At 51.7% G+C, this 138664-nt stretch overlaps 5 protein-coding genes, 1 long non-coding RNA gene, 1 other non-coding gene and 1 pseudogene across 28 annotated transcripts in view; 4 read left to right on the top strand and 4 right to left on the bottom strand.

The window, feature by feature from the left end:
• Positions 1-13896: 13896 nt before the first annotated feature.
• On the bottom strand, positions 13897-20636 carry Gm50359 (annotated as a pseudogene).
• Positions 20637-23008: 2372 nt separating this feature from the next.
• Positions 23009-37006, top strand: Fads1 (fatty acid desaturase 1). 2 transcript variants are annotated; one of them, XM_006527438.2, is made up of 12 exons: positions 23009-23396; positions 25059-25243; positions 25817-26014; positions 26510-26611; positions 26887-27015; positions 31572-31632; positions 33044-33120; positions 33833-33930; positions 34128-34224; positions 34450-34529; positions 34621-34746; positions 35003-37006. In XM_006527438.2, the coding sequence occupies exons 3-12, from the start codon at positions 25865-25867 to the stop codon at positions 35052-35054; spliced, it is 972 nt and encodes a 323-aa protein (XP_006527501.1). In that variant the 5' UTR covers positions 23009-23396; positions 25059-25243; positions 25817-25864; the 3' UTR covers positions 35055-37006. The 2 variants fall into 2 exon arrangements, with proteins under 2 accessions (XP_006527501.1, NP_666206.1); NM_146094.2 differs by having other exon boundaries at positions 23020-23396; positions 25059-25169.
• Mir6993 (microRNA 6993) lies at positions 31507-31571 on the top strand. Its single transcript, NR_105959.1, has one exon. It is a non-coding gene; the product is annotated as a microRNA 6993 (primary transcript).
• Positions 37007-39263: 2257 nt separating the features above from the next.
• Fen1 (flap structure specific endonuclease 1) lies at positions 39264-44525 on the bottom strand. Of its 6 annotated transcripts, none has more exons than NM_007999.6 (3): positions 44227-44525; positions 43820-44151; positions 39264-41229 (listed from the first exon to the last, which is right to left on the bottom strand). In NM_007999.6, the coding sequence occupies exon 3, from the start codon at positions 41208-41210 to the stop codon at positions 40068-40070; it is 1143 nt and encodes a 380-aa protein (NP_032025.2). In that variant the 5' UTR covers positions 41211-41229; positions 43820-44151; positions 44227-44525; the 3' UTR covers positions 39264-40067. The 6 variants fall into 6 exon arrangements, with proteins under 6 accessions (NP_032025.2, NP_001258544.1, NP_001258543.1 ...); XM_006526661.3 differs by having other exon boundaries at positions 39270-41229; positions 43820-44155; positions 44227-44522; XM_006526664.3 differs by having other exon boundaries at positions 39270-41229; positions 43936-44155; positions 44227-44317.
• Tmem258 (transmembrane protein 258) lies at positions 44334-47956 on the top strand. 2 transcript variants are annotated; one of them, NM_026919.1, is made up of 4 exons: positions 44334-44396; positions 46556-46665; positions 47296-47432; positions 47849-47956. In NM_026919.1, the coding sequence occupies exons 1-3, from the start codon at positions 44394-44396 to the stop codon at positions 47420-47422; spliced, it is 240 nt and encodes a 79-aa protein (NP_081195.1). In that variant the 5' UTR covers positions 44334-44393; the 3' UTR covers positions 47423-47432; positions 47849-47956. The 2 variants fall into 2 exon arrangements, with proteins under 2 accessions (NP_081195.1, NP_001156903.1); NM_001163431.1 differs by lacking the exon at positions 44334-44396 and adding an exon at positions 46165-46256.
• A 446-nt stretch (positions 47957-48402) lies between these two features.
• On the bottom strand, positions 48403-80909 carry Myrf (myelin regulatory factor). 9 transcript variants are annotated; one of them, XM_006526929.4, is made up of 27 exons: positions 80691-80909; positions 69152-69239; positions 68785-69048; positions 65581-65642; positions 64504-64783; positions 63449-63699; positions 63249-63372; positions 61310-61505; positions 59927-60003; positions 59654-59764; positions 59170-59260; positions 58596-58796; positions 58280-58391; positions 57552-57661; positions 56750-56910; positions 56552-56624; positions 56193-56281; positions 55874-55942; positions 55406-55486; positions 55149-55234; positions 54892-55059; positions 54191-54442; positions 52574-52661; positions 52278-52352; positions 51840-51945; positions 50731-50805; positions 48403-50597 (listed from the first exon to the last, which is right to left on the bottom strand). In XM_006526929.4, exons 1-27 carry the CDS (start codon positions 80734-80736, stop codon positions 50517-50519), a joined length of 3417 nt encoding a protein of 1138 aa, XP_006526992.1. In that variant the 5' UTR covers positions 80737-80909; the 3' UTR covers positions 48403-50516. The 9 variants fall into 9 exon arrangements, with proteins under 9 accessions (XP_006526992.1, XP_011245524.1, XP_006526991.1 ...); XM_011247222.2 differs by having other exon boundaries at positions 52574-52676; XM_006526928.4 differs by having other exon boundaries at positions 55149-55237.
• A 4487-nt stretch (positions 80910-85396) lies between these two features.
• Positions 85397-138664, bottom strand: part of Dagla (diacylglycerol lipase, alpha) — a 59613-nt gene continuing 6345 nt past the window's right edge. Inside the window, exons 1-20 of one of the 3 annotated variants that reach the window (XM_006527114.3) lie at positions 123910-124438; positions 111626-111763; positions 111120-111331; positions 109849-109950; positions 109319-109457; positions 105140-105227; positions 103226-103360; positions 102626-102703; positions 100783-100907; positions 96950-97103; positions 96429-96512; positions 96256-96333; positions 95793-95873; positions 94939-95081; positions 93849-93917; positions 93462-93534; positions 92171-92370; positions 91199-91328; positions 90501-90688; positions 85397-88756 (exon numbers count right to left, since the gene is read on the bottom strand). In XM_006527114.3, the coding sequence (XP_006527177.1) occupies positions 87796-88756; positions 90501-90688; positions 91199-91328; positions 92171-92370; positions 93462-93534; positions 93849-93917; positions 94939-95081; positions 95793-95873; positions 96256-96333; positions 96429-96512; positions 96950-97103; positions 100783-100907; positions 102626-102703; positions 103226-103360; positions 105140-105227; positions 109319-109457; positions 109849-109950; positions 111120-111331; positions 111626-111720 (3135 nt within the window). In that variant the 5' untranslated portion in view covers positions 111721-111763; positions 123910-124438 and the 3' untranslated portion in view covers positions 85397-87795. Of the gene's footprint in view, positions 88757-90500; positions 90689-91198; positions 91329-92170; positions 92371-93461; positions 93535-93848; positions 93918-94938; positions 95082-95792; positions 95874-96255; positions 96334-96428; positions 96513-96949; positions 97104-100782; positions 100908-102625; positions 102704-103225; positions 103361-105139; positions 105228-109318; positions 109458-109848; positions 109951-111119; positions 111332-111625; positions 111764-115421; positions 115488-123909; positions 124439-138664 lie in introns of those variants that run through there. The other 2 variants (XM_017318213.2, NM_198114.2) reach the window with 2 other exon arrangements.
• Positions 130304-138664, top strand: part of Gm30042 — a 9840-nt gene continuing 1479 nt past the window's right edge. Inside the window, exons 1-5 of one of the 5 annotated variants that reach the window (XR_003952838.1) lie at positions 130304-131314; positions 131566-131704; positions 131829-133181; positions 134278-134326; positions 134671-135146. This is a non-coding gene — a long non-coding RNA (predicted gene, 30042). Of the gene's footprint in view, positions 131705-131828; positions 133182-134277; positions 134327-134670; positions 135147-135823 lie in introns of those variants that run through there. The other 4 variants (XR_003952839.1, XR_003952840.1, XR_003952837.1 and 1 more) reach the window with 4 other exon arrangements.

A 138664-nucleotide genomic window follows, 5' to 3' on the forward strand; every position in this document is an offset into this window, starting at 1 on the left:
TTCAAGAACAAGTGATCTTAACCATTGAGATAACTCTCCAGCCTACTTTTGATTTGTTTTATTTTAATTTAATTTTTGTGTATGTGTATACTCAATACATGACCCTGTCTGTCCTTGTGTGGAGACCAGAGAACAACTTTTAGGAGTCAGCACTCCTTGAACAATTGGCTCTAGGATTAAATTCAAGTCATCAGGATTGGTGACAAGTGCCTTTAGCCAATTAGCCACCTCACTGTCCCTTGTTATGTTTTTGTTCCTCAGATCAATTATATTGAGTAGATATCAAAGATATGACACCAAATAAAACCATGCTCATGATGTTTCTAGCCCATCTACAGTGACAGAGGGCTAAATATGCAGTAAAAACAAAACGACAATGAAATTATTTCAAATCCTGCAAAGAGAAAACAAGGAGGCCAAGTGCCAAGGGCCCTGTGCAGCAGGCACAGTGACTGGCCCTCTTGTTTGAAGATGAGATGCCTGGGTTTGTCACTCTTCCCTAGGAAGAGTGGTCTTCAAGGAGAGAGCATCTGAAGAAATGTGGTCCAACTTGTGAGCAGATGGCTGAGAAGGAAACAGAGATCAGGTGTTAGGCAGAAGGAACAGCCACACACAAATCTAGTTCAGGAATGAGCTTAGGGGCCAGTGAAATGGCTCAGCAGTAAAAGGCACTTGCTGCCAAACATGGCAATGTGAGTTTGATCTCTATGGCCTGCATGGTAGAAGGAGAAATGACTTGGGCAAAGAAAGGCCACTGTGTACTAGATGGAGGGGGAAGACCACTTAAAAAGGTTGGAAGGTAGACAAGTACTACTGGGTATAAGTTTTACTCAAATCTCAAATTCAAGGAAGACTAGTGGCAGATTTTAAGCAGGAAACTGACTTAAGTGTTAAAGATCTCTTCAAGGGGCTGGGGAGGTTACTCAGTGGTAACGTGTGGGGTTCCTGGTCAACGTTTCAAAGCAGTGCCTGAGGAATGACTTCCACTGTTCTCTGGTCTCCACATATGCATATTGCTCCAGTGAGTCTCTCTCTCTCTCTCTCTCTCTCTCTCTCTCTCTCTCTCTCTCACACACACACACACACACACACACACACACACGCCTGTCCAGCCTCTCTATAAAAAACAGATAGGATGGATTCAAATATAGATAAAAGTAGGAAGGCTAGACAGACAATTGCAGGAATCAAGACAAGCAAGCCCAGCTTGGGTAGGAGTGCAGCCTTGCAGTCAGAAGGAAGTGACATTTGTTTCTAGATGTAGAACTAGCTGCACTTGGACTTGGTACTGAATCAAAGTGTGTGGTTGTTTTCAAAATTGGCTCTTCTTTGGCTCAGCTTATCAAGCCAACAGTGTTTATAACAATGAGGAAATGAGAAAGACAAAGAAAAGGAATGTGTTTAGGAGCAGGAAGGAGACAGGAAATTTAGGCTTGGATGTGTGAATCAGGTAAGATATTCCAATGGAAATGTCAAGAAGGCACTGAACACATGAATCAAAGTTCAAAGGCACTTGGTGTGGAAGCATATGTGGACAGATTTTTGGCTACCTTATGGAGTTCCTTTTCCTACCTCCTTTGTCAACCCTAATTCCTCCCAACCTCCCAACATTAGGTAGGAAAGAAAGAAGGATAGAGGGGAAAAGGGATGTCTATCTCATTAAACTACTTTCTGCTGATTAGGAGTGTTGAGTTCCTTGAGGCAAATTTGATCTTTGTTGTCAGGATATCTCCAACCAGCAACAAGCAGCCAGCAGCCAGCAGCCAGCAGCCAGCAGCCAGCAGCTGCACTCCTTTCAAGGCTTTTGCATCCCTCTCAGGACTCTTGAATTTATATACTTTTTCAAGAGTTCCCAGACATCCAAATATCATACACTTGCAAAAACTAGCTGCAGCTGGCAAAATCACACCCCAGCCAGGGCATGAGACAAATCATACTCTGCTGCTGTGGACAAACTGAAGCAGTCCCATATCCCACGCCTGGGATTAAAACAAAAACATATTCACATAACATTTCTGTTTTTAAAGAAACCAATATTCTCATTATAGGCATAGGATTGTAATCCTAGCATTCAGGAAGCTGAGGCAGAAGGGTTACAAATTCAGCCTGGGTTACATAGTGAGACTCTGATTCCAAAAGAGAAACAAAATAACAAAAATTTAAAAATAAAAAATGTTCAAAGTAGTCTAAACTAAATGTATTCAATTTTTTGTTTTTGAGCATTGATTTTATTTTACTTATTTCATGTCTCTCTCTCTCTTTCTGTGTGTGTGTGTGTGTGTGTTCTCATGCTGTGACATGTATGTGGGAATCAGAGGATATCTTGAAAACTTGATTCTCTCCTTCTACCATCTGGATTCTGGGAACTGGACTCTGCTCAGCAGGCTTGGTGGTAAGTGCCACTAATGGCTGAGCCATCTCACTGGTCCTGTTTTTGTTTTAAAGACAGGATCTCATGTAGCCCAGGCGAGTTTGGAACTCTACATAGCCAACAATGACCTTGAACTCCTGTTCCTCTTGACTCATATCTTGCAAATGCTAAGATCTAAGCATGGGCTCTATGCTCTGTTTGTGCCTCCTGGAGGTCAAACCTGGGACTTCACGCATGGAAAGCAAGCATTCCATCAACTGAGATAGCCCCAGTCCCTAAATATACAAAGTCAACTGCAAAGACTCTTAGTACTTTCATCATGAGGTCTGAGATCATGGATGTGTGTAATGATAAGAACATTTATAGAGTTTTACAAACTGTGGCGGTTTAAGTAAGAATGGCTTCTCTAGGCTCATAGATTTGAATGTCCAGTGACCAGAGAGTGGCACTATTTGAGAAGGATTAGGAGGTGTGGCCCTGTTGGAGTAGGTGTGGCTTTGGCGAAGGAAGTATGTAATTGGGTATGGGTTTGGGTGTTTTAAAAGCCATTTATGGCCTAGTGTTTCTCCCTCTACCTGTCTGCAGATCAGGATGTAAAGCTCTCAAGCAAGTCCCCAATTAAATGCTTCCTTTTGTTAAGAGTTGCTTTGATCATGATCTTCACAGCAACAAAATAGTGACTAAGACCCAGATTCAAAGTACTGAACTATGAAGCAGCCTTACTCACAGTTTAATAGATGGGAGTGAGGGAAGGCAGGAAAGGCAGCACTCCATTGCAGGAAGGATTCTACAATCTGAGCCTCCCCCATGTGTATGGAACCTCTACTGGCCAGAATCACTTGACCATGTTATGAAAAAAAAAATCCTATTCTCCTCAGTTCTTAAAAACCAAGCTTAGATGCCACAGCACCTGGGAAGAGGCTTCTCTTTCAGGACTCCATTTTTAGCCATTCTAGGTGAGGACTTTAGTCTGAGTGTAGTAAGTAAGTACATGGACAAAAAGTATTAGCCCATTGTCTGTATTGACTGAGCTGCGATAAAACCAAAACCCTACAGAAAGAAGGCAACTGCTTGAAGTTTTAAGTCACTGCTATCCTAGAACCTAGTCTCAAAAGATAATCTGACTGTTTCCTCAAGAATCTTGTGCTATACAGGACTTTAAAAATACACAGAAGGAAATGAGGGGAGGGAGGAGGAATTGTGACTAACTCACATAAGTTGTTTTCCAAGCAAGGTGACTGGCCCAGACAAGCTTACCTGAATGTCAGCGGTCTTGTTCTTGGTTGCTATAGCAACCCTCAATACTTTCAGGTGAAAAGCCAGGGACCATGTAGGAGAGAAATAGAAGCACAAAGAAGAAAGAGTTGTGAAGCTGTAGGTTACTTTAGAGCAAGACGGAGTCACTGTGTGATGGCAGTGGGCATCTCCTAACTGGAAGGTGCCAGTTGTAGCTGTCATTTCGGTATGTTGATGGTTTCTGAAAATTTGACCTAGGTCAAGAGTTTACCTTCATTTCATTCTGGGATTTGCAAAAGCCTCTTCCCCAAACGGTTCAGTATTCTCTCAGTCTCATCATAACTGATGTGACTCCTTTTTCTCATGTTCGTTATGAGTGTTCACTTCTTCCCTTGTGTGTGTGTGTGTGTGTAATGCATGTATGTGCACTTGTGTATATTCATATGCATGCACAACTGTGTTTGGGAGAGCCAAGAGTTGATACTGGGTGTCTTCCTCAATCACTCTCCACCTCATTTTTTGAGACAGAGTCTCTCACTGAGCCTGGAGCTCACTGATTCAACAAAAGGAGCTGCCAGCAGAACCCATGATTCTTCCCATCCACCCCCGGAGTGCTGGCATCACCATGCCCGGCTTTTTACACGATATAACTAAGGTCACTCAGCTGACTGAGTCATCTCCTCAACTCTACCCCCTTTTTTGGTCACAATCTTATTTTAGAAGCATTGTGTGTCAACATATTTGTTAGTCCCTCAAAGCTGGGGGAGTTTGGACCTCAGGAGTAATGGTCATTGTAGGAGGGACAGAGAGGCATGTGAGAGGAAGCAGAGTCATGAAACTACAGGTTACACAGGAGCAACAGAGGGAGTCTGTCATGCAGGTTGGCATGGTGGCAGACATCATTCTAGCTGGCCTATGAAGTGTCGTGGAGTCTGGGCCACACTAATGTGACAAGAGAAAACTGGCAGCAGAAGGAGTTTTGCTTAGATAACACACCATGGTAAGGGCATGAAGCGCAGGAAGACTGTTCAGCTCATGGCTAGGAATGGAAGCCAGAAGAAGAAGCCAGAGTCCCAGTATCTCCTCCAGGGACATGCCTTCAGTGAACAGAAGGCATCCCACCTTTGACACATTCTGCTGGAACCTGGTCCTCCAAATCCAAAGAACATTTAGACTAGAATTAGACATTAATTTGTTACTGTGATTATTTGGATGTAGCATAGGCAGGTTCACAAACTCTCACTGCGGAGTGCAGAGCTTTGCGCCTGAGTGCGGAGGCAGGTCACCAGAGATCTGCAGGGCAGCACTCCTCTCTGGCTCTAGTGACGTCAACGGCAGGGATATTAAGGAGTGTGCAGCAAGTGCTTTTTAAAAAAAAATCACTAAACTTTGCTGAGAAGTAATTTGGCAGCATAAAACAAGAGCCAAGATGTGTTTTTATATGTGACTCATTCGTTGCACAGGCAAAGTTTATCCCAAGATGCTTCAAAATACAAACCAACATCTACACCAAAAGATGCTCATTATAAAATTGATACAAGGGCTGGTGAGATGGCTCAGTGGGTAAGAGCACCCGACTGCTCTTCCGAAGGTCCGGAGTTCAAATCCCAGCAACCACATGGTGGCTCACAACCATCCGTAACGAGATCTGACGCCCTCTTCTGGAGTGTCTGAAGATAGTCTGAAGATAGCTACAGTGTACTTACATATAATAAATAAATAAATCTTTAAAAAATAAAATAAAATTGATACAAGCACAAAGCTCTACACCAAAGTCCAACAACAGAGACTGTGTGTGTGTGTGTGTGTGTGTGTGTGAGAGAGAGAGAGAGGATATTCTATAAGATTATGGTGCTGCTGCTGAAATTTTTCTGTCACCTAGTGACATAGGGGACAACAGATGACACTCACATTTGTGGAGAGGCTGGCATCAGTAAGCCTACTATGCTGCCAGTTGTATCAAACCGTAGTGCATGTGGTTATGTGCAGTACATGCTTGATAATAGTGATGTAAACAGGTGCTAAGGGTCATGCATTGCCCTTTACACCCCCTTGTTATTTTAGGATGCATTCATTCTCTTGCAAAAAAATGTGCTGAAGCTGGGCATGGTAGCACACACCTTTAATCCCAGCACTCAGGAGGCAGAGGCAGGCAAATTTCTGAGTTCGAGGCCAGCCTGGTCTACAGAGTGAGTTCCAGGACAGCCAGGGCTACACAGAGAAACCCTGTCTCAAAAAACAACCAAAAAAATGTGCTGCTCTACCACCAACTGAGTGGTACATCTTAGTTCACCTTTTTTTGCATTTGTATGTGCCATGTATGCACCTATGTGTTTAAATGTGTGTGGGTGAGCATATGCATGGGGAGGCCAAATTTTGACATCAGGTGTCCACCGTAATCACACTTATTTACTGATACAAGGGTCTCTTATTGAGCCCAGAATTCATCAATTAGTGCTAGACTGTAAGTGACCCACAATACTCACCTGGCTTTTATGTGGGTGCTGGAGATCTCAACTCCCATCTGTGCAGCAAACACTTCATCTGTACATCTTTTGATAGCACAAAGAGTCCATGACAAGTGCCTGACCTATCTTGCCTCAGCTGGTTAAGGATATTCAATGATGTTTGCACAGTGAGGAAATTGCTTAGTTGCTCAATAGGTACATGTGTGAGTGTGTGCTGCATGCAATGATGACATGGCATGCTACATTGAAAATAATCTTCTCGGGCTGGTGAGATGGCTCAGTGGGTAAGAGCACCCGACTGCTCTTCCGAAGGTCCAGAGTTCAAATCCCAGCAACCACATGGTGGCTCACAACCATCTGTAACAAGATCTGACGCCCTCTTCTGGAGTGTCTGAGGACAGCTACAGTGTACTTACATATAATAAATAAATAAATCTTAAAAAAAAAAATAATCTTCTCTTCTGAAATGCATCTCAGCCTTCTTATTTCATTTCTAAGAGATCCTGTGTAATGTCGGATCAAGTCTGAGGTCCTGGTAAACCAAAGCTACATAACTTTAAAAACCCTTTAAAAAACAAAAGAAAACAAGGCTCAATGGTGGTGGCATACGCCTTTAATCCCAAAAGTACCGGGGAGGTAGAGACAGGTGGATCTCTGAGTTCCAAACCAGGAGAGTCTATAGAGTGAGTTCCAGGACAGCAAAGATACAGAGAAAACCAAACAACAAACAAACCCCTGCAAAATGCTTTCAAGAAGCCTACAGCACTCCAGATAAGTTCCAGGAGCAACCTGAAGACCTGACCGAACCTTGCTACCTTTCATTTGAGAGAGGCAGGTGCACAGCTAAGAACAAGCAGGAAGTCAAAGAAGCCAGAACAGCAAGACCGAACCATCCTCCTTTCTGAACTGGGGGAGGGGAGGTCTTGTACCGAAAGCATACACTGAACCTGATGTCTTGGAAATCCTTCAGGGAGAATCTGAAGATCAGGAAGGAGTCTGGGGCAGCCCCAGTTGTCAGTTTCCCATGGATGACTCCAGCTCCTAGACCAGACTCCATCACATTATCTCTAGAAGAAAGGGTCAACAGACTTGCCTCTTGGTGTCTGTACAACAAATAACAGGGGCTCAGTAGACCTGCTTCTTGGGTATCTATGCTTTATACAACAATAGCCAGAAGACTGGTTAAGGACTTCCTCTGATCTTTTTCTCCACGAGGTCCCTCCTAACCTCCTGTACTACTACAACTTAGGAAAATGAAAGAATCATGTCCCTGGTTCTGTTTTTGTGACAGAAAGAGGTTTTGGAACCTCTCTCCTCGGCTGGGCACTGTGTGCCTTCTGGACCTCTCTCCTCAGCTGGAACACTGTGTGCATGCTTCCTGATAACAATCTTATTTGATGTTCATCTGGAGAATCGTTTCGCTAACTCCTACTTTGTGCTCAGTGCAGGCTGGCAAGTCACCAAAGTTTATAGAAAACCAGATCCCCCTAGAGTGAATCTGATCTTGGAGATGGGAGGGTCTTGGCCAAGCACCCATCCCTCCTCCTCAAGTGCTTGTGGACTTTGTAAATCATACAGTGTCACTCCAGGTACAACTTTCTCAAAACAGCTTAGTACTTGAGCACCCACCCCAGGCTATCCCAATAGACCCCATGGACGTTAGCAGTTCTATTAGTCAAAGTAGACCTGATTTGAATTGCTAACCTGGAATTAAGCATATGATGTAGATCATGAATACTGAGAGGTCGTTCATGGTCAACAGCCCCAGAAGCAATGGAGTGATTTACCTGGCCCTGCACGGGCTTAGAAATACAATTTATCTTGGTATGGTCATCTGTAGGAGGGTGGGAATGTAAGAGTGCAATGGGACTTGCAGACCTGTAGTTTTCTGGGTGGAATGCACTGCACAGCACATTCATGTGAAATTCCACATAGAACTCCCAACTAGAATACTTTGATCACTGTCGTAAGTTGTTCCACACAGGAAGATGTATTCTGGGAAATGTGCCTTTAGGCAATCCCAACATCACAAGAACATCATAGAACCAACATGGTACAGACATGTGTGTGTCTATAAGCATAGACTGTCACTCCCAAGGCCATAATGAACAATAGCATGCCAATTAAAACAGGCGTAAGGAAAAGGATGCACTTAGGACCTTGGTTAAACAACAAGAGGCTGTTGCTGGCATAACACTGGGCATTGCTTGGCAGTAAAACATGTTTGAAAACAAAACAGTGCACTCTAAAACAATAGTAAAGGCTTGCAAAATGGTTATGTGGGTAAAGTCAATTGCCACTAAGACTGACTGACAACATGAGTTCAGTCCTCCAGACCCATATATTGGAAGGGACAGACTGATTCCCATAGGCTGTCCTCTGTCCTCTGTAGACATGTTATGCATGTGTGGGTGCACACTCGAGTACACACACTCACACATATACACACATACATGCAGAGAGAGAGAGAGAGAGAGAGAGAGAGAGATTAATGTAATTATAATAAAAGGAAATATAGCATATGCAAAGAAATGCCCAGAAAAAATGAGATAATTAACTGCTCTCTTAACAAACTATAGACCGTGACTTGCTTGTTCGTCCCACCCCTCTGACTTGACTGATCCTGGCCCACACAGTCTTGGACCAGGTGTTCCTTTACCAGTCAAAGTGATAGACATTCCAGAAATCTTGAATAAACTAATGGTTAATGTTTGATAGGTGGAGTTAGGCAAGAAATCATCCTACTAGTAATATTGCTGTGTAGCTCAGGCTGACCTGGACTAGTAGCAATCCTCCTGCATCAGGAACTCCTGGCTATGTTGGTTTTATTTTTCGTTTTCTTTTTCTTTTTCTTTTTTTTTTTTTTTTTTTTGGTTTTTCAAGACAGGGTTTCTCTGTGTAGCCCTGGCTGTCCTGGAACTCACTCTGTAGACCAGGCTGGCCTCGAACTCAGAAATCCACCTGCCTCTGCCTCCCAAGTGCTGGGATTAAAGGCATGCGCCACCACGCCCGGCTCTATTTTTCGTTTTCTAAAGTAACTTTATAACCCAATTTATAAAAGTAATGATACATTCATTTTCAAAAATTCATTATGTACTAAAGACTGTATAGATTGTCTTTCTCGCTCCTATGATTTCCTTCTAGTTTCTTTCAATTGTACAATTCACGCCAAAGATGAAATTTCATCACATTATTTTTACTATTCTTTGCTTAACATTCCTTAAAATAGTAATTAAGGTATTTTTGGAGTTTTTATACTGTCATAATACTATTTCATTAGGTTTTTTTTACCTAATAAACATTTTTCTTAAAAAAAAACAAAAAACAAAAAAACATAGAGGAGCTAGAGAGATAACTCAGTGCAAGTGTGAGGCTGTGAATTTGGATCCCCAGGACCTACATAAGGCCAGCTGTGGTGATATCTATAATCCCAGAGCTCCTATGGTGAGGTGGGAGGCAGAGACAAGAGAACCCTTTACAAGTCAGTAAATAGCAAGAGATGCTGTCTCACTTAAGGTGAAAGACAAAAACAGACACCCAAGGTTGTCCTCTGTTACACACACACACACACACACACACACACACACACACACACACAATGAGAGAGAGAGAGAGAGAGAGAGAGAGAGAGAGAGAGAGAGAGCCGCTATGTTTTCTCCAAACACTAAAAAGTTATCTTGTTGGTGCTGACCAGCGGCTCACAAGTCCAGGTTCGAGCCTGGAAGTCATCTTGGAATCTGGAAGAAAAGAGGGAGCCTAGGCGGGTTGAGAAACAATGGAACCAAGACATGCTAGTCTGCTCAAGGTTCAAATTTTTAATGGCGGACACGCTTTATAAAAGAGGTGGGGAAAGTCCATTCCTGCCAGTTCATCCTTGGAGCCTGGAACCAGCTGCAGGTGAAGACTGCAGAATAGGATGTAGTTTCCAGAATAGCTCTGGGGCCTCTCAGCAGGTAGCTGTATCTTGAAGAGCAACAGCAGCAGTGGCAGAACAATAGAGTGATCTAGGGAGGAAGGCTCCACCCTAGATAATCTTCTTAGTGGCAGCAAGGTCAAGTTCTGGCTTAGCCTGCTTCAGGCTTATGGGAGGCTACAGTATCTGCCATATGAGCTGGCTGTACCACCCTCAATATTGATCCAAGGGCCTCCAAGTCAACATAGCAAAAAGATACCTGCACACTGCTGTTTACTGCAGCTGATGGTAGATATGGTATGCATCCAACATGGTGTCTGTCAGAGGAATGGATAAAGAAAACATAGTATGTACACACAAAATGGAATTGTTTTTCAGCCATAAAGGACAATGATGGGAATGGCAAGATGTCTCAGTAGGTAAGAGCACTGACTGCTCTTCCAAAGGTCCTGAGTTCAAATCCCAGCAACCACATGGTGGCTCACAACCATCTGTAATGAGATCTGGTGTCCTCTTCTGGAGTATCTGAAGACAGCTACAGTATACTTACATATAATAAATAAATAAATCTTAAAAAAAGAAAAAAGAAAAAAGACAATGATATGTTATTTTTAGGAAAATAGATTTAATTGGAGATAATCCTATTAAGTAGATTAACCAATCTCAGAAAGACAAACAACATGCCTTTTCCTGCTGGTGGCTCCTAGATTTGACATAGTTGCATAAAATCATCTATGGCATATGTGAAACAGGAAAGTAGAATCAAGGGCTAGGGAGGTGGTTCCATAGTGATGTGGTTGCCATGGAAGCTTGGGGACTGGAATTTGATCTCTGGCACCACTTAAAAAGCCTGGTCACAGTGGTTTACCCTCCGTAATTCCAGTGCTGGAAAGGTGGAGACAGGAGGCTCCCTGAGGCTTCCTGGCCTGCCAGTCTAACTAAATTGACAAGCTCAGTGAGAGACCCTGCCTCAAAGAGGAAAGTGGAAAGCTCTGATATCACCCTCCCAAGGCCAAACAAAGTAAAAGTGAAAGTGTCTAGGGAAAGAAAGGAATCTAACTGGGGAAGGGGGGGTATGTTAAGGGAGGAGGGAGAGCTGTGAGAAAGTTGCCCAGTGTATAATATATTCATATATGAAAACTTTACAATAATTTTAGGCACAGAACCACTGAGGACATTTGTAAAGTTTTAAATAAGTCTGTCAAACTATTTTTTTTTTCCCAAAAAGGTTAATCACGGCTGAGGATATAGCTCAGTAGAAGAACACTTGCCGAGCACGCACAGTGCATGGGGGTCAATCAATCTCTAGCATGGAAAACAACAATAAGAACTCATGAACATTTAATCAAGGACTATGTCTTCTTATGTCATTGTAACCCAGAAGTCCAGACTCCTTTGATTTCTATTCTATTTCTACATGTCAATATAGCTCTCAGCCTGGCCATTTAAACGTGTTCCTTCATTCTCACCATGCTGGCCTGTTCTAGAGAGTGGAGGAATTTTCTTATGGTCAGAACTTGGGGCTGTTTCCAACTTCTGCTGCTAAGCATACTAATTTTTTCACCTTTGTGTAGCCTCTCCACCCCCTACTTTCCCAGGAGTGCAATTACTCCCTCAAAGGATCACAGACCAGTTTACAGCTCTGTTTCAGTTGCCAAATTGTTGCTCAAAGGTTTGTAGAAAGATGTACTGCCATTTCAGAGGGGCAGCCGCAGGGACTGACTGTCGTTCTTAAGCCCATTCATGGTATCTTTACAGGAAGTTGGAACACTGAATTTGCCCAACGGAAGGTAGAAAGTCCCCTCCTTGTTCTGGGTCGATTCTCTCATCAATAGATTGGAGATACGCTCGTCTGCAGAGAATGCCAAGCTTCTCCTTAGCCTGTTTTGTGTCGCCTCTCATAGGTGCCAAGGTCTGAAGTTTACATATGATACTTGATTGAGTCCTGTTTCTTTCCCTTGGAATTGTTGTGAGAGTTCTTAAAGTCGTCCAAGTCAGAGCCTGGGTCCTGGCAGCACTAACAAACCAGGCCAACTACCCTTCTTCAACAGGTTTATTAAATATACTATTAATAGTGAAAATCAGACAAGGGAAATTGACTCATTGTGGCCACACTGGGAAGAGGAACAAAGAAGTGCAGAACCCTCCCACTCACCACCTGCTCATCCCTCCACACTGCCAAATCCATCTTGGGGACATGTTGTTCAGGTTTAAGCAGAAGTAAAATGTATGACAACTCAGCCATCCTGGTCCAGGTGAGGCCTTGCCCACCACTACTGTCTAGACTCTGGTCTCTCTGCAGAACCATGTGAAATCTGTTTCTGGAGATAAGCTTCCCCCTGGATGGCACCAGGCTTCAGCCTTTTCCTTCTCCCAGGATAAGATTCCTGAGGGAAGGCAGGCAATGGTGGCACACATCTTTAATCTCAGCACTCCGGAGGCAGAAGCAAGTGGAGCTCTGTGAGACAGAGGGCAGCCTGATCTACAGAGTGAGTTCCAGACCAGTCAGGGCTACAAAGAGAAACCCTGTCTTGAAAAAAAACAAAAGCCGGGCGTGGTGGCGCACGCCTTTAATCCCAGCACTCAGGAGGCAGAGGCAGGCGGATTTCTGAGTTCGAGGCCAGCCTGGTCTACAAAGTGAGTGCCAGGAGGACAGCCAGGGCTACACAGAGAAACCCTGTCTCGAAAAACCAAAAAAAAAGAAAAAAAAAAAAAAAGAAAAAAAAAAAAAACACTAACAACAACAACAACAACAAAGAGGAATAATAATTCCTTAGGGTTAATTGTCTGAATAGTATGTAAACACAGGTGTTATTTTAACTATAGACACTGGGGGATGGAGAGATTGTTCCATGGTTAGGAGCACTTGTTGCTCTTGTATGGAACTCTCAACGCCCAAATGGTGGCTCATAACATCTCTAACTCCAGTTCCAAGGGATCTGACACCCTCTTCCCATCTCCTCTGGGAACAGGCACACTTACTCTGCACAGACATATGTGCAGTCAAACACTTGTGCACATTCTATAAAATAACTTTTTAAAATGACACTAGACATTCTTAGGGCACCATTAGAGTACCCCAAAATCAGAAAAGGTGGCAGAGCTGAGGAGTTCTTCAGGTACAAATCCGTACCCGGCTACCTTAGCCCTGCGACACAACATTTAACCTTACTCCAGCCCAACTTCTTCCTCTGTAAGTGAGGTTGGGTTAGTTTTTCCCTCTGCAACAGGAAGGAAATGAACAAAAATGTGCAAAATGCTGAGACCTGTATTTGACGTGTAAGTACTTGCTACCAACAAATACTTTTCCTGGGGACCCACAAGTGTCTGCTCACCCCAGATAAGGCACCAGTGACCAAACAAACAATCACACCCACCTCTGGCTTAGCAAGCCAGCCAGTTTCCTGGAGTTACTTAAAGGAGCATGGGTGAGTGGGTGAGGGGTGACTTACAGGCACATGGACAATTCAGGTAGCTCTACTACCGATCAGCCCACCCCAAGAGGCTAGAGAGGTGGCTTGGCAGTTAAGAGCACTGGCTGCTCTTTCAGAGGACATGGGTTCAATTCCCCAAATCTACCTGGCAGTTGACAACCACCTGTAGCTCCAGTCCCAAGGAATCCAGTCCTTCTTCTGGTCTCTGGGGGCACCAGACACACAAGTGGTGCACAGACATACACATGATGATAAAACTTACGTAAATATTAAATATTGTTTTTAAAAAATTTCACCACACAAAAAAACCCACTATAGAGTGAGCGATGACTCAGCAAAGCCGCAGTCACTTCCACTTTCCACACCACTTGCCAAGACTCTCCTCTCCCCAGCAATGGCTTCTGCTCATGGAATACTCAAGAGGAACTGAGGATCTAGGAACGTTTTTATGAATTTTATTTTATTTTTTTCATATTAATAAACAACTTTATTCCGGTCACCATACCGGGAACATTCCCAGCTAAATGCACAGAGAAGCAAGGTATTACTATGTTAATACAGGAGCCAATGAGTGACATGGGACAGAATATGAGGAGATAGCATCAAAGTTGTGAGGTCAGACCAGGACAGAGGCCCTAGGCTGATATCATATCGGCAAGGCATATCTTCAACATCTGTATTGTTTCAGTAATGTTAGGGGAACAGATAAAAAGAAAACTAGAACTAGATTCTATGACATTTTGAGTAATGCTGCTATGCTCACAAACACAGACTTCAGGGCATTCTAGTGGCACTGCCACAGGCAAGCAGCTTGCCCTTCACCACTTCCTCAATTTCACTTGCCTGAACTCCTGTCTTTGAACCAAGCCTTGATGAAAGTCTCTTATAAACAGCGAAATTGTCTCAGACAGCAATGGCTACATTCTAAGAGCAACAGGCATCTCTGGTTAGCTATCCTCTAGGAGTGACTGACGGCTCACCTCAAGCATAATGCAGAGGATGAGGACAAGCAGTACAGAGCCTTCCGGAACTCTCTGTGCAGACTGATGCCTTGGTGAGGCTGCACGGCTGCTGCTCACATGGCTTAGAGACCACAGCCTAGCTCAGTCTGCACACTGCTAAATATCATGGCTACAGGTGTGATGCGAGCCCACCTCCATAGCTCTGGGAAAGAAACCAAATCAAAATGAATAGCCTTCTCTACAGCATTCCAGAATGGACTGTCAAGATGTTGAAGGCTCGCTCTCACGGTATTAACTTTTTTTTTTTTTCTTAAAGGGCACCTGGAGTTACATTTGCCACTTATTTGAATTTATCTATTAGGTGCAAACTTATGGACAATTTATTTGTATTTAATTTTTGGAAAAATAGAAACTTTGGTCATAATAAAACTCCTTAAAGGGTTATTTTTGATTAAAATACTATTTTAGGAGTGATATACAACAAGAACTAGGACGTAAACATCTTCATATCTAACACAGGACATGAGCTCTTCACCAGCATCTTAAATACAGCGGGAATCAGCAGTGCTTACAAATGGAGGATAGTCTTAATGAAGTTACCTAGTTATCAAAGTAAGGCACACCCTGCTATTGTCACCCATTGCTGTTAGGCAGTAGTGTTCTTCTTGGAAGGTCCAAGTTGGGAATCTAATTACCCAAAGGTTTAAAATGTGTTTTTGAAGATGATGTCAGATGTGGGGACAGTTAGTTACCTTGAACAAAACCCCTTCCTGGAATCCACAACAAGGCATCAGTGACAACATGCACCTCCATTCAGCACTCGGAACCACACAAGTCCTCCTTCCCAGTCCAGAAATCTGCAAAGCACTGTGCAAAATGTGGGGAGGGTAGGTCACGGAAGACCCTCGAAGCTGGGCCTCTGCTCAAGTCCAGGGATGAGCTGGCCAGCACCCCAATGAGAGAAAACCACACCTGATGCAAACTGCAAGAGGTTTTATTATCAGCTACCCAGGGGAGCGGTGACAGTAGGGGGCTTTTACCAGCTAGTTGAGGAATTGGGAAGAGTTGGGAGGAGTTGGGAGAAGTTCTTCTCTTCCTGGTGTCCTTGGTGAAATTTACAAGGCAGCAGGATTGGGGAGTGAGTTCTTTCTGAATTTTTATCTCCTGTGTCCTCAGCACAGGAAGCCAGGCAAGTGCCTGGCTGGGTCTTTTACAATTATCACATCTCTGGTTGTAAAGTATAGAAACTAAAAGGCTTTTTGCTGGCTATAGAGAACAAAGAGCTTCTTTCTGGCTGTATTTTTAGAGATCAGGGAAAACAAGCTTGGGGAACGTCCAGGGGCTTTACCTTCCAGGGAGAAACGCTCTAAGTCGGGGTTCACAGTCACACCTCCAGTTTGGAGTGTATATGAAAAACAAAGGCACATTTTCTAGGCACTAAACTGTATGTAAACTAACAAAAATAATCACTTGGGGAAAACAAAACAAAACAAAACAAACAAACAAAAAAACAATAGGTAAGCTTGATAACCCAGCAGGTTCTAAGTAGAAAGTCTCGAAGACGATCCTGACCACTGGCCTTCAGTTTTGTCTGCTCTTCTTTAAGAGACACACCGCACGATGATGATGGTGACAATAATCACCAGGACACTGATCCCTATCACCCACATCTTGTAGTTCTTCCACCAATACTTTCTCTTCAACTTGGCAGCACTTGTTTCAAACTGCGAGGCACCTGCCAGCAGTGCATCTGCCCGGCCATCTAGCTCCGAGAGCTTCTGGTCTGTTCTAACACCTTATCCACATGGACTCTCGTGATGTCAACCACCTCACCTGCTTGATTTTGTGTCTGCTGGAGTCTTTGATTACTGCCAGTGGCAGCACTTGACCCGCAAGGCACACCTGTAGACGTTTTTTGGCAGCGGTGGCGGCCTCTTATGAATTTTATAAATCTCCTTACTGGTCATCACATGAAGAAATATTCCACTGTAGAGGAAACAGCACCACAACAGTGTTCCCTAAAGAAATGGGGGTGGGGAGGCTGAGAGATGGCTCAGTGATTAAGAGCACCTTCCAGAGGACCGGGTTCAATTCCCAGCACCCACATGGCAGTGACTGTTTGTAACTCTAGTTCTGGGAGCTCCAACACTCTCACACAGACATACATGTAAGCAAAACACCAATGAACATAAAATACAAATAAATAAATAATTTTTTAAAGAAGACAATGAAAGGGAATCACAGCTGGAGATGGTGCTTGCCCTACAGGACCCTAGATCTGAAGAGCCTTCCAAAACTACACAGAAGAATAAATGGTAAGGAAGAGAATTCAACACCTCCACAGGAGATGTCAGGACAGCATCCTCTCCGACACACTCACTGCCTGTAGGCTGTGTTCCCATCCCTCTCCCTAAGACCCAGAGATCAGAGCTTTAGCTTCTGTTGCAAAATCTCCTGGGGCTAGAGGACAAAGGCTCTTCACTTGGACTGCCTGAAGATCAAGATCTCAATTTAGTTTAAAAAAAATTAAAAATGAAGACAATCAAGATTGCAAAAACTGTGGAATATTTTTAATGTTATACTGAGTAAATTGCTAACCTGTCAACCACCACCCAATTCAATAAATGATAATTCGATAAACCAGCAAAGGCTCTCAGAGAATTCTTTTGAGCAGCATAACAAACCCAATATTTTAGAGAGTGAAGCAATGGGAATTTTGATTCATGGAGTGTCAGCCCTGGAATGTGGTGAAGTTTTCTTGGCTTAGAACTGGGTGTGCTATCACTCCCACACTGGAAGCCGCGTCCACAATAGCCTTGACCCTGGGATGACCTCAGCAGCAAGGGGGGGGGGCAAGTCTCATCCCCTCACCATCAGCTCCTAAGACTCAGCTCTTCTATTCACAAGTCAAAGGTATGATGAGCTGAAACAGTACTGAGTATGGTCGTGCCCGGCAACCTAAGGGTTGTAACATTCTTGTAACAACAGAATCTCAAATCACATGTGCTGAACTTTCAGCCAATCGCAGTCTGCAAATTGCCCAGCGACATGTGTATAAGACAACTACTGAGATGTTACTAATCGGCTTCTTCCTCTACATCACTTCCTTTTCCTGCCCATAAATATCCCCAGCCCCTTTGCTTCATGGAACCTTCTTTCTGAACCTTCTCTCGGCTCAGGCTACTCTCTGATTCCTAAGTCTTTTCTCAGCACAAATAAAGCCTGCTAAATTTAATTAGTCTAAAGGTGTTTTCTTTCCTTCTTATATTAACAGCTGGATGAGGGCTTAATTGTGATTTTAATTGACTTCCAGAGGGTTTCAGGTCAGTTCTACTCCTAGTAAGGCTCCTGGAGTTGTGCTTGGAGCTCTCAAACTATCTCTGAACAATTTTAGCTGCAGAGAGCCCATGATTTGATCAGCTCTAACAATTAACTAGTCTGGATCTAGTTAAGAGAGCTCAGGTATTTTTTAAAAAACAGATACTCTTTAAATCTAGGAAGTCTGGGAATCTAAGAGTCTAGTTCTCTCTCTCTCTCTCTCTCTCTCTCTCTCTCTCTCTCTCTCTCTCTCTCTTTCAAGACAGGGTTTCTCTGTATAGCCCTGACTGTCCTGAAACTTACTTTGTAGATCAGGCTGGCCTCGAACTCAGAAATCCATCTGCCTCTGCCTCCCGAGTGCTGGGATTAAAGGTGTGCACCACCATGCCTGGCTCTCTATTTTTTTTAAATACCAGCTAACTTCATATACAAGAAAAAAGAAGCTCAGAGTGTGTGTATTTTTAAAACTGAGTTAGCATGCCGGGCAGTGGTGGTGCACGCCTTTAATCCCAGCACTTGGGAGGCAGAGGCAAGCCGATTTCTGAGTTCAAGGACAGCCTGGTCTATAGAGTGAGTTCCAGGACAGCCAGGGCTATACAGAGAAACCCTATCTCAAAAACCACCTCCCCCAAAAATTTTTTTAAAAATGAGCTAGCGGCAGATACAGTGGTGCATGCCTTTAATCCCAGCACTCAGGGGGCAGGGGCAGGTGGATGTCTATGTATATTGAGCTCCAGGCCATCCAAGACTACACAGTGAGTAGAGAAAAAGAAGCTAGAGGTTTAAAGGACAACCTAGAATTATAATGACCACAGTGAGGAAGCTTTAACCTGGGAAAACTCTTCACTTGCTGTGGTGGTTTGAATATGCTTGGCCCATAGGGAGTGGTACTGTTAGGAAGTGTGGCCTTATTGGAGGAAGTGTGTCCTTGTGGGGGTTGGCTTTGAAGCTCTGCCCAGTGCAGAAGAGTCAGTCTGCTCCTGGCTGCAGTCAGATCAAGATGCAGTACTCTCGTCTCCTCCTGCGCCATGCCTGCCTGGAAGCTGCTATGCTCCCGCCTTGATGATAACGGCCTGATCCTCTGAATCTGTACAACAGCCCCAATCAAATGTTGTTCTCTATGAGAGTTGCCTTGGTCATGGTGTCTCTTCACAGCAATGGAAACCCTAACTAAGACCCTTGGAACTCACATGGAAAAGAAAGGAAGCTGAAGCCATAAAATCAGTGGGATCAAGTCTTACAGTCAGAGATTGTCTCTATAAAAGGCTCATTTTTTACAAAGAGACAATAAAGTCATCTTAAAGGTCTTTTTTTTAACTGGGTGTGGTGGTGCACGCCTTTAATCCCAGCACTTGGGAGGCAGAGGTAGGTGGATTTCTGAGTTTCGAGGCCAGCCTGGTCTACAAAGTGAGTTCCAGGACAGTCAGGGCTATACAGATCTTACACGCGCTCGCGACCGGCCAGGAAAGACGCAACAAACCGGAATCTTCTGCGGCAAAGCTTTATTGCTTACATCTTCAGGAGCAAGAGAGAGAATGGCGAAACCCCGTCCCTTTTTAAGGAGAATTATCCTCCGCCTAGGACGTGTCGCTCCCTGATTGGCTGCAGCCCATTGGCCGAGTTGTCGTCACGGGGAAGGCAGAGCACATGGAGTGGAGAACTACACTTGGCACATGCGCAGATTATTTGTTTACCACTTAGAACACAGGATGTCAGCGCCATCTTGTAACGGCGAATGTGAGGGCGGCTCCCCACATACAGAGAAACCCTGTCTTGAAAAAAAAAATCTTTTTTTATAAATGTAGTCAAAACCTTTAGCCTATCAGGACAAGAATCATTGTTCCATAGGGCACAAAAAAAGTTTGGGTTCAGGGAACTGGTACTTAACACATGGCTGAAATTTTAGAGTAGACTCTAGACTGGGCATCGTGGCACATTCCTTTAAGCTAGCACTCCAGAGGCTGAGCTAGGCAGATCTTTGTGGGTACAAGGCCATCCTCATCTACATGGTCAGTTCCAGGCCAGCCAAGGCTGCATAGAGAGGCCTTGTCTCAAATAACAAGACTTGCTTCTGACTCCCTACGTACATGGATGCGCTTATAGATATGAGAAGTTTGGTTTTTTTTCAATTTTCTTAAAATATTGTCAAGTTAAACTATAAAACAGCTCAATTTAATTGGATTTAAGGAAAATAAATGCCTTTCTAAACAAACTATTCTTCCCAGAGCATAAAAACTACCCCCAGATGCTTTCCAAGTTTGTGACTCAGCTTGTAAGTGATAATGTTTATGGGTCAATTAAAACAGCCATATCTTCGGAATTTTCCATATGAAGTATATTGCAGATACACATCTTTTTTTATTTATGCTTACCAGTAAAATGAGCTTATGTTATCTTTTTAAAATATGTACAAGTGTTTTACCTGTATGTATGTGTGTGTACCATGTATGTACCTGGTGGCTGTGGGGATCAGAGAAGCATGTCAGATTCCCTTGGAACTATAGTTAAAGATGTTTGTGAGCCACTGTGTGGGTGCTGGAAACCAAACCCTGGTCCTCTACAAGAGTAACAAGTGCTCTGAACTGCTGAACCGTCTCCCAAGCCTCGGGGTCATGTTATCCTATGTAGGTTTACAGATAAAGTGAACTCATGGTATAAAATATTTCAGCAAAAAAAAAAAAAATCCGGGGGCTGGTGAGATGGCTCAGTGGGTAAGAGCACCCGACTGCTCTTCCAAAGGTCGGAAGTTCAAATCCCAGCAACCACATGGTGGCTCACAACCATCCGTAACAAGATCTGACTCCCTCTTCTGGAGTGTCTGAGGACAGCTACAGTGTACTTACATATAATAAATAAATAAATAAATAAATCTTTAAAAAAAAAAAAAATCCATGATGATGGCTAGCATTTTAACATACCATCTTTGTAAGCCATGACGATGGTGACTCTTCATCAGTATTGACTTGATGGATCACCCTCGCCCAGGGGACACACCTCTGGGGGTGTCCGTGAAGGGTTTCCCAGAGAGGACTGCCAGAAGAGGGAAGGACTGCTCTGAAAGTAAGTGGCACAATTCTATGGGATCCTGAACTCAAGTGGGTAAAGGAGAAAGGCATCGGAATGTGAGCAGTCCTCTTATCTGTCTCCTGGCTTGCCTGAATGTGAGCAAGCTCGGAATGCCACAGCTGGTGCCATGGCTTCTGCCTATGCTATGCCCATGCCTACCCTCGCACTAGGAGCCGTATTAAACCCTCCTTCTTAAGCTGCACCTTGTCAGTATTTTGGCACAGCTGGGAAAAAGCAGCTAATACAGCAATCTAAGCATTAATTGTTCAAAACATGTGATAAAGGGACAGCAAGGCCGCTTAGCAGGTAAAGGTACTTCCTAGAAGCCTGATGACCTGAGTTTAGTCCCCAACACCCACATGATAGAAGGAGAGAATAGACTCCCGCAGGTTTGTCTTCTGATATCTACATATAGGCTGTGGCATGTATGGTTTTTTTCCACTGACACACACAGGTAAATACTCTAAATAAATAAATAAATAAATAAATAAATAAATAAAATTAAAAGATTTTAAGTAGTAAGATATAAGATAAATTTTTCATATAAAATTAATACTTCTTATGCCAGAATGGTTTAGCACCATTATCAAGAACGGGAAACTGAGGCTGAGGAATGTCCGTGCAGACAGTTTAGTTCTCACACTTAGCCAGAGCAAGAGCGAAACTCCAAGGAGAATAGAGATGTTTTGTTCCCAGTAAAGTTCCCTATTGCAGAAAGACCCACAATACACAGAATTGTTAGAGAACAGGCTCTGTGCCACAGTTGGCAAACGGCGCTCTAAAGAAGCTCATGCTTCCAGAAATAGAGATTGCTAGATTCACCAGTCTACACACTGCTGGTGTAACCACTGCTGAGGCTGTCACACAAACTTCACGATTGATTGCGTCCTACTGTCTCCTGACAATTAAGGCCACTAAACCTGTATAATTCTAATTAATATAGTGAAACACAGTGGTGCTTGCCTATGATTACAGCACTTGGGAGGCCAAAGCAGGGCGATCATTGCAACTTCGAAGCTAATCTGTTCATCACAGTGAGTTCCAGATCAGCCAGGGCTACTGCTTCCAGGGACAAAAATAACAACAAAACACAATACGAAACTAAGATCACTAGAAATAGAAAATGCTAAAGCTAATTGCAAATGTTAAACTACATACAAAGAAGGCAAGGCTGGCCTTTCTTCGTTTTATTTTTGTTTTAAAATCGTTTTTAAAATTGCATTTATTTATTTATTTACGTGTGTGTGTGTGTGTGTGTGCTGCCATGAATTGCAGGCAATGTAGGCTAGAAGAAAAACTTGTGGAAGTCAGTACTCTCCTTCCATCTTGTGGGTCCCAGGGATCCATTTCAGGTCACTGGGTTTTGCATCAGGCAACTGTTCCTCCTGAACCATAGAGCTATCATTAGTATTGTTATCATCATCATCATCACCACCACCATCATCATCATCATCACATTTTAGTTAGTGCATGTGTGTGTGTGCATGCGTGCATGTGTTAATTGTGTGTGTGTGTTCCTAAGTACTATATTCTTGTAAGTCAAAAGTGACGGCCAATCATAGCAGACAAGACTTCTGTTAGCGTTGGGCTATCACGTGAGCAAAAGCCTGGAACTGTAGCCAATCAGTCTCTTTCTTTATGTTAGTCCTCTTTCTTTCCACACATGCTAACTGCCCACCTTGCTAGGAAGGGGGATCTCTGAACGGCTACTGGGTCAGGATGCTGTTTTGTTTGCTAAAGCCACTGTGTTTAATTTGTCACGTGTTTCCTAGGGGCAGGAAATTGACAGAACGTTTGCCTTAGCACAATCTGCTGTATGAAACAGAACGTGGAAAGCAGTGCCTGTAAACCCAGAACTCAGGAGAGTCAGAGGTTCAAGGTCATTCTCAGCTACACAGTGAGTCTGGGGCCGGCCTGAGCAACATGAGAACTGTTTTCTTTTCTATATGTTCACACCAAGCTTCTATGCGCCCTTGGGACCTCCGCCTTAGCTACATCAAGCTGTGACGCACTCAAAGGAACCGTTATCCTATCAATCCCTACCATGCTCAATAAAAAAATAAATAAATAAATTCCGAAGTGGAATAGCCTGGAGACCACTTTCAGGCCCCGCGAGGGGGCGCGTCTCTGCCGCTGGAAGTAGCCTGAGTCTCTCCGGGGAGTGGGGAGTCTGTCTTTGCTACCCGAGAGAGGCGGAGCTCGCGCCCCACGCCACTCGGCTCAGCCAATGGGAGCTCGCGCCGCGGGGCTCGGCGGTCCGCGCCAAGGGTGCTGAAAACCCTGCGCGCGAACGGCGGTCTCCGGGCGCGCGCTCGAGGCAGCCCGACGCTCCCCTAGTTCGCGAGCCTGGCGTGCGCTGCCCCGCGGCCCGGAGCGCGCACCTCTCAGACTCCAGCTTCCCCCGCCAAGCTTGCTATGGCTCCCGACCCGGTGCCGACCCCTGGCCCGGCCTCCGCCCAGCTCCGCCAAACGCGCTACTTTACTTGGGAGGAGGTGGCGCAGCGCTCCGGGCGGGAGAAGGAGCGATGGCTCGTGATCGACCGGAAGGTGTACAACATCAGCGACTTCAGCCGCCGCCACCCGGGGGGCTCCCGGGTCATCAGCCACTACGCGGGTCAGGATGCCACGGTGAGAGCGGACAATAGGCGCATCTGCACCTCGGGGAGGGACATTGGCGGGGAGAGAGGCCTTTGAACCCGGGATGCAAGCGCCTGAGAGACCGGAGCGGTAGACGGTGGCCGGAGACACGCACACTCAAACAAAGGGCTGGTTGCACATCCGTGCTTTGCCTCTGGAGTCTCAAGCATGGGTTGGATAGGAGGGAATGAGCTTTCCAGGCACCCGTTCAACGGTACTTGCAACCTCCGGTGGTGGGAGGAGGAGTCTGAGCAGAGAGTGGGAGTCGCGTCCTGTCTGCCAGGCTAGGAGGGTGAACACAGCCTTGTCTGACCTAGAGAACTGGCCCTAAGTTGGGATTCGGAGCGGAAAGGAAGTGGGAAAGGACTGCTTGCGCTAGGGATGACACTGAGGACCCGGTGCTTGGGCATCACCTGTACATTGTGAAGCCCGGAGGGTAGGGTAATGAACCTGAGCCGGTCCAAGACAGCTTGCAGTTGGAGTCGTAAAACTGTACTCGGATTCTTAGTGCGAGGTCACTTGGGCCAGGGAGGTCGACTATTGAGGGAATAGGGCTCCCGCGCGATTAGACACTTCGCGGGGTCGCGTCCCTTTTCCGTTGTAGCTTACTGAAGGAAGAGTCAGTACGAACCCCAGCTTCTGTCTAGTGGCCCTGTTTTCTCTTTTTAGACCATATCCTCCCTCAGAGGCGAGGGCCGGACTAGGAATGACTTAGGACAGAGCATTCTTTGACAGGATTGTCATCTGTTGGGTCTCTACATTTGGGTCCATCTCCCTTTTAACTACCTAATGCCATCCCTCCGACCTCTTACTCCTTGTCTGCCAGTCTAACGTGCTCCCGGGGTCCTCAGGGTTCCTATTAAGTTGCCCATGAAGTTAGAGGTGGAGGGCCTTAGCGACCAGGCTAGAAGGAGCCGGTTTCTAGAAGTAACCACCCAGAATCCAAACAGCAGTGCATTCCTATACCGGTTCATGAAAGGATGGAGCAGACCCGCTCCGTCTAGGCTTCCCATTCTGTGTGGCTTGGGGGCCTAGGATTTCATGGCAAGGACAGCGATTGGTCTGGATGTGTGGTGCCACTGACCACGGACTCCACCTCCGCTTACAGCTTTTTTTCCCTAAGGCCCTCCCACCCACCTTGTATAACCCATATTAACTATTCCGGAGCGGGAATGGTCAGAATGTTGAGGGAAATAGGGAACCCTGCCCAAAGGAGGAAGAAATGTGAAGAGTTCCCCAGCGCTGGCATAGGTAGGGAGTCTTCCTCACAACAGAAGCTGGCTAAGAAAGAAAGGGACATGTTGAAAGTACTGTAGGAACAAAAACCTCATAGCCCCACCTATTCCCGCAAGCTGCTTCTCTCCTGTGCTAAATTCCTACACCAAGTGTCTGTAGACATGAAGGCTAGCTTCGTCAGGTCCGTGTTTGTGGCATTCAGCGGAGTCTTTCCAGTCTTTGGTGTAGTGCCCTTTCAGTGGAAACCCAAATGCCAGGTGATCTGGGACTGACATCTGGAAGAACAGTAGGGAGGAGGGAGGAGGCCTTGCATCAGCATTGATGCAAACCTTGTTGACCTGGAGGATGGTCTTTGATGTGAGGCCCTTGGGAGCCTGGGAGACAGGGGTCCTCACTGTCTTCTCTCTGTATTTTTAGGATCCTTTTGTGGCATTCCACATCAACAAGGGTCTTGTGAGAAAGTATATGAACTCTCTTCTGATTGGAGAGCTGGCTCCGGAGCAACCCAGCTTTGAACCCACCAAGAATGTGAGAGGCCATGTTTGCTGTTTGGAGACTTAGTTGTGGAGGGAGAGGGGGCAAATGCCTGCATAGGATCACAGGTGACGGTTCTTGGGAGTCTTGAGTAGTCATGGGGTAATAAGCCCACTGGAGCTTGTTCCAGTGCTACTACCACCGATGCTCCCATCACCAGTCCTCCCACCAGTAGTGCTCTCATCATCAGTGCTCCCACCAGTAATGCTCCCATCACTAGTACTCCCATCACCAGTGCTTCCATCAGCAGAGCTCCCATCACTCGTATTCCTATCACCATTGCTCCCATCACCAATGCTCCCATCACCAGTGCTCCCATCACCAGTGCTCCCATCAGCAGTGCTCCCATCACTGACAGCAGACCTATTTACTGAGCATCATGTACCAATGTAAACTCATAAAATACTCTTCATATATGCACACATAAGAAAACACGCTCAGAGAGTTTAAGCTGCAGAGACCCAAAGTAAGTCTGTTTAGCTGCCGGACATGATGCCATTTATAGGAGCTTTTCCTATCCTCCTTCCCCATCAGGGTATCTTTGCCTAAGACTGTGGACTTCCCACAGCTACCTGCACGGGAGGTTCTCTTCAAGGGTTAGGGGTGCCACTGAGAAGAATTATAGCCCCCGTCTCCCACAGAAAGCGCTAACTGATGAATTCCGGGAGCTGCGGGCCACAGTAGAGCGAATGGGCCTCATGAAGGCCAACCACCTCTTCTTCCTGGTCTACCTGCTTCACATCCTGCTGCTGGATGTGGCTGCCTGGCTCACCCTTTGGATCTTTGGAACTTCCTTGGTGCCCTTCATCCTCTGTGCAGTACTGCTCAGTACAGTTCAGGTGAGAGTGGCTTTGCCTGGTTATTCTCAGAATTCCTAGCGAAAACATCAAGGCCAAGAATCCTTCCTGGGGTCTGTAGATTCACAGGAGACTCGGCACAGGGAGAGAACACACATTCTCTGAAATTTCAGGTTCAGGTTCTACCACAGTCCCAAGGATGCCAAGAACCAATGGTTGGCTCCCTTCCCACCATTGATGCTACCCAGTATAGTGCCAGCCAATCATGGTCCGGCACCAGGATTTGTACTAACAGTCTGTTTTCTGAATGCCAGTCTGTCCTAAGTCATGGCACTTCAGAGGAAAGAAGGGAGTATGGTCTGCCTCAGCTCACATGTGACTCAGGGGCCAAGAGGGAATTGGAACCTGGGTTCCATGGCTTATCCTAATGTGCTCCCTTAAGGTACTGCAGCAATCCAGAATGGAGGAGCTGCCAAGGTCTGTGAGAAGGCCTTAGCCAGGCCGGGGCTGCCCTGAGCACTAACCTTTCTCCTTTAGGCTCAGGCAGGTTGGCTACAGCATGACTTTGGGCACCTGTCAGTCTTTGGCACCTCGACATGGAATCACCTGCTACATCATTTTGTGATTGGCCACCTGAAGGTCAGTGAGATTATCGGGTTCCCCCAAGCCCCAGTCATTCGTGGTTGTCAGAGTATGGGAGATGTGCTCATGACCCTGGCTTTTGTTTCTTTTAAAAAATTATTTATTTATCTTATGTGCCTGGGTACCCTGCTTGCAGGGTATATCTGTATGCCACGAGCAAGGGCGTCAGATCCCCTGGGACTAGAGTCATAGACAAGTTGTGAGCTGTCGTGTGGGTGCTAAGAACTGAAGCAGGGTACTCAGGCTGGGTTTTCATTCGCAATTCTCTGTAGGGGGCCCCCGCCAGCTGGTGGAACCACATGCATTTCCAGCACCATGCCAAGCCTAACTGCTTCCGCAAGGACCCCGATATCAACATGCACCCCCTCTTCTTCGCCCTGGGGAAGGTCCTTCCTGTGGAGGTAAGCTGGGTGTGAGTGCAGAGGGGAATGGAGTGGCCTGTTCTGCAAGCTGAAGGGAAAGTGCTTGTTTGCTGTTATCAGAGATGGTAGGACATCAGGGGCTAAGCTGCAGGGCTCTTGCTTTCTGGAAATTGTGGAGGGCAGATAAACGGGGACTGTTCAAGACCAATCGGTTAGCAGTTACTGCACAAAACTGTCCCACTCTGTAGAGGATTCAGTGGGTTATAGGGGAGTCTGTGCAAGCCCCTGCTCATCTTTGACGATGACTGAGATACCTCTTTGGGGTGCTGTTTGACGCCCTGCTCCTGGAAGGCCTGTCCTTGCACTTGGCGTTTCTGTCTCTTACGTCGGGTACCTGCTGTGGCACAGCCTGCCTTGCCTAGGACTTAACTGTCTCACATGTCTCATATCCGTGTCCAGAACACTCGCTCTGAGTACAGCTGGCTTCTGTATCTCTAGATTCCGCATCAGTGGATTTAAACAGATACTCAGAAAAAAAAAAAAATCACACCCATCCTGAACATGTACATGCTGTTTTTAATTTATTATTACTGTGTGTGGGCACATGTGCCATGGCACACGTGTGGAGGTCAGAGGACAACTTTTGTGGGGTCACTTCTCTCCTCCCACCTCTATGTGGGTCTTGGGGATGGAACTCAACTTACCAGGCTTGCATGGCAAATACCTTCACCCACCGAGCCATCTCACCAAGCCTATTGGGATTTTCAACTTTATTTTATTTTTGGTTGTGAGCTGAGCTGTCTCTCCAGCCCATCTTTATTGATTATTATGAGAGCAGGTGTCAGAGGACAACTTAGTGGGGTCAGTTTTTACCTTTTCTTAGGCTCTGGGTTTGAGCTCAGGTCGTCAGCTCCCTCAAAAGTGCTTTTTACCCTCTGAATTCTCTCAGGGAGGCGTCTCACCCCCTGGATCTAGACTCTTCCTAAATAGCACATTATGATAACTATTTTCTGCATAGTGTTTACACTGTATCAGGTATAGGCAATCTGGAGAGGGTTTATTACATGCTGGGAGGAGGCTGGATAGAGCTCAGTGGTAGAGCATTTGCCTGGCTTGAGTGAAGCCCCGGGTTCTATACACAGCGCCAAAAAGAAAGAAGGATAGAGAAAGAAAAATCGGGAGGGAGGGAAGGAACGAAACCAAGCATGGTGGCACGTACCCGTAATCCCGGCACACAGGAAGTGGAAGTAGGAGGATTGAGAGTTTGAGGCTAACCTGGGTTACATAGCAAGACCTAACTAAAGCGAGGTGGGGAGGACCAAAGCCTATCTCCCAGCCTGCGGGGCTAGGAGGGCATATGTCAGTTATTGCAAGTAGGATGCCACTTCACGCAGGGGACTTGAACATCTGTGGACACCTGGAACCAATTGTGAATACCGCTGTACTTTTCCCTCCCATTTGAGGCCAGCCCGTCTTTCAGCGTGATCAGCATTGGCTTTGAGTAGTCAGCTGAGGCTGAGAGCTGATGGGAGAATGCCCAGGGGTGGAGAGCTGGTGAACTCGCCTGGCATAAGCAATAGAAGGTTCCGAATGCCCAGCAGAGTTCCTTGAAAAGTTAATTAAAAACCCTCCCCGGAGCTCTGCCAGCTCCCCTCCCCCCACCTAATGGCAGCTGTTTGAATTAAGCTGTTGAGCACAGTTCATTTTCAGGCATCAGTTCAAGGTAGTCTGGCTGCTCTGTCCTCTCTGGCTGAAACCTACTGTGGAAGAGCCTTGGCAGTTCTGGCTCTGCTGGCACAGGGCACTCAGAGCTTGAGTCTTGGGCTCCATCTGTCCCTAAAGCTCCCATTTTCACAGTTTCCAAGCACTGGCCTCAGCTGGTCTGTTCTGTGTGTTCCCTTTTGCTCCGTCAGCAATGCACGGTAGGGAACTGGCCCGTGTCATTCTGAAACAGGGCAGACTGCTCGTCAGGAAGAGCACTGGGCACTAAGCACTTCTCTTGTCCCCACAGACGATTTTGCTGGTTCTTGATACTGTGGCTTTCAAGGAACTGTGGTCCACAAACATCAGAAAGAGAGAGTAGGGGCTAGGGAGATGGACCGGTGGACAAAGTGCTTGCCACATAAGCGGGAAGACCTGGGATTGAATCTTAAGCACCTGAGCACCCAGTAGAGACCCCCAGAGCTGACCTCTGGTCTTCACATGTGTGGGCAAGTACAGCTGCACACATGCGTACCCCTCTCTCCCTCACCCCCACAGACACAGAAAACGAGAACGAATGGATGTAGGAGGCAGGGTTTGGTCTCTCTGAGGACATCTTACCTTACTGCCATCTGCCCAGTGCCTCCTAACACTCTTGGAGAACAAAGTGGTACAGGGAAGACTTTGCCCTCAACTCTTGGAACTCTGAGAGTCTAAGCACTGCGGGCAGACCATAATGTTCTTGATCACTGTCTAACGGGGTAGCAGTGGACAGGGTTCTTTCCCATAGCAGTCCCCACTCACCCCAGCAACCAAGAGCGGTGCTTTGCTTCTATGGAATCTCCTTGGTTAATGCTGTGAGGCTTCTTTAGCTGTCTCCAGATCGTATGCCAATTCCATCAAATTATCCAGCTCCAGTGCCCCCATTATCTGGTAACTGTCCAATTTGCGTTGCTATAATAAAATACCCGAGGCTGGGTAATTTATAAAGAAAATATGTCTGCTTAGTTTATTGGTCTCAGGGACTGAAAGTTGAAGATGGAATAGCCCCAGCAGTTTGCAGTTTGCCTCTAGGACGAGCCCTGTGAAGGATGCCAGACATCGGTGGGAGTGGCCGTGAAAGCAAATGGGGTGAGATAGAAGCTAGATTAGTCTCTAAAACAATCCACTCTCAAGCAGGAACTCACTGGGGTCCCACTGGAATCATAGGAATCCCCTCAGAGGGTGATTTCATCGACTCTCGGGGAGCTGTGCCTCTTGACATCACTGCCTTGGTGACCAAGCATGCGGCATGTGGACCCTTGGGAAACAAACCACATTGCACAGCACCCGCATGGTAGCACTCAGCCTGACCCATCTTCTGCTTCATTTGCCCCTGGAACTATATGTGCTGCTCACTTCTGCACCTCTGGACAAAGCCAGAACACACAAAACCACAGAGCAGACCGTATATAAGTGAGCCCAAGGCCTGCCTGCAGGACGGAGTAGTCGGAGACGCAGCTTCCTGAGGGCCTGAGTAACCTGGCCTTCCCTAGCTTTCTGGTGTGGTGGGCCTCGAGGGCTCTGGTTCTGGCTACGCCCTGTACTTTGACCGCTTTTCTTTGGATTTGTGCACACCTGCCATTCCTCATTATTTAGTTATCAGGGCCCAAGGGAGGCCAGGCCTGAGTGTCTTTGCCAAGCTGCTGCCTTTCTGTCTGCCCTGCCCACTGTCTGTCCTGCTCTCCCCCATCTGTAGTCTGTAGATGATCTTGAACTACAAGTTTATTACCCACTTCATCGCCTCAGATTATAAGATCTATGGAGATGAGAATGCCCTACTGTTTACCTCTGTGCTCTTGGCACCTCAAACAGTGAATAGTGGTATACCCTCACTCCAGGGCTTGTTGAGTGACTCCGTGAGTGTAGAAAGATTGTCTCATCTAGCCAAACTGGCTTGCAAAGAACACAGTTTTGATGAACAATTTATAGGCCTGGCTGTGGATATGTGTGAAGGTAACTCAGAATGTGCTCTGAGTTGAAGTCACCAAAACTAATTGGGGCAAGAAGTGCAATGGAGTGAGACAGCAGAACACATATGAACCCATGTGAGTGGCTCTGGGCCAGATGAATGGTCTGGTGAGCCCCAGTCCGTCTGTTCAGTAGCTTGGCTTAAAATAATAATAATAATAACAACAACAACCCACTCAGGGGGCAAATCTTTGCCAAAACCCTTCGATCGCTGAGTTGTTCTTGGTAATCTTTCTACATATATTACTAAACTTTCAAGGGGGTTTATGAAACTCATGTTGAAGAGTCCATAAGAGAGGCTGGGGATGGCTCACTGGTTAAAGGCATGGGCTTTGCTTCCAGAAGACCTGGATTTGATTCTCTGGACCCAGTTGGGAACTCACAACCATCTGTAACTCCGGTTGGTCTGCTGCTCTCTGCTGGCCTCCACAAGTATTGCATGCACTTGGCACATTCATGCAGGCAGACACCCATACACATTAGACTTAAAAAAAAAAAAGAGTCTAAAAGATTGTGATGGAAAGACTCAGGCCACCGATTCAGGGGCAAAAATAGTTTTCTGTTAAGACTCTGAGGTCCAAAGAGTACCAGAAGCAGGAGGGGGTTGGGCCTGGAAACCATGTGACAGAGACTTAGATAGCCATCAGGAATCCTGTAGACTGACTAGTGTACACTCTTGTGTGTTCCTTGTCATGGCAGAGTCATAGGTCACAAGCCAGGGCCGGCCACTTGCTCCAGGAACATGTCAGAGACTTTCAAAGGTAGCAAAAAGCTAAAGGTTCTGGAAGTAGGCCTAGAGTCAGGACAGGGAAAGTTGGTGGCTCAGTGGGAGAAACGGGTGTCTGTCTGGTCTCTGCTGCTGACTTGCGTTTGTTTCCTCACAGCTCGGGAGGGAAAAGAAGAAGCACATGCCATACAACCATCAGCACAAGTACTTCTTCCTCAGTGAGTGTCAGCCTGGGGGCGGGGGAGGGGCGGACACCACTAGAAGAGGCCTAGGGGGAAGTACTGTCTGCGGATGCCCCTCCCCCCACAATCTCAATCCTCCACTCTTCCTTCCAGGAAGAAACTGAGTGGTCCACAGGAGCCTTGTCTTAAACCTAGTCCCACAAAGGTGGGGTCAGTTAGGATGACTCCTTGGCCAGTGGGGTCCGAGAAGAAATTTGTTTAGCAACTGTGCAGAAGACGGTTTGCTATATCCTCCCTACTTCCAGAACCTGCTGCATACTGCCCAAATTTAGGCCTTAAAATTCCTTTAAGACCTCAAGTTTTAGGGACCAGTTTGTGGGTACTTTTGATGAGTTTTGAGGGCTTTTTGTTTGTTTTTGTTTTTGAGAGAGAGGTTTGCGCAGCTCAGGCTGACTTCAAACTTGGCACCTGTATCTATTTCAAGTTTTTAAAGGAAGCTTGGGGAGGCATTGGAATTTATCTAACTGCTTATTGCCAACTGTCCCTTCTAGAAAAGGCTGGACATGGTGGAAGGGTTGAGTCAAGACTTCTATAACAAATAGTTTTAGGTCTGGGGAGACGGCTCCGTTAGTAAAGGGCTGGCTATGCATGTGTGACCCGATTTTAGATTTCTAAGCTCCACCCCCTACCCACACACAAAAATCCAGAGGTGGTGACACGCATGCCTGTAGTCCCAGTGCTGGGGATGGGAAGGGTCCATGAGATGGCTTAGCGGGTAAAAGCCTGACAACCGGAGTTTAGTCCCTGGAACTCACGGTGGAAGGAGAGGAAGCAACGTGTGTAAAGTTGTCCTCTGACCTCAACATATGCACTTGTGCACTACAGCCCACACTCACACATACACATTGCACATCGGGAGGGGGGAGGGAGGGGGGGAGGGAGGAAAGAGTTTTAGAATCTGTGGCATATCCAGATGAAGAAGCTATGAGTGGAGACTGTCATGCCGAGGTTGGTATAGCATCAGGTGTGCCTCAGACTGTGACAAGTCAGCAGAGTCCTTCCCCTGCCCTTTGACCTATATAGTGGAACAGTGAGAATGTGACAGGACTGCGGAGGCAGAGCTGTGGTCCAGGCACTGAGGGAGTATTAATGTGCCCTTTTAAAGGCCTGAGAGTAGAGTATGTTCCATGCTTGAGGCTTAAGCTCCCGCACGCCCTCCACGAAGAAGGGATACTGCTCGCAGCCTCGGCTTCTGTGGCATCCGTTTGCAGAGTTGGCCTTCTCTAGGCTTGTGTTCCTGGCCAAGTGCTCATAGCTTGTAGTTGATGGAGGAGCGGTGGGGCAGCTAAGGGGTGACAGGAGGCAGTCCTGTGCTGGGGGCCATCTTACCATAACAGCCCTTTCTAACCCCTGCTTGCTCACTCCTCCATCTCCTTTTCCTCCCCAGTCGGACCCCCAGCCTTGCTGCCTCTATACTTCCAGTGGTATATTTTCTATTTTGTGGTTCAGCGGAAAAAATGGGTGGTGAGTATCCCTAGCCCGAGAGCCTCGTGCACCAGCTTCTCCAGAACTGCATAGGGAAAGGTGTGCTCTGTGGAGCATGAAGACTCCAAGGTTGACAGAGCAAAACAGAGCCAGGGAAAGAGGCTCTTCTCTAGATGAGATGACTTGGCCTCACCTGCACTCTGCTTCCCCATGGCAGGGTTCATGCAGGGCTCTCCTAAGGTTCTCAGGCTGCACCGCACTCCAGAACTGCAGAGAACAGCGGGGGAGAGATGTAGCGAATGGTCCCTGCTCTCTGGGAACGTAGGATTAAGCTGAAAGTGGTAGGCCTGTGAAAAGACATGCAGTCCAAAGAGACTTTGGGGATCCTCAAAAGAGATCTGGCTGGACCTGCTTTTCCAACTGGTCTCAGATGTAGGGCCTGGGGAAGACAGGCTCTGAGCAGACAAGCTGGGAACTGAGGCGTGAGCTCAGATACTGATCTCAGTGTAGAGGACTCAAGTATTGGAGGAACGAGTGTAGGGCTTGGTTCACTGCAGAAAAGGACCCAGAGCTTCAATCTATATGGTGGCCTAGACAGAGCTTTGGTCCTGGAATGTGTAGTAGCATTTAGACAGGGTAGGAGGTGCTGTAGGCAGGGAGACTGAGGGGAACCTCTGTGAAGGGACAGGCAGGGGGCTGGGGTATCCCTGGGGATGTTGAGGACAGTGCCACTTACCCATTCCCTCTGCAGGACTTGGCCTGGATGCTCAGCTTCTATGCCCGCATCTTCTTCACTTACATGCCGCTGCTGGGGCTGAAAGGCTTCCTGGGCCTTTTCTTCATTGTCAGGTATGGACATGTGGTGGGATGTAGAGGTTGGCTTGGAAAGTACAGGTGACAGATGGGTCTGCGGGCTGTGCGGGGCCCCAGCCCCAGGGGTCATTTGGGGCATTGGCTTGGGAAAGTCACAGGCTGGTGTTGCAACTGGGGAATAAGAACTCCATGGTTGGCTTGTACTGCTTATGGCCATATGCCACATTCAACAGGTTCCTGGAAAGCAACTGGTTTGTGTGGGTGACACAGATGAACCATATCCCCATGCACATTGATCACGACCGGAATGTGGACTGGGTCTCCACCCAGGTAAGAGACAGTCACTTGGAAGACCTGGACATGCCCCCAGCTACTGAAAAGGGTAGATGCTGGACAGAAATAGCCAAAGTTGTTTCCTCAAACAAACCTTGTTATCTTGAGACTTCTCCCACTGAGGGGGTGACCAGAGATAGGGGAATAGTTCCACACAGCCTCCCCAGGGAAGACCCAGCACTCTGACATGGAGACCTGCCCTCCCTCTACTTTCTCCCCCAGCTGCAGGCAACCTGCAACGTTCACCAATCAGCCTTCAACAACTGGTTCAGTGGCCACCTAAATTTCCAGATTGAACACCAGTGAGTAGAGAGACCTAGGAAACAGGGGTGGTGCAAAGGCGGGGAATGGATAGGGAAGCAGAAGCCACTGACTACTCTGCTGTCCCCAAAGCCTCTTCCCCACCATGCCGCGGCACAACTACCACAAGGTGGCACCCCTAGTACAATCCCTGTGCGCCAAGTACGGCATCAAGTATGAGTCCAAGCCCCTGCTCACAGCCTTCGCGGACATTGTTTAGTGAGTATGAGCCTGGGAAGCTGGCAGTGAGGAGGAAAGCCACGGTGATGGGCATGCGGCCTGCGGTGGGGTGGGGAGTCACAGGAAAGATTCCTGGTCATCAGCAATGGCACCGCCAGGCCAATGGCACGGTGTGTTGGTCCATGACCAGCCCGACTTCCTCTAAGCAAGTGGGTAAAGCCTCTGAGGGGAAGGGGACCTATCTGCAGGTGAGTGGCTCAGCCTCCCTCACTATCTGCTCCTATTGTCCCTATAGCTCCCTGAAGGAGTCAGGGCAACTCTGGTTGGACGCTTACCTTCACCAATAGCAGCAGCAGACCTCCATATGGAGGAGGAAGAGGACACCTGGAGCCAAAGCAGGAGTTGGAGGGACAATGCCACTATGAATCTAATGTTTAAAAGGTTAGGGAACATGGATATTCGTACTCACATCTGCGCCCCTCCCCCTTGCCTTCTGGGTACCAAACTTGAGGGAGGGGAGAGCTGTTGAAGCAGGAATTCAAAACTGTTATTTCTTCTACTTTGGCAGGGGAGGGGGACAAATGGTGGTACCTACAGAGCTCTGCATGAAGTAGGGACCCCACACTAGATAACCCCTCTTGTAAAGTATGAGCCCATCTCACTGGGCTATCTGACTCTCCACCCTCCTTGTTAGTCTCTGAGGAACAGTGCAACTCCTTCGAACATGATTTAGAAAGAGGGCATTCATGCATAGAATTCTGAGGCCTGGCACAACTCCCTGCCCAGGAGCACAGCTTGCTGCTGAGGGCTGGGTGTGACCGTGTCTGCCTCTGGCTGCTGGGAGAAGCTGTTTTTCAGTTTCAGAAGCAGGCAGGACAAAGGCCAGGACTGTGGTTTGGGAGGCATTTGGCCCTGGAAGGTCCTGGCACACGCAATTCTTGGGTCTCATTCCATCCAGGTTCCAGAGAGAACATTAGATCTTAGCTCTTGACAAAACGGATGGCAGATACTGGCCTTTGAAACTCTGTTGATTCATCTCTTCTAATCGGTCCCCAAGGAGAAAGAACATAAACAAAGAGTGAGGTCTTCCCTCCCACTGAACACTATTCCCATAGTTTCCTTTTGCTCCCCAGCCTGTAATTCTAAGTTCAACAAAACAGTTGTCAACAAAAGTGACTGAGGCTTCCACCAGAGTGCCAGGGCTCTGTGCAGACTCAGAATCCCTGTTCCCTATGTCACGTTCCAGCATTGTATAGCACAGTTCCATGTCACAAACAGGAAGGTTAGAAACACTAAGGTCTGTGAACATCACTGCTGCAGCGAGGCAGCTCCTCTGTCTACTCGTTCAAGTGTCTTACTCTACTGGATGCTGGATAGAAATTTAGGGTAACTTCTGACAAAGTGTGCCGGTCTAACAATAAAATAGGGTTTTGTAATCTTCTGGTTGGTAAAAGATATGTTCCGGAGAATATAGGAACATGCCCGGAGAGACCTAACCTGTATGTCCACTTTCATGCTCTTGTTCCCCAAACCCCTGGGCATTGTTGTCTGCTCAAGAGATTCTACTGGAAGCATGATGACCCACCTGTCTGGGAAGAGAAAACCTCAAGAAGGCAAAGTGCAGTGCGTGTTTGTGGTCAAGATGAGGGTGTTAAGGGATGTTGGAGTCTGGTGTAGAGACAGGCAGGTTGCAGAAAAGCACAGATCTTTGCCAGTGGTTGGCCCTGATTGAAAACCTGTTTGAAACAGACTGTGTAGGAAAAATCAGGATTAAAGAGTGCTGCCTTTATGGCTCCTTCTTCAGAATAGGTGCAGACCCCTCCCCGTGCCCGTTCCCTGCCACCCGGGGTAAGGAGGTGGCACTACCAGTCTGTCTAACCCACTCACTGGCTTTGACCTTCAACTGCCAGTCTGGGCAAATACCAGTGAGCTCTGTTGTACCAAGACCAGGTCTTCAGAGCATCTGAACCACTGTGGCCTTCTCTTCTCAGCCTTCACTGTGACACGGGGGACATTGAGTGACAAGCCTCAGAATGTTACAGAGGTAAAGTGAGGCATCTCAAATCCACTGACAGATAAGAAAACCGCGTTAGAGGGAAAGTCACCTCTGCTATTGTAGAAAGTGGCAGAATATCCAAACTTAACTCTAGCTTCCATGTCTGTCTTTATTACCTTCATCTTCCTACTTCCTGTCCCACCGGCATCTCACTTAATTGAGCCTAATGTCAGTATCTGTGTGTGCCAATGCTGTTACCACATCCTGGTGAAGCTAAAAAATAAAATTTAATTTGGACCAAAAGAATGTTGTTATTCATTTGAAATCCGCGCTGCTTGTCTGCACATGCCTACCCGATGCCCTGGTGCAGAGAAGGGGAGCTGCCTCAGCTGGTAAGGCACTTCCTATCCAAGCTGGTAAGGCACTTCCTATCCAAGTTCCGATCCCCAGGACCCATGTAAATGCCAGGGGTGGAGCTCTATAACCCAGCATTAGCAGAGGTGCATCCTTGGAGCTTGCTGGCCAACCACCTTCGGCAAATTGGTAGGCTTCAGGTTCAGTAAAAACTCAGGTGGCGTGATTAAGGGTTAAAGCAGACAGTTGCTGACCCTCTGGCCTTTTTGACATTCAAACATGCAGGAACATGTACCCACATAAATATACACAAGATCCCTGCTACTACTGCTAGGTCCCTTCCTACCTGTGAGCTCAGCTCCCTTGGGAACATGACTCACTGCCAGTTCCCTTGTATAACCTGGGCAGGACTGTGACTCCCATGTAAGGGTGGTCTGACAAGGCCAGGTTCATCCCAGTGCCCATCTGTAGAGACACTGTACTGCTGCGGTACTCCTGCCGGATCTCATAGATCTCACAGTTCAGTCTTCAACTTTCCATCTTGAATTATTTCTCCCTTCGTACCTATTTGGAATTTCAGCATGGTTTTAGCTATAAGTCTCTTTGCCAACACTGTCTCGATCAGACTGCAGAGCCATGCCTCTTAACTGCAACGCCTCTTAACTATTGAACTTCAGCTGAGTGAAACAGCAGAACATTCACAGGGCCAAGCACAAATCAGCACAATTAGAAAGGGCTACGAAGTTCAAATTTAAAAGCAAGCCAGACCTCTAAATGCTTGCCGACCACGGGATACAAGCCCCTAAAGGCCACTGCGCTCAGGCAGTGCAGCCTTGGCACTCAGCTCATTGCCACTGCACATTTAGAATCAAATTATGGAATGGTGGGGGGGGGGGGGGACAACTCAAATTTAATCTGGTAAAGTCAGTTCCACTCATCAACTGCGAGAGCAGAGAACAAAATAAGTGCTCTGCTCTCAGGATAAAACAGTGTCTACATTCACCCAAGACTTCTTTGGGAAACAGTATGAATTCAAGGCGGAATTTCTGGTCTGAGTTCCAGACCGGCCAGGGATACATAGTGAGACCCTGAGTGTATGTATGTGTGTGTTGGAGGCACAGCAGCTGGGGGTGCGAGGACAGATGACCAGGAAGGAAATTAAAAATCATTGTGCAAAGGCATGGCAGGTAAAAGATCCCTGAAAGCTGCCCTTTGACCTCCACACGCTCACCTGCCCCCACCGTATAGTGGAATTTAAAGGACTTGAAGGCCCATGCTATTAGTCTTCTACTCAAGCTGTTGTCAAGGCCTTTTCAAGTTAATTATGTGCTGTTAATAGCACAATTGTGAGATCAGAGCTCACAGGCTGGCTCCCCCACTAAGCTTTACTAGTTATAATGGCTTATCAACTTGACCATGTCTGGAAGCAACCAGAACCCGAGCAGCTGGCCCAGTCTGTGTGGAGGTAGAAAACTCACCCTAACTCTGGGCTACCCCTTCTAGTGGCAGCCCACACAAAAGGACATGGAGACTTTTGCTTCTTGCCCAGGCATCCTCTTGCTGAGACATCCCTTCTCTGGTATTAGAACCTACTTCTTCATGTAGATTGAAGATCAGTTGAGACATCCCTTGTGGACTAAACTACTGAATTCTTGACTTTCTTGTTGGATACCAATTGTTAGGCTATCGGGACCACACCCTGTAAGCCACTTTAGTGAATTTCCTTTTAACATATACATAGCTCATTCTCTGTTGTTCTCTGGGAAAACCTAAATGTATTAGTACTCAAAAACTTTCATTCTTCCCGGACACCTGAAATCTCAGTAAGAACAAGGCTTCTTTTATTTACCTACTTGTTTTATAGGTTTGTGGAGACAGGATTTGTGTAGCCCTGGCTGGATGTTATAAGATAGTTTATCTAAACTACAAGACTGTTCCAGGGGACTCCTTTATCTCACAGATGGTGGAACGTGTGAAATCCAGTCAAGCTATGCAAACTCCTAAGTACAAAAGGCTGGTGCCACCACAGCTGCTGTGGCCACCTTACATGGGCACAGCGCCACCTTGTGGTCAGTCCTAAACTAACCACTTGTTACCAGGGCAATCCCAGCCAGGCTGTAGGGGATTTTAGAGGGGGAAAGGAAACCATTATATTTATTCTACAGGAAACTAAGGCACTCAGGGTGTTTTCAAACATTCAGACACATTCTGGTCACTTTTATAATTTTATTGTTTTTTTTTTCTCTTCACATCTTTTAAAATAGAAATAGCCTATGAACAACAGTTTCTTCTCCCAAAACCTCAATTCAATTGATTGCCTCAGAAAGGCTGTCAGAACATCACTTGGAGGCACAGGTCAGTGGCACACTTAATGCCTTTGCCCTGGGGTCAATCCCCAACACTGGAGAGGGGAGAGACAAAAACAAAAAACTACAAATCAAAACTTAAACACTGCCATCTCACTCCCTGCACAACTACTGGACTCAGCAGGCAGCAAGTTCAAATTTCTGCCCACAAAAATCAGCTGGTCAGTACTAAATCTGTTGTCAGCCAGACTTCTCTCTGCTCGTCTCTTTGCAGTTCTTCCATCAGCGAATCCCAGGCTGATGGGCATCTTTCAGGGCACAGTGAAATTAGAAGGAGCAGTAGTCAGTCAGGTTCTAGTCACCTCTCCTCCACCAGCTGGCCAGCTGGGAAACTATCTCCAGCCTCGCTCCCGGCTTTATCTTCTTCTTCCTTAAGACATTGCTCGCAGTTGCACAGAACAATGACTACAGTGTCCATTAACCTGAGAAGTGGTTTGAGCCTGACATCTTTCCTGAGCTAAAAATGAGAAAAAGCAGAGCTACGGCCTTCCTGCCACAGGGTCAAGAGAGGGAAAGCTCTGAAGGGCAGCGCTGGGAAGCAATGAACTCTCCTCAAGACGAGGGACAAGAGGGATGTGCTGCAGCCGAGGGTACAAAACAGATAGACAGCCTGGGGTCAAGGACAGTGGAGGGGAAGGACAGGTTTATTTTCCCCTTCGGAACTTCCCCGCTCCCCCAGTCTTTGCTTTCTTCTTAGCAGGCCCCTTGGGTTCTGGCTCCTTGCGCTTAGCTGAGGAGAGTGAGCCTGTCACCTTGAAGAAATCATCGAGGCGTCCCTGGGTGCTGCCCTGGCGGCTCTTACTCAGCCGCTTGACCCCACTGCGAATTCGCTCTTCAGAAAACTGCTTTTCACCACACATAAATTTGACCAACTCTTCTTCATTTGGCTCGCTCCACTTCAGCTCCACAGACTCTGGGTCCAGTACTTCTGGCTCCAGGAAGAGCTGCTGGGCTTCCTTGTGGAGCCAGTTCTCTGGAACGGGGTACTTGCTGGGGTCCAGCCGCCTCACGATCTCCTCGATGCTCTTATGTTTCTGGATGAGATCCACAGCCCGCTTGGGCCCAATGCCACGGATGCTCTCGCAGTAGTCGCTACCCAGCAGGATGCACAGATCCACAAACTGCTCCTGGTTCAGACCCAGCTCCTGCAGGACGCGGCTCAGATGGAACTCTTGGATGGGCAGCTTCTTGGCCTCACTGGCAGTTAAGTGTCGCATTAGCACGGGGCTGCCAAAAGTGAGGCAGTCCATGTCCTCCGTGGCCGCAGCATAGACTTTGCCAGCCTTTGCCAGGGCAGCACAGCTGGCCTCTGCCTCGCTGGGTGCATCAAGGTAAGGGATGCCCATGAGGCTCAGCAGGTGTTTGCACTCATCATTGTGTTGCTTGGTGACCTTCACGAGCCTCTTGGTGAACTTCTCCACCTCCTCCTCCATCCCAGCCTCCTGAGCCTGCTGCAGTTGCTTCTCAGCCTCGGCGCGCCTCTCACTGCGCTTGGCCAGCTCGCCTGACTTCAGCTGTGGTGGTTTGCCATCAAAGACGTACACAGGCTTGATGCCATTCTCCATCATGCGGATGGTACGGTAGAACATGCCCATCAGGTGGCTGGTGGTCTCACCCTCCTCGTTCTGCAGCACATCCCCACCCTGACGAACAGCAATCAGGAACTGGTAGATGCTCATGGAGGCATCGATGGCCACTTTGCGACCAAAGTAGCTCTTGATGTCATTCTCACGGATGGCACTGGGGGCCACATCAGCAATTAGTTTGGCAAGGCCGTGAATTCCCATGGTAGCACAGGAGCAATGGCTAAAACAAAGAAAGAAGAGTAAGAGGAGGAACTTGGAGGATACAAAAGGAACAAAAGTTTTAAGTGGCAACATTCACCAGTCTCATGGTTCATCAAACTTAACATGAGACACAGCAGGACTCCAAGCCAGCAGAGCAGAAGAGGCAAAGGTGAACAAGATCCACCATTCTCAAGCAGGCCTCCTGACAATCAGAAGCTGTTCTGGGCGCTTCAAGGAATGAGATCTGGGATGTTCTTTTGTTTTTGTTTTTTTTTTTGGTTTTCCGAGACAGGGTTTCTTTGTGTAGCCCTGGCTGTCCTGAAACTCACTCTGTAGACCAGGCTGGCCTTGAATTCAGAAATCCGCCTGCCTCTGCCTCCTGAGTGCTGGGATTAAAGGCGTGCGCCACCACACCTGGCATGGGATGTTCTTGAATAACTTAAGGGCTCTGAATAACGCAATGGCACCATCTGTCACAGAGTGACTTCAACTTTAACCTGCATTAAGGATCACAGAAGACAGAGTGCTTGGCTCAGCTTGAAGGGCCCTGAGATCATCAAGGCAGACGTGAACCCTCAGGAGCAGGTAAGTACCAGCTATGCGAATATGACTATGTCTGATTTATTGCTTCTCCACAGATGTCTAACCGATGCAGCAGACCTGAGGGGTACACCTCTGCATAAGGACAGGTGGCCACCTCACTGCTGCTACTCTTCCCTTCCCATCTCCCTTAGCACTTGAGGGTGTTTTTATCAGGATGCCAGAGGAGTTTTAAGTCCTCCTCTTTGTACTCTCTTCCCCCCTAAGTCTGAACGCCATGACTTCCCACAGATCCTGAACTGAGGGCTGGCATGCTGGATTCACACAGTCCAATACTGCATGCACTTCTGTAGTACTTCCATCAAATCACTCCTAGGGAAGCATTTTCAAAACTACCCTCACAATTTTTGGCTCCTCCAATTGAAACATTAATTTTCCTTTTATCTAATTATTTTTCTTTAAATGGACTTTCAAGAAAAAAAAATTGGGGGTTAGGGGGCAAAAAACCTAGTTGTGAGTGATGGTGCATGCCTTTAATCCCAGCACCTGGAAGGCACAGTCAAGTGGATCTCTGAGTTCCAGGCCAGCCTAGTCTACATAGTAAGTCCCAGGCCAGCCAGAGTTACATAGTTGAGACCCTGTCTCAAAAACAAACAGAAAATTAAGTTGGGAAAGAGAATCCATTTTAAACAAAAATATCTGCATTGTGTCAGTCAAGTCATATTAATGTGTTAAATGTACAATAAAAGGATTTTCTAATATGCAATTTATTAAGGTTATCTTGCTCGCCCAATGTTAGTGTGTCCACACCATAAGAAAGTCCTGTCAAGGGCTGGTGAGATGGCTCAGTGGGTAAGAGCACCCGACTGCTCTTCCGAAGGTCCAGAGTTCAAATCCCAGCAACCACATGGTGGCTCACAACCATCTGTAACGAGATCTGATTCCCTCTTCTGGAGTGTCTGAAGACAGCTACAATGTACTTACATATAATAAATAAATAAATCTTAAAAAAAAAAAAAAAAAAAAAAAAAGAAAGTCCTGTCAATTGTTCTAATTTGTTCCCAGTCTTACTTCACTGTGTCTTTTCTGAAGCCCAAGTGGCCCTGTATAGTCCCCTTCCTTCCTGACTACAAACACCTCAGCACACGTTACTTGTATAGCACAGAAGCCTAGTGAAGAGGCCTGCTTCTCTCTTTGGTCTTCTTCCTGCCCTCCTTCCTTACTTCTTCCTGGTTCGTATTACTGTGGTTCCTCTAAGAATACAAGCAGCAAAAACTCAGTCTTAAGGCTAAAGACTGTAGCTCTCCCTGGTACAGTGGCTTGCCTAGCATGCATGGAGTCCCATGTTGAATCCTCAGACCAGAAATCAAATAAAAAACTCATCCTTGAATCTGGTATTCTGTGTGTGGGTATAACAATGGGGACTGAGCTAGAGCCCTCACTCCTGCTAGCAAGTGCTCTACATCTTCAAGATTGTGTAACACAAGTCACTTCTGAGTTGTTAAATAAGAATGAATAACCATTTCTGCCTTGCAGAACCGGTCAACCAAAAACCCAGATGGAATACACACATCACCAGATGCCGTGCCATGTTCCCTAGTCAACCATATGGTTCACACCTCACTTACTACGTTGCTAGAATGAATACAGGCTATTACCACCCATCATGTCACACAGAGGGAAACCTGTTCTGTCCTGATAGTCTCAGTCCCGCCTCCACAGGACCTTCCAGATAGCAAAGCCTTAAATGAAATGGCTGCAGGCAGGATAAAAACACACCTAGTTCCCCTGCTCCCCACTCCCCAGAGGCCTACTGATTAATCACCGTATTAACTGGGCCCCACTGTTCTACGGAGTCTTCCAGACTTCCCTTCACCAGAAATGTCCTTGGGGCTTTTCCAACACCTGCCTCAGTCAGAAATACAAGAAAGCACTGTCTCTGGATGTCAGCAGAACATGAACCCATTTCCTTATTAAAGGCACAGAACTTCCCCGCTCCATACTCCTCACAAGGGCCCTAGGATGAACACGCTCTGGTCTCTGAGTCCTCACTGGAAGGAGGGTACTACCTTCTTCCTACCGGCGAAGAGGAATGTTCGGAGCAGAGCGAATGGCCCAAGCCCGGGCTGCCCGGTGCTGTTCCCGCGGCTCTGCCGCTTTCAGAGACGCTTCCGCGAGACCTCACCCCGTCTCGAGTGCACGAGCCTTAAGCAGCTAGCAGTGGTTTGGAGTCCACAGCGTTCTCTGGACAGTCCCGAGCCCGTTCTTTCAGTATCGTTCCCAGCTTCGCCGCCTTCCAAAGCCCGCGCTCTCGTCACGTGATCTGCCAGGCGCGAACAGCCTCCTGGGAAATGTAGTGTATGCCCCACCAGGTCCGATAGCAGCTTTCATAGTGGGCGTTCTTTCTGGGGAAAAAATGAATTAAAACCTAAACTTCACACCACCCTTTCCCACAGTCCGACTCCATGCTACTCACAGCAGGTCCGCATAGTCCTAGTTCCCGTTACTCCTGAGAACATGGGACTACAAGTCCCACAATGCCACGCGCAAGGGACCACATCCTTTTCCTGTTGCTCAGTGCGCTTGCTCCTGCCGACGTGTTCTTCCGGTGGCGGATCGGTGGTTTATCCTGTGCGGGGCAAAATGGTGAGATGATGGGAGTTAACGGACAGTGCTGTGGCCAGGACCTAGGGCTCTTGTGTGCCCGGTCCTCACCGCGTTCTTCCGCGGAGGCCTCAGTATGGAGTGCCCGGTGGGTGGGACGCCGCTGAAACTCTAGTTTGAGTTAGGGACGGGAAAGCAAGCCCCTTACCGTGTATTCCTCAGGCTGAGGTTTCCATCACAATGTGCTTATGATGTTGTTGACTATAATTCTGAAGGTCACAGGGTGCACTTTGAAAACCTTCGCGTTTTTATTTTTCTTTCTTATGATCAGTTATCTCTATCTGGAAGGATTCCCTTGCTGAAATCTTACTTATCCCGCAAGGCCCTTGTATAAATACCATTTCCTGGTAAAACACTTGTAACTCTCATAGGTACTTGTCTTGTCTTCTGGGAGCTCTCAGTCTGTACACACCTCTTGCCACGTTTCCTGGACTTCTTTTTTTTAATCTGCCACGCCTCCTAGTGACCACCATCTGACGTGCATCTAGTTCTGGGATGATGTCTATTCGTCTTTGTATTCCTGTTGCCCAACACTGGGCCTGCATTTGGAGGTTCCATAAATGGCAGCGATTGTCCTTGGCTCTTTTAGGGGGGAAGGGGGACATAATTGTTTACTGAATTGAATTCCTGTGTCTCCTAGAACAATGGGCTCAGTCTACTTCTCTGGAGTTGTTATGTTCTGGACTTTAGAAACATTGGCAAGAAAGTGACAATGGAAGTTAACATTTGTACAGAACTTTACGTTTATAGCCCTTTCACAGGGATTATCTCATCGTCTTCTCTGCAACTTTAGGAAGGAAACAAATACCTATTGAGCAGTTACTCTGTGCCGGGCAGTAAACTAGATGTGTCAACATTCATCTTTCTCCAATCATGCATCAGCCCTGTGACACAAACAGTGTTATAACTACTTAACTCAGACTGAGGATTCAGTAGGGCCAGAATTATCCCAATTGTCTTCTGCCAGGAGATCCCCGTGGCTCCCCCCTAAGGCAATGAAAAGCAGTACTCCTACATTAGAATTTGAGCTGTCTGTACTAGTGTAGGCTCCGGCTTCCTGTACAAATTAACGGCTTAGAGTCTGGACACAGATCCAAAAGCAGTGGGAATTGTGGGCAAGCGTTTTTCTTTAGGTGTCTTCCCCCAGACAGATCCATGACTTACATAGTGATCATTAGCTAGAAACCCCTAAGAGCCATTATCCTCTGACTCTTAGCTGCTCTTATCTCACTGAAAGTGGCTGCTGCCATTCTTTGTTGTTATTGTTGTTTGTTTTATTTCCCAGTGTTGGGGATCACACTTAAGACTTCATGCATGCTAGGCAAATGTTCTACCACAAAGCCTGCCACGTCCCTACTTTTAAGATGTGATGTAGAGCTAGGAGATGGCTCATGGGCAAAGGGTTTGGTGTGCAAGCCTGATAGCCTGAGTTGGATCCTAGAACCCACATTACTTTTTAAAATCCAGGTGTGGCCAGGCGATGGTGGTGCATGACTTTAATCCCAGCATTCAGAAGGCAGAGGCCGTCAGATCTCTGTGAGTTTGGGGCTAACCTGGTCTATAGAGTGAGTTCTAGGACAGTCAAAGCTACCCAGAGAAACCCCGTCTCAAAACCAAACAAACAAAAGCCAGATGTGGTAACCCCAGAACTCACACACCGCAAGATGGAAAATGGACACAAGAGAAATGTCCAGAAGCCTTAGGGCTGCTTACCCTGGAATGCGTGTTACAGTGACCAAAGCCCAAGAGAGACCTTGCCTCAAGCATGGCAGAAGGCGTCTCTCAGAAAGTTGTCCTCTAACGTCTAAGAAAGGAGATGAGGAGTGACCTGCAAAATGGCAGGTAAATGCAATGCACCTACTTTCAAGCCTGGTGACTTGGGGTCAGTCCCCAGGACCCACATGGTGGAAGGAGAAAACCAATTCTTGTAATTTGTCCTCTGACAAATTACACTCAAAATGCACTCATTGGTACCTAAACGCACACATATACACAGAGTAAATAAAGGTAATACAATTTAACACACGCAGCCAAAATGATTGTAATTTCCACAGTGACTCACTTGAAGGAGTGCCCAGCAGCACACATCTGCTCCACGGTCTCCCCAGATTGAAACTGAGATGGCCTGTTTTCTTCCTTAGGAGCTCGAAGCCATGAGTAGGTACACCAGCCCAGTGAACCCGGCTGTCTTCCCTCACCTGACTGTGGTACTTCTGGCCATCGGCATGTTCTTCACTGCCTGGTTCTTCGTGTATCCTTTATTTGCAGCCAGGAGGCAGAATTAGTGACCATGGAAGCGAGAGAGAAACCACATTGGAAAACTGCTACTTTTTTCCTTTGAGGTGGGATTGAGACAAAGTAAGTTAGGAGGAGGCTGGTGCTGCCCAAGGGCAAGCCATGGCCTTCTTTTCCAACTTCAAATTTGCTCAGTTTACTTTTCAAACTGAGGTTCAATAGGTGGTTCATTGGTATTTGGGGGTTTGGTTTGGTCTTGTTTTGAGACAGGGTCTCACTGTGCAGACATGGCTGATGTCAAACTCATGGGGTCCATCTGCCTCTGGAGAGTGCTGGGATCACAGGAATATACAACTCCACCCGGCAGAAAGGTGAAGTGCTCATGTCCCAGCTGTACTAGGAGCCATACATGACTAGAGGCTAGAGGCGATTGGCCTAAGTACTGTGGGCTGCTTTTCCTCGTGGATGTCAGAGATACGGTGTGGAGCACCAGAGTCCATGCCATTTCTTGGTCCCCTCTGCCTGGCTGCATCAAGCTAGACAAGCCTCCCAGGAATCCCTTAGCCTGTTCTTCCCCATGAAAGGTAGTCAGAGACAGCTCCTGCACTGTAGCCCATCTTTGCTTCTCCTTAGCAGTCCTACCTAGTTACGAGGTCACCTCTACCAAGTACACACGCGATATTTACAAAGAGCTCCTCATCTCCTTGGTGGCCTCACTCTTCATGGGCTTTGGAGTCCTCTTCCTCCTGCTCTGGGTTGGCATCTACGTATAAGTCTCCAAGGGTAAGAGCTGTGACAAGATGGTACATTGTCTGAAAAAGCCTCGTAGAGCCATATCAACAGGTCCTCTCTCTCCAAGCAAGACTGTGGTTCATGGGGATTTGAGCCAAGTGTGACCTGGTGTGTCCATTCTGAGTTCTCCGTGTACTCAAGGGCTCACTCAAGCTTTGGGGTGTACTTGGTGGGGATGTGGGTGAAGGCTACCTATGGTTTTATATCTGCATTCTTTGAAGTCATACACAGATGACTTGGAAAGGAACTGGGACTTAGAACAGATCACTGAAGTCAGCCCTGGTAACCCATCCTCAGTGGCCATTCCTGTTGGCTCTCGTACAGTCCTCGCTCAAGGGGCCTAGGGATACAGGGAGGGAATGTGAAAGGACCCTGGACTCATTCTTAATTCTGCTCTCCTCTTCCAGGTACCCACCAGGCAGCTCACCAAGTCTCTGCTTTTGTAAATTAATTTTTTACCATTGCTACGTGTCCCACCTGCTGTTTACAATAAAGGCAGATGTGTGACAGGCCTGCCTCATGTCCATTCTTAGGGGAGGGAACTGGGGTTTCCTTGACTGTTGAAGTCCTACCTTTTCCACTTTCTAGCTGCCTTTCACCAGTGCCTGATAATAGAAATTTTGTGTCCTCCCCGTGGGGGCAAGGGCTACATAGCAGTGTCATATTGTCATTAGTTTAGCTTACCTGTGGATAGGAAAGGTCCATGCCTACTTCTGCGTTGTTGGGCTATGGTCCCCTAGGCCCAGCCTGTTCCCTTAGATGGATTCTTTCTAGGTGGGCAGTGGCAGGTGCATGGGGAAGGTTTTTTGGATGTGTGTGTGGTCAACCCAAGTCCAGGGATGAGAGGCGTAAAGATAGGGAGTAGCTCTCTAGTCCTTTTGTGTGGTGGCAAGGAATTCCAGGTCACCTTGTTCTGAGATGGCTCCCCCCAGAACAATCTCAAGAAGATGTCAGAGGCAAGTGCAGATACAAAGCAGTATTTATACATTTATTTATATATGTATATTTACTTCAGAAGAAAAGGACTGTCTTGGGGACAGGAAGCAAGTAGGCCAAGTGGCACCTCTCTGCCTTCCTCAGAGTCAGAGTGAGTATATGATAAATAGGAGTCAGAGCTCACGGAGAAAATGGGGAGTTAGCAAGAGGGGAAACGCTCTATGAACAGGCAGGCTGCTAAGGGGAACAGCATGGGCAGGGATCTGTGCTGGGGGGTTGGGGGGGGCTATATACAGCCTAAAGCAAGGGGGAGATTAGCCCAGTGGCTATAGGAACACAGCAGAAGGAAGAGAGGAAGGGAGTGCCTGCTAGGCTGTCAGCTTCCAGCCTGTGGCCCTTACACCTTCCCCTAAGCTCTTTTATACTTGGGGCTTAAGGCAACTTTGGTCCAAGGTTGACCCCCTCAAGCAGCTTGGAGCCCAAGTTTGACCCCAACTCACACTGAGGACCTCTTCCCAGGCATGCAAACAGGCAGCTGCCCGTGGGCCTCAGGCTGGCTCTGTCCAGATGGACTCCAGGGGTAGAAGAGGGTCACTTTCCAGTTAAGGACTGAGGGGCCAGACTTGCCCCTCTGGTAAGGGAGCCCCAGCCACTAGAGCAGGGAGGCTGGGCAATCTTAAGGTACTGTGGGAAGGACGGCCTTATGGGAGAACAGAACGAGGTCTTAGGCAAGCATGGCCTGATGTGGGAAGTTGTGATTCCTATGGCAGAATGCAGGAATGGAGCCAAGTTGGGGAGAAGTCTTGGGGACAAGGCGTCCCTGCTATTTCCCTATCCTGAGGATAAGTGCTTTGAGAACCTTGGCAGGACCCACAGTTCATAGGCTTCCCAAACTTAGCTACCCCATAGAAAGGCCTTCCATTTAGAGCTCAGGATGGGAGGCTTGGCAAAAGCAGGGCCTGGTTTCCAAAGAGTCAGAATACACAAGGTCAGAGCAGTACCCTTTCCTTCCCACTGCTGAGCCGATGACATGCAGCTAAATGATTGACACACTCCTTCCAGGAACCTGCATGTAATCAGAATGCTGTAGGTGCTACCAAGAAATGCTGAAGCTGTCACTTGAGTAAAACCTCCAAACTCAAACCCACCACTCCTCTTGGGTGTGGGAGGAGCATGGACCCAAGCCATGAAAGTCCTGTCCACTAGTACCTCTCCACACTGAGGCCCACTCAGCTTTCCAGTTCTGTCCTACTCCTTGGTACCTGGTTTAAGTGCATTTAGTAAGTATATCGTTAATAAAAGGTATCTGCATTCACCCTCCAGTGGAAACCAGTCTACTGCTTGCAGGGATTCTTGCTCCTCTGCTCTTGTCACCAACTCCATCATGAGTTTGGGAAACTCCCAGGAACATAGATCTTGGGAGCTTACAGGGAACCACCCCTTCCAGGGTCCTCCAGGATCAAGGGTCCAAGGCTGACCTGGCCCGTCAGCCCCACTGGTTCAGCCCTATGAGGGTGGCTCCATCAGGCACTAGTAGACTTAAGGCACAAGGTCAGCTTCTCCAGCCATCCGGAGCTAGCCCTGACTACCTCAGGGCTAGCTCTCCCAAGGAAAACTCTCCTAAACCAACCACACTTAAAGCTTAGAAATCCATGTCTAGTGTAACAGTCAAACCCCAGAAAGTTCCTACCAAGCTGTCCCTCCTGGGAACAGCATGACAGGTGAGTTATTGACTCTGCGTGGACTCATGGGGGTCCAGCCAGGTTTTAAGAGGTCTGGGTCCAACCCCTGTGGGTCTTTGCTCTACCACAACTCAGAAGGGAAGGCAGGGAGAGTGAAGGTGGGCAAATAGCCCTCCAGGGACCATAACTAGACAGCCATGAAGTGGTCCTGTGCTGCCCCAAGGAGATGACCAGAAGGAAGACCCAGGAGGCTGTTCCCTCTAGCCCCCTCTGTGCTGTGTGAGGGTGACCAGTTGGCCCAGCAACTCCAGTGTAAGGACTTCCAGTCTCCCCAGTCAAGGGAAGCAGTGAAGAGCAGAGAGCTGGCCTGCAGCAGGCTCCAGTGTAACACATTTGCATCCAGTGTTGAGGGCCCAGGGACTCCAGTCCCGGCTGTGGCACTGCCTCAGGAGGCAGCTCAGTCACACAGGCGGTAGAAGTGGAAGTAGTAGTCGGTGGCTGGCTGAACGATGGCCTCTGAGCTGCAGTTGGCCTGACCCTATATGAAAGGGAAATGAGGATGGGTAAGGTGGTTGTCCCAAGCCCTACCATGCTTTGCAAAACCCTTATTCCTCTCCCAAGCCCCACACTGCATAGACGTGCCCTCAGCCTCTGCGGGCCTGTGTGCTCACCAGCAATGTCACCCGGAAGTGGTATGTGAATTCACGGAAGGACAGGATGGTTACTGGCCACTGATGAGAGGTGCCCTAGAGAGACAGGGAAGACAGAGGTCAGGGCAGCCTTGTCCTAACCAGCATTGTCCTCCCCACATGACCATCACAGCCCAGGGGTGAGCACGCTGCACTTTGAGAGCAAGGGTAGCCACCCTCTGCAGACTGCCTTCCCGAGCTAAGGCCTCCCTTTGTCTTGTGCTCTAGGCTGTGCTAGTGTCTCATTTACGGTGCCCATGACCACAGTGCAATGCAAGCAGAGGTGCTGCTACCCTCTGCAGTCGCTTGCCTCCTTCAAAATGCATATATGGCAGAGCTGGGTTCAAATGCAGGTCTTCACGGCTCTCTGTCACTATGTACTGGTGGAGTGTGAGGTAGGCAGCGACACACAGCTTATCTGCCTTAGCTCAGGCTTTGACTTGGCCTCTGTTGTGTGGGTGTAGACCAGAGCACCACAGCTGAGAGTGACTCAATGGCTTGGCTGTCCCTCTGTCCTTAACCATCCCTTCCTATAAGGCCATGAGTCTCCTCCCTTATGACCCTGAACTTCTCCTTCCTCTGCTCACGGGGTTTTATGCCTGTCTTCTCTTCCTCTCTGGAGAACAGGGTCTTGGAAGCACAGGGAAAGAGACAAGAGGCCTCAACAGATACTTGAACAAACAAGTGAGCAGAAATCACCATGAGCAACAGAACCCCAAGCTGGCCTTCCACTTGGAGCCCAGGTCTCTTCCAACACCATCTGTCAATCACTGGCCTGCCCTGAGTATGCCCTGAGTGTGCTGGGGGGTGAAGAGGGGAGCTCAGCTCTGCCAGCAGTGGGCACCGTGCTCATCCCAGATCAGCCCTCATAAACTCTCCTCCCTGAGCACTGTCACAGGTATCATGCAGATACCTATCAGAGAATAGATGAGTGAAGACTGACAAGCACGCCCCCTCCCCCAGACACAGGAACCCAGCTGTCTGTGTCCCAGCAGACATGCTCATACTCTGCTTCCTATCATTTGGTGATCACTATCCAGACGAGGAAGGTCTGAGACCTGGGCAGCCCACAGCTTCCCACCTACCCCTACCTGGGTGTCCTGATGCGGGTGGAACCTCTGCAAAAAGCCTCCCTCCTCACAGGGCTCCTCCTCCGATGTCAGGCTGCACAGTACCACGGACACAGGGGTGGAGGAACTAGGGAATAGGTGGGTTCCCATTTGAGTAGCTGTAGCTCTCCCATGTCCTTGTCTCATCCAGCCCAAACCCACCTGAGACAAGCTGTATCTTCACAGCCTGAGAACCACATAGAATAGTCCAGGGCTTGGGATGGAGGAAACCTCTCCCACAGTCCCATGGAGTCCCCATGAGGTGGGGTCTTATAGCTACTGAACCCCAAGCTGCAGTGTCCCCTCCAGTCCTCCAGGCAGCCTGGACCCTCCACGTAATAAATTTAGTAAGCACTTGGCTTTCACTTTTCTGAGGGCTTCCACATGGTCCCCCACACATACCCACACACCAGCACTCACTTCATCTGCAGGGTCAGGCTGAGGTGCAGTGGTGTGCTGCTGCTGACAGGGATGTGGTAGGTGAAGTTGCCAAGCCTAAAGGGGCAAAGATGGTACCTAAGCAAGGCCACTTTGCCGGTCTCCCTCTCTCCTCCTCAGCCTCATGCTATACTGAAGCCTGAGGAAATGAGGAAAGGGACTGCCCAGACTTATGGGAAAAGTTCCTCCCCAGAGGGCCAAGATCTGAGCATCCAAACGGTTTGGCTCATGGCACCTGAGGGGCCCTCCTTGCAGTGACAAGAGGGAGCCCACTGTACCTGCAAGCACCTTCTGGCACACAGTACTGAGAAGTGATAGGCATGGAATTCTCCAGCAGCTGGATGGAGGTCAGGGATGGCGCTGGGTCTGGAAGAAGAGAGGCTGTTGGGGCAGTGAGAAAGGGAAAGGTAGATGCCAAATGACATCACACTTGGGACTTTCACACCTCGGTGCAAGCGAGAATTCTTCTCTCCAGACCCTCACAACAGGATCATACCACACCCCTCTCCGGGCAGCTCTAGGACCAGCTAGTTCTCATAACCTGAGAGCTGCCTCTTTCATAAAACCAAGACACTCAGAAGCAAGTGGAGGTCCTTCTCCACATTTCTTTCTCAGCCCTGGGCTCAGCAATTGTCACTGTGGCAGCAGAAACCAGCCATGAAAGGGTAGAACAGAACACACAGCCCGGGTGGCCCCCAGCATGTGGCTGACACCGAGCCAGCTCACTGCTGAGGTGTAACGTGGAGTTGGGAGAAGAGGTTACATGTTCATCTCACTACCTCAGGCCTGCTACCGCCTAGTCCTTTACCCCGGAAATGGGAAGCTATGGTCACCAGCCTCTCAACATTTGCTTGACCTGGTACATTTTCAGCTCTTTAAGGTACAAACTCAAGGTCTGCAGCAGCACCCAGAACACCCTGTGAAGCTACCCGATACAGACAAGATGGCTTTCTTCTTAGGCAACCCGCCCCCCAGATGTCTTTCAAAGATAGCTCAATGTCACCTCTTCTGGGAAGCCTGCCCTGGTTGCCTCCTTCCTTGGTCCTCCTAGACTATGTTCCCTCCCTATTCCTGGGGACCCATCACTCTGAGGTGTCTTCACCTGTGCACACTCAGGGGGACCCACGCTTATCTCAAGCACCCATGGAGTTGAGGCAAGCTTCCACCCCTTGGAGTTGCCCCGCCAGTTTGATCATCTGTCTTCATAAACCATACATTCTAGGATTCTCTTTACTAAGCCACAAAGGCAAAGTGAGGAGGCCCACATCTTAGCACAGAGACACTGGCTACGGCTGCCAGGAGGCCAGAGAACACAAACAAGTCAGCCTGGAAAAAAACCACATCTATGCTAAAAAAACGTTCTGTCTTGGTAGAAATCAAAGACTTGAGGTTGAGGTCCTAGAGCATCACCTTCCCCACCCTAACAGAGGGAAAGCAGATGTAATCTGGAATTTGGCAAACTGGCGACAGAAGTTTAGCTGGATGGCTGATGGGCTGGCTATGACCCTTTACTAAGTCTCCAGCTCCTCTTCTGAACCCTGGCAACAGAGCTTTCCTCCTCCTGTCTGAGACAAGGTTGTCTCATTACCTGGAGCTGGATCAAGCAGGCTAGGCTAGCTGTCCACGGAGCCCAAGGAATCTGCCTGTCTCCACCTCCATCTTGCTACCACTGGAATTGCAAGTGTGGGCCACCATGCCTGACACATTCTGGCCTTCGTGCCTTAACTTCTGAGTTCTCTCCCCTGCCAAGTTGTGAGGATTAAATGACATGATCTATGTGAGGCCCGATTCCTAATGTCTGCTGACTAACAATTCTGTGCCCAGGAAGCCATGTGACCGGGCTGAAATGGGCCCTGGACAATGGGCCTGGATAGGCCGGGCTGAGAGTCAAGTACCTAGCTGGCCCTGGGTCTGTGTGAATTGGGCAGGGCTTGGGCTGGGTTGCGGGGCTCCTCTGCGGGCTCGACTTTGGAGATTGAAGCTGGGGCTGTTCTTGGTCTTGCTCTGCCCTCCAGGAAAGGGGACCACAGGACTGGCCAGAGGTTCCAGGCTCTTGGAATGCTTGGAATAGCTGATGCCATTAGCTGAGATGCCCCAGGATTTGGCTCTGATGTTGGTGACTGGCAGTGGGGCCATCTGGCCAGGGCCTACGGACAGAAGCAGATAGCTAAGAAAAAGGAAGCCAACTGCCTCCCGTCCCGGACTTCTGTGAGCCTTCATGTGTTTTCTGGTTCCTGTGGGGGTGACACACCAAACTTCTTCAGAAAGAAGTCCCTCCTGCCTTCTCTCTGGGGCCTTTCTCTGGATAAAAATAATACCAGGGCTGGTGAGATGGCTCAGTGGGTAAGAGCACCCGACTGCTCTTCCGAAGGTCTGGAGTTCAAATCCCAGCAACCACATGGTGGCTCACAACCATCTGTAACAAGATCTGACGCCCTCTTCTGGAGTGTCTGAAGACAGCTACAGTGTACTTACATATAATAAATAATAATAATATATATATTCAAATATATATAATAAATAAATAAATCTTTAAAAAATAATAATAATACCAAACACCCTGCCTACCCTGGCCCAACCCCCAAAACATCCATACCTGAGTGCTTGGGGTTAGAGCTGGGGCTTGGAGTAGGAGTAAGAGTGGGGCCAAGGGCAGGATCTGTAGCAGGACTGGAGACGGGAGGAGAGCAGCAGACGATGGGGCAGGGCTGGCTGGAGCACAGGTCCAAGGCACGGAGAGCTGGACCCGAGGCTGACTTGGTAACTGAGGAAGCCAGAAGCTCGATGAGCTGAGGAGGACACTGGAGCCGCACACCCAGCCACCAGCCCCACCCTATCCCTCCAGACACACACCCAGCAGCAAAGAGGGCTGTGTGCCTGGTAGTCCGGTGGTCATGGAGGACTGTCGGAGCTGTGTGGTCCCGAAGCTCTGGCTGGACCTGCTAAGAAAGGGTGGGCTGAGCTCAGAGGCACTGGGGGAGCCTTGGAGCTGGGGCTGGGAGTCCCAGAGAAGCAGGGCTGGGCAGGAGCTGGTGGAGAGGAGGAATGTGGAACAAAGGCAGGAAGAAGGGTATAGCAGGAGGCGGGAAGGGGTGCTTGGTTAGACATACCATGGGCACATGGCCTCACTCCCCCCAGGGTCCTGGGGCCGAAGCAGGGCCAGAAGACAGGAAGTAGACACAGCAAGAGAGCTAGGAGACAACAGAAAGACCAGGAGGGAAACAGATACAGGGGAGGAGAGAGAAAAAGACACAGTCAGAGGTAACCCCAGGAGCTGGGGTGTGACAGTGACAGAGCCAAAGATCCTGCTCTGGTCTTCCTTCCCTGCACTGCCCTCCTTCCTACAAAGGTCTTCCAGACAGCTACTGAAGGAATACTGAGCAGGCCCAGCAGGGGCCTATAGGAAGCACCCACCATCCAGGAGACCCACCACCACCACCACCTCAACAGGCCATAAGTCTAAGACTGAACCCCGTTAGAGAGCAAGCTTCCCTGGTTCCTCTGACCCAAGCCACCCTCCATCAGTCCCACCCACCGGGCCTGAGGGCTTAACAATAACGCCATCTCCATGGACATACCCATCAGCATCCACCAGGTCCTCTTCAGAGCGCAGGCTCAGCACATATAGTGTGGACATAGACACCACGCTGGGAGCCACAGAAAAGTGTCACTGTCTGAATGCAAGCCACCACCCAACACTGTTTCTCTACAGCAGGCTCTGTGGCCTTCCCAGACCCTGGAGGGGGAGACAGACTAGGCAGCCCACTTTTCTCGGCTGCTTGATCCCCAGCCCATTTTCCTCCCCCAACTCCAGAGCCTGGACCCCAGGCACATCTGACTCACTGGGTAGCTCTCTTTTCTAAAGCAGCCTCCCCAGAACCTGAGAGGACAAGTCACCTGAAGGCCATGACCACCACCAGAGCTATGATAGTTCCCTGCAGAAAACGCTGACTGATGCAGGCCTGGTCTGGGACCGCTGGCGATGACTGGGGACCAAGAGGAAAGAAAGAACACAGCAGAAGATGGTGGACTTAGGATGCCTACTTCCTTGCTCAATCCCCACCCTACTCCCACCGCCACTCCACCCCCATCCCCATGGTCTGAAGGAGAGGGAGCAGAAGAGGGCAGGAAGGGCTACAAGGTCAAGAGGGGAGAAGGGAGGGGTTAGAGCTAGAGTCGGTGAGGTTGGGGTGGTGCAAGCTGGGAAAGAAACGCCAGGCGAGACCAGGAAGCCTCCTGCCCCTGCACAGCCTCACCTTATTGGCCAGTTTAGGGGGCCTCTTTTTGTGGGGGACACTGCCTGCCCGGCTAAACTGGCTCCCTGCATGGCTGCAGTAAGAGGACAAGGATCAGGATGCTTTCCAGAAGGAGGTCTCTCCTGCCCCACCTCCCTCCTTCATCCCACCCCTCTCCTGCCCCCCCCTCCCCCAGTCCCGCCCGCCTGGCGCCCGCACCTGAAAGCCCCTGAGCTGCCAGTTGACTTGAGGCTGTCAAGGCGCCGCAGCTTGGCCAGCTTGTGGCTCCATCGCTCCAACTCATCAATGCGAGTCTCTAGGTTGTCTGTCAGTTTGCATAACTCCTTCACAGCCCCCACATTCTCCATGAAGATTCGCTCCTGTGCCAGGCAACAACAACCTTGAGGGCACCATCGATCGGCCCAGGAAGCTTCCAAGCTACAGTCTGGATCGGATCGGGGCAGGAGCAGAATCCCCATTCTCCACAGCCAACGGAGGCCCTAGAAATAGTCCTGCCTGAGGATGGCCTCTACTCTAGCTAAATTCTGGTTCACACGGCATGTCTGCTGCCTCCAGTCTAGGCTAAGTGTACACCTACACAGCCTTGCCTCCCTCAAGTCAGAGCTCCATCCCTTGGACCTACTCTCTCAAGTAGGTTAAAGTATGTCACGTGATGTTTCTAAGTACATGTATGCTAGGTTTGTGTCACTAAATACAAATGTCACCTTCATAATAAACCACATCTCTGAGCCTTGAGACAACAAGGTGACACATCTTGCTACCCTTTTTTAATTGATAGGGGTGGGAGAGCAACCTCAGTCGGATTTGCCTTGCCCTGTACCAGGCAGCCTCCAGTAGTTAGCTTGCCTCTCCATCTTCAACACTGGCCCCCTCCTGCAGGGTGGGGAGGGATTCTTGGAGGTACCAGGAGGAAAGCTGTCCCTTCTTCCATCTACCAGCCAGGACCACCAGCTGGCCAGGCCCTCTGACCCAGAGCCTCATTCTGTTCCCCATAACTGACCTTGTTCACTACAAGGAAGTTCTCTATGGTTTTCCCATTGGCAAAGACTACATCCCCTGTGTCCTTCACAGCTTCAGGCAGGATCTCCTTCACTTCCTGGGCGATGACACCTGGGGAGGGACAAGCCAAGGGTGTGTGGTTGGGGGTCCTGCTCATAGATTTTTGGAGAAGTGCCTGAGAATTGAGGGTTTTTGTTTTTTTGGTTTTTTCAAGACAGGGTTTCTCTGTATAGCCCTGGCTGTCCTGGAACTCACTTTGTAGACCAGGTTGGCCTTGAACTCAGAAATCCGCCTGCCTCTGCCTCCCAAGTGCTGGGATTAAAGGCGTGCACCACCACGCCCGGCTGAGAATTGAGTTTTAAGGAGCCCTGGAGTAGGACTTTCTCAGATAACCGTTCATAGCTTAGAAGTTCCCAGGCTTAAGATGTGGGATGTGTTGGATGGGTAGGATCCTAGGGGAATCTCAGAAGAGGGAGATGGGGTTCTAAGAGGATGCAGAATCTCTAAATGCTGTATGATAAAGACGAGGCCAAGTGACTCTTAGGCTGTCCAGGGGTAGGGATTCAAGGGCGTGAGAAGCAATAATATCCCAATAGCAGAGGCGCAGGACCCCAAAGGGTCAATATTTCAGAGGGTGGAGCTCCAGAGGTCAATGCAGGGATATCTAGGAACAGATTCCAGGAGACAGGACAGACCGGCCAGAGCTTAGGGACACAGGGACATCTCTACCTGTCTCCGGTGCGGTGGCTTCAATGCCTGCGCTAGCAGCGAACTCAGGCTTGTATCTGTAGTGCACCAGCCGCATCCGAGAGATCCTCTTCAGCTGCTCGGTGGTGTCCACCTACCAGGGGACAGGGCCAAGACTGAACCCTCCTCCCCTCCTGCAATCACTCAAGGCAGGCCTCAAGGGCCGCAGCTCGGAAGGGAGACCCTGATCCAGAAGCACAAAGCCAGCCTCCCCACCCCTACCCTGGCGTTCTGGCGCTTCCCAGGGGTCCTACTCATCACCCACAGCACTGCCCCTCAGCCAGGACCTTGTCCCTACCTCCTGCACGTGCTCCTTGGCCCGCAGATCGGAAGGGTGCATAAGAGAACCCATGACCTTCACGTTGCCGTGGACGACCAATGCCTCATCTGGCCGGTCGGTGTTGATGCCCACACGGCCATGGTGGAAGACCGTATCTGGCAGCTGCGCCCGTTGCCACAGCACGTCACTGTCACTTTCAAACTGGCCTGGGTTAGAGGCCTGCAGCAAGTTGGGTCTGGATCAGTCTTGGGGGTAGGGCAAACTTTAGGGCCCTGAGAAAAGGGAAACCCCAGGAACACCTAGGCCAGTCAAGTCTCCTTACCCCACCATATCCAATAAACTGTCCATGTGACAACCCTGAGTCACCTGTGGGACCCAGGAGGCTACTAGGTGTGATCCACCTTCACGCTTTACAGGGAAGAAGGCCCTGAGGCCTAGACAGGATGACAAAACCCAAGGCCATGCAGCCACTGTCCAGCAAGAGCTGCACAGCAACCCAACCCAACCCCTTTCCACAGCATTTATCCTGTAGCTCTTTCTTCCAGCTCGGGGGAGGGGGAGGACACTGCCTCTAGGGAGAAACGACTCTTACCCGCACAATGATACGCTCTGAGATCTGGGCTGCCAGTGTGTAGTTCTGGTTCTGTGCATGTGCCTGGAGGGCCACCACCAGCATGAAATACCTGAGATACACCAGGGACTCAGTAACATTCAGGGGTGTCCTTAGCCATCCTCCCTGGCCCAGATGTCGGGGTACCTAGCCCAACTCTGTCATTACACCCCCAGGACTTGGAGTTATCACAGTATCCCACAGAGGAGAAATATGAGCCTCCACTAGGGGGCAGAATTCCTCCCTGGGTCCACCATTAGGAGCCCCAGAACTGTTTCTGAGCTCAAAAGCCAGTCTTCGTTGCCTGAGTCCCTAAATCTGCCAAATATTTTGAACCTCAGGTTCCTCCTCTGGGAAGTAGGCCATTTGTGGACTTGGGACTGGCATGCTCCCCGGAGGCCCCTTTTTGACCCCACTCCTCAGAATGGGGGAGGGAGGGGTCCTGGGGCCAGGTCGGCCTGCTCACCTCTGGTCAGGGTTGGGCTTGCCCTTCTTGCGCATGTTGTTGGCAGTGGTCTCACTGAAATGGAGCCGCCCCACGGTCACTTTTGTGACCTGCTCAGGGGGAAGATTGACCCTACAGAGAATGGGCAGAGGGCTCAGGAGGCTGCCAGGAGCTGTGCTGCAGAGCAGCTGCAGGCAAAGGGCACTGTGGGTGCCTGCCTGTCTCCCCTGCTCCCAAGCCAGTTAGTGGAAGGTGGGCCCTTCCAGGCACCACCCCACAGCGCTGGATACTCACGTGACGGGGTTGAAGGGCCTCTTGCTTCTGTCTGACTGTGACTGCTCAATGTTGATAGACTGGTTCAGGGCCTCTAGCTAGAGAGGAATGGGCCGAGGGCACCTCAGGATAAGATTCCCCATCCGGTCTTCCTCCTTCACCCCCTCACCCTGTTCCACAGCATAATTCTACCTCACTTCTTCACAAACTCATGGGGCCTTCACATCCACACCCCACACTCACTTCCTCACAAACTCATGGGGCCTCCACATCCACACCCCACACTCGCAAGGGCATACACATAGCCTTTGCTGAGCTCACAGTTCATTGCTTCTCCTACTTCTGCATGGTGATTGTGACGGCCTCACATCACAGTATCATCTGACTCCCTAATTTCGCCATATATGCCCACACTTTCCAGTTAGCCTATGACTATACCCATACCTGCACACTCTTCTCACTTGCAGCCAGTCTACACACACACACACACACACACACACACACACACACACACACACACCACAGAGTGTACCTCAGACAGTCTCACATACCCACATCCTCTCATCTCTTCAGAAACACTGGCTTAGCCATGCCAACATGTGAGGCCCATTCTGTGAAGAAATCAGACAGACCTGGCCTTGTCCCCAGGGAGCTCCTGAGCCCCCGAGGCTGTGCTATAAATTCCCTCAGTCACAAAGGGCCTCAGGGCAGGTTTCTCAGAGGGGCATCAGAATGGAGTCAGACAAGAGAAATGGGATAGGGTGCTGGGATGGGGCCCTAGGAGGCGCATCTCAAGGATTGCAAATGTGGGACACAGCACGCACAGGATTGGCGTGAATGGCTGGATTTCTAAGGCCCCTGTGGGTTTGCTGGGAAGACACTGGAGTCTTGAGAGGACAGGTGTTCTGCAACCACATGTGTTATGGGGGTTGGGGGCAGATAGAAGCTGATTGAACATTCAGACATGGGATGGAGGTGACTCTGGCCGAGGAGAGGAGGCAAGGGCTAGTCCAGAGCCTCCAGACAGAGCCAAGTGTATGCCAAGCTGAGGGTAGGAGGGCCTTTAGATATCTAGCTTGAGAAGCCAGGATCCTGAGGTGGGGCCGTGGAGAGGAATGGTAGCAGGGAGTGTGGTTTGGGTCTGAGAGCTGAGGCATCTGTGAAAGGGCCAGGAGATGATGGCTCCGGGATTGGAGACAAAGACTTGGGGCGTGAGGTAGAGAGGGAAGCAGCACATAGGAAGGTGCTGAGGTCTGAGCAACCCCACATCTAGGTGGCAGGCACTAGAAGAGGAAGAAGGGTAGGGCAGCCGTGGAACACAGCTGTGAGGTGTTCCCTCATGACTCGTGTCTTGGAGTTTCCTGGACCTCCTGCTCTCCCTTCCAAGGCTAACCCCGAACTTGCCTTCACACCATGCAGCTTCAGATAGAAGCAGTCCAGGGGCTTGAGGCCTTCCGGTGTCTTGACGTACTTGGGCTCCCCCAGCATGCCGATGTACACGGTCACCTGGAAGTGGTTCTTCTTCTGGCACACAAAAGCATCGTCGCCCACGGAAAAGTTGAAGCCCTTGTCAGCGTCCACACGATAGGTGAGCATAGGCCTGAAAGTGGGAGGGGGAAGGGAGGGACGCTCACCGGTAGTCCCCCAGGCTGAAGATGGAATATTGTTTCCTTCTACATTACTTATGCTGTACCCCCCAAGACCCCCCAAACCAGCAAGGGGTCAATATCTATTCCAAGTATGGACACTAAGCCTATAAGAGGAGCGACACAGGTTTTCCCCTATGTGCCTGGGGCCTCCCATTGTTCTGTGCTGGGATGAAGGAAGCAAGACAAGACTCTGAAGACCCACAAGAAGTGAGGGGACGCCAGAGGAGGGCCTTCGCCATTCTTTAGTACCCTTAACCACTTCCCACAACACTCCTTGAAGCCCCCTCCCTCGTGGGAGATGGGATGAGAGGACCTGCATCTGTAGAGTCTCACTGTGCCTGACAGCTGGTTGCCATGGAAACGGTGGAACCAGGAGCCAGCTCTGCCTTGGGCCCACCCTGACCCAACCTGGCCCACCTCCTTGCTCAAGCTCCCCCCCCCCCCAGTGCCCTCATTCTGACTCCCCCAACTGCCCCAGAGACAGGGGAGTACTTCTGGTTTCTGACCTCCCTCTCAGGAACAGCTGAAGCTTGCCATCTGTCACTGAGACAGTGTCTGGAGCCTTTAGGGCACCTCCAGGGGCAGTAAAGAGAGCACTTGTTGACTTATGACTTGTCTCATTCTCTCCTGGGCCACCATGCATTAGAGTTACCCCTTGAGTCACCATGTATTAAAGGTACCCTGCTGGGCCACCATGCATTAGAGGTACCCCGTTGAATACACCCACAGAAAGCTAGACAGGAAGAATGCTTCCCCACTCAAGAGCAAGTTCCAAGGGAAGATCTGGTCTCATTCATTCTTCCCTTACAGGGCCCACCCATCTGTCTGACCTAAGAAAGTACCAGAAAATTCCTGGGTCACACTGCAGATCTCTGCTGCTAGCTCTCTGGCTTTGGGGGCCTAAGTGGGGAAATAGCAAGGTGCCCAAGGATTATGGAGGTGTGAATAGAGGGATCTCTCTCCACACCATAGGGATTGGATCCCATAAATGCCCTCTTCATCCCTTCAGCTGCGACCACAACTGGGCATCCCACCCCATCGCGCCCTGGGAGCTACTGGATAGACATCCCACAGCTCAGGGCACCCACTTCAGGTTGCCTGTCTTAGCCACTCTCCTGATGAGAGGAGGGCCCCAGCCTCAGTCACCTAGCTCATTCTTGGTTAAGTCCAGAGTACACTGGGGGAAGTCACCCTGAGACACCCAGTGGCCCTCTAGGGGAGAAAGGGGAGTGAGTGGTTCCCACGAGGCCTTTGGGGCCTGGGAAGCTAGATCCATGCGATGCTGAGGAAGGACCAGGAACAGCCGGGGGCAGCCACACCCCCAGCTCCCCTGCCCCTCCTCCCTCCACGGGGGTGGGGGGGTGGGGCGGGGGCTGCTTTAAGGGTCCAGCTTATGCTAAACTTCAGGCTACCTTCCTGGAATGTAGGAGAACGTGAAGGAGGGGCCAGAAATCATGCCTCCGCCCACTTCTTCCTGACTTGGCTGCCACACCCCTCCCTGGAAGATACCACTACTTTGAGAGACTTAGGCTGACCAGAGGCCTCAAAGTCTGAACCCTGGGCCTGATCCTTCCCTAAACTTGTTGATTCTTCTGTCAAACGGGATTCTTTTCTACCCAGACTCCTTCCAGGCCCTGACCCAGGAGCTCAGTGGGGTCCTGAGCTGTCCCAGACGAGTGGCACAGGTCACTCACAGCTCCTTGTAGTTAGCGTCATACAGGGTCGCCCACTTGTTCTGCTGATGCGGCTGCCATTTGATGGATTGGTAGTTGGGGTCCAAATAGGAGCCACTGAGGCTGTCACTGTCCTGCAGGAGGCCTGGAGGGAAGGAACACTGGTAAGATCTAGGCCCAGGGCTCCAGTCCCCAGCATCAAAGGTCAGTCAGTCACCTACCTGGGGAGGGTGCACCTGGCGGGTGCCAGGGTGGAGTCTGGGCTCGGGCAATGCTGAGGGGCAAGGATCCAGTGCCAGGTGACAGTGGGCCTTGAGGAGGCCATGGAGGGGATGGGGCTCTGGCAGGGTGTGGAGGCAAGGCTGTGACAGTCCCAGGTTCCTGCTTGATCATTCCGTTCAGCATTTGGGCATTGAGGGTGTTGGGGGGTGATTCAGAGTGCTTCCTCTTCTTAGAGGGGTGTGGAGGGAGTCTGGCGGTTGGGGCAGAGGTGAGTGACATGAGAAATGGTTTTCTCTCCCTGAGCCCTCTTCTCCTATGCAGTGCGCACCCCTCTCCCTCAGCACCATTTTAGAAGGCAGTGCCCAGCCAGGAAGATACTTCCTACAGGAAGCCCTCAGGTACCGCCCCTGTACTCTACCCTGTCACTCAGCGTTCCCATTCTTTTGTCTTTACCACAGTCTTACCCCTGTGGAGGTAGGCAGGGGTCACACTTGATTAGCATGTGCCTCTGCAGAGCATCCTGCAACTGTCATTCTTAGGAATCTAAGGATTTCATGGAGCTGGAGAGATGCCTCAGTGGTTAAGAGCACTGACTGCTCTTCCAAGGGTCCTGAGTTCAATTCCCAGCAACCACATGGTGGCTCACAACCATCTGTAATGGGATCTGATGCCCTTTTCTGGTGTGTCCGAAGACAGCAATAGTGTACTCATATACATAAAATAAACAAAATCTTTTAAAACAACAACAACAACAAACAAACAAACCCTAAGAATTTCAATAAGTGGGCAGAAAAGCATTGCAGTCTGTGTTAAGTTCCAGGTTCAAATCTTGGCTCTGCCTTTACCTAATCCATTACCTGAGAAAACTATTTTTCTTTCTTAGAACTTCAGTTTACCCATCTGTGAATGAGGTAGCTGCCACCAATCAGCTATGGCTATAGGCCCTCAAAGCATCGTTCCTGTAGGACTTCTGTTTTTCCCTCGGGTCACTCCCCCTACCATGCCCTGACTCCCACCCCACCTTCCTTCCAAGGAGGCTCTACCCAAGCCTTACTCAGCTCCATGCTGTTGCAGCAGCTGGTGTAGCACCTGGGTCTGCTGGGTGTGATGGAGCTCGGGGGGCACCAGACCCGGCCCCATGGCAGCATAAGGGGGTACAGGGGGCTCAGCCTTCATGTAGAGGTCCCGTTGCAGGACAGGGTAGTGAGGTGGGGGAGGTGGCGGTGGTGGTGGGCCTGGCAGGTGGGCTGGAGGTGGGGGCGGGTGCTCCAGGCGGGAAGAAACTCCCACGTGGCATAGAGTCTCCGGGGTTATGGTGCGTAGAAGATGGGGGTCTGAGGAAGAGATGGGGGACAGGAGTAAAAGACCCGCCTTCCCCAATCTCCCTAGGCACAGTCTCCTGATTCCGTGCGCTCCTGAGTCATGCCAGAGACTGGGTGGAGAGACGGGGCAGCCAGCTAGTGCCTGAACAGTGAAGCAAGGCTCTGGGAGAGGGGCTCCCCTGTCCTAGAGCCAGTTCTCTTCCCTAGGCTGTTTGGGCGAAGCCCCTCAGAAGATTCCCCAGTGTCTAACTTATTTGAAGCCTGAAGAGTGTCCCGCCCGGAGACCCCAGCCCAGTCCCCCACCCTGCCTCCTCCCTCCAGCAGCTCCCAGTTCCAGGGGCCAGTCCTCCAGCCTGAGGGGGCTGCAGCTCTCTCTTTGTTCCTCAGGAAGCATTCCAGGGATGTTTTGGTAGGATAAACAGAACTCTTGACCCCTCTTCAGTGTGCCCACGATCATTCTACTCGTGGCCACATGGGGGCCACGGGGCCCCTCGGCACCCTGTAAAGGTGGGCCCAGCGGCCAGTCTTCCTCAGCTGTCCACTTACCGCCAAAGGGCGCGTCCATGATGGCGCAGGGGGGCCAGACGGTGGCATCACCAGCAGGGACACTTATTCTGAGGCAGGACCGGGCTCCCCACCCGCCCATTGGGGAACAATAGCCAGCGCCGAGGAATATTTGACCAGCGATAATCTGATCCGTTGGGCAGCCGCTGGCCCCCTCCCTCCCTCCTCCCTTTCTCCCTGATAAGGCTGCACCAACCATTTGCCCAAACCCAGAGGGGGAGGGTGGCGCTGCCCGCTGGACTCACCATTCACCTGCTGAGGGGAGTAGGCCTCAGAGCCTGAGTCTGGGGGCGAGTCTGGCAGTGTGCTGCAGGGGGCCGGAGGAGGGAAAAGGTTGGGCCAGCGGCTGAACCCCCCAGGTCCAACCCAGGCCAGGCAGCTCCTCTGGTGGGCAAGGTTGCAAAGACACCACCTCCCCCATCCCATGCCAGAGACTGAGGCCATGGGGATCTTCTCACATCTACCCCAGGGTATCTCTGCCCACCTATTCTAGAATTCTGACAGGATCCAAGGTTTAATTGTGGGTGAAGGACTTCAAGATCCTACCCTGGATCTCCAGACCTAATAATGGTTATTTGTGGGCCAGTGGCCAGGTCTCTGGGATCGGAAAAACCTCCTTCCATAGAACAAGGAGCTAGGCATCCACCTCTCTTGGGCACCCACCGAAGCTTCCAGCTTCCTGGAAGTCCTAGGACTTGGGGGCTGGGACTGAGGAGGTTCAGTGGGTCACCAGGAGCTGCCTTGCCAGAGGCAGGTGTGGACTGGGCAGGGAGCCAGTATTTCTGGGCCTGGGCTCTTTTTTTTTTTTTTTTCTTGCAAGTTTTATTTTATCAGTGGTTCGGGCAAAAGAACAAACTCAAGCCCAGAGGTCAACACGTCCTGTACAAAACATGTACTTGCCCAGAGGGAGAGACTGTGGCTGTCCAGAGACCCAACTTTTGGTCATCTCTCATCTCCACATCTAGAGAGGCTCCCCTCTACTATGCCAGAGACCACCAGAAAGGCTCAGGTTCATCATGGACACATTCCTTCTCTGACCGCAGAATCATACTACATCCCCGGACAAGTTGGCCACTTCTTTCCCACCTCCACCCCTACTTATGAAGGCCTCACCACATCTCTGAAATTAGTTCAGGACCCTTAATCTGGTGCATACATGTACCCCAAGGTACTCAGGAGACTCAAGACTGAGGACCACAAGTTCAAGGACTACTTGGGCTAGTAAGTAAAATAAGGTTTCAAAAAAGTGAAAAGAAGGGAGGCTGGAGAGATGGCTCAGCAGTCAAGAGCACAAAACACTCTTCCAGAGGACCTGGGTTCAAGTCCCAGCATGCACATGGCAGCTTACAACTGTGTGTAACTCTAAGATCTGACACCCTCACGCAAGCATACGTGCAGGAAAAACACCAGTGCACATAAAATAAAAATAAGTTAATAAAAATAAACACACCCACACACACAGGGAAAAAAAGGACCCAAGATATAGCTTGGTGGTTGAACACTTGCCCAGCATACATGAAGAGGTCTTGGGTGGCCCTAACTAAGTCGTGGTGATGTACACCTTTAATCCCAGCATCTGGGACATAGAGGAAGATCTCTCTAGGTTTGAGAGCAGCCTGGTCTACAGACTGAGTTCCAAGACAGCCAGAGCTACACAGAGAAACCTTGTCTCAAAAAAAAAAAAAAAAAACAAAAAACAAAAAAAACAAAAACCACGGACCCTAAAACAAAGTTATCTAAGGGTAATATGGAAAAGCAGACCGGATAGGACCTCTGACCCATTACTATGGCCTCAGTCCCTGGGCTGACCCAGCTCTGTCCCACTCCAAGTCCATCTCCCACCTGCTCCCGGCCCTCCTCTCCTAACAGTGTTCTTGGGATCCTCCAATAGGTCAAGGTCTCGCACACCCTCTAGTCCCAGCCCACATGACCCTGCATTGTTTCATATTCTCACTTGTTATTTCCTGTTTGGAGTGGATTTTTTTACTTTGTATAGTGCTAGAGAATCTAGATCCTTGCACACTCTAGAAAGTACTTTACCACTGAGCAGCACCCTCAGCCCTGTGATACCTCTATACCTCTCTCGTCACCCATGATGGAGGAGGGCATGTGTCTGTCTTGTTTATCACTTAGAACAAAGCCTAAACCAGGATACCTAGACTCCGGACAAGTCCTACCAGGGCCACCTGGAGCAGATTCGGAGCCAAGGAAGGAGCTCACTTGTGCCTGCTAAACCTAAGCTATTTCCCCTCCACCCTCGGGCAGCTTGACTTTTAGAGACACCCTCAAGCAGCCAAGGCTTGCCCCTGGCACTGCGTACCTGGCCTCTAGTATGGTCACCGTAAGCCAGGTACTTAGGGGTCCCTGATCACAATGTTGAGTATCTACCCAAAACTTCCTCTCTGCTTTCTCCCACTTAATTTCCACCATGAATGTGGGGCTCATTTCACGGGTGAGGAAATGCAGCCTGTGGCAGAGGTCATGCATGCATCACCAAGCTCAGAGGCCGACAAATGGGAGAACCAGACTGCTAGACACTGCATCAGCTATGCATCCTGTAGCTTTTTTGTACCTAAAGACAAGACCTCTCTCTGCCCTGCGTCACTGAGGTCTGTGGAGAGCCTGATAAACCCTGGCTCTGGGTATTTCCCCGGAGCATGTGCTGGAACCATGGTTCTCAACCTGTGGGTCCTGACCCTTTTAGGGATCAAATGACCTTTCACAGATAGCCTGCCTGCATATCACATATCTACATTAAAATTCATAACAGTACCAAGATTACAGTTATGAAGTAGCAGCAAAAATAATTATAGTTGGGAGGGTCGGGTCAACCATAACATGGAAAACTGTATTGAAAGGTCACATTGGGAAGGTTGAGAACCACAGGGTCTGGAGGCTGGCTAGGCTATAGCTGCAGGTGGTCAAAGCCAGACACAGGATCAGCCCTGGCCCAGGACATCAGTGTGGTCTTGGGGAGATGAAGGAGCCTGGCAGCAAGAAGCCTCCTCAGGATGTAACTGACCTTGGCTCCACAAGGCAAGGCCGTACCTGAGGTACAGGCAACTCTTCGGATACAGAAATTGTCAGCTAGATGTTCCATAGGTACATGGGGCATGGGAGTGTGCATGAACGCCCCGTGAGTGTGCATCCGTGAGGTGGGGTTCCTGTGAGTGGCAGTTGGGGGTCCCAAGTCTCTCCTCTTCTGTCCCTATGTTGCTTTGAGACTTTTGTAGCACTACCCTATCACAGTCCTCCTCTGAACCCTGATCATCACTGCCTCAGAACAAAGCAAAGAAATCTCTGTCTGCCTGGTGTCACCCCTATCTGAACCTCCCCAAGGGAGTCTGTCATGTAAGCCCTTTCCCACTGAGTCCAGGGGCCAACATCTGCTGGACATTGAACACTGTGCCCCTAAATCCTGTCCCCACCCACTCCCTGCCCCCACTCACCCTGGGGCATAGGGGGCCTTTGGCTCTGCTTTGATGGGAGGCCCAGAGCCCCCCAGGAAGGGCTTAGGGGCGGTGCCCATGCCGTTGTTGTTGTTGCAGTTGAGTGGGGTGCCGTAGGTCGGGGGTGGGAGGGGGCCATGGCGCCCAGGGGATGGTCCGCTCCCAGGGGGGCTCAGATGGTGGAGCCCGCTGGAGCCGGGAATGGCCGGTGGCCCGTGGGGGAAGGAGGCAGTGCTGGCTGGTGCAGAGATCTCAGGGAAGCAGCTGTGGGGAATGGAGGAGCTCAGCCCCCAGGTCCCCAGCCTGAGGGGAAGTTCCATCCCCTCCCTCGGGGAACTGCCCAGAGATCTCGGATGAGGTGACTCACAGATCAGAGGCGTCCTCTTTGCCAATGTACTCCTCCAGGATACTGGTGTCTATATTGGAGGGCTCCAGGGCACCGCTGATGTCATGGCCTGAAAAGCAGAGGCAACTGGGCTTGAAACAGCTCCCTGAAGACCCCAGGCCTAGGGCCCACCACCCTTCCTCAGGCTAGGCTCTCTGAAACCTTTCGCCTAGCTCCCCTCTTTGCATGGCCCTTCACAGTCCACTCTTCCAATGCCCCTCCAAAAATAACATCTGTCCACAAACCTCAAGGACACCCCAATTTCCCAGGCAGTCAATAGCTCCATGTATGGGTTTGGGGGCAAGAGAAGCCACTCTTGTCCTTTACCTATATGACAGGATCATCTCCCTCCCCCTCATCTGTCCTTCTATCTTACAGAGTGCTCTAAGAAGCAAGCAAGGTCATACCACCCTAGGATGGACCCTCTCAGACCCAGAATGTCTTTCCTGTCCTGAAGACCCAGCCTTGAGCACACAGAAAGAAGCATGAGGCCTGGCTATGCAAAACATACATCCTGGGGCTCAGGAATCAAGGAATCACTGAACCCCAGGCACCAGCTCCAGGGAGATCCTGAGAGCAAGATCAGCAGTGTCAGCAAGGCCCATCTCTGGTGGCTAGGCCGGCCGCCTCTGTGATGGAGATGGGGTGCTCAGCACCCACACTCCAGAGGAAACAGAGGATGAGGGAGGCACAGTTTGTCCTGCCTCCTACAGGAAGGAGCTCTGCTCCTCCACCCTTCACCTGCTACCTACCCTGCTTGCTGTCCTCTCCTGGGCCCTTCCCAGGGGCCTCATCCCCCTGAGGGGGAAGGACAAAGAAAAGGCAGTCCAGGGCTTCTGATCATGGCAAGAAAGGAGAGGAGGTGGCGATGGCTTTTCCTCTCCCAGGGTCACCTTGTGGAGCAAGGAGGGGGGTAGCCAGAGGGGGAAGTGATAAGGGGGCTGACGCGAGAGATGCGTCAACTCCGATAATGGAGGACACCCCACCCACACTGCAGATTCAGGCTGGCCAGCTCCACTGAGGCAGGAAGGACCCTCTAGACTCCAGTCTAAAGCCTTAAATCCTGGGTTGGCACCTGAGTCCTTCCTCTGGGGAGTTTTGGGAACAGGACTGGTGAGGGACAAATCTCACCCAACTCAGCCATTCCTGCTGTGTGACCTCAAGCAGGCCATCCCCTCCTTGGGCCTCAGTATCCTTCTTAGGAAAGGCGGGGGGGGGGGGGGGGGTGAACAGCTGTTTCATGGGGCAACTGTGATGGCTTCGCAAAGCTGCAAAGACCTAGATTGTAAAGTGCCCAGCACACAGTGGGAGCCGTCCAAATGGAGGGGCTATTCTTACCTCCATTACCCCAGCACCCTGGGGTCTCTGAGCCCCCAGCCCAGGCCCCTCCCTGGCCCCAGTCTGGCATTTGAAGAATGCTGAGCCCCGCTGAGGTGATTAATGAATTAATGAGCATGAGCGGCTAAGCCTTCCTAGGAGTCACACGCTGCTGGTGTGCCTTGATGACCCCCCACCCGGGATCACTCCAGCTGAGTACAGAGGGCACCCACCCACCATGCATGGTTTTGCTGGCCATGCTCTGTGGGGCTGTACATGGTCAATCTGTCTGTCCAAATTCCAACCCCACCTCACCCATTCCTGATATCCACAGATCCCAATAACTGAGGACCTACTGTGTGCCACACTCATCACCCAGTTTACTATATATGAGGCATCCCGTCAACTTCACACACACTGTGTCACTAAATCCTACCAACCCATCGTACGAGGAAAATGACATTGTTGGTGATGGTAGGTTATAAAGAAGTGTCTAGCAGTCCTTCTGAACTCACACCATGCTGGTGACAATGATGGAGACTCTTGACGAATTGCATTTCACCGCTCAACCATTCCCATGAACTACTATTGTTCAAAAACTTCACTCCTCACTCCACAGCCACACGGGAAAACGAGTCAATCTGCTCCCAGGGAGAAAGATGTAGTTGCTGCTTCTGTGTCTTCCCCTAGTCTGGTCCCTGCCCCACAGCATTGCTAAAGATTTCTGAGGAAGAAAGGAGGAGAGCCTAGAGCCCCACCCCCACACTGCCCCAGCTGCTGAAGCTGCAGGTTTTTGAGACTGAACTTGGCACCTTTGGTGAGTGATGGGCTGATGCGGTCATGGGCTGCTGTTTATAACCATCCTCGCCCCTCCTCTTGGGCTCCTCCTTCCCTGGCCAGGAGCACTCCTAATCGCCCCTAATCCTGCTGTCCACCTCCCCCGGGGGATGGGGCCTTCAGGCCCAGGCATCCTGGGAGACCCTAACAAGAACCAGATGTGGCTAGGGGAGGAGGGACCCTCTCGTGCCAGGGTCCGGTAGGACGGAGGGGGGAGGAGGAGGCTGATGGCAGAGTGAGGTGGGTCTAGGGCTCTGGAGGGGGAGAAGCTGAGGGTTCCTGAGGCATGCAGGACCCCCACCTGCAACCTCCTTCTCCCCACGCTGCCCAGACTCCATGCAGGGGTCCCGACCTACAATAGAGGATCTGTGTCATGGAGGCTTGCAGGAGCCTGGGGATCTTGAGGCTGAAGCAGGGCTCCTTCCAACCCCCAGGGGTCCAGGAGAGGGCACAACCCTCAAGGTACACTATAGGAGTGCTGCCCCACTGCCAAAAGATCCGAGGAGCACTAGATCCCAATGAGAGCCTGCAAGTCTGCAGACAGGATCGGAATCTCCTCTCTAATCCTCAAGACCACCTGGACAGTGAGCCCTGGCCTGCCACTGGTCAAGGAGCGGTACCCTAGTGTCACCGATCAGTATCTCTCCTCCTCCCCAAACCCTCCAACAAATTCACCCAGCAAATGGTAAACCCAGGGCTCCTCCTGACAGTGTCTGCCTTCTGCTTCCCCTCAGCCTCCTCCCCTGTGGGGCTCTCTCTGGAGCCCAGCTCCTGCTTCCTTCCTGTAAGGGACAAACATGCCACCCACAGGGACTTTGCATATGCTGTTGCCTCTAGAGAAAGCTAATTCCCATTCTTTTGCAAGTTTCTATTATCCAACCCAACCCCCAACCCCAAGTGAACTCCTGACTCTTCCTTTGTCCTCTAGTACTTTCACGTTAGGCTGTCTACCTTCTCATCTGGCTGGCTCACACCTCGCTGGGGAAGGTGAGTGAGTGCCCTCAATCCGACCTCCACACTCTAAAGAGCATCTCTCCTATGAAGCAGATGCCCTCGACTGTACCGAAGAGACAGCAACTGAGAGTGGGGACTACTAGGGCTCCAAGGCAGGGACTGGGCTAGGGCTCCCTGCAATGTTAAGGATCCCATGATCAATAACTACAGAATAAATGAATGAGCAAGATGAAGAGCCAGGGACTTGGGCAGGCCCGTGAAGGACCTACAGGCCAGGGTTAGACAGAGCCTCTCCAGGTCCCACACTGTCCTGAAGAGGCGCCCCCAGGGGCACCACACTAATTAGAGCCTTTATTACCTGCTTGAAACAAGAACCAGACTCGGAAGAGGCAGTTGCTTCCCAGGCAGGCCAGGGTCCAGGCTGTGGGAAAACTGTTCCCTCTTTTCTCCTCCTTCTTTTAAGACCACTCATCAAGGGGACCAGAACACTCAAGCCAGGTGCAGTAGGCAGTGACCCAGGTGGTCACTCCACCCTGGACCCCTCCCTGTCCCTGTCCCCCTTCTCATCCCCCACCCCCCACAGCTGTGGCTGCTGGCTGAGTCTAGGCCATTGTCCTGGCGGGTGGGGAGGGTGGAGACACAACACAGTGGGAGTCTTGTGCCCTGCCTACCCCCTCCCCTGCCCCCGTCAATGGAGTACTTGTCAATTCATACCCCAAACATGGCGGAAATCCCGTCAGCCACGTGGCCAGGGACAGGGTGGGCTGATCTGAACTCAAGGTGGCCAGGGCACCAGGGCTGAAGGCCCAGAGTGTCCACCTCAGGTGTCTGAATCTAAGGGGACCTTGGCTCCACCAGTGTCGAGTTGTCTGTCGGATGCTTGTCACCTTGGCATCCGTGTGATCCTCTGAGAGGCCTGGCTGCCAACATGGGCCTCTGCTTAATTGCAGAGTGACTCCTTGACCTTGCAGACCCTCAGCATCTTTCTCCACGGAGTGTACAATGGTAGCGCCTCAGAAAGCTATCCCTCGGTCAACATAGCATCCTGTTCTTCCATTTCAAGTGTCCCCACTCTATCCCTGCCCTCCTGCCTCTGCTCAGGTAGTGCAGCTTTCCTGGTGCCTTTGAGCTCTTCTGTACCTTCTGAAGGCCCCTGCCCGCCCCTAAGTCCCTGCACGTATGTGACCAGTACTACTCAGCTTCTCCAGCACACGCCAGTAGGGATGCCTTCTGTGCCTCTATCCCAGCCTGCATGGATAGTCACCCAGCCACAGAGGACCTCCAATGCTATGGTCGGTCTCCCAGGGTGAACTACGCTCCAAGATTCACTCAGTCCACATAGCAGTAAGGCACAGTGGGTTGTCACAGTTCTCTGACCTAGACTATCTTCACTGATACCCAAAGCTGCTTGCTGGCCCTGTTCAAGCTTCCAGTCGCAACCTGGGCCGTCTCAATGGAATGCCTGCAGCTTGGATGTGCACGCAGCTCTGCACTGATGTATCAGGTTCTCAGTCAGTTTGGGTCCAGCAGCCACACCTAAGAGCAATGCAGCTCTGGTCCTAGCAAACCCTCAAGCCTAAGTCACGGCTGTCTGTGTCCCTCCCAGTTGTTCACCAAAGACTCAGAAGAGGCTCCAAGGCCTGATCCACAGCACCAAATAAGTGGGTGTGGTGGAGTATGCCTGTAAATCTAGCCCTCGGAAGTAGAGGCAAGAGAATCACAAGTTCAAGGCCATCCTCAGGAACATACTAAGTTCGAGACCAGCCTGAGCTACAGGAGACTCTGTATCAATGGTGTGTGTGTGTGTGTGTGTGTGTGTGTGTGTGTGTGTGTGTGTGTGTGTATTACCTTGTCAGTTGACTTTGTCCCTTAGAATGTCAAACGCACATGGCGGGAGGTACATGTCTCTTTTCTCTGAACACAAGCACTGTGCTCGACGCGCAGTGGGGGCTTGAGGAAATCCTCCTGAATAAATGAAGGAGCCCCTGTAGTACGTACATGCAGTGTATGCTGCCAGTCGGTTGGGAGTGCACTCCCAAGGGACCTGCTGGTGTGTTAGCACAAATCATCAGGAGGACTTGATAGACAGCCAAGCTCCCCACGCTACAGAATCCTCCCACGGTATTCGTGGCGGGTCCACCCTGTTCCCCTGAGAAAGGGTCAAAGACACCAGATGGGGCTCTCTTTGCCCGTGAAGTCAGAGCTTTGTGCCCCCCAAAGTAAAGAGCAACTCTCTTAGAACCGTGTGTGCGTTTCCTAGGAACCTGCTGCAGATCGGTTGGCCTCAGGAACATCTTGGTGCTGAGCTCAGACTCGGTTATCTTGAGTGCAAGGTGATACTGTGTGGGGACCAGGGGAGGATGCAGGTATAGCTCAAGGGTAGCTGAGAGTCTGAATCCCCTGGAAGAGCAGTCTCTGAAGGCAGGTTGGGGGTGATATGGGGGACTTTTCTGTTGCTGGTATGGAATTGGGAGGGAACCCAGGCCTGGACTTACAACTTTGGTGGGGCAGCACATGCAATGCCAGCTAGGTAAACACTCTACCAACTATGCTACATCCCTAGCCCTTTTGCTGCCGTTTCAAGGGTGCAAGGCAGTAGTAACAAACACCCAGGGAGGGGTTTTCCTTTTCTGCCCCTCCTCCCTTCTCTCCCTTCCACTTGGTACTCTTTGGGTCTCCCTGTTGACACCCTGTAGCCTGAATCATTCAAGTGAGGGCTGTGCGCTCCAGAAAGACCAAGGTCTGGATGATATCTTTCCTGGCTCTCAGCAGGCCAGGCCCCTCAGTATGCAATGAGACCCCCTTCCCTACCTACCCCAGAAGGGCTCCAAAGGTGGCCAGAATCCCACTCCTGCTTCTGTGGTTACTTGCATGAACATGGTACATCATCCCCTCAGCTCCTCCCTCTTGGAAAGAGGCTATACAAACAATCTTCCCAGGGCAGTGAGGACTGCACATGTGGAGAATACTCTAGCCAGGATGCTCTATGCACAAAGATCAAGAGTGGCCAAGTTTCTTTCTGTTCCAGGGAACAAGTACCACGTCTCTGAGATGGAGGAGGAGGCAGACACAACTGGTGTGACAGGACCAAGACCTGACACTAGATGAGGCAAAGCTAGGCCTGTCACAGTTGCTAGTACACTGAATACACGCAGCAGGTTATGACTGCCATTCTCCTGGAGTAAGGAGACAAAGAGGGTGGGGATCTTTCTCAAAGCACACAGCACCAGCTGTCAACTATGAGTCCAAGTCAGAGACATCAACCGTCCTGAAGATGGGTACATGCCACCTATCCTAGGCCACGCAAAGGGGTTGTGCAAGCCCATGGGAGGAAGCAGGTTAAATAGGGCTGATATGGAGCTGTATGGAGGCAGGGAACCATCCTGAGGTCCTTCATAGGCACTATCTTACCCAACCCCACAGAAGCTCTGAGAGGTGACCACTAACTAGTCTAGTTGTGTGGCCTTTTGACAGCTGAGACAGTAGAGTCCAGCCAACTGTACTGACAAACCCAAAGAGATGGGCCATGTGGGTAACAGGGCTAGCTGCAGCCCCCTCTGCCTACTAGTGTGTACACAAAATTCTCTAATCAGCTATCCCAGCTCCTGAGCAGTGGGCCACCGACACCCAGTGATAATGGCTAGAGACTTTGAAACGGGAGAACAGCCAGCCCGACTGAGGGAAACTGAGGTACAGTGGAATGCCTGAGGCCTAGTTCATGAGTAGGAGGAAGGGAAGGCAGGTTTGCCCACTCAGGGCGGGGCCACCTCAGTTAATAATCCAGTTAATGATTTCTGCTTTGTTCTTATCAGGGAGGGCAAAGTCCGAGGGCAACAGCCAATCAACAGCCTAGCTTGGTGGTTACCCAGTAGCCTCTGCTGCCAACCCCCAAACCCCCAGAGCTGTAACCCTTTGAGAGTTGTCTGAGCAGATCTCCCAGGGAGATGCCATTCTACCCAGAGTGGTCTGTCCCCAAATAGCCTTCTTGGGTCCTCAAGGAATACTCTATTCAGTCGGGTATCCCCAAACTTAGGAAAGGCCTAAGGCCAAGGGACTGGTTACTATCCTTCCTGATCCCTAATATGATCCCGACCTCTCTCCCAGAGAGTGGCTTTCCATGACCGCCCCCCCCCTCCCCAGGCTCCTTTACATGAATCCATCAATCATGGGCTTCATTGGCAGGGAGCATTTCCTGCCTGCCCTGTATTGTGCAGCTCTGTGATAGGTGTGGGGAAACAGGGATGAGTCAAACTCTCTATCATCTCCCCCCTCCTACCTGGCTCAGGGCCTAAAGGGTGGGCCTAGCCATCGGCTCACTATAGCTACTGGGGCTGGGACAGAGGCTTGTGGGACTGGGGGTGGGTAACCAAGTCCTTGGTGGAGTTGAGGGCGGGTTCCAGATGGACCCAGGAGGCCTCTTGCCTCTTCTCCAGGGAAGAGAATCTGGGGGGTTAAGAAAAGCTCCTTACCCACCTGCTCCTGGCTACATCACCAATGACAGAGGCCATAGAGCTACCCCCATCTCACTGCTTGCTTATACAGATGGTAGGTAGTGTCCTCCCCTCCTGAGTTACCAGGTAGCCTCCACTTGAGATTCCTGCCCTCTGGAAGGGATGAAGGATGCTGTCCCTAAGTGGTTGCTCCTCCTTGATGGCAGAGGAAAAAGCTGGAGACTGAAGTTAGCCTAGACAACTACCCAGCTAACCTTGTCTCTGAGAGCCTCAGTTTTGGCCACTGAGAAATGGGTCCATTCCCCTCCTCCCTCCCTCCTCCCACTCAAAACTCTGTCTACCTTGTGCATTCCATCATAAACCATGAATTGGTGTTTGTTAGTTGCCTAAAAATGGTCCAATTAGAAGTTCCTACTCTAAACTGGGCAGTGGTGGTGGTGGATGCCATTAATCCCACCAGCTCTTAGGAGACAGAGACAGGAGGATCTCTGTGAGTTTGAGGATAGCCTGGTCTACATAATGAGTTCCAGAACATGCAAGGATAAACAGAGAAAGCCAGTCTAGAAGCAAGAGGAGGAGGAGGAGGAGGAAGAGGAGGAAGAAGAGGAGAAGGAAGAGAAGGAGGAGAAGGAGGGAGAGGAGGAAGAAGAGGAGAAGGAAGAGAAGGAGGAGAAAGAGGAAGAGGAGGAAGAGGAGGAGGAAGGGGAAGAGGAAGAGGAGGAGGAGGAGTGGAAGAAGCAACAGCAGGTCCTACTAACTTACCCTACCAGGAAAACGGGAAGGTATCAGTCCAAGCTCACCCTTGGATTCAAAAAGAGTGAAACTCAGGCCTCCTCCTCCTCCAGTCCTGGAGGCTTCCAAGGCCCATGTCAGCCCCCAAGCCCTCTCGGGCTATTCAAAACTCCCTTCGACAAAATCCCTTCGATATCCAAACTGCCAATACACCCTACATAAAACTGCTTTGGGGAACACTGGCTAGAGGACATGAACTGCTAGCATCACCATCAGCACAGCCTCCACCCAGAATCCTCTGTTTGTATCTAAAATAGCCCCCTTCCCAGGATTGGGACAGAAGGATCATCAGAGCTGGGGGCACCAATGGAGACCTCTGCCACTGAGTTCTATGTGCCAGGTGAGAGAAAAAAAAAAGAAGTCTCAGAGAGGCTCTGCTTAGGACCACACAGCTCTCAGTGTCCCTGCATGAATCAGCCTTTGGGGTCTTGGTCAAGTCCTGTGAAAATGACTTGGCTCTAAGAGGTCAAGGCCCCCCTCCCTCAATCAGCAGAAGAGCAATATAGCATCCCCTAGACCCAGTTACCTGCTGGGAGCCAATGCATCCTGTCTGAAGGGTCCTCTCTCTACAGGCCTTGTGCCTTCTACTCTGGACGGCTGGTGCCTATCTCCAGGGGATTAACTGGGAAGTCACGGGGACCCAGCTGTACCAGCCTCGAGGGGGACGCTCTGTCCCAGCCTCCCACCAAAGGCCCAAAGCGCCTTAGCCCCCAGTCTCACTATCTACCCAGAGCAGGGCAGGACATGCCTCTGTGTGCAGAGCTAGTGGGAGCCATGACAGAAGAGACTCTTCTTTAGATTGCTCCTTCAGCAAGGGCCAGTCTGTCTCCCAGCCCAGAACCCAAACCACGGAGATTTCTACCCACTGCCTAGAGGGAATGGCTGAGGCCATGTGGGAATCTGGATGAGGACTTGAGGGTGGCCATTTGAGTGTGAGAGCATACACTACTACCTGAGGCTGAGGAATGACTCAAAACATCCACAAAACAAGGTTTCACACCTCCTAGTAGGGGCGCACTCATGTTTATGAGCACACCACTGCTCTATGCTTTCTCCCTTCCAGTGAGAACTTCCATTTCACCACCCAATGGATTCCCTGCCAAGGCCTTCCCCTCTCAGACTGCCTTAAGGACTTGAACCAGGTGTCCACCCACCCTGCCCCTATTCCCAGGTTCTGGAAGACTGCTGAATCCCGGCCCTCCTGAGCAGGCCCCACACCCCGCCTGCTCCCCACAGACATTCTTGAGTCTCCTCTTATCTCTCTGGAGGGAGCAGCCCAGCCTCCCTGCCAGGCAGCTGCATGGCTAAGCTGTGGCGTCAGCCTTCCATCCACCACCACCACCCCCCCACCTCAGGCCAAGAGGGAAAGTTTGGCTCAGAAGTGAGGAGTCCAGGCCAATTAGGCCCACCCCTGTGCCCAGAGCCCAGGTGGGGGTGGGGTGGGGGAGGGATACCTACATAAACCAAAGAGTCCTGGTTCATGGGTCACTAGGGGCACCAAGAATACACTAGGCACCCCCAATCAGTACTTGTACCCAACAAGGACCACTGACTTCTTTCTTCTTCTAGAATCTTTACTCACAAAGTCCCTGTGCACTCTTAGCCTATTGCCCAAAGTTGGGAAGCTCCCAGAGAGCTCCTGGACTGAGGGGTGGTGTCTTGCACCCTCAAATGGTATAGCTGCCTCAGACTTGATCACTGAATTTAGTCCAAGCCTAGCATTTTGCAGCCTCAAGACTTGTTCTGCCTGGGTGTTCAACATCCTAGAGTTAAGTTAACCTGAGACTGGAGCTGTCTTCTCCTGGGCTGCTCAGATGTAGGAGTGGATGGACAAAAGTATTCTGTGGTTCCCCACGTCATGGAAAGAGAAACGAATAAAGTCCTCTTCTTGCGTGGGGAAATCTCTCAGGAACTGGGCACTGGGCTTTAAACTTGGGTCTTGATTTTCCATCCTGCAACTCACAGTCCCAGCCTGGTATGTTGAGGGCAACAGGTTCTGCTCATGGAAGCCTCGACCAGTACTTAGGGGCAAGATGTTAGCTGAGGGACTAGGAAGAGGGTGAGGCAGGGAATAGTTTCTCAACATAGTGGGGATAGATACAAAAGGTGTTCAAGTGCCTCGGTCTCCAATAAGGGTCTGAGAAACCCAGCAGGCTGGGAGATGTCAGCCTGCACTTCCCCTCCCCCTCCTACACCAGCCCCTTCCCTCCTGAACCCAGCTTTCATGGGGGGAGGGGCAGGGTCTGTTCAGGAAAAGCTGAGGCAGTATTTAGACCAGGACCAGACTCTAAAATCAATGTGGGGGTTGGGAGGTGGGGGAGGTGAGGAAAACATATATAATGGAGCGTACATAGATCCTACTGGAGAAGTTCAGGTCAAGGTGAGGGGGGGACCAGGTCAGCTCCTGGGTCAGGTGTGAGGGACCCAACCCTGAGGCGCCTCATAGGGGCTGGTGGGGTGCCATTTACAGCATTGGAGGTCTCCTAGGGCAGAGGTTGCTGGTGACAGAGATGTCAGCCAGCTTCAAGGGAGTTCCATCTCTAGGAAATCACACTAAAGAGAAGGTCCTGCCCCAGGCAAGGAAGTAGTAGCTGCTTAGAGGAGCATTTATTTCAGCCTTAGTGGAGGAAGCAGCATTGCCCAAGACAGGTGACAGCCTCCAAGGATGTCTCAGCCTCCAGGAAGCACAGTCAGGAGGTCCCTGCTCCTAGAAGGTAGGCTAGGCTCTGGGGTCCCAGCCTTAAGGGAAAAGGGAAGTCCCAGGCTAGATGGAGTAAGAAAGAGGCTGGTATGGGTGGAGTACAGCGTCCTCAGACTAGAGAAGTGTGCTGAGGGTTGGAGTATCACCATTCAGGGACCGCAGGACCCGAAAGGCTTCGAGGAGAGCCGAGCACAGAAGGAACCCATCCCCAAGGAAGTTGAGTGTTGGAGGCCGATTCGGGGAAACCCAAGTCCAACGGGCTTGGGCAGACATCTAGAGACTCCCTATCTCGAAGCCATTCACCTCGCTGTTGCCAGTCTGAAGTAGAGTCCCTGCCAAAAAGGAGGCTTTCTGGAGGTCCTTTCTGGGTGCATGGTGGAAACCCCATGGGTCTCCTGTCCTCAGGGAGACTGGTTGGCCTATCCCAGAGCAGGAGGTTGATCGCCCAGCCAACCCCGCGGTCTCTCACCTTCGAAGAAGCGCTGCAGCGCTTCGGTCTCGTCCACCACCTCCATGGCCCGCCTGCCCGCCGCGTGCGCTCCGGCCGCAGCCCCGCTACAGCCTGGCCCGGGGGCGCGGCATCGCCGGCGCGGCCCGCGCGACAGTCCCGGCTGGGCTCCCGGTACAGTCCGGCCAGGCTCTCCTCACGCTCGCTCCCCGCAGCCCTAGCCCGGCCTCCGCCTGCCCCGCGCCCCGCCCGCCGCCCTCAGCGCCCTCTGGCGGTACGCCCAGAGCCGCAACCTCGGGTAGCAGGGTGCCGCGTCGTCTGCAGGGGGCGCTCGACGCGGCGGTGGTGTCCTGGGTACTGCCTTGCCTTAAAGTCTGTGGATTAGTCGCTTTTCACTCTTTTCTGGTATAGGTAGGGTTCCAGATTATGAATCTGAGGGTTTTCAGTACCAGATCTCAGAGATAGCTCCTATTCCTTTTCGTATTCACCCTATCCCAGGTAACAAAGGGATACTCTGTGCTAAGTACTCTATAGGTGTTAAACTCTGTTAATTCCGGCAGGTCTTTGTTAGGGAGGTACACACCCACTTCCCCACTCCCCACCCCCACCCCCCAAGGCCCAACGCACACCGAATCTATGTAGGTCTGGCCTTAAACTCAGAGAGATCCGCCTTCTTCCGCTTCCCTAGTGTTGAGAATAAAGGCATTTGCCACCTGTCTGGAACTATTACAATTTGCATTTACAGATGAGGAAGCTAAGGATTAATGAGTGCCCTCTAGAGAAGTGCTTCTACATAGAACTTTCTAGAATGGTGGAAATACTCTAGGTGTTGTCATTAGCCACAGTGGCAGCTGAGCATCTGAAATATGGCTCTGGGGATTGAGCTCCTGACTTTTCAGCTTTGTTTTATTTTAATTATTTTGAGCATAATTAGTTATGTGTGACCTTGGTAGTATTAGGCAGTACAGTTCAAGGTCAATAGGGTTCAGAGTTTAATGAGAGCCATTCTTTATTTTTCCTCAAGACAGGTTTTTCTGGGTAGCCATGGCTGTCCTGGAACTCACTCTGTAGACCAGGCTGGCCTTAAACTCAGAGATCTGTCTGCCTCTGCCTCCCAAGTGCTGGGATTAAAGGCGTGTGCCACCACCACTAAGAGTTATACTCTTACTCCCTGCTGCCCTACCTGATGTTTAATCTGAAATCACATAGGGATGAAACCATCGTGTCTCCTGTTTGGACTCTCACCTCCATCTTGCCCCCATTACACAGCATCTCTCCTAATGATTCCTCTACAGTCCTCCCAACTAATTCTTTATGAAGCAGAAGTCAGATCATACCACCATGCCTTTGGTAAAACCAGTGGTTTCTCCTTGCACTCTGACATCTAAACCTCTTGCCCTGGTTTCTCAGAAACCTGGCTCATCTCTCTCCACTTGTAACAATGACCTCAGCTTCAACTGCTTTCTGCGTGGCTCACTTAACCATTGCTACCAAGACCTTCTGCCATCACCCGAACATGCCAGGCCCACATCTGCCACAGGGCCATGGCACATGTTAGTTCATTTGTGATGCTTGCTCCCAAATGGCTAGTTCTTCTCAGCCACCAGACCTCAGTGCACACATCGGTATTCTTTTTTTGGGGGTGGTGGTGGTGGTGGTGGTTTCAAGACAGGGTTTCTCTGTGTAGCCCTGACTATCCTGGAAGTCACTCTGTAGACCAGGCTGGCCTCGAACTCAGAAATCTGCCTGCCTCTGCCTCCCAAGTGCTGGGATTAAAGTTGTGCACCACCACTGCCCAGCTTGGGGTATTCTTTCCAAAGCAGTTACTCCACCTCAACCTGTCTCACCCTCATAGGCGCGTAGCTCTGCATGTAGTTTCCATTAGTCTCCTTCTCAGGAAGGCCTATGAGGGCACTGCTATAACTTCAACACCAACCCCCCCCCACACACACACACACACCTCACACACAATAGGTACTCAAAAAGTACAGGTTGAATGTATGGAGAATGGCACCTGTAAACTTCAGAACCCTAGATCTAGGATTCTAGAATCCCAGACCCAGTAAATCACCACACTACAGAGTGGTTCAGGGCACATCCTCAGAGAACCCTTAGGCATAGGAAGTCAAAACCAGAAAGCTTTACCACTGTCTGGGAAAGATGAAACTGAGCAGCCTCCCGAAGCGTGGGGGAATATACCTATAACCAATGTACTTGGGAGGCTGAGGCAGGAGGATTGCAAGTGCAATGCCAGTGGGGGTTTACAAAGTCAGGCACACACACACACACACAACAACAACAACAACAGCAACAACAACAACAACCCAGAAGGCTGGGAAAACTTACTATCAAATCAAGATACCAACCTAGCCAGCTTAGAACTTTTGACTCTTTCTGGCAGTGGCTGCCAAACTAAGGTGGAGCACAAGCCCAGCTTTGCAGGGAGTCGAGTGAGACCCCCTGAGCTCTCCTATTCTCCCATCTGTCTCCCTTCTTCTCAGTGGCCAGCATGGGGGAAGGGCAGTCAGAGCCTGAGCTCCAGATGTGGCCCAGTCAGCAGGCTTGCGGTGGCCCTCCGAGGAGGACTTGGGGGAGGGGATGCCTAGGCTGGCGGGTGCCTCACAATGAGGTTTTGTCCCTCTGGGGGCGGTTCTCAGAGCTGCCTCTCTTAGGTATATAGAGTGAGATTTTGCTGGAGGCCCAGCTGTGGGCACTGACCACAGCTCCCTCTTTCCAGCCGGGGCCCCACCGAGAGGGGGAGAGGGCCACACTGAGCGGTCCATTCTTTTCCAGCTCTTGCATCCAGAGGTTTGTCTCCTCCGCAGACTCCCCTAAGACAATTGTTATTCTGCACTCCAGCCCCTCCTCCAACCAGGGTCAGGCCTGCCTACAGACAATGTGAATACCCAGTCATACCATGCAACTTTCAAAGATGAATTTATTTCCTTAGTTGCCTGCGACCTCTAGAGAAATAGCATTCCTTTGAGACCCCAACTACCCAAAGATCTTTCCTCTGTACTTCACACCTCATTTCCACGCCTAAATGTCTACTGTCTAAGGGTGGGCTGGTGACCCCAGTAGTCATCTTGTCAGTTCATCAGGGGCTGAGGATGGGGAGACCTGCCACGTTATCAAGACGATGAACACTTTAAAATCCAGGGTAACCCTGAGGTTCGTTAGACTAGGCAGAATACAGGTTCCTTTTAATCTCAGGGGAGCTGGCCCAACTTAGGGAACTCAGGCCCTGCCTACACCCCTATTTTACTAGGTCACAGAGCAAAAGAACAGTCATAGCCAGGGCCTCTCATGTCTGTAGACTCCAGTGAAGGAAGAGGCTTAGACACCATGATGAAGTTGGGGTCCAAGCATAGGTGGGCCTACCCTACAGCAGGGAGGTGCTGGGGCTGGTATAGGAGCCTAGGGAGACTTTTGTACCAGACTTTGTCATCTGTGGAGATGGTTGCCATCTGCTGTATGACTCTGGGCAAGCCACAGTACCTCTCTGGTCATTTGCTCTGCTTCTCCTCCATTAGGGCTAGGATCATTTGTAGACTGAGAGGAAAACCCACTATTAGGTGAGGGTAGCAGGCTTGGAGGACAAATCTCTGGATTTGGTCCTACATCTGTCTGTACCTCTGGTATAATCCAGAGCCAGCTGTTTCCTCTGCTGTCCAGAGGTTGCCAGGGGGAGACAGCCTTCAAGGTCAAGAGCTCTTGCTCCTCATCACATGGACTCACATTAGACTTGGGAGCAGTCTGAGTGGGAAGGAGTTAAGAGTCAAGGCTTAGCTGGGCCAGGGCACCTACACCAGGCTCTGCAGGCAATAGTGGGACTAGTTGGAGAAGCAGCGCCCCCTGCTGTGTGGAAGATACAGGGCCAGGGTTGACCGGATACTCAACACTGCCTGTCTCCTCTCTTCTGTCATTTCCCAGCCTCGATGCTCTGGATCCAGGCTGGGCTGGGGTCTCTGTGGCTACCCAGATGTTTATGCTCCCCCAGAGAAGCCCTTAATAGGGCTTGTGGCTTCACACTTCAATGCTACCCCTCTGGGATCCCCATTCCTGCCCTAGCTCACAGCATGGGGTGGGAGGCAGAGGGTGGGTGGGCATGATGAAGCCTGGTATTCCAACTGTTGTTTCAGCATCTGGGACAGGTTACCTACCTTTGAATCTCTGAGCTCTCCAGGAGGGCAAAGGGACTACACGCTTCAAAGGCACAAACCCTTCCCCCAAACATCTCCCATGGGCAAGACTCAACTGCTTTCACACACGTGGGGACTTCTCCCTGCTTGATGTCACTTAGTGCTGTCTTGGGCCTGGGCACTGACATGGCAGGAAGCCAGGGAAAGTCACAGGACCCTCCCTCATCTAGTTTTTAAGTGTGTGTTATGTCTATGTATCTATGTGTGGGAAGGTGGTGCATGCGCCACAGTGCACATGTGGAGATCAAGGTCAGCCTCGTGGGGGTCACTTTTTGCCTACCATATGATTTCTGGGAATCGACCTCAGGTGGCCCAGCTGAATGACAAGTGCCCAGACTTACCTGCTAAGCATCTTGCTGGCCTAGCACTTACATGTTAACAAAACTTTGGGAGCACAAAAGGCTTGATTCTAAAGTTTTCTCTGATGTCTTCTGGCTCGACTAGGAAATGGTCTCAGAGGTCCACATTCCCTTACCCTGCTGCCTCCATCCCCAGCTGAGGCAGAGAGACCACAGGAGGCAGAGGTGTGCTTCTACATTCAGTTTATACACAGCTCTATACAATATACAGAAAACTTTATATACAGATATATTCATAGAATAAGCTATATTAATTTGTCTCTTCTTTTTACAGCGATATTAGTGTGGATCTTTCATACATTAGGTACAAAAAGGTCATGGGAGAATGGCACGTGGAGTGCAGAGGGTTCATGGGAGCCTGGCTGTTCGCTACTAGTTGCATATGGAAGTCGCCCAGCTCCCTGGGAGGACAGGCCAGCGCATGGCTGGGAGAGCTTGTGCTGCGGGTCTGGGGACAGTGTGTGTGTGGGGTGTCAATCTGAACTGGAACGGAGGGGGTGGCTCAGACCCCCCAGATGTGGCATGGAGTGAAGGGGACGTGCATCATGCCCACCCTTCTAGGGTCAGGCAGGGAGGGGTGGGCTGGCCCTTCGTGTCTAGGGCTGAGTCCAAGCCTGCCCCAGCCCCAAGCCTGTAACACAGTATGGCTGCAGCCTTGGGGGTGGGGGGTATGTCCCTGATGGCTCAGTCCTGGGCATAGGGGCACACCCTAGAAGGACCCCCCCCCAGACCTACCCTGACAGAGGAAAAGAGATAAAAGGCCAGACCCACAACTCTCCTTGTGCCGGCTGGGGTACTTACTGGGTTACTCCTCTGATTGAAGATTTTTGTCTAATATTTGAGTTCTAAGAACCAGTGATTTTTATCTTCTGTGCTAGGCTGAGGCACTGCCTCGGCAGGGGGCAGGGTGACCAGGAGTCTGTTGTGGGGTGGGGGAGTCACAGAGTCAGGGGGAGGCCCAGCTCCCAGGTCTCTGTCCTTACCTGTTAGGGCAGATAGCTAGCTATCCAGGCCACCTCAGCTGTGGGGTTAGAGTAAAGACTCAGGCCCAGATGCCAGGAATCATGAGTTGGTCAGGGAAACCTAGGCAGCCCAGAGAGGCTGGGAGTGGGGCTAGAGTGGAAGGGACCATGCTTCCAAGGAGACAAGGGCACAAGGGTGGGCAGCTGCTTGCCTGCACACCCCAGTGGCTGGCTTATCCCAAGGCTTCACTTCACAGGCTATATTCTTGGCAGGTTAGGAGGAGCAGGAGGCAGGCAACGTGCAGAAGGCAGGCAGCCCTCTGCAGCCCCTTTCCTCAGGAGTTGTGCACATTCATGCACATGCACACACACACCTGACACTACCATGCACAACCTCCCCCCTCCCCCTCCCCCCAGCCTGGGGAAAGGGCTGGGTTCCTACCTCCTGAACTGCTTCTCCAAAGCATAGGAAAACCTATGAAGGCCTCAGGCTAACCTGGGACAGCCCCTGAGTCCCCGGCCCCTCCCGTTGGCAATGGGCGGGGGTTTCCAGCCAGGTCCCAGAATACTCTACTTTTGGCCCCTCATCTTATGGGCTGGACACAGTGGGAGTTGGAGCCCAGACCCAGAAAGGAGCTAGGCATCCAGGAGAGCAAGTGGGCAGAGGCATGTTTGGTTTCAGACCCCAGGGCCCAGAGCTGCCTAGGCATGGTGGGGTGATAGAAGGGGTCAGGCGGGACACCAAAGAGACAGGGTTTTGGATGCCTTCTTTCTTCCCAGGGCCCTGACTCTGCAGCCAGGGGTGAGGTCACAGGAGTGTCCACCACCCTTTGAATGGCCAGAGTCCTGGGGGTAGAAGGCGAGCCAGGAAGCCAGGGAGTGGCAGGTAGGTAGTCAGGCCCAGTGGCCAGGACCCATGAAGATAAGGGGCACCAGGCAAAGAAGGGGCATCCCTGACCCCACCTCCCTTCGGGGCCCCTCTGGTCCTTAGGTCCCACTCAGAAGGGAGGACAACTAAATACATGACTGGGAGTTGGGGCTTACGAACCCAGGACACAACCTGAGCCAAGCCCAGCAGATTCTGTAAACACATACAGCACTGCGGGCCACCTTGGTGGGGGTCACCCCAGGGGGCTGGCCAGCAGGCACCAGATCTGGGGGGAGAGTGGCCAGGGCAAGGTGCCAACTTGAACTACGTGTGAGAATATGTGGGAGTGAGGGTGGGGGTGGGGCTGCTTTCTGCCGCGGCTCTGGGAGAGTAGCTGGAGGGCAGTGACAGGAAGCTAGCTTGCCTAGTGCCAGACCCAGAACAGAGACGTCATGCCGCCCATACAGAGGAGTCAGGCTGAGGGCTGAGGACCATCCAACCTGACATCTCCTCCCTGTTACCAAAGCCACCCCTGCTTTTCCCAGACATCTTGGTTCTGGGGGTCCTAGGCTGAGGTAGGGATGCGGACCCCCTGTTCAGCAGCAATGCTCCAGGGCCTGAGACCATTTGGCCTCTGGGAGCCTCTCCCCAAAGCTACTGGGCCCTGAGTGGTTGTTAGGTACCCACAAGGCCTTGAGCTCTGGCTGGGAAGGAGCTGGTGGCCACTGCCAAGTGCTAGCGTGCCGAGATGACCAGGTCATCCTGCTTGGTGGGGCTGGCCCCGTGGCCTGTGGGGGTGGAAGTCCGGATCTTGTCTGTGGCCAGACACTCCTGGCTGCTGAGGCCCGTGGGGGTCAGGTCCATGAGCTCCCCCGAGGAGCTGAGTGGGAAGGAGGGTGAGAGCGAGATGCCAGAGGAGGGTTCAGCAGATCCTGCAAAGAGCCTGGGGGGCTTGGGTACCAGGTTGGGCTCAAACTGAGCCCGAAGCAAGATTTCCTGTTGGCTGGGGGACTTGGGGCCCTCAGTGTAGTCACTAGTGGGGCTCTCAGGCACCATCATGCAGTAGAGGTCCTGGAAGGAGCTGCTCTTGCTGTCCAGGTTGAAGAGGCTGTCAATGAACTCGGCGAATTCTAGCACCTGAGGGCTGGGTGAGTCCCCCAGGCGCCCATTGTGCAGTGCCAGCTCTCCCCGGGGGGCCACCCCACCACCCTCACTGCCACCTGCGGCCTCCTCCTCTTCAATGGTTGCACTTGGTGGTCGCTCAGGAGTCACACCCCCGCTGCCTAGAGCCGCCTCCAGGGGTTGGGTGTCCTGTGAGTGCTTGGACAGACTGTCGGCTGCCAGCAGCTCTGTGCGTGAGCTGAGGGACGGGTTCTCCTCGGGAATGGCCGGGTCGATGTAAAACAGGTGGCCCTCGTCACGCTCCAGTACTGCATGGAGGCTGGGCGAGCCTCTGATGCTTCGGAAGCCTGAGGAGCGGCGTGAGTCGAAGCTGTACAGTGACTCAGTGTCTGAGAGGCTCTCCATGGTGGCCAGTGGTGCCCGCCGGGACTGCAGCTCTGCTGCCAGTCGCTCCTGGGTGGACAGCAGCAGAAGCTCTACGGGGTCTTGTCGGGCTGCTGATGCAGCAGCCACTGGGGACAGCAGCCGGCCCTCAGAGAAGCCCTCCAGACTCATCTCAGACTGAGACTTGCTCCTACAGGGAACAAGCATGAGAGAAGGTAAGAGTCAAACGGCCGATGAGACGTCCCTACTTCCCTGGCTAGAAGGAAGAGAGGAAGAGGGGGCAAGAACAGAACCGTTGAAAAGTCCGGGGCAGGGAATGCTGACTTTTGAAAACTAGCTCAGTGTCTGGAGAGATGGCTCAGTGCTGTAAAAAGCACTGGTTGTTCTTCCAGAGGACTTGAGTTTCATTCCCAGCACTGACATGGTGGCTCACAACCATCTATAACTGCAGTTCCAGGAGAGCCAACACCCTCTTCTGACTTCCAAGGGCACCAGGCATGCATAAGAAGCACAGGCATACACACAGGCAAAACACCCATACACAGGAGAAATAAAATTAAATAAATAAAAATAAGGGTTGGAGATTTGGCCCAGAGGTCACAAGTGCTCCCTGCTCAGTCCAGGGTACATGAGTTCAGATTCTACATCCACATCAGGCTGCTCACAAGCCCCAGAAACTCGAGCTCCAGGGGATTCAATGCCCTCTTCTGGTCTTTATGGGCTTGTGCGCGTGTGCACACACACGCACAGATAAATAAAAATAAATCTAAAATAAAATGAAGTAAGACCAACTCATAAGCTAAGGTAGAAACAAAGACAGAAACTAGGTGGACAGATATTTAAGGCTTAAAACCCCACCAGGAGCATTAAAATTCCCAGGGGTCCTATACATCCATACCTATCATGGTAATAACAGGAGATTTAAGCATCAAGAGATTAGATGTCCTGGCTTAGCCATGAGGCTACAGTGAATGGGAGACAGAGGGAAGGACAGAGAGACAAGGGAAGAAAGAGGACAGGGAGGAACAGAAGAGGGATTCTGCCCCCAACTCCCAGGCCAGTACCTTCCAGAGCCCCGTCATCCCCTCCTTATCCCAGGTCCCCAACATCGCCCACGACATAACCCATGCTGGACAGTAGTAGCAAACTCTGGAGCCCCTTCATCAGTTGGGAAGGAAGGGGGAGCTGGGAAATGGTTGGTCGCCTCATGAACAATGGTCAGGGACGGACACTGGGCTCTTCATGGAGACATGCAGTCACCACAGGAAACACACAAGGAGAAGTTTGAGGGTCCCCTACAAAGCAGTGATACCATGCCCCCGCCCACTTCTCAGTAGCTGGATGCAGGGCCTGGGAGTCAAGGTCCTGGCTAGGCAGGACAACCTTCCCCTGGAAGAACCTCCACTTTAGCTGTGATGATGTGTGTCCATCTGTGAGTGCATGTGTGTGCCTTGGTACCTATGTGCAGCTGGACCACATGTAGCAGAGTGCTGTAGGTTGGGCACAGGAATAAACATGCATTTTGTTTACCTGTCCACATGTGCCCACAGCCATGTGTGTTCTGCCTGCCTCAGTGTGTGTCCTGTGTGGAGTATTCTGCATGCTTACGAGTCAAGCTTGTCATAAACTCTAATATGTATGCACAGTTGTGTAAACACCTGGGTATATATATCTGTTGGGTTGAAGTGGGAATGGGAAAATCGGTGTAAGTGGGTCTCTGTGTGCTTTGAAACCTCCTATTCGACCTGGGAATTCCTGAGACCTTGATAGCAAGGTGAGAGACAGCTGCAGCAGAGGGAGGACCTGAGCAGAGACTGGCTTCTGCACTGAGCGCACGCACAGGCACAGAGAACACATGCATGTACAATACACAACTATGCAGATTCTGAACCCACACTCCCTCCCTTGGGGTCGAGTGGGGATGCAAGACTCACCTGACACTGCTGTTGCGATGCTCTGTGGCAGGCAGCTCCAGGGCCAGGCCAGTGGGCAGAGGTGGGCCCGTGGGCAACGGCTGTTGCTGGAAGATGAGCTCGGGAGTGAGGTCTACCTCGGTGGGGCTCACCATGACCTTTGCAGCAGACAGCAGCGCTGTCTTTCCTTTGTTGTAATTCTCCAGCACCTGGGAACAGGATACAGGGACCTGGTGGTAGAGGGGGGTGGCCAGCCTAGCCCTGTGGCTTCCCAGACCAAACAGTCTAATGGCTCAGTGGGTCCCCTTGCCACCTCATGGAAGGCCAGGCACTTGCCATGGGACGCTTGTCTTTAGAGAAGCCAAGTTGGAGCACTCTCCTCTTCGGTCCTTCAGGGGCCCATGAAGGTAGATGCTTCCCCACTTGACTATGTATCTGGTAATGGCCAGCTGGCCTTTTGGGCCTCACAATTCTGTCTTTCTCAGAGATAGGCCCCTAGGAATCTTCTAAATTCCCCCGTCTCCACCATGGGGCAACATCACGTGTGGAAAGAGCCAAGAGTGTGGAGTGGAAAGACTGCAGGTCTTTCTTACTACCAGGGCAGAGCTGGGGTCTGTGGTTGGGCTGTCGAAAAGACGCAGAGTCTCTGGACCCCCTGTCTTTCAGAAGGGATTCGGGAACTCAATCTAAGGGCACCCGCTGGCCCCGCCTGCACTCACCTTATTGAGCCCCTCCATGACCACATAGGGCAGGTGCTCATGCAGCATGGCTGGTGAGATGATCACCTCGTTAAAGGCTTTATTGTCGCCCCAGATGGCAAAGTATGTGGGCTCCTCCTGCTCACAGCAGCTGGGACACGGTAAGGGAAAGAGGGGTCAGGAGGCTCAGCTCTGCACTTGCTTAGGGATCTACAGGCTGGACTTGGGGGTCCCCTGTCCACTCTAGGCTGCAGGTGAGTGTTCCCAGGCTGGGCTACTTTGTCCGCAGCCTATGAAAGGTTGACCTGGAGTCTCAGCTACAGTCCCTACAAGGCCTCCCATCTTGGTCTAGGCTACCTCTGCTATCCCTGGGCAGGGCTCAGCTTCCCAGCTTTGGGTCAGGGGGACAGCCAGTGTTAAGAAAGAGAGTCCAGGGCCCAAGGCTCCCAGAGTATGAAGCCAGAGAGTCTGTCTACTAGCACACTGTTCTTGTTCCTGCCTTGGTCCCCTTCTTGGCCACATATGCCTGCCAATTAATCTAGGGATATGGAGGTATGAACTGGCTCAGAGCCAGGTGGCCGCAACAGGCCATCTCCTCTTAGATGCACCAAGAGAAGGATTGCTGCAGCCTTGGGAGACAGCAGTGAAGGGCTGCAAATCAGACGTGGGACAGGGCTCAGTTTGAGCCAGCTGGACCTGCCAGGCCTGGTTGCCTTTGGGTCCGGTCCCTGCTTCTGCATCTTATGAATACCTGGTTCTGGCCCTGTGCAGGGCAGATGCTGCTTCCAAGGACTAGGCTCCTTCCGGGAGGCACAGAATCATAAATTCCTCCTGGAAACAGCTGTGGATGGAGTCTTTGGTTCCTTTTTCATGGCTAGAAGCTGGGGGAACTTCTCTATGATGGGGGCGGGGTCCTGGCTAACTGCTCTCGGCAGCCCCTCCCTTCCCCAAGCCCACACCCACAGTAGTGGCCCAGGCTTCGTGGGCACCTACCAGCACTGCTCAGCAGGATGGTTGTGAACCACGTGGATGATGCGGCCAGGTGGGTAGAGTGGGGTGCTAGCCGAAAGGGCGATGGTCAAATCACTGGGGTGTGTCCAGAGTCGTGTGCTGGCCAGAGTGGTCACCTCCACCTGATCCTCGGGCAGCTCCGACTTGGGGATACACTTGGTGGCCCCCACGATGATCCGCCACTGTATGGGGCCATGGAGAGGGGGGAACAGAGCTGAGCAGCTCTGGCTAGGTGGGTAGGTTCAGGGGTGCTTGCAAGGAAGGGCTCAATAGATGAGTAGAGAGGGCTGGTGGTGGGGACAGTGGCTGGAGCATTAAAGGCATGTGCCCACCTGAAGAGGTAGTGAGGTGACACAGAACTGTTGCGTTTCAGAGCCGGCAAGGGCTTGGAAGACTAGCCAAGCCCTCATCTAGGGGGCAGGAGACATACCTGATGAGGGGAGGGATCTGCTCTAGGTCACTGTGCAAGGCAGAGGTGGGGCAGGCCTTAGTATGACCCAGCTGGACCTTCTGGGTGATATGCCTGGACCTAGCCCTGTGAGAAGCAAACACTGCTTCCAAGGACTAGGCTTTCAGGGAGACAGTCTCATAAAGCTATGCTGACCCAGGGTCCTTTCCTCCAGGCACCAAGGCTAGGAAGACTGCATATAGGCAGCAGAAGGAGGGTGGGGCCCACCTGGGGGATGGGGAGATAGCTCATGGAGCACCCACTGAGTGAAAAGGGCCTCCTACATTTGGCCTACTCCTGGATGCTTAGCCACAAACCTTGGTCCTACCTCGCCCCCAGCTGCCTGGCAGTGGAGTTCTCTACATAGAAAGGGCCCCTCAGGATTTTCCAGGACCTGGTATGTGTTAGAACAAGCTGGCTCTCTCCTGGTGCCAGCAGAATGGCAGAACAAACAGCCAAACCCTCCACATGGGGCGGCAGCCTTCCTCAGGTCTGAGCAACTTCAACAGGTCTTTCCCTGCCTGCCCAAAGCACCACGCCTCAGGGATTGCCTTTCTCACACCAGCTATGTGTGGGAGAAGCACCTGAGTTCCGGTTATGACACCATGACAGTTTAGTTTGTAAGCAAAGTTCCTTCCACACCGGGCCTCAGTCTCCTCACAATGGCAAGAACTGGATGGGCTGGGCTTGGATCTCGAGGATCTGATAGCTCAAATCATCCATCACACAGCTGTGGCCTCTTGCCCTTCGTCCCTGGGACCAGTGAGGAACAACAAGAGGGACAGGCAGGACTTCCCAGTGGTTAGGGAGCTAGTGGGAGCTCACTTTGGGCTTGGTGCTCCGCTGCAGGACATCCAGAAGCTGCCGACGGAAACCTTCCAGCTGGGAAAGGCCAATCCTGTGGAGGGGATGAGCATCAGGCAGGGCCAGCCATGGACGAGGAGAGGAAGAGGAGAGGGGGCAGTGGGGGCACCTGGACCAGGGACGAGATGACAAGACCACCTGTGCTATGATGTAGAGGAAGCGTGCAGGTCAGAGAGGCCACGCGGGAAGGTATGGTCCTGCACTCTGTCTTCTCACCACAGGGCCACTAAGGATGGGAGGGGGCACTAGACCCCTTAGGAAGAGGGTGAGGGGCTGAATGAGAGATGTGGGTGCTGCGGAGTGGGCTGAGGCCTTGCTAAGAGACTGTAGCAAGAGAGACGAACTTACCTGGGGACAAGGTCTTTGCCCAGAACCACAGCAGTCACAAACTCTTTGGAGTATTCCATAGCATCCTCACTACAAGGGAAAAAGGGGAAGGGTTCAAGCCTAGAGCAGGGCCTTGGTACGAGTGGCCTGACTCTGCACCTGGGTCCCGGTTTTCCAGGGAGCTCACAATGCCAGGCTGTGCTTCAACTTCTGCCCTTCCTGCCTGCGTTTTACAAGACTTCAGGGGCAGGGTCCACCTGGCATGTTAAAAGCCCTCATCCCGGGGACTGGAGAGATGGCTCAGTGGTTAAGAACACTGACTGCGGGCTGGTGAGATGGCTCAGTGGGTAAGAGCACCTGACTGCTCTTCCGAAGGTCCGGAGTTCAAATCCCAGCAACCACATGGTGGCTCACAACCATCTGTAACAAGATCTGACGCCCTCTTCTGGAGTGTCTGAAGACAGCTACAGTGTATTACATATAATAGATAAATAAATCTTTAAAAAAAAAAAAAAAAGAACACTGACTGCGTCGGGCGGTGGTGGCACACGCCTTTAATCCTAGCACTTGGGAGGCAGAGGCAGGAGGATTTCTGAATTCGAGGCCAACCTGGTCTATAAAGTGAGCTCCAGGACAGCCAGGACTATACAGAGAAACCTTGTCTCGAAAAACCAAAACACAAAACAAAAAAACAAAAACAGAAAACAACAAAAACCAAACCAAAACAAAACAAAACAAAGAACACTGACTGCTCTTCCAGAGGTCCTGAGTTCAAATCCCAGAAACCACATGGTGGCTCACAACCATCCGTAGTGATCTGACTCCCTTTTCTGGAGTGTCTGAAGACAGCTACAGTGTACTTACATAGAATAGGTAGGTAGGTAGATAGATAGATAGATAGATAGATAGATAGATAGATAGATAGATCTAAAAAAGAAAAGCCCCCATCCTATTACCACAGTGCTGTCCTATGCCATTCCCAGGCATCCTGTATCAGAAGCTGGGCTGCCCAGTCCAACCACCAGTTCCCAGTCCTGGCCAGCCCAAGTCAGCCCACGGCTCTCAAGGGTCCTGGTTGCTCCAGCCAGCTCTGAGGCCCCAAGCTGCTTACCTTAGCAGGCCTCCTGGTGGGGAGTAAGCGAAGCACTTGAGGGTCGGGTACTGGGGGCGCAGGAGGAAGGAGAGGATGGCGGCTGTGCCTGCTCCCAAGGAGTGGCCTACCACAATCAGGCCATAGTGTTTGGTTCCACGGCCCTGGGGAACCAAGAGATGCCTGAGAGTCCTGCCTCAGTTTCCCAGCTGACACTGGGAGGATGAGAGGTCTTCTCAGAGTCCTGGGATCATGCTGTCCAGCATGGTTGCTAGGGCTGAGAGAGAGTCAAGCTAGGTCCTCACAGAGCAAAGGCTTGGTGAGACTGTTTTCACAAACTCCTACTTATCTGCTAAAGCCTTGCTCAGAAATTCCCTCCTCAAGGAAGCCCTCCCTGATTTCCCAGAAACAGCTCCCCCTGTCCTCGGCATTGCCCTCACTCTGATGATTACAGTTATAATAATTTGGTTACCTGTCCTTATTCCTCCACTAGCCTACAGTATGAGACCTGGGGATGGGGGGGTGGCAGCATCCTCAGGAGTTACTAGGAGTAGTGGCTGGGCTGACTCGGGCTGCCATCCAGCTCAGGGGTAGCCTTCTCCCTAGTTGTAGCTCTTCTTGTCACTAGTCTGTAAAATTTCTTGCAACATGTGGTCCTGACCACAAGACTGGCAGAATACACATTTGGGAATTGGGATGCAGAGTCTGGAGAAAGGATACATTGAGAAACAGGGCCTGGGAGGTAGGATGGGGCAGGGTGGAGCCAGCAAGAAGGAGCTGGGAATGTGGGAGGGAGGGACAGCAGCTAGTGTTTGGGGAAGGGGGTGCCATCATCCACCCCTCCTCTTCAGGATGGAATGTCATGGACAACTCACCAGGTCTCGCCCAAAGGCCTGGGACAGGACCATCTCCTGCTCCAACTTCTTCTTGATGTACTCAGCTGAGAGTACCATGCCCTGGCGGGGAGGAGCAGAGCAGGGCTGTTGGGAAGCCTCTGGGACCAGAACAGCCAGCGCCCCTTCTGTCCCTCCACAAACAGGCCGTGAGGGCTGGTGGGTACTTCGTTGGCTCCATTTTCAATTGCATTTTCCAAATGGGAAAACAGGGGTTCAGAGGGATATCTGCCTGATACAAACAGGAGTGACATCCCCCCAGCTGCCTGCCCAGATGCTTCTAGGGACAGGCCCTGAGCTCCCTAGGCCTTAGTGGGCAGGCAGAATAAACCACATCCTTCTGACTGATCTCTGACAAGGGAAGATGCCCTGCCAACCACAGGCACCAGAGTGCTGTCAGGGATGAGGGCAAGGTGGGGGAACCTCAGGGCGTTGAGCTTGATACCTTGTGGCCCAACCAGGTGCCTCTGTGTCCCTCCACAGGGAGGCGCTCAGCATCGCCTGTCAGGTCAGTCAGGGCATCCTTGGGGAAAGAAAAAGGCAGGTAAGAGGTGTCTGAGGAGAACAGGCAAGGGCAGCAGGTACTGGGGCCTGTGGAGTAGACACATGGGCAGTTACCTTGGGGGACAGTGTTCCCCGGATACTGATCACCACTTTCTTCTTGTCATGGTCCACAGCTACGTAGAAGGGAGTTTCATAGACCTAGGAGTACCAGCTCATGAGCCTGAGTGACCCCAGAATGAGGCCAGACTATGGTGATGAAACTCCCCATGGGCCACAGGGTCCCTAACACCTGTCAAAGCCAGGGTTCCTGGAGGTCACTGAGGATTCTTGGGTACCTAGCCCTTCCATTCCACTCTGCCTCAGGCAGACCTGTGCTCAGTCCAAGTGGCTCACTGCCTCTCCCCAGTGCCTCCTGTCGCTTCTAGTCCCTTAAGGCTGAGCCTGGAGGCCTTCATGCTGGCATTTATTTCTCCCATTAGTCTGAGGCAGTGTGAATCTCAGGCACCAAAATGGAGGAGGCCATCTCTGGTCTATACACTGAAACCATAGCTAGCTCCACTGGCCTGAGGAGTGTCTTTGGTGGCCTGGTCCCCGGTGGCCCCCAGAGGACCTTGGGCCCCAGCCTGGTCCCTCACCGCATCGTGACAGGAGGTGTAGACAATATCTACAGCAGTCATGTTCTCATCCAGGAAGTGACGGCGGATAGCGATTGCGTTGCAGCCACAACAGTTGTCTTCCTCAATGGTGACCCCAGGGGCGAATCGGGGTCGTGCAGGGCAGAGACAGCACCTGGAATGGGGTGGCAGAAAGCTCAGGGCAGGCAGCACCAGTGGAGTGATGTTTTTTCCTTTCCATCTTCTCTGGAAGTGGCTCCAGGTGGGGCTTCAGCCCCACCCTATCTGTCTCCTTTAATTACCCTTGTGAAGCCCTGGTGACCACTGAGTGGTCAAACCACGAACTAGTTCATCACACAGTCTCCTAACACACGACGCTACCTGGACCATGAATCTTCCCCTCTTGGCTGCAGATCCCACCGCTCTTCTTTCTTCCCAGGCCGAGCCTCGTCTCCAGCTTGCCCTTCATCTTCAAGGTCCTGGGTCTAGCCTGGACCTCCCTCCCCTCTAGCAGCCTACTTCATGTGTTTTCCATAAAGTCACGTAGGACAGCAGTAGACCCACTGCAGACCTCCGAAAGGCACCTTACTGGACTCCTGCGTGGCATCTCCCCGTAGCTGTACTGATGGTTCCCTGACTATCATACCAGCTTCTCCCAGTCACATTTTTTTTTCCAGACAGGGTTTCTCTGTGTAGCCTTGGCCGTCCTAGAACTCACTCTGTAAACCAGGCTGGCCTGGAACTCAGAAATCCACCTGCCTCTGCCTCCTGAGTGCTGGGATTAAAGGCGTGCGCCACCATGCCCGACTAAGACCGGCTTTCCAGGCTGGAATGATAGTTGTAGAGCACCAGACTCTGGCTTTTACTCGAGTGATGGGTATTGAACACAGGTTCTTGTGCTTGCAAGGCAAGTGCTTTACCAACTGAGCCAGCTTCCCTTCCTACATTTGTTTGTTTGTTTTTTGTCTTCGAGACAGGGTTTCTCTGTGTAGCCCTGGCTGTCCTGGAACTCACTCTGTAGACCAGGCTGGTCTCAAACTCAGAAATCCACCTGCCTCTGCCTCCCAAGTGCTGGGATTAAAGGCGTGCGCCATCACAACTGGCCCTAGTAACATTTAAAACCAAACCTGCCTGCTGTCCTTTCCCATCCTCTTTGAGCGCAGACCGACCTCCTCTCCCCTGTCTACCTTTGTCCCCACTCTACCAACTCAGTAGCACATGGAGGGACCCTGTGACGGCACATCGAGCCACTGTCACGTTTCCTCTTAGGGTCCCACAGAGACGCTCCCCTTCTCATCATAAAGGTCTGAGTCCTTTCCGGGATCTGCCCCATTGGGCCTCATCTGCCCGACCTCCACACACCCCTCATCTACACGGATCTTAATTTTCCTTCCTCTTCCCCCACCAGATTCTATGCACATTATCCTCCCCATACCCTTTAGTCTCCATCCAAATGAGACCCTACAGTGAGCTCCACTCCAGGTACCTCTCTGACAGGGCCAGTCCTGACCTGACCCCTGGTCTAGCACTCAGCTCTGTCCCTCTATAGCATCCATGTGCTCCGCTGACCTGCCCCAGAGTCCCTCATCTGTGTACCACTGTGGCAGGTGTTACACAGGGCAGGGTCTGCTCTGTGCTAGTCACAGATGTTTCCCCGATCACCAAGCCTGTTAGGCATACAGGACACTCCCCAGGGTAGATGAGCCAGGGCTGAACTGCTCATTCCACTGGGGATGGAGGCAGGGACAGGTTGGAGAAAAATAAGCATCTGCTTCTCAGGCCACCAGGGGGAGCTAGCACCCAACAGATTGGTATCCAGAGCTGGGGGCGAGTATAACTGGGCTGCAGGCCGTCTTGAATTGACATTTCCTGTGAGGTGTTTGTCTTCTCAGAGCAGCGCCTGTGGGACTGTGACTTCCCAACAGGGAGAGGCCTCATCGAGAAACCCCAGAGTCAAGTCAAGACTTGAGCTTGCCTGAGCTTTGGATCAGGAACTGCCCCATACATAGGATACAACACACAGGACACTCATCCTAGAGCTGTGCCTGGAGAAGCCACCATCAGGGTAAGTGGTGGCAGGTTTGGCTCAAGGTCCTACCTTCAAGACTTCAGGAAGTTCCCCTCTTCCCTCAGCTGAGCAGAAGGCTCAAATGAGGTAGGGGAGCAGCAGGACTTGGGTTCCAATCTTTCCTGCTACTTCACATTCTGATTCTGTAACCATGGTCCAGATAAGCCTTGGCGTCTTCCTGTCAGAGTCAGCACTGACTGCTGCTTCCCAGAACTACTAGACCCCAGCCTGTCCCCTAGGCCAATCCCCTTGTCCCACTCCACTCTCCACACAAAATAGGCCCTTACAAAGTGTGATGTGTCACCCACTGTGGCAGACAACCAAAGTTCAGGATCTGAGAGTCCATGGAAGTGACAAGCAGCAGGCAGATAGCAGATGCTAAGTACGGTACCCAGCGATCTCTGTCTCCAATTATCCCCACACTTTGTGGCTTTGACTCCACCCCACCCTAGGTTCATTCTTTCAAGAGTCCTGGACCTGACTGTGCCCCACCAAAGCTGAGGACTCTGTCTTCTGCCATTTCAGTACTGGCTCATGCAGGAGCTGATATTTCCACTGTCTCCAAAGCACTCAGAGCCCCATAGCCAGCGGCTCTGTGATTTGGAACTGTCCTATGGGCTAATAGCACCTGCTAGAACCGGGGAAACAGGCTCCTGGGAAATGGAGAGGGCCCATCTAAGCACAGGCCTAGGGGCTCCTGGCTCAGAGCTCATCTTGAGAATCTCTCCATCCAGACTCAGGATGTCCAGTGTCCCAGGATTGCAGGGAAAGTGACAAGCATGTGCACTTGGCAGAGATGGGAGGAGCACACAGTGACCTGGTCCTCTCTGCTCAGCTGGGGAGAATGAGAACACGGTCCACGTGGAGGCACTGTGCAGCAGGCATGGATGCGGTCGCCTCTGGGAGGAGGCACGGAGAACAGAGGCACTGCCCACTAGGTCACTTTTCTGGAACAGGAGCCCGGGGAACTGTCCTGCTTCTGCCTGTCATGGACTGAGGACGGAGACACCAGAGAAGGGCAGGGTCCTTCCAAAGCCCTTCTCTGGCCCACTTTAAAGCACAGAGCCCCACCTCTTTTCCATGAGAGCAGGGCTGAGGGTGGAGTGAGCTACAGGTCGGATCTGGGTCCAGGCCTTCTTTATTTTGGTTTTTCGAGGCAGGGTTTCTCTGTGTAACCCTGGCTGTCCTGGAACTCACTTTGTAGACCAGGCTGGCCTCGAACTCAGAAATCCGCCTGCCTCTGCCTCCTGAGTGCTGGGATTAAAGGTGTGTGACACCACTGCCCGGCTTGCCTTTTTTTCTTTACTCAGAACTTTGTACTAAAGTGCCTTCTTGGTGTACTTCTAGAGACCTCCATGGAGTGGGCCTACTTCCCAAGAAAATTCTTTCTTCTAAAGAGGCAGCACACAACAGAGCATCCAAGAGAAGGGAGATGTGGGCAGGAGGGAATGTCTGTAGCGGGCAGAGGATGGCCCAAAGACAAGAAAACTAGCAGTCAGACACTCAAAAACAGACGTATCCACATCCCATTTCACAGATTTAGAAACTGAGGCTCACAGAAGTACACTGACTTGCCCAAGGCAGCAACTGAAAGTCTGCCTGTAAAATTCCAGTCCAGGGAGGAAGCAGGAGGAAGCCAGTGGCCCAGTGACCATATGGAAGAGAGGAGGTAGGGGCAGGACAGCAGTTTCAAAGCTCCAGGGGAAGTGGGTACCAGTTCATCACTGCACCCTCCCTCCAGCCCATGCTATATGCTACTGTGGCTGGGGACTGGCTGTGTACTCACGAGCAGGACCGAGCCAGCTGGCAGAGACCACAGGTGGGCTTCCTCATCAGGTACATGGGCCAGCCATAGGCGGCTAGGGCAAAGAGCATGTAGTAGCAGACTTCTTTGTAGCGTAGCATCTCGTGCTGGAAGACAGGATGCAGAGGGTGGTGACTTCTGCCCTTCCTGCCTGATACCTCAGTCACCACCAGTCCCTGAGGTGGGAGCCCGCCTACTTGCTCCAGTGAGGGACAGCTGCTGGGCCCCAAGGAGGAGCAGTCCCTCCAGACACTAATTACATTTGCCCAATTATTTCCCTATACCCAGGCCAGCATACTCATGGGATCCATCCTATCATTATTGTCTCGGAATTTATGATCTGGGGACAGAAAACCACTTGGAGCCCTGGCTTGTTTACCCAAGAAGGAAGGGAACATGGGGTGTGAGTGGCAGTCTCCCCCCACCCCACCCCTTAGCAATCAGGTCCTGGGAACTTAACCCTGTGAAACCTTAGGGCCTGAGGCTGCGAGTGTCTATGGGCAACCAGATAAGCCACACTGGGCATGGGAACGGTCAGCAAATGTCTCTGGCTCACTAATCCTCTTGGGCTTGACTCACAGAGTCCCAGGCTCCTGAGGCTGGGGTAGGCTGTCTCCCTGAGATTGGGATCATGTTAGAGAAAGGTGCCAGTTTGAAACCCAGGAGTCTGCCGCCCAACAGCTGCCCTCAATGGTTGGTGTCAGCGCTACAAGCTGTCAGAGGCTGGGATGGCAGTGTCCCAGCGAAGCCTGTCAGTCAGTCCCCAGCCCCTAGGCACCAGGACTGCGGCACTTGGAGGGAATTAGTCACCTTGTAAAAGTTAAGGAGGGTGATTAGTCATCTTGTGAAGTGAAACAGGTAGGCCTCAATCAGCACCCTCTGCCTGCTCTTCAGGAACTCAGGAAGGAGCCAGTAGCTGCAGAGGCAATTACCCTGGGTGACAGGACAGGGAGGCGGGGCGATGGTAGCCTCTGCCAGGTGGCAGGTGCAGACTCTGCACCTCCCCAGGGGGTGGTAAGAGCCAGCCAGGCAAGGCCCGAGTGAGTGGCGGGCAGCTGGCTAGGGGAATGGACTAGATATGTATGTGGCTGGTGAAATGAAGTGATGCCTGCTTTGGGGAGACAGATGCCTGGGCCTTTCCTAAAGACACAGATTCCCAAGGGCCAAAACTTTTCCAGCCCTGTCTGATTTGGTACCAAGCTTCCAGCACCTTGCTTGCCTGGATTTAGGATGGGTCAGTTCCCCCTACTGCAGCTCTGCGTGCAAGGTATGCCTAGGGCATTTTATATCTGTCCTGAGGGCTTTGAGGATGGCAGGCTTGCTCCAGGTAGCAGAGAGAGGTGACTGAGCAAGGATGCACCTAAATTAGTTTGCCTCTCCTGTGCCAGGCTACCAGCTGTGATTTCCCCCCCTCAGCCACACTGGCCTGGGCTGTGCCTTCCTTCACACCATGGGGCTCACGTTGCCAGGACACACAGACTTTCTATTAAGGGTGCTCGAGGAAAGTTTCTATTGCTAAAACGGTGTTTAAACGGCCACACCACACCCCACTGCCTGCTATGAGAGGGCAGCAGCAGCAGCAATAATGTCACAGCTCGTCCCTGTAAAGCACTGTGCAATCTCCAGGAGCAGGGGTCAAGTGTCCTGGAGTTTGGCTAAGGGATTCAGGGTCCTCCTTAGTGATAGACACAGCATGATGTGAGAGCATTGAGGACCTCATCTGAGACTCCCTGGACAGCTGAGCAGGAGTGGTGGGGTTGCCTCACGCCATGTAGTTGCAGGGAAGCACAGAGCGGCACTGGGGACAGGAAGAAGCTCCACTCACCGAGTTCTTGAGGTCGAGGTACTTGGTGTTTCTGGTCACTGGCATCCCAGACAGGAAAGCCAAGATGTCATTGTTTGCCTGGAAAACAGGCGCGGTAAGATGGACAGTGGTCCAGATGTGAAGGTGAGAAGGGAGTTCCGTTTCAGCCTGCCTCAGAGGTCTGAAGGAACCACGTGGCTTGCAGCTCTTCTAACATCCAGCAGTTTTCAAAAATCACATTTCCCTGTATTTCTAGTTTTCTGCATTCTACCCAGACCTTCCAACCCCAAGGGATGGTCCTGAGCCACCCGAGAGAGAAAGGGGTTTTGTATGAGATGTCCAGAGACCAGAACTAGCCTGTTGGTGAGGACAGGGGCCAGGGCAGATTTCAGACAGAGGCTGAGGCACTGGAGCTGGCAGTGGCCATCGAGCCCCGGTGAACGGGACATCCTCAGAGGCTGGCCTCAGAAGCAGCCACATGTGGTGCAGACAACTCTGCTGGAAGGTTCCAGATAGGACAGTGGATGGTGATGAGCAGTAACAGCGGCCCCGGGGGCCCACGGGGAAAGGATGCCACAGGCTGTGCAGCAGGAGCCCACAGGGGAGCTGGTGGGTGCTTACCTCGTCCAGCACCGCATTGCGTTTGGCTCGCTGCCGCTGTCTAAGCAGCACCAGGCCAGCAATGATGTCGGAGGGCACGATGTCGAGGTCACGGAAAAATTCAGCAAAGAGGTAGGCGATTTCTGAGTAGGCATCCTGTCAAGCGAGGCCCGGGATGGCAGGAGGCAGGGGCAGGGCAGCAGGAGAAAGGAGAGACCATGAGTGAACACCAAGGGCAAGGTGACCGGAAATCGCTACAATTCTGGGCAGCTTTGCCCTCAGGCGTGCATGCCGCACCTCCTTATGGCAGGAACCTGGAGACTCTTTTGTTTCTGTTCTTTTACCATCTTAGCTGCTGACCCTTCTCCACCTCCCAGGCCTCTTCTCTCCACTGAGGTCCCTTTGCTCGCAGGTGCCAACCTAGGCGGATACCTCTTCTCTCTCTAGATACCCAGGATCAAGTCCAGGCAACCCTTCTCTAGAAGTGAAGCCACACAAGGCATCCGGCTACCGCTGTCCTACCAGCTGTGACCCTGGAAGTCCTGCTACATCTCCCAAACCTCGAGGTTCCCTTGCTTCTCAGCAGCCTCAGCTCAGGGGCCCCTGTGATGTGCGTGAGAAGCACAATTCATAGTCGGTGGCCTCTCTGGCTTCAAGTTGGCCCCAGCCCTTGGGTAAAAAGGAAAGAACAGAGGCAGACAAGCCCTGCTAGCTGTGGCCCTGGGTTTCCCCTGCCTTTTGTTGCCTTGAACCTATCAGGAGAGGGCAGAGCGAGAACAAACTCACAGCAACTGAATCTATCTCACTGGTCTCGTCCTTGAGTGCCTGGCAAGTCAGGAGGAAAACGCCAGTGGCTACCTGCTCAGACCTCTAAGGGGCCACACGGAACGGAACTGTGCTCAGCTTCAGCTGCTCAGCTCAGGGCGCCAGGTTTGAACATACAGGCGGTTATGTAAAATTTTCAAAGACTGGCAGTCAAGTATAGTTCTTTGGTGACAAAATACAAGCTGGAGAAAAATCCCTCCTCTGGGATCTGCCCCTGGCTGTCTGTGTCTAACTGGACTGTGCTCTTCTCACTGGCTCCTCACAGCAGTGCTGACTCTGTTTTATGGGGTGAACAGTGTGCCTAAGGCCCAGGCAAGCCTGGTTTCCACCTCTTGGGCTCCATTCCCTGCCCTCTGCAAGGCACACCTGCAGCCAGACCTGGACCAGGATCTCTCAGGCATTCCCAGACAGCCCCATGAGGTACTCCCCAGCTGCCAGGGAACTCTGGGCCTTCCTTCCTTCCTTAGGTACTCGCTCTAAGGTCCCTGGGGGCTACTGTTAGGGAAGGGCCACTCCAGGCTTCCCCAGGGTGTCTGAGGTGGGCGCTTCACTGTCTTCTGACTTCTCAAGCTCTGCTACTGCCTAGCTGTGGGATACTGAGCAAATCAGTCCATCTTTCTGGGTCTCAGCTGACTGATCTGCAAAATGAGGGGTAGGGCTGGATGGCTGCTAACCTGCCTACCCAACTCTGAGGGGTTCTATCTCCCTTCCTGCTCAGAGCCACCTTCTGCAGAGCTTGCTCCTCAACACTATTGGTCTATCCACATCTCCGACCTCAGAGATGTGTGCCATCCAGCCCCAGGCTAAGCACTCAACAGCACCCTAGACCTTCCAGATCCATCCACTGCTGACCACATGGTACTTTTAAATTAAACCATGTTCCAAGGGTACCAAATCAGTCATCAAGGCTTTCTGTTTCCGCAGTGAAACAGGTGAATGTCTGCTTTGCAGGGTCGGGCAGTTTTTCAGCGAAAAGGCCCACAAGCAGGCTGTTACTCTGCTCACAATGTCCCACTTCCTACCAGCCCCACCCACCTAGCATTACCAGAGGAGTGAAAGGCACTTCCATGGCAGAGAGAAGACCCGAGGCAAGCAACTATGGGTACTTACTGACTGGGAATCCTTTGTCCGGGTGCAACAGAGGAACACTTTTAGACGGCGGGACCAGCTGGTGGCCTGACCCTCCTCTAACCGGTGCCTGTGAAGGTAAACAGCTGCATGTGTCAGGTCACGGGGCTGGATTAGAGGAGCTGGCCAGATGTTATAGAAATAGGATGGCCTGTTCCCAGGATACAACAAGGAGCCAGTGGGCCTGGGGAGGCTAGGCAGCAGGCTACCTACAGCTGCATGGCCAGTGACCTAGCTGTCAGCCAGCCAGGGTGTTGCTAGCCAACCTGGTGAGCTCTAGAGGCCCTCACACTCCCCAGCTGCTGTCTGGGTAGGGCAGGTATACTGCCTGCATGGTTTCCCTCTGTTCCTTCTGCTGTCCCTCCTCAGGTCAGGTGGGGAGTTAGGCGGCTCAGGAGTCAGTGAGCAGAGAGAACGAGAAGCTACCTTCCCAAGACGGGATCCACATCCCGGGCACCTAGGAAGCTGGTACATTTTGAGCACAAAGATAACTCTGATATCACGGGTCTTGGCTCATTCCTTTAAGCCCAGCACTTGGGAGGGAGTGGCAGGCAGATGGATCTCTGAATTCGAGGTTAGTCTGGTCTACAGAGCAAATTCCAGGATAGTCAAGGCTCAAAAAAAAAAAAAAAAAAAAAAAAGGAAAGAAAGAAAAAAGGAAAAAGAAAGGAAGAAGAAAGAAAGAATGAAAGGAGAGAGAGAGAAAGAGAGAGAGGAGGAGAAGAAAAAGAAGGAGGAGGAGGAGGAGGAAGAGGAGGAAGAGGAAAAGGAAGAGAAGGAGGAGGAGGAGGAGGAAGAGAAGGAGGAGGAGGGAAGGAAGGAAGGAAGGAAGGAAGGAAGGAAGGAAGGAAGAAAAAAAGAGACAATAGTCCTGACACTAAACACAGAATCTCAAAACAGCCAGAAGAGGCTGTGACTGGGTTTTTTTTTTTTTTTAAAGATTTATTTATTTATTATATGTAAGTACACTGTAGCTGTCTTCAGACACTCCAGAAGAGGGCATCAGATCTCATTACGGGTGGTTGTGAGCCACCATGTGGTTGCTGGGATTTGAACTTCGGACCTTCGGAAGAGCAGTCGGGTGCTCTTACCCACTGAGCCATCTCACCAGCCCTGTGACTGGGTTTTTTGTGAGCAATGTTCTGTCCCCTTAAAAGCCTGTCATCGAGTCAGGGGCAAAAGGCAAGGTAGCACTCCGATGCATTCAAGTCACTTAAGTCATCAGGAATGACAGACTGGCTCTCGGTGTGCCTCTTGGCTCTTATGTGCAGCCAAGAACTGCTCTCCATTCCTTTAACCCTGGTTACATAGGCAGCCGACCAAAAAGGAGGCACCGGGAGGGGCTAGGGATGATGTAAGAGACCAGCTGTCCCAGGGACCTGCAGTCCCTAGAAAATGGAACAGCTTTGCATCATATACCACTGTCCACCGCCCAGGGACTTGATGAAGAGGGAGTGAAGCTCGGTTCTCAGGGCATCACATACATTTTGCTTTCTGATCCAACAGGGCCTTCAAATGCAGAATGAGACATTTCCTCCCTAGCCTCTGGCCAGATGGAAATGCTCACGCCACTTCGAACCGCTCATGAACGCCAGGGGGCAGATGAGCGTAGGGTTGTGTGAGAAGCTGACAGGTTGGTCAACTGCAACCACCCTTAAGGCCACGCCAGAGAGACACATACCAAGTCTGGACAGGAAGTTCATGGACCCCGACAGCCCTGCCTGTTGGGAGGCTCACTGTGTAAAAGGGGGCAGACATTCCTTCCCACAAAAACCCAAGGTCAAGCCTCCTGGGAAAGAGCGGGGAATAACAGCCTCCCCCAGTCCTCCACCAGATTTCACTGGAAAGAGAAAGGACCAAAACTTAGACACACTCCCGGCTTTCAGAAACCAAAATAACAACCATGTGGCAGCAGGGGTGTGCATGTCCCTGCCCTTGGGAGTTGACTGCTTGAAAAATGTCCCTGTTAGGAAAAAAATGTTAGTTTTAGAGCCAGCAAAGGGCAGGTAGTCGGCCTGACAAAGCCCCGCAGCCGGAATGTGCTCTCCAGCCTCGCGGGAGACCTGGAGAAACCACTACAGGTCAAGGGCCTGCAAGCTATGGCCTCCCGACAGGGCCAGGAAACCACAGGGGGCCTCCTAATTAAAATGACAGTGAGCACCAGCCCCTGCAGTAATGGCTCCTACCGCCTGGAGCCCCAAAGGCAATCACCCGGAGTCAGGAAGGGAAGGACGTTTTCTCCTGGGCCCTGGAGCCCAGAAACAGGTCGGGTGCGGCTCGGGCTCAGCAGGCAAAGTGGGACGGGGCGGTGGCCAGCTCCACTGAAGGAAGGGAGTACGGGCTGTGGAGCCCTGGCTCCAAGGCCTGACATTTCGCCTGGGAGGTGGCCAGACCAGGCATGGGTGTGGTGCTGGAGGCGGTGACAAGTTGGTGGGCTGACATGGAAGGTCTGAGGCATGAGTTGGGGTGGGGTAAGGCCTGCTGGGCAGGGGTCTTGGCAACCTGCTTCCCTGGGCTGGACATGGATGCCATTCCACACCCTGCCACTGTGGCTTGGGGCAGGGACTCAGATCTGTAGAAGGGGGTCTCACAGCTGCTCTGGGGTAGCAAAAGGACTGATTAACCACAAAGGGCTAAGCATGGGGCCTGCCTTCCAGGAGAAGCCCGATTGTGGGGGCTATGGTGACTCATCCTGGGAGCCCTTGCTTTCAATAAAAGTCACTATGGCCATGTTGGATATTCTCTTCTCTCTTTTAAACACCAAGCAAAATCTCCTCCAGGAAGTCTTCCTTGATTGACTTCTTACAGCCTCTGAGACCTAGAGGCAGCCTCACCTAACAGTTGGGTTTTTTTTGTTTTGTTTTGTTTTTTTGTTTTTTGTTTTTTGAGACATGGTTTCTCTGTTTAGCCCTGGCTGTCCTGGAACTCACTTTACCAGGCTGGCCTCGAACTCAGAAATCCGCCTGCCTCTGCCTCCAGAGTGCTGAGATTAAAGGCATGTGCCACCACGAATGGCGCTCTAACAGTTGTTAAGGGTTCCAAAGTGAGGCTGAGAGCTGGTCCTGGCTTTACCCTGTAACCAGGCAACCACTTGAACTCTGGACCTTGGTTTCTCCACCCCTATTACAGGGAGGATCCGGCTTGTGACTCACTCGGAACAAAGCTTGTGTCTTCTGCCATTACTGTAACTGAGTGCGTGTCCGGCTGCTGCCGCTGAGTGGCTCTCCATTAACTCAGCCGTTGCCCACAGTGTTAACCACTTGGTATATATTATCTCACTTAAACCTCACAACAACATCCTGAGCCAGCAACTGCTATTCTTACCTTTTTTCAGGTCTTATTTTTTAATTTTTATGTTTGCCTTGTGCCCACATGAATAAAAACTAAAAAAGAAAAAGATACAACTCTCACTTTTAACACTGGCAAATTGGGTGAATGAATTTCATCCCCTTGACAGGCAATGCTGTCACAGGCATGCTTTTGTTTTAATTATTTCTTTTATTTTTTAGAGAACATAATATGATTACGTCATTTTCTCTTCTCTCCCCTCTCCCCAAGCCCGGCCAGACTCCTCTCCTTGAGGCTCTTCTCTTTCCCCTTGCTCCTTTCCTGAATTGTTACTATGTATGCTTACATTATTGCGTTTTATACACACCCATGCACATTCTTGGATATCTAAAATAAAAATAATAATAAAAACAAGCCCGGCGTGGTAGCACACGCCTTTAATCCCAGCACTCGGGAGGCAGAGGCAGGCAGATTTCTGAGTTCGAGGCCAGCCTGGTCTACAAAGTGAGTACCAGGACAGCCAAGGGCTACACAGAGAAACCCTGTCTCGAAAAAACAAAACAAAACAAAACAGAAAAACAGAATCTCATTGAGTAGCTCTGGCTGGCCTCGAACTTGCTGTGTACACTAGGGCGGCCTTGAACTGGTCTGAAAGCCTCTGTCTGCCTCACTAGTAGCGAGTGCTGGGATGGAAGGCGTAGGCCACCACACCCAGCCTACTCTTACCCTTTCAAGAGCAGAAGGGGCAGTGAGGCTGTGCGGTGTGGGAGGGGACAGGACCCACCTCTGCCCACCAGTCTTCAAAGCTTACTAGGACGCCGCCCTCCTGCCCCCACCCCCACCCCTGCCCGCCAGCCCGCCCAGTCGACTAACCGCAGGTTGTAAGTCCGCAGATTGCGCTGCCTCCTCTTGGTGGCTCTCAGCTTGACGAAGGTGCGGCCCGTGGGGTCAAAGACGCAGAGGACAGTGATGCAGACGCTGAGAATGACCACCCAGTTGCAGACGACCATTCCTGTGGCGGCAGCAACGGAAAGAAAAAACTGGTGTTGGGTTCACCTTCCTGGGTCGTGAGCAATGAACAAAGGGTACTGTGGCCTCTATGTTCCCAGCTGTTTCTTAGGTTCAAGAGCAAGGCTCAGAAGCCGTGGTCTTCAAGGCCCACACATGGCACAGAGCAGACTTTTGAGAAGGTGACGAACAGCCCTAGTGCTGCCTGGACAGTTCTGTGTCTGCTGCTGCCTCCCTGGTGAGGACCCAAGTGGGAGGGCAGAACACTGGGTGAAGGGTGCACCCGCACTTGGGTGTCTCCCCAGAGTGGCACCTGAGCCCCTTTCTCTTCAAGCTGGGTCCTATTACCTCCACCCCAGGGCTGGCTTCGCTGGTGGGGCAGATGGGGTGCATACCGAGGGTGACATTCTTAGCAGTGAGGTCATTGCAGGAGGTGTAGTACTGTGTGAGCCAGACGATGCCCACGATAGCGTAGATGAACTCAATCACCAAGATGGCTGCAAGGAGAGGCAGGCTCTGAGTAAAGCTACAGGCCATTGTCTGCCACCAGGGAAGGGAGGGCCCAGGAACCTCATCCTGGCTCTGCTGCCTGATCTCTTGCATTGTGTCCTCGAGTCCCCATTGCCTCCCGGGACTGTGACTGCACAGGCGAACAGGGGACAAGTACTTCCCAGCTTCTTCAGGATCTCACAGTTTCACACAAGAGCTCTGGAGTCAGACTCACTGTAGGCAAGTTACCTAATCTCTCAGAGCCTCGGCTTCCTCATCCCTATTTGAGACTGCCAATAACTTCATCACAGGACACTGAAGCCTGAACTTATGAAAACTGTTGTTTTCAGAAGACCTAGAAACTCAGTTAGGTGGGGTAAGAGGATGAGAGGAGGCCCAGGAGCCAACCAATGGAGCCAACCATGCACTCGTTCCATCAGGGTACTAAGTCCAGAGCCCCAGAGGGAGTGGTAAGGAGATAAGACAGCCTGGCAGGGCCAACAAAGTACAGTAGCTAAGAGTCTAGACAATGGAGCTAGAAGAGCAGCATGGGTTCAAATCCCAGCTCTGACCCTTCTAATGTGACTTAGCTGTGTGACCTTGAAAGAGCTGATTAGTCTTCCTGGCCTCGGGTCCTCATCTTTAAAACAAAGCTAACACTCTCCTCCCCAGGAGCAGCGGAGAAGTTTGAGAGAAGTGCTCTCTGGGAATACCCCAGAGGCTGCTGGGACATGGCCCAAAAGCGATATAGGCTGGTCCTCTGGGGAGCTGGCTCAGCCTGGCCTCAGGGGTTTCCTGATCTGTTTCAGAAGGATCACCAACACATTTTGCAGACAAGCTCACAGTTTCGAATAGGGCTCAACTAAGTTTGCCTATGAGGGGCCACGAGAGCAAGCATTTGAGCAAGCATTTCAGATTCTGTGGCCATCCAGTCACAAAAGCAATTTCTCAACTGCTATTATGGTACCAAAACACAAAAAGCAAAATATAAATGAGTGTGCTCCCTAATGAAAAGATTCACAAAACAGCTGGTGGGCTGGACTGTCAGTCCAGTCAGGCACCCCATGCTCTTCAGGGCTGACTCAGTTTGTGTTTGTAACCAAACCCTGAGGGAGTGAATGAGTGCAGGAGAAGGGTAGCCCTACAAGGGTCCCAGCCCCCCGTGGGGGTCCCTTACCCAGGCGCACGTAGAGCACGTACTGCATGGAGTCCCGGGGTTCTGTGTAGAGGATGCCCCCACGCATGCTCAGCCAGATGATAGCCATTTCGGCAATCATACAGCTCAGAAGGATGCCCAGGTAGCCTCGGCCGTGGTCCACCAGGTTCAGGGAGCAGGCCTCGTGTGGGTTATAGACCAAGCCGAAGAGCACCACAGACAGGATTACAAACCTGCAGAGGGGTACAGGTGAACAAGGGTGGGCTGTCTCTGTGCCTTGTGCTGCTCAGCAGGAGAAAAAGAAGGCAGATATCTCCCCCAACAAGATGTGCCCGACTGTCAGTGCCGAGAGGCATCGGCAGTAACTACTACCCCCACTGCTGAGGTCAGGAGGACTGCTGGCCAGAAGGGGTCCTGAATCCTCGGGGGAATACCCGGAGGAGTGCTTGGGAGCAGGACAGAGTCAGGTTTGGGCCTGGCAAGGAAGAACAGGTAACCAGGACCATGCCGTCAGTGCTGAGACTCACCAGGTGGTGTGTAGCAGGAAGAGGAAGATAGCTGGCAGGACGAGGTCATCGCTGCCCACAGACCAGCGCCGCCGGAACACCACGATCCCGGGCATGGCTGGCAGCTCTGGGAGGCTCAGCGGGCCAGGCGCTCACCTCCTGAAAGCAAGAAGGGGACCCTGGAATAGTCTGGGCTACTACCAGGTGTGGTAGGCATCTTGGGCGTTGGCACCAATCCCCACCGGTGGTCAATGGGCCTCCAGGCAGCAGAGAAGCTGACCCAGGTAGAAGCTGCCCCCTTGCCAGCTCAAGCTCCCTAACAACAAAGGTCTTGATACCAATCTCAGCGGCTCCCCTGAGGTCACTCCTGCCCACCACCGCTTAACGTCATTCCTATCTATAGTAACTGAAGACCCAGGCTCTGGTTGGCCTGCCTGAAATCCCTGCATTTGGGAGACTAAGTCAGGAGGAACATGATTCTGAGGGGAGCCTAGGTCTCAGACAAAAAGACCCCAAGTTCACTCTCTCTCCATATATGGAATCAACAGGACAGTTGTTTACCAGGGCCCTGTCTTTCCACAGGAAATCTGTACTTACGGTTTCAGAACCAAGAACAAGTGTCCCTAGCAGAAAGCCCTGTAGATTGGGAGAACACTGAAGGTTTGGGGAGGCTGGGAGAGGAGTGTGCGAGAGGCAGAGGGTGAGGGTGCTCAGCGGGAAAGACTCTTCCCTGTGAGTCTTTGCACAGCAAGGCCTTTGGTTCTTGTTCACTGGAGACCTTGGAGCTGTGAGTATGGTCTGACTTGGTTTTGCACCCTTACAAAACTCTCAGCCACTGTCATGGTTCAGGTCGGGATTATGGCTAGGGGACATGTGGCCCTCACTGTGAGAATGGCAGCCGCTCTAACACACTCACCCTCGGCCTGATAGCTTTCACTGTTTGATGCCTACTTCCCTGAAATAGCTGGGTATCAACCAGCCACCATCAAGCTCAGGAGAGGCTAGGAGCTAGAGGCCTCCTTTGGAGCTGGGAGAGAAAAGTGGGAGTAGAGGTGGAAGGCTGGTCTGAGCAGAAACCCGGGGCTCGCTGCAGGACAGACTCCTGCATGTGCCCTGTGCAGAGAGGAACCCTTGCTACAGAGGGCTGGGTACGCTGCTAGAGGGCAGCTGTCCCCAGGGCCAGCAGAGGTTTACATGGCACCTGGCCCAAGGGTGGACAGCAGGTCTTCCTCTCCCTAGTGACAGGTCCAAAGAAAACATGCATATATGGAGACTGAAGTCCCTAGGGAAGGAACCAGCCACACCTTCCTAGGCCTGTGAGCATAGCCCTGACAGTGGGCGAAGGGGCATGGGGCCAGGTGGCTGGGCAGCACGACACGCCAGGACAGGCTCTGCTGGGTTTATCTCCCAGGACCAGCCACTGAATGCTCCCAAGGGGTGCCCAGAAGCAGCGCTGACTGCCTGAGCAGCGGCTGGGGTCGTGCCTACTCCTCCCACCCCGCCAGGAAGTGACATCATCCCACTCTCAAGGAGGAGTCGGGCAGACTGTGAGAAGCAGGAGAAAGATGCAGAGTGAAGAAGCAGCTGCTGCAGGGGTGGCTGGGGGTGGGGAGGTCTACCGTAGACAGGGACCTACGACTGGAGCAAAATCTGGGACGAGCAGTCCAGGACACAGCTTAGAGTTTGGAATAATGCATGGGAGCGAGCTGGGGCCTCATGGGTGGTAGCAAGGCTGGGGCAGGCAGAGCTGCCAACAGCCAGTGGACCTGCTCCCTCCCTGTGTGCAGGTGGCTCACAAAGTGGGAAGCTGGCGGTGGCACCACCCTACTCCCCAACCCCCCCGCCCCCAACACTCAGTGAAGTGGGGCTGGACAGAGCCATCACCTATTGAGGCCCTGTATTTTATCCTCCTCAGGCCAGGGGAGATTTCATACCATGATTGCCCAGAGAGGCTGGTCAGGAAGGGTCCTGCCCCTGCCAGCAACCTGGTGCATCACCTCAAGCAGAATATGACCCTTTCACAGTCACACTGGGTACCTCCTCTCCCACCCTTCCTCAAGGAGTCTAGAAAGGCTAACACTGTAGCTCACCAGGTACCCAGCACCCTGGTCCTCGAACTTAGAGCCCTGGCCTGGCCTTACCTTGCCCTCTCTGACCCCAGGTCTTGTAGCTGTGACTGCAGGACCATGACAACGTTGGAATGACAGGGCCAATAGCACCTGTACTCTGCTTGGGGGTGAAGTGATGAGCAGTCCGAGGCTAGCAGCTGTGGTCAGCACCAGGGCCTTCCTTTGATGTGGCAGACTTTTGGAGGGCTGACCCCACCCATGTCCTGTTACTGGCACTGGGGTTCCATATCTTTCCAACACCCCCTCCAGCTTCTGCCTGGGACAGCTAACACAATGAGGTCCTAGACGCCATAGGCAGGAGTCGTGGCCCAGGAGCTATAAGCCCAGCATCCACCACCCAACTGTGTAACTTACTGGTTGTGCCTCAGTTTCCTTATCTGTGACATGTCGGTTATGCTTTCCTCTTAAAGTTCCAGCCAGGATGCCAAGAGAGAAGGTCTGCAGAACCCTCACAGTGCTGGACCAATGCCACAGCACATCAGTGGGGGTAGAGGGATGAGGGAGTGCGTGTGAACCCCGAGCAGCCCAGTTGCCCTCCCAGGCAAGGCAGTGGAATCTTCTGCTGGTCACCACTAGGTCACAGGAGGGGGGAGGGGGAGCAGGGGGCATCCCCTGTACAGATTCATAAATCCTAAGGCTTCTATTTTTATGGGCCTGAAAGACGTCCTTTCTTTGGAGACCCCAGCCCATTACAATGAGGGGCCTGTTCCCCTGCTGGGGCTGTGATTTCATTTGGAGGAAATGTCTTTGGAGGGGGAGGGCCAGGCCACTTCCTGGCCTGGGGCGGCTGTAAAGCACCTCTTCACCACCCCACTCCCAGAGTGGCCCCTAAAGACTAAACCGTGGTGGGATCAGGACTCTCCTCCCAGACCCTGAGAACTTCTAGGGCAGGCCACACCCTCTCCAGCAGGAACTTTGCTCCCCTACCTTGGCAGGCATGCAGGGGGTGGCAGGCCCCAGGGGGGTGTGAAGGGGTTCCAGGCCCCAGGGGGTGTGTGAAGGGGGTGGCAGGACCCAGGCAGGTGTGAAGGGGTTCCAGGCCCCAGGGGGTGTGTGAAGGGGGTGGCAGGACCCAGGCAGGTGTGAAGGGGTTCCAGACCCCAGGGGGTGTGTGAAGGGGGTGGCAGGACCCAGGGGGGTGTGAAGGGGGTTCCAGACCCCAGGGGGTGTGTGAAGGGGGTGGCAGGCCCCAGGGGGGTGTGAAGGGGTTCCAGACCCCAGGGGGTATGTGAAGGGGGTGGCAGGCCCCAGGGGGGTGTGAAGGGGTTCCAGACCCCAGGGGGTGTGTGAAGGGGGTGGCAGGCCCCAGGGGGGGTGTGAAGGGGTTCCAGACCCCAGGGGGGGGTGTGAAGGGGGTGGCAGGACCCAGGGGGGTGTGAAGGGGGTTCCAGACCCCAGGGGGTGTGTGAAGGGGGTGGCAGGCCCCAGGGGGGTGTGAAGGGGTTCCAGACCCCAGGGGGTGTGTGAAGGGGGTGGCAGGCCCCAGGGGGGTGTGAAGGGGTTCCAGACCCCAGGGGGTGTGTGAAGGGGGTGGCAGGACCCAGGCAGGTGTGAAGGTGTTCCAGGCCCCAGGGGGTGTGTGAAGGGGGTGGCAGGACCCAGGCAGGTGTGAAGGACTGCCCTTCATGTGGATGGAATTACTTAGGTAGGCAGCCCTAAAGGGTCTCTTTTTCTGCCCCCTCCCTTACCATGGCCAAATTTTCCTGGTGATGATTCAGGCCTCTGGGTTAAATATTGACCATTCTGCGAGTTCCTCTTCCTAAAAATGCAAACTTCTTTTAAAAATGCACGTGCTGCCTTCTCCATCATTATTACCATCACCATCACCACCACCACCACCACAATCATCTGGTTATAGTGTCTCTGTATTTCAGGCTGGTCTCAAACTGTGTTGAGATCTTAAATTTCTGCTCCTCCTGCTTCTGCCTCCAGGGTGCTGGAATTACAGGTAATGCACCTTACGCCTGGTTTTATGTGGCAACAGGGATGAACCTGGGCACCTTCTTTGATCCCAGGCAGGGCTCAGGATGCACACAACCTGCCCTCACCCGGCAGGGACCTTCCAGATAGAGAGGCTCTCCAACCCCTCACCGTTCCACACTCCCTGAAATAACCCCACTCGCCCAAAGCTTACTGCTCTCTGCAGAGGCCATGGTGGACACAATGCCTTGGTTACCCTGTACTCTTGCACACACACTCTTCTTTCTAGGCCAGACAAAGGCACCTCCTCTTTGAAGTCCTCCTTGACCACTCCTTTATGGGGGCTGCAGGCCCCTCAATCCAACCTGGCCCCGGACAGACTGCCTTATAGTTAACTTCCTACATCCTGGCTGCTGCTTTTGCTGGACTCAATTGAGAGCTTTGGGGGTTAGGACCTCGGTAGGCATACAATGCCCTGTGATATCACCCCAGACCACCACTATATCCCCAAGGCTAGCAACAGCCCTGTCCTGTCCAGGAGGGAAACAGCAGCCCCTTGGCTCACACCTGCTCTACCTGCCAGCCAATGCCTCCTTGATAGCTCACCGGAGCCCCCTCGAACCACCTGAACAGAGCTCCATGGTTCCTGTGTTTGTAAAGTGGGATGCCAACTTCCCAAGGCTATAGTGAGAACAGATGGGTGCCAACCTACAGGGCTTGCCATAGGCCTGAGCATGGCTCAGGTCTCCAAGAGGTGGTCACTGTAGTAGAACCCGCAGGTCTACTCACATCCTAGCGCTGCCAGGAACCACAGGGAGTGTCCTCAGGATAGACTGAAGACCTTGACATCTGTAGACCCCACAGGGAGGACCAACAGCAGCAGCCTGTGTTGTCTGTCAGGCTGATGCCTTCTTCTCAGGCTCACACACACACACACACACACACACACACACACACACACACACACACAAACACACACACACATACACCAGGGCCAGAATCCCTGAGGAAGTATTGCCTTTCTCATTTCCAGGCCTGCAGCCCACCTGGGCAGGGTGGCCAAGGGGCTGGCCTTTGAAAGCACAGGAAGGGAGATGGTAGCAAAGGAGGTGACAGAAAGTTGCGTGGGCTGAGGGCCGCGTGCGCCACCAGCCTGTGCCCGGGCGTGTTCAACCCAAGTTAGGGGCCCAAAAGCTGTTGCTTTTCACACATCAGCTGTGCTGGAGCAGAAGGCAGAGCCGAGTCTGCCCAGGGCCGGGGCAGAATTTCAGCAGGAGAGAGGTCCTCAAATGCCTGGCCCCAGGAAGCATAGATGATGTGCCTCAGGCAGCTAGACCAGGAGAAAGTCGGGCTTCTGTCCCCCAGCCAGGGTCTGAGGCTAACAGACACCTGACATATTCTCACCCCAACCCATAGCCCTGAAGGAGAGTTTCACTTCCTCTACCCCTCAGCATTAGGGGTCCTCACTATAGCCCTCCAGGTTAGTCTGCCTGTCTGCATCACGAGTCATGCTGTGAAGCCGGTCCGGTTGTTCTGTAGGGTTTGTGACCAGAGACCTTTTCCTATAAAAGCACCATCTAGGGATCAGGCTTGGAGTCACAGGAGTGGGGCAGTGAGAAACCAACCGTACCACTAGGGTGACCTATGGCCACCTGCACTGAACCAGACATATGCTTCCAACAAGTACTCAGCCACATGGCTTTCTCTTTCTTTTTGTTTTTTTTTTTTAATTATGTAGTGTTTAGTGCTGTTAGCTGTGGTATCAAGCAGTTACAGAATCCCTCTTTCATACTTCTAACACATGAAGAAACCGGAGGCTCAGAGAGGTTCAGGTAACCAGCCCAAGGTCACTCAGTTCAGTGACTGCTGGAGGCAGGCATAAGGCTCCGGAGCGCGTGCTTGGCCAGCCCCGCCCCGCCGTCGCCCCGCCGTCGCTCACCAGGCTCCATTTATCACCAGCTCCACTTCTCGTTCTCACGCTAATTATTTTCCAACTCCTCTTCAATGAAAAGAATTTGCCATCTGCCACCAGGCCCTGCCACTGACACCAGCCAACTCCCCAGGAATCAATTGGGGCCTTTCGCTTCCTGCTGGCTGTTCTGAGAGGGCTGCTGGCTGCTGAGGAATGGGGGAGGTAGGGCCAGAGAGAGCGGCAGGACCCTCTCTTTAGCAGCCTGGACCGGACTCTCCACGTTCTGTCCTGGGCAGGGGGAGTTCCTGAAGGTGAAAGGTCCCTCTAGCTCTGGCCAGGCCGGGCTTTACTTCTGAATTCTTTCTTAGAGATCTTTTTCTTCCCATAGGCCTCTCGTACGTGTTTCAGTTCTTTGGGCAGAGGTGGCCTGGAGGGAGCTCAGGCAGGCCGTGCTGGCCTCAGGTGGCACTCTTCCCCTGGGAGCTGCTGGGCTGGAGCAGGCAGGTGGCATTAGGCATGCAGCCAGTCTCCTCCCACCCCTTGCAGTACAGCTCACCCCACTGGATCTCCTGACCACTCCCTCTTTCAAGTACACAGAGCTGGAGGCTGCCCCAAGAAGCAACCTCCGCCTTCCCTCCAGTTCTGGATCATTGCTTTTCTGAGCCTCAGTTTCCTTATATGCAAATGAGATAGTGAAGCCACTCCCTTCTTGGAGGAGGAGGGGCTGGGAGGAGCAGGTGAGCACTTGCAGAGCCAGTGGCTCAAGGTTTGTTCCCATTCTGGTTCATTCTTCAGTTTCCTGCAGTGAGTGCAGAACCTTTACCTCTGCACCAAGTCTGCTGCCCTGCAACAGAAAGTCCCTGGCCATCCATTCCCAGTGGCAGGCAGACCTGCACTGGCCCCAATCCTTGAGTGACCTCTTCTCAGGTAGGGCTGGTGGTATCTCTGAGGAAACTACCAGAGTTGTTTCCTTGGACTCCTTGGACCCACAAGTCAGTGAGGCAGGAATGTCATCTCTCTAGAGGGGACAGCTGGGACTACTGAGCTCCTGCCCAAGGCCACAAGGTTGTAGACCACGCCAAATCCACATTCCTATGAGAAAGCTGTGTACCTATCTGCCTGTGCAACTGAGTTTCAGGTTGTCATACTGCAGAGCTCTTCCCCACCCAAACTCAGCACGCCCTGAGGACAGAGGCCTCCTCTTGCGCCCCACCCAGTCCAAGATTTCCTCCACCACACTGCTCTTCCCCGAAGCCTTCCTTTTGCTGGGGCTGCATGCTGGGAGTTCTTGGCTTCCCAGATGGCCCCCTGCAGGGAAGTTCACCAGATCTCAGCTCTACCCCATTCTCAGCTCCTCAGAACTTCCTCCAGAGGAGACTGTCAGTCTCTGGTGCTGGTGACACCTCAGAGAAGAATTAGCACCTTCCACTTCCTTAGGGGATCCCTAATGAGGTCGTTAATGAGGTGTTAAGTGGGCACGCCAAGTATGACACCTCCCCTCTGGGAACCCCCCACCCCTTGGGCCCAGCCTACCCTGAGCCACGTTCAGCCCCACCTCCTCAGGCAGTAGACCAGCCCTCGGATCTGGTCTGCTTGAGTGCATGCTGCTCGAAGGTTAGAGAAAGCCTTCAGAGCTGTGTGTGCCTTGGAGAGCCACCACCTGGGCAGTACAGCCATCTAGGGCACAGGCCAGAAGCTCTGGCTCTTGGGTTTCAGCCACTCCCAAGTCATCTTCAAAGCCAGCAGGGATCAAATGATGGCAAGCAGAGCTCCTTCCCCAGGGAGCTGCTCTACAGAGCTCTGGTGACTCAAAGGGCCAGCACCCACCCTCCACCCCCCAACTGTGTAACATGGGACCACCAATAGCTTTATGGCCCAGTCTCTCCTTTGCTTGGCTCTCCTTCTTTCTGTGCTATCTGAGGGGACCCCAGATGAAGGGAGGTGATCACGGCAGGCAGGTCTCTGGAGCCTGGCCCTCCATGTCATTTAGAGCAGGGTTTAGTTGCTGTATATATCCCTAGGCTTTGAACTAAGTGCTCAAAAATGTCTGAGAGCCATGAGATAGAGGAGCCCTCTGGTCAACTCTGGCATTTAGGGAGAGAGCCTTGGGATGCTGCTCAGGTGTCCTTCCAGGCTTGGGAGGCCATTCCATATCTCCTCCATTGCCTGAGCTAGGAGAGCAGAAGGGCCTATAGGAGAAAACTCTTGACCTCAGGCCACAACTTCTATTTTCACACTCCCTCTTATCCCTCCCACAGTAGGACAAAGCTGGACTCATCACAAGTTACAGAGGCCTCCGAGAAGGGGCAGTGCCTGGAGGGCCCCTACTGCTGGGTGGAGCACAGGCTGGACCTGGCCCTGGCCCAGGGACTCTATTTCTCAGCCATCCACTGGGCGAAGACTTCGGAGTGCAGTCCGGGAGGGGCTAGCCACTTCCTATGACAAGTCAGATGAGTCAGTGACCATTTCCCCATCAGTAACCGGCTGACACTGATGACAGCGCTTCCCTCGTGGGCTGAGGGACAGTGGGACAAAGCCATTTCAATGTTGTGGAGTGTTGAGAGCAGACTCTGACACGGCAGGATGCTTGATGCTTGGCAGTGTAAACTACATACACTGCTTTAGGAACCGCTCACTGTCTTCTTCAAAAACTTAGCATGGGCTAGCCAATGAGATGGCTCAGCAGGCAAAGGCGCTTGCCACACAAACAAGAGTCTGATGGAACCCACGGGCAGAACCAACTCCACAAAGTTGTCCTAGACTTCCACAGGCATGCTAGGAAATGTGTGCACCCCTCCCCCATCATATACACTTCCAATAGTTTCTTTGTTTTTCTAAAGCATATCATGGTTCCTAAGTGGCCTTTAAATAAAATTAAAACTCTCAGGCATTGGCTTTCTACCAAGTGCCCGACGTCCTGCATCCTGCCATGATCACCAAGACCATCCTCTATGTCCTAACTCTTGGTTCTGTGCCGGGCTCTGTTCCTGTCCATGGTTCCCACCAACTGCCCCTGGCCAGAGAGTCTGTCCTCTCCTGGCCCCCTTGCTTCATGTGCTGCTTCTGCTGTTGTCTGTAAGGTCTGTTTGGGTACCTGTCCCCAACTTCCCCCAAACTCCAGTCCTGATGGTAGATCAGCTCAGCCTGTGGCCTACTTTCTGCAGGTTTCTGGTATGGGCTTCACCTTCTCTATTACATTGCACGTTCCTGGGGAGAAAGCTTTGGCTCTGCCTACTTCTTCCTAGTCTGTGATAGAGGTTCCAGGACTCTTAGCAACCAGCAGGCTGAAAATCAGAGGCACTGGGGAGCAGGACACCTGCCTCCAGCACAAAGCTGCCCATGTGGGACCTGGACAGAACTCATGGTCCACTTTGTTCAGGATAGGTTAAGGCTGGGCAGAGGCAGGGCCCAGCCTGTGTAGTGATACCTTCCTTTCAAGAGGCCTTGCCCCTGATAGTCAGGTGCCCAGTCTTGTCACACTGTCACTTCTGTGGTTTCATTCCCTTGGTGCCGCAGGAGGAGGAGCTGGGGCTCTCTGCTGCCACTTGGCAAGACCAGAGCAGGGGTGGTAGCAGGGTTTTGGCAGGCCCCGTTTCAGTCAACCTGGGGCTATTGCCCATTGTGGAGAGAGGAGCCTCACCAGGATAAGAAGTCAGTGAACCCTATCTTCAGGGGGCAAATCTTTCAAGGAAAGAGCGACTGGCAACATGCATATAAGGCTAGCAGGGCAGGTGAGCGCTAATAGGCTTCCCATCCTGTTTCTTCGGGCCAGACAAGGTCCTGGTGAGACCAGAGAGGCTGAGGCTCCTGCTAGGCCAACCCTAGTACCTCATCTCCCTCGGGACTCAGGGCGGTAATGTGACAAAGCCTGCTTCCTCAGCAGGCACAGTCCTTTCCTGCACATCCCAGGAAGGCTCTGGAGTGAGGGATGGCAGTGAGGGGGGTCGGGCCTGCGTCATAGCTCGTGCTGGCTTCTCCACCCTCAGTGGCCGCTGGCAGCTATAAATACCACTCCAATCTCTGGATGTTGCGGGAGATGACCTAGAATCGTGGGCTTGGAGGCCTCCAGGGGCCCCCTCCCTGCTCATTTCAGATAGCGCCTGTCTGACCAGAACATCCTTGCAGCTGGAGAGTCGGCACCCACCTGAAGAAGAGGCGAGATAAGAGCAGTAGCCAAGACCAGAGCAATGCCTCAGCCGGCCATGGGGAACACCAAACCCAAAGAGTAGCACTTTGATTGCAAACCCTCTTCACAGGCCAGGTATTAAGGACCCCAGGCCCCAGACAGCCCAAGAGATAACAAAGAGACACAGCCACCTGAGACCTGCTGCTATTTGTACCACTACCACAGCCTCTGGCTTTGGGTTCTCTCTGGAGCCCACTCAGTGTTAAAAGCTCCTAAGCCCCTGGACCCTAAGCCTCCTCTTCACCTTCTCAGCCCCCACAGTCTCTGTGTGATTTTTAGTTGAAACTGGATCCCAAATATGTCATCCCCCTGGGAGCCTCACCGGAACAAACCCCACTTTGACTGGGGCCTTTGGGGTGTCAGTTGTTTAAACAGGCGGCAGCTTCCTTCTCCTACCTGGCAGCTTGCCTTTGAGCGAGACCTCCCTTCTTAGGAGCCCAGGCCTGGCTGACCAGGAGCACAGGACAGAAGGTGGTCCCCAGACCTTGTAGAACAAGGACACTGATCCTCACAGAAGTCAGCTTTGGTTCCAAGTTTTCTAGCTTGGGGCAGGGCAGGCTTCAAGGGGAGACGAGGAGGAGATGATGGGAGAGAGCACAGGGCCATGTGGACACAGATGGGTCTGGCTAAGCAACTCTTTACTGTACCCATCCTCTACTCTCTGTGTGCCCGCCACATGCCAAGGACATAAGGGGTGGTAACAGAGATGAGCCATGGAGTGACATGAGGTCAGATTCCCACGCATCTCCAGTCCAGAAGAAAAAGAGATAATCCAAGCCATTCTTTACATAAGGCAAGGACAATTCTATTACAAGACAGAGAGGCTACACAGACCTGAGTGTGGCTGCCCAGAGAACACAGAGCCAGAATTGGGTCAAGCAAGGCAGAAAGAGAGACCACTGGAGGAGGTAAGAGGGGGCGAGCACAGAACATACAGCTCTACCATACACCTCTACACAAAGGAGGAAACAGAGTGGGGCCAAGACCAGGTTAGCAGAGGCAGGGACGGAGAGGAGGCTGAAAAGAGGCTGGTGGGGTCAGATCCTGGGACCTGGCCAAGGTGAATGTGAGGTGAAAGAACATGGATAGTCTAGGTTGAGAGTCGACAAAGTCGACAGTGATAGGGAGAACACTCGGGCAATGAGCAGAAAGACCTGGAGGGCGGCCTTTAAATCACAGGCCAGGAGCTACTTGGCCCCACACAGAAGCACCATATTTCCAAAGAGTTCTGATTCAGCCCAGTCCTGACTCAGGCGAACCTGCGCACAAGTACAAGGGAACAGGCCCATGGCAGGAAACGCCATCAGGAGTAGTCACAGGGTTCTGAAGTTTGCTTGAAGTTTGAGGATTTTCCCTGGACAGTCAACTCCTCACTCCTCTTGTCACCCAGTCCTGACCATGATAATTACTGTATAGGGAGACATAACTCAGGGAAGGTCTGAGCTAATGTAAACCCACACTGGGAGATGCATCGGAAGTCACCACCCACCAATCCATCCATCCAATCAGCCATCCACTAAAACACCCATCCATCTATCTATCTAGTCACACATTCACTCAAGCATCTATACATACATACATACATACATACATACATACATACATACATACACTCAAGCATGCATGAATACATACATGCACTTAAACATCCATCCATCTAATCATTCATCTACCTGTGCATTTATCCAACTGTTCACTCAAGCATCCACCCATCCACCCACCAATTAACTCGAGCATTCATCTGTCCAGCCTTCCTTCCTCTATATCACTCCCATTTCTACTCATCTCACAATGCCCATCACACTAGAAGTGCTCTCTCTCTCTCTGCCTACATTCACCTCCTCTCATGCTGTCTCATCTCTTTCCTAAACACAAGCCTTTCCTCTGTCATTCAAGCCCTGTCTGTACGCCTCCATTTGTTCCCCAAGCCCATCTCTGAATGCCTGCCTCTCTGGTGTCACTCGGTTCCTAGCTCAGGGGCATATCCTTGAGCCCACCTGCCCTGCCCATCCATCACACAAGGTTGTTTCATTTTCCTCTCAGCACTGTGTGCCACCTAATGCTCTCTGTGTGGCTCTCCCATCAGAGTATGGCTTCCCAGGGGCAAGCCTGATCTATTTTCACCCAGAAAATGGCCTGGCAGGTGGGAGAAACTCACCAAGATCCAGATTCCTGAAGGAAAAACCATTGCTGAGCAAGGCCCAAGAGACAGTGACAAATTGATGATATACAGGAGCCAATGCAGAGCTAAGCCTAGGACCTAGGGCTCTGATGGTCAGCTTCAAGCTTTCTTTGCCAGGAAACCAAAGCCTAAGCCCCACTGCCCCTGTGGCAGGAACCATGCAGGAGCTCACACTGGCACTGGTGAGTGTGCTTTGGGCAGGCCAGGAGTATGGTATCTTCATTCTATGGAGGAAGCTTGTATCAGGAAAGGAAGGTCCAGCGATCTGCTTGTTGTGAGGTTCTGTTGCCTAAGGGGCTCTCCCGGGTCTTCCTGGCCATGTGTGACAAGTGCCACCTTTGTTAGGTATCTAGGAGGGAAGGAAAGAGGAGCTCAGAGAAGAGCCCTGAAACCTGTGCTCTCAGGACAAAACTGGGGGTGGTCAAGCCCTCTCCCAGTGACAGGGCCTGCGCCTGGGCCTGACTAAGGATGCAATGGCAGTCATCCTGTAAGCAAAGAACAGGGTCTGGAGGAGACTTTGCCTCTGAGACCCGAGAGCCAGGAAGGGGAGGGGGTGGGCGGGCAGGAATGGTTACTGTGACCTAACTCTATAGGGGCCTCCAGTTTTGAAGTCTGCCAGATTGAGCCTATTCAAACTCAATACCTCTGCCAGTCCATATGGCCTAGGCAAGGTGCTAAACCTGGACTCCTCTTCGTAGGATGACAACAAAAGCAGCCAAGCATCCTTGGCCACTGGGGAAAGGAGAAGGAGCCTGAGCACTGTGTCTGCTCTCAGGATGATTACTCGTTCTGCCTCCCTCCCTGGGACTCTCACGTGCTCTCTGCTAGCTTGCTATAAGCAAGCTCTATGACAGCCACACCCACTATTCGTGTGTGTGTGTGTGTGTGTGTGTGTGTGTGTGTGTGTGTGTTTGCGTGTGCACACACAAGACACATCCTACCACAGAGTGGTGGGGTTCACCTTAGTTCCTCTTCCTGCTGCTTAGCCCAGCACTGTCCCAAAGAGGCCAGAGGAAGGCTATGGATGAGTTTTCACCCTAATACCTCTTACTCAGAGGCTAAGAGCTGAGGAAGGGCAGTCAGTTGTTTTTCAGAGCTAAGACTGGGTAACAGCTGATTTGAAGTCCCTGTGGTCCATGGGTGCTAGCCCTTCTCCATCATCTGCACAGAGGCTCCTCATAGCTCTTCTGGGGCTTTGACAGGATGCATGAGATCACGTCTGGGGCTTCCAGAGAGAAAAGGCTGGGGGGATAGAGGTAGGATTAATTATGTATTAATGTGTTTATTTTATTAGTGCTTCTATTGACTGCAAAGGCAGAGTAGAAAAACATAGGGGAGTTAGGGTCAGTGTGTATGGGCTACCACAGGGCCTGGCCACTTAACAGTAGATGTAAGTTGCAGCTACTTTGAGCCCTGGTACCTGGAAAAGATAAGTAACAACTGTGGGATGCTGGTGGAAGAGCAATTCAGACCAGTTGTCTTACCTGTAAATGAGAATGTAAAGAGTCACAGGCCGCAGGGCTGCCCCTGGGGAGGAGTCATGGAGGCATCTGGTACCAATCTGTGTATGGGTGGTAAATAGTGGGCATTTCTTCCACTACTGGAGGACAAGCCATAGAAAGAAAGCCCTGGGATGGGCTCTGCAATGCCCCCACCAAGGCTAGCTAATTGTGTTTGTTGCCAGGCAGAATCATGGTGAGACAACTCCCCCATATCTGTGCCCATCCCAGAATCACACAGTTTTCTTTCTCCTCCTTCCTGCTTAGTCTTGGGCACCTGGGATCCCTGCTAGAAGCCAAAGGTTATCTCTGTTGGGTCAGGCTGTCTTCTCACCCCTAGCACATGGGTGAACCCTACCAGACTACTCTGAAAGTGACCAGGCAACCTCTTGCAGCTGTACCCACCTAGAGAGGTTATCAAGTCTGAGCCAATGTACCCTCTATTCACAGAGTTCTTCACCTATGGGAGGTATAATGCAGCCTCTTGGTGACAGCCTGTTTGCCCTCATGGCTCATACGGGCAGGTACCGAGTGGCACAGAGGTCATGGGTCACAGCATTGACTTTGTTAAAGGTGATTATACAAAGTAGAATGGAAACCACCCAAAGATGGTGCTTAGAGTTCCCATCTTACAGGACTGAAAGTATGCCACAAAGCTGGCCATAGACAAGACTGCAGGAAGTGAGGCGTTTGGCTCCCAGCCTAGCTAATGCAAGTCCCATCTGGGGGCTGTCAGCAAAGGGAAAAAGAGGGTTCTTCTTCCTTGGATCTAGTCACTGGTTACTTAACCTGTTCTCACCAACCCAGAGGACGCAGACCACAGCTTCCAGGAGCCACTGTGGACGAGCTGTCAGCCAGGCCCTTAGGAGGCAGAGTCGTGCTGGAGAGGTTCACAAGTTCAAGATGCTAAAGCAGATGCAGCTGAAAGGGGTGAAGGGAAGGTCAGGCCTAGGGTGGCTTGAACCAAGACAAGCGCTTCTGCTAGGAGGAAGGGTAGAGGCCTGCAGACTGGCCATTCCAGGACAGAATGGAGCAGATGTATCTGCACAGGGCTCCTGGCTTTGGCCATGTGTTTCTTTGCCCTAGCCACACAAAAGTCCCATTGATGCTGCCCCTCACCCCCGCGTCCTGGGGTCAGTGCCCCAGAACAGGGCTCTGTGGGCCTCTCCTGCTTCTAGCTAATAGTCCAGCTGTTGCTGCCGCCACTGCTGCTGTCCAGGCATGCCAGGCATGCCAGGCCCGGGCAATATGAAGTCACATGCTCTGCGCGGGCGAAGCCATGCACTGCTGGGATAGTTCATGTGTAGTACAGGGCCTGCCAAAAAGCCGGGTGCCAAGAAGCACTGTGGCCTTCCTGCCACCCCCCAGTCCCGCCTATCTTCCAGGAGGGCAAATCCTTGGGCAAACAGTCAGACAGGTGCAGAGGACAAAGCGAAGGGGGAAGGGGGAAGGAAAAGCAAACACCAAGGCCTTGGCTCTGCCTGCTGCCTGCTGGACCGTGTTCTGGTGGCCCTGCCTAGAGCGGCCACTAGTGCCCCAACAATTTGCCTGTGGTATTTGGAGAGTCTAGAAGAGCAAATGAGTTGACTCCCTACTATCCACTCCCCCAGAAGGCCTGACTGTGAAGCAGGGAAGGCAGCAACAGAAAGAAGGAACAGGGCCTGAGGCCTCCAAAGTTGCCTGCCACCCACCTAGGCCACCACACATGCTCCCTCAGTCTTTGTCTAGGGGACAGGGTAAATGGCCCCCACAGGAGACATTCTGGAGAGGGGCAGGCTCACCTGGGCTTGGAGTCTACTGAAGGACTTTGAACAAGTCATAGGGGCTTAGGGCCAGTGATGCCTGCCACTTACAACCTCTAAAGTTAATTGGATGAGGCCTATGTAGGAGTCCCTGGCATATGTGTGGTAGGAGAGAAGGTACCCTAAAGAGAGACACTTGTGCCCCTCCCTTTGGTTTCAGGCTATAGAAACAATAGTCCCCAAAGAATTTTTTAAAATGTCCCTAAGAATCTCCCGGTGTGGGAAGAGAAAGGCTGAAGCCTGGTGCCAGTCAGAGGAGAAACTTGCCTCCTAGGAAGAGGTTCCACACAATCGCCACCACCTTGTAGGACAGATGGAAACAGAGACAATGCTCATCGGGGCTATACCCTGACCAGTACTGTTTAGTTACACACACCTCTTGCCTTCTATTTAAACCTAAATATCATGTCAGGACCCTGCGCACAGACTTGGAGGGGTTACGTAACCCTTCTGTCTCTTCTTCTCATTGGCATAGCCGTGCTGTGCTCTCTTCTTCAAGACTTCCTGTCTCTAACTGGCCAACAGGGAACAGACGATCAGTCTAGTTTGTTGGGTCTGCTGGACCTTAGGCTTTGACCCCTAACAACTCCAGTAACAGGCACAGGGCTCAGCACACACAAGCCTATGTGGATGCCCAGCCTAGAGCTTCCTGTGGATGTGGGTGGACTGGAGGCAGGCTCAGAATGAGGGATAGCACTGTGGAGGTCTAGCATGCTTGCCCAGCTGTCCTTGGACGCCCTGGGAATATGGTGCTAACACTTGATCACTGACCTGGGCTGAAGGGCCAGGCAGAAGGAATGGATAGGCTATTTCTGCTCCACAGTCAGGGTCTGCTCGTGCTGGCCTCAAACCCAGGGACAAAGCCCTAGAGTTGAGAGAGAAGTGTGCCACTCCCTTTTGGAGCTGACCTCAACCTAGATGCAAACAGAGGACAGGCTAGATTCTAAGGGTCTCCCTTTGTTTCGTGCGCCTCAGTTGGATGGGCTTCAGGCCTCCTGCTTTTAGCCCATCTCAATCTTGCTGTCTACAGAGCTCTTCAGATTTCCCAGGCTTAACCTTAAACACTGTCTCCAAGATGTCATTAGGGTCCACCAACCCCTCAGGTGGAACAATTGGTTCTCCTCCATTCTGTGCTTCCCCAAAGGCTGGGGGCTGCTACAGGGCAGAGCTGCACACCCTGCATCTCCATGTCCTTGGCATCTAGCACAGAGCCTGGTGCCTAGCAGCTGCTCAAGAAATGTCAAACAAGGCCCCAGCCCGGCTCCTTGCTCCTCTCAGATTGCACTGCCAACACACATGGCCAAGAAGATTCAAACCCGGTTAGCAGGAACCAGGGCAAGACTGTGTCCCTGAGCTGGGTAGAAGGAGGTTTCTGCTCCCTCAGAAAGTGCCCACCTTGCATGCACCAAGCCTCACCCACAATCAGAGGCAGCTCTGGGGGCATGAAGGCTGCCTCCCCATTTTCAAAGCAGAAACCAAAGTTAACAGGGGGTGAGCAAGGGAGGAGCACCGGAACTGCAGGGAGAAAGGCAGTTGTGGCTGCCATCTGCTGTGAGCAAGATGTTTGGAGAACATGCGCTCCTAGCTCTGAGGTCTCCCAGCCAATGTGGGAGGGTGGGGTAGCCCCTCTGCAACTCACACTCAGTCCCAGGATGGGGAGAGGGGGATAGAGTCTGGACAGTGTCCTAGGGTCAGGACTGGAGAGGTCCCCAAGGGGTGCTAGGGCCAGTCCTACCCTCCCAAGCCCTGGCTGCACCTGCCTGACCTTCTGATTCTTGAGCATAGGGGGCCAGGATGCTTCCGGCTTTGGGGAGTCAGTCCCACAATGAGATAGTGATAACTGAAACGCAGGGCAATACAGATGACAGTTTCAGCTCATCAAGGCAACTTCCCGTCGTCACTTCACTTCACCCTATCATTGCCACAAGAGAAGGGCAGAGAGGGTCCGAGAAAGGATGTCCAGGCCCTGGTCCTCTCTAGAGAGGGACCTGGCTAACTAGGACCCATCCAAACAAGGTTCTGGGGTCCTTAACCCATTTTATTATTTATTTATTTATTTATTTATTTATTTATTTATTTTCAAGACAGAGTTTCTATGTGTAGCCATGGCTGCCTAGAACTCACTCTGTAGAACAGGCTGGCCTTGTACTCACAGAGATCTGTCTGCCTCTGCCTCCTGAGTGCCAGGATTAAAGGTGTGCGTCATCACTGCCTGACCCCTTGTCTGTTCTTTAGAGCTCCGGTAGCAATAAACAGAACACCCCAGTGAAAAGGGGCCTTCCAGACCACTGAAGACCAAGGATAACAAGACCTGTCATAGGCCACACAAGTTCAGCAGCAGGTAGGAAGAAAACCTGGAACCCTCGCTGCTCCCCAGGTTCCTGCAGCCTTGCCCCACCTGGTGCAGTGCTGACCCCACGTTCCTGTCACCAGCACAGCCTTACAGTGTGGTAGCATAGGGCCACACTGCCCCCCATACAAGTAGCTTGACAATTTTTCTTTAAAGGGATCTCCTGAGAGGTCCAAGACTGTGCTAGCCCACTGGGAAGAACCATCCCAGATGGGGCCTGATGCTCCTTCATGCCGCCCATGAATGCTGCCTGCTTAGCTCACAGCTGGCTTAGGCTCTGTGCTCCTTTCCCCAGTTGTAGGCCAAGCTGAGTGCCAGGTTAGGCTTAAGGCTGGTCAAGCCTGGGCTTGCCAGCCTCACTCCTGCCTGGGACACCTTACCACTGTGTCTGTGTACAAAGAATCAGCACCCTTTGGTCCGGATGTGCTCTGAACACTCAGATAGCCTGCTTGTCAGAGGTGCTGCCTCTGGCACCTGACCAACAACATTCTACACTTCTCTCATGGCCGGATGGATGAGTGTGTCAACCAAATATACCAGAGCCCCAACTCTCACTCCTAGAGGCAGCCACCTCCTGAGCCTCCAGCCCAGGGAGTCAGGGTGATGCCCTCTTCCACTGGTAACAGGAAGACAGGGATTCTGGGGCTAGTCACTCAGAACTGCACTCCCCCCCAACTCAGCACCCCCCCCAAGCTCGCCCCACGCAGCACTGCTGCCACCGCCCCCACAAGCCTGCTAGCAAGCCATGCACTCCAGTGCTGTCTGCTCAGTCCTCCCCCGCCCCTCCCCACACTGTGATTGCGACACCTCTGTCCTACTGCCTGCTGGGGGAGGCCTGAGGACGAGCTCTGGGTGTCTGAGAACCAAGTGCACAGGACCTGTGGGTTTTTCTGGGAGTTGGGAAGCCAACAGTGTTCTCCTTTCTCCCAGGGGTCTTTGGCCCCAACTAGGTCACTGGGCTGACCCCACTTCCTGCCTCTCACAGTCCTCAGCTTGGCTGTCGTGTCTGTGTCTGGGATGTGCCGCCAAATCAATGACTTCCTTATTCTCTGGTCTCTTGGCAGGGGCAGGGCAAGGAAGGCGTTTGGCCCAGGAATCTTCAGGAGCAGCCATGCTCAAGACCTGAGTCTTATTAGCCTCATACTGGGAAGTAGGGGTGGCAGGCTCTTTGGCTGGCCTAGGGCATTGAACCGACTCTATCCTCTCACCCCATGCTGGGACTGAGTGTGAGTTGCTCTCACCACCCAGACACCTTCACAACTCCTGCCTCAGCGGAGGCACAGCCAGGCCCAGGGTGAGTCAGCCAGGGAAGTCCCGGCACCAGCACCCACCACTGGAGAGACTCCGCTGACACTCCCCTATGAGTGGGGTATCCAGCCCCTCCCGCAGAGGGTGAGAGGAACAACCGGGCTCCCTCACCCCCATTTCCCGCTCCCTGAGAGGGGAGCGAGGCAGGTGGAGCAGGAGGAAGTCATACTGCAGGCAGCCCTGAAAGGTAGGCCATGGCACATGGCTGCCCTCCTACGGCCTGACCCCCTCAGGCTTGGCACATTAGTGGAGAGGAACACCAGGTATCCTGGCCTCTGAGTACTATGCTTTATAGGGGTTTGATGTCCTCTTGACTCCAGAAGATGAAAGGGTGGGCACTCTACCTCATTATTGAGGGACTTCCTCCTTGTCAAGCCAGGATGGAGAGAGAACTGAGGCCCAGACCATCCCTTTTCCAGAAGGTGAGTCTAAGGCCAAGCAACAGCCAAGGCCCGGAGAGAACCAGGAGACCCAGCAAGATGTCCTCTTCTGGACGAAACAGGAGAGATGGCCAAGCCTGTAACCCAGCAGACCTGTTGGTGCTGGAGGCCACTGGCTACCTCCTGCAGCTTGCCTGACAGTGTTGGAGAGATTGCTGTAATGTCCTGCCTCAGGATGCCTCCCTACACACACACTCACAACTCAATCCCTTTCTGGTCTGACACTCACATAGGGAGGGCCCAGGACAGACGAGAAGATCTATGACCTGGGAGCTCCCAGAGCAGGAGGCATTGGCCACACTCTGCAGGACCTCAAGAGATGCTACAGTCCAACCTCTTTGTCAGATTGACAAAGAGACCCAAGGTGGGCAGGTGAGTAGAGGGTTACAATGCAAGGGACCTTGGGACGGGGTCAGTGCTCAGTCAGGAGACAGAGGAGGCATCCAGGAGGGAAGATACCTGTCTGGCTCATCGTTCTTCCCCTCCATCCCCCCAGGAGCAATCGGAAGATACATGGTGCATAGGGCCCACTCTCCTGCCGCTGCTGCCAGAAGGAGGCCCCGGAGCTGAGCCTTCTCTGGGTCACATGCAGAAGCAGCTCCTCTGGGCTGCTGGACCAGGCAGGGGTGCACACTGGAGAAGACACGAGGGCCCGGCTTCTTGATCTCGTGCATGCTGACTGTTGCCTGGGCAGGTATTAGGGGCCCTATGCATGGGCTGGGAGCTGGGGAGGTTCCCACTTAGGCTTCTGTAGGCCCTGCTACCTTTGATCTTCAGCTCCTGCCGGGCTTCCCCTTTCTGGATTCTTCCTAAAGTCTGGCCTCTTGCACTTCCGGGACAGGGAAGTGGGTGGTGGGAGAGATTCAGAAACCCGACCACTACGTTGAAAGAAGCCTGGAAGCATGTGGCCACATAAATCTCCTGGGTTTATTTACATGTCTTTCAAACAAATGTCTTGGATGGCTTTCTTCTTCCCCCCCCCTCCTGGAACTGAGCCACTCAATGGAAACCAGTAGCTCAAAAGTCTTTGCACCACTCTGGAGGTAACTCAGACCCCACCCACGAGGTCCAGGCTGCCACCTTAGGGCCAGGATCACTCAGACACCCTGAGTCTCTGTGGTCAGTGGGTCTACAAAGACTCCTACCACACCCACCATATCACTATGGTCTCTAGGCATGGAGGCCTAGATAGCAGACAGCCAGCCACAATCAAGCCCTTCTCTAGGGGACCAGCGACCACTCAGAGATGTACGGCGAGCAGCTGGAACGGAGAGGAGAGGTCTTCTCAGGCAACTGAAACTGCCCAGAAAACCAGACCGTATAGCTGGAACTCACCAAGAGACCAGAGCAGAGCAAGAGGTGCTAGAGTTACCTTCAGGCTGCTCTTGCCTCGCAGCCTAGAGACAGAGACCTGGAGCCTGAGCAGGCACACTGCCATGGCCGAGATCACACAGCTTTGGGTTTTGCCCTGTCAGAAATGCCACTCAAGCCTCATTTACTCAACCATTACTTCCTTAGCACAACCTATGAGCCCAGATTCTGGAGTTTATTTGGGGCACCTGATGGAAAATGAACTAACTGTACCCTTGAAGCCTTGCAAACTGGGGGTGAGGGGCCTTTTAGATGTCTCTTCCCCACTTTCCTTGTGTAGCAGACAGCTATCCTTACCATCACTAGAGGAAACAGAGAAGCAAGAAGGCGATAAACTTTCTTTGGATCAAAACGACAGACAAGGAGCACCAGGACCTGGAGAAGACGAGGGGACCTGGACGAGGTTACTACAGCCAGAGTGCCACAGTCCTGGCAGATGAATTTCCACTAGCCAAGGAGGCCTCTTGTCTCATGCTGAGTGAGTCTCTTGTGTCCCTGGGACCCTAGACCAGACGTGTTTATGTCACATTTTCCTCCTTCCTACGAAATTATGCTCTCTCTGGAAAACAGAAACCACCACCACTAACAATAAAAGAACCAGAAGCTGCCCCCATCCCACTAGGAAAATTAACTATGAACAACCATCTAGTCCTTTGTTTTCTCTGTCCAAATATAGTGTGTGATGGTTACTGTTGACAGAATCTAGGATCACCTAGGAGACAAACCTCTGGGCATGCCCGTGAGAGTTTGGGGATTGGGTTAATTGAGGTGGGAAGACCCACTCTAACTGTGGGTGGCACCATTCCATAGGCTGCAGTCACAGACTAAATAAAACCGAGACAGTAAGTGGAACACCAGCCTCTCTCTCTGTCTCTGTCTCTGTCTCTCTCTCTCTGCTCTTTCTGATTCTGGGTACAATGTAACCAGCCGCCTCAGGCTCTTACTGCCATGAAAAGATGGTCTTGAACTGTGAGCCAGATTAAACTCTTCTTTCCCTGAGATGTCTTTGTCCAGGGTCTTAAAATAGCTATGAGAAAAGTAACTATTGCACCCGGCTGCTCTGTACCTGCCACTTCTCTTCAGGCGACCTGAAAAGGTGAACTCTGCTCATGGCTTTCACCTCTACCCACTCTCCTCAGCAAAATATGGTAGATTATCCCCCCCCCACACCCAGTCCCTCCGTTTCCCTATTCCTGTTGTGAGGAAACCTAGAGCAAGTCTAGGGAATTTATCTCTGGGCTCCAGGCTTTGATGACAGGACCCTGTTAGATCCTGTCATTTTGACTCCCAGAGATGTGCAAAAGGAAACAGCAGCTGACTGATAAATGCCAATTCCCAGGGCCCTTCCACCTCCCCACCCATCATGCTGAATCAGTGAGTTGAAGGTGGGGGCCCAAGAATGTGTTAAGAGGAACCCTGATTTAGCGAATGGGCCCCAATTGGGTTGCCATCTAAGTATGCACACACTATCCATTCAGTGCTGGCCACTCCTGGGTCCTGGGTACCGTCTCAGAGAACTCAGATGATGGTGGTACTCCAGATCAAGTAACAGTCAGCTCTCTTGCCTGTTCCAGGGTGAGGCCACATTCCGGAATGCTAACCAGTACCAATGCAAGTACCTGTGTAAGTACTCAGCAATGTCAACACAATCATCACACTCACTAACATACTCACATACTGTGCCTTTGCCACTCAAAGCATGGTCCATGAACCAGCCACAGCCCACCGGAGGTTAAAATCTCAGCTTATTAGAAACACAGATGGGGTCCACCTGGCCCGAGCTAGAGCTTATATCAGCCAAGCTCCCCACATGACATGTGTCACACCATAGCACCCGCAGCAACTAGAGAGTGCATTCCATGTCTCCCTCCTAGTGTTCTCAGAGGTCCAGTCATGCCCACTCTATGGGGTTAAGGACCCAGAAGCTGCATCAGGAACCCCACATCAGAACCCTCTGTATTCCCCAGGGACTTCCAGATCCACTTCACAGATCAGGCTGTGGCCCAGTTACAAGCCATGGTCACAGCAGCAGAGAGGAAGTCAAATCAACAGCTCTGCAGCCCTCCCTGGACAGCGGAACTGCAGCTGACCCCTGCTGTCTGTCTGGAGCCCTGCTCCGTCCTGCTGTCTGTCTGGAGCCCTGCTCCGTCCTGGCCCACTGTGCTTGCAGTCTGCAGCTCGGAGCCAGGTTGGATGTCCTGCCTCCAAAGTATTCAGTCTCTGCAGACACAGCTGGGGACAGGAAGTAGGATCTGGGGCGGAGGAACCAGGAGCTCAGTTTGGTCTGAGGACATTCTTTCTTCGCAGCCAGACACAGTTCTGTGTGCCTTTTGAAAGGAAGTAGAGAATAGCTGCGCTCAGCCCAATGAGGCCGGCCGCTTTCAACATTCCAGTTGCTGCCATTTCCAATTACAACTTCAGAGGGCTCCTATAATTTATACATCCCAGGATGCACTGCTCCAGCTGCTTTATGACGGGAGTTCATTACACCATTAAGGTTAAACTTTTATAAAGTACTAAGCAGGTGGTGGGCTGGGCGCCCAGCTTAGTTACCGCTCCCAGAAGCCTGCTGAATGGGGCTCACCTGGGGAAGAGAGGGGGACAGGCTCTCTAAAGGGACCAAGAAACAGGGAAGGCGGCTCCTGAGGTGCCCAGAGCCTCCATTAGCCTGTTTATTAAACTGCATAGTATGGCAGGCAGGCGGCAAGGGGAACAATCTGAAACCGCTCAACAGCACTGGCAGGGGGCATGCGGGGAGAGAGGAACCGTCCTGTGTGAGCCTGAAAGGCGTTGCCAAGGCCAGGGAGGTGTGGGGTCTGAGGAGGACAGGGCTGGGAAGCTGAGCAGCAGCGACAAATGACAACTCAGCCTACACATGGGGAACAGACCTGGGGCTTCCTGGGAGTGCAGGAGATTGGTGTTCTCAGCAATGGGGTATCCAAAAGGAGGATGGCTACCCAGGGGCCCACAAAGTCGGCCAGTGGGAGAGGTTCGCAGCAAGCAGGATCAGCACCCTGAAGGTGGGAGCCACACTGACTGGCAGCAGGGACGTGGCTTCTAACAGAGTTCCTGGACATCCAAGGAAGCGAGGTTCTGTGAAACACTCACTTCTCTTCCTAGGTGCCATGGGACAGTCTTGAGTGCAAAGGAGCTAAGTGTCCACAACACAGAAGCCGCCAATACTCTGCATTAAACGTGACCCTGAGCCTGGAGTACTTTGAACTGGGTCTGGAAGGACACCAGGGAGTTAAGTGTCATGTGTCAGCCACGGACGGGGAATAATCTGGTGACTTTCCTCTTATGTCTCCTAGCTCCATGCAAAAGTCCAATGCATAGTAGGAGCTCAGTTTGATGCATAGTAGGAGCTCAGCTTGATGATGACCTTTTTATCGGCAGCCTGGCCAGAACTGAAAGTACCCTTGAGAAGAATTCCTTGACTCAGCAAGAGGGAACCGTGGCTGGTGTTCCCAGGCACATAGAGCCCTCCTGGCCTCCTCCTTCATATCTTTATAACCGAGGGGGCTTCCGCCTGGGGCTTCAAGCCTCAGAGGGCATGCTGTGGTACCGACAGATTGGGCTCACTTCATTGTCCAGACACTGAAGAAACCGATCGGGACAGGTCGTGCTGTGAAGCCCAATCTGGTTTGCAGCTCATCATCCATCATCCTACAGCCCCAGGGTGGTCAGAGGGGCCACAAAACTTTGCTTACAGGAGCTCTGAGAGAAACTGGCTTTCCCAAAGGCTTCAGGAGAGGCCTTTAAACAAAGGCAAGAGCCGGATGGAAGAGGTGCCAGAGGGAAGCAAACCAAAATAGGAGAGGAACAAAAAGGAGCTGGGGGTTGGGAAGGCCAGCTCCAGAGAAGGCTGGGATGTGAGCAGAGCGACTCCAGAGGGGGACCAGCAAAACAGTGCCTGACTGGAGAAGAGGTCCAGATGCTGGCAGGGAGGGATGCCCAAGGGGCGTGGCCTACACCGAGGAAGGGTCTGGGGTCATGTAGCTTCAGAGGAAGTACAGCACTGGATAAAAGAGGGTCAGCTTTAGCACTGGCCTTGGCTGCCAGAACGATGGCAAGAAATGATCATGAGAGTTACTGGGAACACTTAACCAGCACTGGGCACCATCACTCTAGGCTCTGGGCAGGAACTCCTAGAGAGGTGTCATTTGATACCAATGTGCCACATTCCAGAAGAGCCCCCTTCCCCTGTTTGGGGAGGAGAGAGAGAGAGAGAGAGAGAGAGAGAGAGAGAGAGAGAGAGAGAGAGAGAGAGACTGACTTCATGTGGCCCGCCCAAGCAGCAGTACACTACAGTGAAGCTCTGTCTTTAGGTAGAGCCCATGCCTGAAGGCCTGTGTTATTTAAAAGCAGAGATGATGAACGAGAAGCAGGAAGTCAGTGGTAGGCATGGGTGGCGTGCTCTTAGAGGCAGGCAGTGTCTGAAGAGCATGAAGCAGACAGGGTACTGAGAGTTCCAGGCCCCTGCAGCTGAGGCTGCAAAGGCTGGGACTGTCCCCTCAGCTACCAGCCTAGGACTGCCCAACCACCCCACAGCCTGCAGAGAAACTGCAGCAGGGCAGTTGTCCCAGGACAGTGAAAGAGCTGTGAGAAGTGGGAGTAGGCTACAGGGCGTGCCAGGGGAGCCTGATGTAATCCCAGCTTGCAGAAGGCGGAAACTTGGGAAGTTAAACGAATCGTCACCTAACCTAACGGCAGCCTGGCCGCAGATTTCCAACAAGCACTGCCAGGCCTGCCTTGCCCCACCCACAAGTTAGTCCTCTCTGCTCTGGGGCTCTGTGAGGATCAGTGCAGAACCGTGCAGAACCGTGCAGAACCCTGTGGCCTCCCTGAGAGAGCCCCTGCCAGGCACTGAGCTGATAGGCACTGGGGAGAGCTGATGAGAAAGCAAAGGGTTCCTAGCTGAGGCTCTGGGAACCCTGCCATGGAGAGAAAGGCAGTGTCCTGCTTCCGGGATGCAGGGCTCACCTCTTTCCCAGACTTCTGCATGTTGTAAGGGGGTGGGGTAGAAGAGATCTAGGTGGCTACTTGGCAAACTATCCCTCTTCCTCACAAACCCCAGCCTGAATCGACCTAGTTAGAACACACATGAAAACAGGGGAAGCAGGGTCCACAATCCTGGAGAGCGCTCTGCACTTCGGACGACCAGGGTCCAGGTACTTCTCGGCCAACCAGTAAACCTAGGGCAGGCTGACAACCTTTCTCAGGACCCTTTCCTGGCACCACAGGGTTCTGAAGTTCCTGGCAACTGTCAAGCTACAGGATTCTCTCAAAGCCTGTCTGGGTGGCTTGGGGCGGGGGGAGGGTGGGGTGTGAGTATACATGTTTCATCCTGAGTTTGTGTGTAGTGTGCCAGCCAGTGTAGACACCCTTACTGCTGACCTACAAACAGAAAAACTAAAGCTCAGAACTGACAAATAACTGATAGATGCCCAGCAGAGAGGAACAGAATCCAGGCCCAACACAGCGTATTTCACATCTCCAAGAGTACCCACCCTATGGAAATAGGCTCTCTTGGTCCTCACAGCGAAAGAGGGGCCTGACCTGGGCCAGACAGGTTTGATAAACACAACATACTTGACTGATAGAAGCAGGGGCGGGGTATCCGAAGGAGAGTTAAACGCCCTTAAATCTGGAAAGTGACCTTTAACAAGTTTTGAAACATCATCTATAAAAAGGGCTTGTGTTACCTGCCCCTGGAATGGAGAGGGTGAAATGAACTAAGAAACGGACAGATGCCTGGTACTGGCGTCTCTGCCCAGCAAATGTTACATCAGTAATTCCTCACTTTCAAAGAAGCAAGGGCGAGCAAAGGGAGCCATGTACACTCTTAGGGCTGTCTAGATAGAGTACAGTTCAGTGGAGCATGAAGAAAGGCTTCCTGTAGAAGGAGGCTTGTGTGGAGTCTGGAAGAGAGGCAGGACTGGCCTGGAACATGACAGTGAA

This window comes from Mus musculus, chromosome 19 (assembly GCF_000001635.26).
Source record: "Mus musculus strain C57BL/6J chromosome 19, GRCm38.p6 C57BL/6J".
Classification (NCBI taxonomy): domain Eukaryota; kingdom Metazoa; phylum Chordata; class Mammalia; order Rodentia; family Muridae; genus Mus; species Mus musculus.

Bases quoted from the DNA above. Each gene is read 5' to 3' on its own strand.
- Fads1 (NM_146094.2), top strand. From the start codon at position 23,184: ATGGCTCCCGACCCGGTGCCGACCCCTGGCCCGGCCTCCGCCCAGCTC. The intron at 26,015-26,509 runs GTGAGAGTGGCT...TTTCTCCTTTAG, and splicing joins TACTGCTCAGTACAGTTCAG to GCTCAGGCAGGTTGGCTACA. The intron at 27,016-31,571 runs GTAAGCTGGGTG...GTTTCCTCACAG, and splicing joins GGAAGGTCCTTCCTGTGGAG to CTCGGGAGGGAAAAGAAGAA.
- Fen1 (NM_007999.6), bottom strand. From the start codon at position 41,210: ATGGGAATTCACGGCCTTGCCAAACTAATTGCTGATGTGGCCCCCAGT.
- Tmem258 (NM_026919.1), top strand. The intron at 46,666-47,295 runs GTATCCTTTATT...AGTCCTACCTAG, and splicing joins TTCACTGCCTGGTTCTTCGT to TTACGAGGTCACCTCTACCA.
- Myrf (XM_006526927.3), bottom strand. From the start codon at position 80,736: ATGGAGGTGGTGGACGAGACCGAAGCGCTGCAGCGCTTCTTCGAAG. The intron at 69,049-69,151 runs GTGAGTCACCTC...CATTCCCCACAG, and splicing joins AAAGAGGACGCCTCTGATCT to CTGCTTCCCTGAGATCTCTG. The intron at 51,946-52,277 runs GTGAGTGCTGGT...CCTATTCCCTAG, and splicing joins AGCCTGACCCTGCAGATGAA to TTCCTCCACCCCTGTGTCCG.